Source organism: Zootoca vivipara, chromosome 9, assembly GCF_963506605.1.
Source record: "Zootoca vivipara chromosome 9, rZooViv1.1, whole genome shotgun sequence".
In the NCBI taxonomy this organism is placed as follows: Eukaryota; Metazoa; Chordata; class Lepidosauria; order Squamata; family Lacertidae; genus Zootoca; species Zootoca vivipara.
In genome coordinates, this window is record NC_083284.1 from 52675649 (window position 1) to 52797544 (window position 121896).

General features: G+C 42.7%; 1 protein-coding gene across 2 annotated transcripts; it reads right to left on the reverse strand.

The window, feature by feature from the left end:
- Nucleotides 1-54485: 54485 nt before the first annotated feature.
- Nucleotides 54486-121065, reverse strand: MTNR1A (melatonin receptor 1A). 2 transcript variants are annotated; one of them, XM_060278778.1, is made up of 4 exons: nt 120383-121065; nt 118971-119093; nt 114871-115068; nt 54486-56495 (listed from the first exon to the last, which is right to left on the reverse strand). In XM_060278778.1, exon 4 carries the CDS (start codon nt 56359-56361, stop codon nt 55627-55629), a length of 735 nt encoding a protein of 244 aa, XP_060134761.1. In that variant the 5' UTR covers nt 56362-56495; nt 114871-115068; nt 118971-119093; nt 120383-121065; the 3' UTR covers nt 54486-55626. The 2 variants fall into 2 exon arrangements, with proteins under 2 accessions (XP_060134761.1, XP_060134762.1); XM_060278779.1 differs by lacking the exons at nt 118971-119093; nt 120383-121065 and having other exon boundaries at nt 114871-115108.
- Between the last annotated feature and the right edge of the window lie 831 nt (nt 121066-121896).

Genomic DNA, 121896 nt, shown 5'->3' on the forward strand with positions numbered 1-121896 from the left:
TTCACTGAAAGCAAATCTGGCCATATGGACTTATGCTAGGGATGGGGGCAGAATTCAATTCAGTTTTGCACTTAAAGGTGAACCTACCTTAACTACACATCCTGGAGCAAGATATGAAACAAAATGCAACCATCTTTTGAAATCCACACCTTTCCAGCCAATTTTTCAGCCAAGTAACATCTACAGAAAGGCATATACTGAAATGTGTGCAAAAATGCATATGTTGGTGAAAAACATACAAAAATGCAAAATATTAGGGGAAATGCCTGCAGAAATGTGTGTGTTATGGGAAATTCATTGATGAATATTCATGAGGGCTGTGGAGAACAAAACTTAAGACTGAACAAAAAAGAAACACTGAAATTTGCCCATTCCTAATGGTGCCACTGCAATCCTTACGTATTATTTATTCTATTTCATAAAATGTATGTACTGCTTGATTGTTGAAAACCTCAAAGCTACTTACAAAAAGACTAAAATGATAATATTTTATACAATAAAAGAAGCTTAAAACCACCATGCCCCACCAAAATAAATGAATAAGAATAATCTCTAAAATGATATTATTCATGCATGGGATTCAAGTTACGGTTATGAGCTCCAGGACTGGCAACATAAATAAATGGAGAAACAGAGTCAAGGGTCATTTTTTGTGTTCCTTCTAAAGCTATCCACATTAACAAGGCACCATGGGGGAACTGGTCTAAGCCTGACACATTTTCCTCACACCCAACAGAGGGTCAAGTATGTGGAATATTAGTGAGAAATAAGGCCCAGGCTGATGAGCCAGGCATCCGGTCCTGTTAAGATCCCTTTCTTCTGTTGTAGCATGACTCAACTTCTATGCATGTGTAAAACAAAGGCAAGGAACTGACTCTATATAAGCCTGTGTTCGACTGTTGACTGTTCGAACTCACCTCAATGGCTTCCCCGATGCCTGTTGCTCTTTGGCAAATAAACTTGCATCAACTATCCCCTGTGTTTTCCTAGAATGGTGGAAGAACTCAGCTAATGGTGCTTCCATGTGGCAGTTTATTGTAAACTTGGTGCTGATCATGCATGTAAAGTTTTGTGCTGTGTCCATACTTGATGCTGTCCTCATCAAAATGCTGGCACCATTGAATCTGGATTTACCATTTCTGTGAATTTCTCATCCCCCAGATTTTTCCATGGAAATGATAAATCTGGTTAACAAGATGGGTTTTTGTCAACAATAAACATGTGATAAAACAAAGCCATCAGCTAAACTTTTGGAATCCTTAAACACCTGAGAAAACACTTTTGTCTAGCAACTGAAAGAAAAAAAAATATTGGCACCAGGCAAGCATCCCTAGAGAGGTCCTCCAAAATTGGGGTGTCTCCATCCAAAAAGTTGAGGTGGAGTCAGTGAGAAGAAATCAACTCTTGTTGAGTACATAGTTATAAGTAATAGCAGTGCTTAATTTCCCTAACAAGTGTCCAATTTGCATTCTTCTTTCATTTAAAACTGTGACTTGAAGATAACGTCCCCCTACTCACTTTTTTTAAAAAAACAACAACAACCAATTTGCAATTTATTTTCATAGTGATTTTGCATCCATTAGGCTTCTTTGTACTCCATAATTGATGCATAAAATATGACCCCTCACATGAACATGCAGCTCACACTTATCCCCAGGCATTTAGAGATTTAAACTTTCTCCAGCACCAGCCAGAATTATGAACCAACTCACGTCTTCCTTGAGGGTAGGCTTGTATCATACTGTGACACTTGGAAGTTGTCTTCTAACTTGGTGGATTATGTGTGAAGTACAAGAAGCCCCCCACTGCATCTGTTGGGGGAAGAATGTGCTGATTGGCTACTGGATTTTAAAATCCTGTTGAAAAGGAAGCAATGCTTGATCGTCCTTCTCAAAAGAGATGGGGTTAAAGATTACAACAGAAAAGAAATATGTCTTATTGAAGAGGGGTGCAAACTTGAATAAATATTGGGGGTAAGCCCCGCCCCTCATAACTGATCACATGACACATTGCACACACAGCATTTGAATGACAATAATGCCTATCACCTTTGGTGGGGCCTGGACCCCTCAAATATTTTATTGTGGTGGGCAAAGGTCCTCAGCCCCTAGGGGCTGGCTCCTATGTTATCAAAACATGGCAATAAGGGCATATTTAATATAATTATAACTTTTGGTTCCATGCTAAAATATAGTCCACAGAAATGCAGCTCCCATTTCAGCATGGCTGGTGATGAACCTGTAAAGGAGTGGACCTTGGCATCTAAACTACAGTGATGTCCTGTGTGATGCCAAAATCCGACATGCGCACCCCACCTCTCACCTACCGTTGGTATTTACTAGGGCTGTGAATGGACCTTCCAATCCACCTTGTGAACCTTGGTTCAGGGTGAGCCACCCTGTGCTGCCCTGGGGCCCATCCATTGCATCCCAGATCTGTCCCCAAAACAATTTGGAGGTGACACTAAGGGGATATTTTGGGGGGTTCTGAACTCTGAGAACCCCCTTTAAAAGGTTGGATGGTGCACAGCACTTCACAGGAACAGAGCCTCTCGCTTAATAGCTGTTGAGGATTCGATCTTGTGTGGTGATAGCCTCTGCTCCTTCCTTAGCAGCTTCCTTGTCACAATTCTGTGCATTTAAGCGCTGTTGTTTTTAAAACAGAGCTTTACACCACAACAGGCATTATATCCCCAAAGTTACCATAGCCTTGCCAGGCAATCGGGCAACTGTGGCATCTCTGTGAAGGAAAATCTTGCTTTCTAAAGTAAGGACATTAACGTAGAGTTAGCATTGCCTAATTATTTGAATCAGAGGTCGAGCTGACACTGTGAAATGCATTGCTGGCATTTCATTTTCATTTTTTTTAGCCTTTCAAGTAAAACCACTGATTGCAAGGAGGATTAATTTAATCTCCATCATTAATAAACATGCCAGACATGTCATAAAGGCACCAAATTTGGTCCAATACAATGTCTGCCTTGTGTTCTGATACAATAATTCAGAAAGAAGTACATGGGGGTGGAAGACGACGACCAGTGAGCAATTATCTACAGTGCAGAGCCTTAATTCCTTCTTGACATTAAAGAAACATCTATGGCTATGGTATTGTAGGGAGAAAATAATAAAGACACTTTTCAAAGACACGTTTTCTGCATTTGACATTTGAAAATCCTTTTGAAATTCTGAGAGGCCCGCGAGTGGGAATCCCATTTGAATCCCTGACTACAACAAACATCAATGACTTTGTTTTTGCCAGCTCTTGTTTTTCCCCCACTAAATCTTCATGACCAACAGTGAGGTAAATTCCTGTCTAGTGGTCAGTAAGAAATACAGTGGATTATATAACAGTGGTCAGTGGGGTTGTTTAGCTTCCGTAGGATTTCTGAATTGGACGAAGTGGGGAAAACAATTCCCATTCAGAGGCTGAGCTCCTAGATAGAGACAGTTGTTAGCTAATCCAAGCCCAAGCAGAGATAGTCAGAAGTTACTGGTGTCAGAGTTGATTCCAAAATGATCTCTCAGACTGTCTGTCTTGGCCAATTGTCTCCTTCCAGCAGGCAGAGGAGGGAGGGAGAAGATCAATGGTTATAAACACTGTAGAATCTGCCAATTCCACCTCAGAAATAATAAGCTCTCGCCAGCTGCTAAGCATGGTACTGTTTCTAAGATGGGCTTAAATTAGTTAATTAATTGCAAAAAGAATGCTCACTGCTCCACACTGGAGTCTGATAGTTTTTCATATTATTTTAGACGTTTTTGGAGTTCAAGTTAGTGGCATTCTCAAAAATAAAAAAGTTGCTAACATGGCTTCATGGGAGATTATAATGCTGATTGGTCAGCACAACCCCTTGCGATCTGGACCCTTGCCCCTCTTGGCTGATAAAAATGAGCAGGGAGGGAATAGCTGTCTGGCCAGGGAGGTTATTAATGTCTCTCTGTGAGAGGGGGTGGCCCCTGCCTGCTTGGAGGAGACAGTGGTAAAACCACTCCTCAAATAACTCCCCTTGTATTCAGAAAATCTAAGTAATTACCTGCTAGTTGCCAATTTCCTCTCTTGAGTGGGTAATTGTAGACCAGATGCAGAAGCTCTTGGAAGAAACTGATTTTCTAGATTCACTTCAGTCAGGATTTAGGCCTGGTTTTGGCACAGAAACTACTTTGGCCACCCTGTATGATGACCTCTGTTGGGAGAGATAGGGGAAATGTGTCCTTGTTGATTCTCCTCAACTTCTCAGGGGCTTTGGGTACCATCAACCAGGGTATCCTTCTGGAGCAGCTGTCTCAGTTAGAGCTTTGCCACTCCTCCCTACTTGGATGGCTGCTTCCAGAGGGTAATGCTTGGGGAGTGCTCTTCAACCTCATGGAGCCTTCAGTGTGGGGTTCCACGGGCTTCCGTTTTATGCCCTATGCTGTTTAACATCTATATGAAACTTCTGTGTGAGGTTATCCAGAGTTTTAGAGTATGTTGTCATCAATATGCTGCTGACACATAGCTCTAGTTCACCCCCATATCTGCAGGTGTGCAAGTGGATGTACTGTCTTGCCTTGCCTCAGTATTGGACTGGATGAGAGCCAACAAACTAAAGCTCAATCCAGGTAAGACTGAGGAGCTATTAGTTGGTGGTTCCCTAGATTGCATGGAAGGGAGGTGGTTTGCTCTTGATGAGGTTACACTCCCTCAGGAGTACTTTAGAAGGAAAACAATATGATTATTTCAAACTCTGAAATATTGTACTGTTTCTTTCAGGATTGATAGGCTCACTGCATGGACCCTATGCCCCCCACATATGCCCCCCAAAAGCTGGCTAGTAATGTGCTGGACCAAACATTTTTGCAAGAATGTCAGAGGTGGGAAAATAGGTGGTCATTATGACTAGCATCCTAACACTACTGTACTAAGAAGGGGAAATGGGATAAATTGTAGTAAGGGATAAACTATTTCCCATCTGAGTTTTATATAATAATATAATGGAGATTTGTTTTGTTCACTTGAGCATTCAAGGTGGACAGTCAAAGGATTCCTGTATCGTATAAAATCTTCCCTGCTTTGCTTCCATCTGAGTGTCAGAGATAAGAAACCTAAATGTCATTTTAATCTATCTTGGGTTCATCTGTCTCTCCCTATTTTTCTTTAATATATAAAAAAGTCTGTGCAGTACCAAATAAAATGTCCCAATGCAACTATTTAATTTAATTATGAAATTGATGATAAACTCCTTTCTTATGCTTATCCTAATCAATGATCATCTTAGTTTGGCAAACCGATAAGCAGTATATTCCAGAAAGCCAGTATTTTCTTTTGATGTGCTGGGGAAATCTGTGAAATAACAGAAGATAAGAAAAATGCTAAAACTTTTAAGATGTCAAAAACAAAAGTAGAATGTAGCAAGTAATTGTAACCATTTCAATCCTAAAGCCTCTCCTAGAACTTAGAGCAAGGATAGTTAACATGGTCCCCCTCAGTTGTGGACTACAACTTCCATAAGCCTTAGCCAGCATGATGTGAACTGTAGTGCACCGGATTAAAATTTCAGGTTCTTATATTTGTTGTCTTAATTCCTTATAATGCGGCACTAAATCCATATAGTCTCATGGAAAGGGTGTTGGCCTGAGGAATTCCATGTGCATTTGGTATGGTTATAAATTTATATTTGTAAAATCAAATAAAAATGATTTCAGAGAGAGAGAGAGAGAGAGAGAGAGAGAGAGAGAGAGAGAGAGAGAGAGAGAGAGAGAATCATCTTCTAGCGAACATGTCTTTGACTGAAGAAAGGTGGGCCAAAAAAAATCCAAGTTACTCCCATTTGGTTATGAAAATATGCACATACGATGCAACACTTTAGGTTGGGGAAGAGTATATGTAAAGAAGGGTGGAGGCGTATTTTTCTATTTTGCAATGACACATTCACAGCTGACAGTTTTTTCTCCCCACGGGCATCTACAGCTCGCATCTGTGTCTTCCACTCCCCAAGATATTTGTGTAAAGCCATTAGAGAATAAACACAGTGTTGGTATAGTGACATATGATGACTGTGGTATCCTTTAACTAACATGCTTCTGCTGGTTCCTGCATTTTGAAACAGGGATCTTAAGCTGGAGATGCACAAGTCCCTTGGAGTCATGAGGCTCACTTATTCCTGATCTACCTTGATGCGCAACTGAACTGCAGTGACCTCACCTCAAAATGGATATTGCAGTTTGGAAAGGTCTCAGAAAAGGGCAAGCGAAATTATCAAGGGGGTGGAGTGATACCCTTATGAAAAGAAAGGTTGCAGTATTTGGGACTTCTTGGTTTAGAGGGAAGACAAGTAAGAGGTGACACGATAGAAGTTTATAAAATTATGCATGGGGTGAAGAATGGGGATGGAGAACAGTTTTTCCTTCCTCTCTCATTACATTAGGACTTGCGGGCATCCAATGAAGCTGAGTGTTGGAGGACTGAGGACAGATGAAGTCCTTCTTATGGAACTCACTCCCAGGGGACGCAGTATTGGCCACCAACCCCTGGGGGGCCTTAAAAGAAAATTATGGAGGAGAAGGGCATCAGTGGCTACCAGCCGTGATGGCTGTGCTCTGCCTCCACAGTTGGTGGGAGGAATGCTTCTGAATACCAGTTGCTGGACACCACAGGAGGGGCTGGGGAGTTCTATTGTACCTGAATCAGGTTTCTAACAGGCATCTAGTGGGCCACTGTGAGAACAGGATGATGGATTTGATGGGCCAGTGGCATGATCCAGAAGGCTTTTCTTATATTCTTACCTGCTGTGCATACTTCAGGGTGTGTGTGTGTGTGTGTGTGTGTGTGTGTGTGTGTGTGTGTATAGGTAAGACGTCTAGGACATTATTCACATGGAACCATACTGCACCAAATCATTCCAGTTTCCAAAGGGGCACAAGTTGTATGTCAAATGTAGCCTTTTTGACATTTTGGCGTGCCACACTGAAAGTCAGAACGAAATGTCACATGCAACTGCAGGTGACAAAATTGAGATAGCTGGTTTTGTAAAGGGGGGGTTGGTTACGGAGTTCTTAAGAAAGAGGTTGCTTTGGAATGAGAAAACAATATTTTGAAATATTTTTTTGAAAATCAATAAAATTTAATTGGAAAAAATAAAATGTGGAGTGCTGTTTAACCCTTTCACTCTCTGGCACCACTTCCACTGTAAATTGTGTATTTGTCCTTCGATGCTTCAGTCATTTAGCCCTACCTATGGGCAGTGCAAGGGGGGGGGGAAATGTCCAGAGTTCAAGCTTACCTGCCTGATAGGGCTGGCAATTTATATGCACCCAAACAACTCAATTGCTTCTGCTGCATTTCATGTACTATGGCCTAGCGCTGAATTATTCATATGTCATTATTTGTGAACTGCTCCTTTTCCAGTCTGTCGGTTATTGAAGCCCAGAAGCATCAACAAACAGCCAAAGGAATAGCAATCATAGGTGAAAGGTGGTGGCTACAGAAAGAGATTTATGTCTGAAATTAAAGAAGGCCATAGGCTGTGCTTAGACTGGATTAGGATATCCAACAAGATAACTCCTAAACGGCACAGGCACCATGTGCATTATTACAAGATGCAAACTGATGGATTCAGAAGAATTTCCCCATACTAGTTTTGCATTCACAATCCCTATGTATTAAAAATCATCTTGTTTATGAGTGTAGTTAAAGGACAATAATGGGGTCATTAATCATTATTAAGTAGCAGTAAGAGTCATCAGTGCAGTCATTGTTGTCATAATAGTTCCTGTTTCTTGGTGTTCAAAGTAATTCATACAGTAACCCTGTATGAGAGATTGGTATTAGCCCTGCATTATCAATATGGAGCTTGGGATCAGAAATATTTGCTTTGACTATTCAGTGCACTCATAGTCAAGCTGAGATTCAGAGCAAGGACTTTCCAGTGAGACTATCATGTGAAGAACATAACAAGTTGCCATAGATTATACAGTTGGATAAATAAGGATAGTGCTTTCTCAAAGAGCGTGCCCCAATTTGTGCTCTCACTAAATGCGATGGCGTATTACATAGCATGCACACCTACATACACAAGTTAGGAATGCGGGTGAATCCCAATGGAAACAGAAATTGTTGATCTTTGCTTTTTTGTCCCATGTCTGGAACGGAAATCAATCCAATAAATATGAGCAGTTTTTGCTGCTGTTGCTGCATTTAGTCTGCAAATGATATGTAGTTGATTATGTCTCTCCTCCTGCGCCATTTTATTGTGGTAGAATAACATAATGGCAACATAAATTACGTAGATTATGGAGTTTTACAATAGTGGACAGTGAAAGAAGTTGCATAGTTTTGTGCAGAAGGCAGACTGCAGCGGAATGGGAACAGTGTTGCATATGAAGAATACTGGGTGAAAAGGGCAAGAATACATTTTTACAAACACATATGCACACTGATTTTTTTTGATCTGCCCCTTGTTTTCCAGCATTGACTTCTATAAAATCTAAGGAGTAGGCAGAACTTTGTCAATGCCAAGATGATCTTACATCTTCAGAGAAAAAGTACGGAGTAACAGTTGCTTGTTTTTGTGCCCTTCAAGTAAGAAAAGTCCCATACGTTTATTGTACTTCTTCAATCTGCCTTAATATCAGATTGCTCTACTTTTAAAACATCTCAATGCATTAATAATCTTGATACTAACTTGATGTTTTGGACTACCATTCCCATGAGCCCAAAGCAGAATATCCAATGGTCAGAGATTATAGGATTTGTGGTTTAAAAAATCTGGAGAGTACCAGTTTGGGGAAGGTTGTTGCCCTACTCGAATCCTTAAGTACACCTGTTTCTTTATGTCTTTCTTTTTTTTTAATTAGAAGAGTTGTATATACTGCTTTTTGCTTACGATAACAAAGAGACTTGTAAAAGCTGAGCTTGTATTACAAATTTTGCACTGCTGGGTTTTTGTTTTGTTTTTAGAGGAGGAAGAGGCTGCTACCACCAGGAATCTGGAGCTGTGATCATTAGGAAGTGCTTTCGTAAGCAGCTGTTAAATGTTCTAGAAAATGTGGCATGACACTTCTCACAAATGGAGACTCGATACTGGGCGGAGGTTTTAAATTGAAACTCCAGTGCTTATCGGAATAACGAAAGAGCTGTCAAAAATGGTCTGAACTGAGAGAATAGTTTATTGACAGCTGATGTAATATCATGGGTGAGAGGCTCTTACCTTTGTACAGCAGGCTACTTTCTGCATAGACCCCTCTCTACCCTCCATCTAGGCAAGCAGAGTTCAAGGAGACATTGCTGCCAGGCAGAAGCATTCAAGGGAAGTGCAAAGCAGGGCTTTGTCCTTTCTTGTTTCTTGATGTAAACGTGAATTTTAAAACCTTAGAATTAAAACTTAAGTAAATTCTTAGTTTGGTTTAGGCCAGGCATCCCCAAACTTTGGCCCTCCAGATGTTTTGGACTACAATTCCCATCTCCCCCGACCACTGGTCCTGTTGGCTAGGGATCAAGGGAGTTGTAGGCCAAAACATCTGGAGGGCCGCAGTTTGGGGATGCCTGGTTTAGGCTCACCTTTTTCCTTTCTTTGAGAAAGTTTGAAAATGTGAGTGGGGGGAATTAGAATAGACATTTATGAAATATTCTGGGAGGAAAAATATTAACTGCTTAAGGCTGGAATCCCCCCCCCCTCTTTCTGAGAAATCCCCAAGAAATACAATGAGACTAATTTCTGAGTAAAAATGAATGAGATCCATCTGCCTGACAATTTTGTCTTCTCTTTTTATTCTCAGTGGCTGACTGTAAAGGCCAAATATCTGGCAGGCTTTCTCTGAAAAACCTCCAGATGAGTTTATGTAAGGCAGTTTTATCCCAGTGATTCACTCTGGCTGCCACGGGACATATCTGCAGTGTGTGCCAGACCTGCTAAAGCAATACAAATCAAGACAGCATGTGTCTTTTGTCATGAAAGCCTAACTGAGTGTGTGTGTGTGTGTGTGTGTGTGTGTGTGAGAGAGAGAGAGAGAGAGAGAGAGATAGAGAGAGAGAGAGATGGGGGCGGGGACCAGCCCCATGAATGCATTGTTCACATGCAGGGCAATGACAAGTTGTTGGGGGAAAGTGGCTCTAGGCTTTCAGCCCCACCCCAAATCACACTGCCTATTGTCTTTAAGGAAACCTTAGCCCTCCTGCTCATGTGATGGGGCCTTCCTGCAACTGTGACACTGGTTGTCCCAATTGCGCTAAGTTCTTGCACAGAAACAGGAGCTCAAATGCTGAGTTTTCCTTACAAACAACTGCATGCAACGTACTGCTGTTCCAAGAAGCATATGTGATGTCAGGGATGAGGATAAAACCCCACTCTATTCCCCTGCCATTCTCATAGGAGCCAACACTTAGGAGGGTTCTTTGTCACCCCATAAAATATTTGAGAGGGCTGCCCCCCCCCCAAGTTGATGGGCATTGACATTCAAATGGTGTGTGTGCACCATGTCATGTGATTGATTATGCAGGATGGGGCTGATCTCCCCCCCCCAATATTTTATTCAAGTTGGCACACTTGGCCATTCCCCTTGTACAGTGGTACCTCTAGTTACGAACTTAATTTGTTCCGGAGGTCCGTCCTTAACCTGAAACTGTTCTTAACTAGAGACGTGCTTTCACTAATGGGGCCTCTTGCTGCCACTGTGCCACCGGCACACGATTTCCATTTTCATCCTGGGGCAAAGTTCTCAAGTCAAGGTAACTCTTCCAGGTTAGAGGAGTTTGTAACCTGAAGCGTTTGTAACCTGAGGCGTTTGTAACTCGAGGTACCAGTATATAGGAGAAATGCATGCATAGGAATATCACATGAAAACCTTTTCTGCACCAACTGTTGCACATGACAAGATTGCCACTTAAGGTTGGAGACATCAAAGAATAAATGTGCGTTTGTAAACTTACCCTTACACCCTGTTTGCATTCATTTATAGGCCTGCTGTGCTTTTGTAATGGAGTATAATATCATGGCTGTCTTAGCAGTGGCCGAGGCAATCTGTGAATGACTTGTTGCCTGTGATGCAGCAGGGCTCAGAGCCAATTCAAAGCTAAAAGTAAGCATACAACACAGCCTTTCTACCAGATCACTGACAACCTCTCAATGCACGTCAAGGATCACTTATTAGAAAACATCCCACAGCAGGGGCTTGTTAACAAGATAGATTTGGGGATGCTGGGAGGTTCAACATTAAGACTAACAACACCTCCACAGATGCTCTACCTGAGATGATCAATCAATTATTGCTTTGCCACGTGAGAAAGCTGTTTCTATCCTTTTAATGAGATGCCAATGATAGCACTCAAAATACAATATCATAGGATCCATGTCAAGTTTCAAAAAGAAAATAGTGCTATCATGCTGGTTACAAAAAAGAGAGGAGCTGCTTACACAAAGAGAGAAGTACATTCAAAAAGCAAAACTTGCCACCTAAACTTCTGTGCAACAAGTAAACTCTTTAAGTTAGCCTATGTGTTGTTTGGAAGCACCAGCACCATTGTTTGCTAGGAATTTGGAACAGTGAACAGGTGACTAAATTCTATAAAGGGTTCCTAAATCCCAGCCATGATTGTAAGGGATAGGAAAAGCAGAGACCCATTGCATGACATTATTAGTTTTATATTGCTATAATCCACAGTGGTATTCGGAGAGAGAAGAGAAGATGGAACATTCAGGTCGTATTTCAGTGTTGATTGGGAACTTATGAGGCTTCCTGACTATTCAGAAGTAAGCCCACTGAGTTCAATGGGATTTACACTGAGGTAGAGATGGGTAACTGTGTCATGTTTGGTTTCTCACTTTTCCAAATATTTCCACATAAGTTTGTGATTTGGATTTAAGCCCTCTTGACAATTCATCAGCATGTTAGAGTGAATTTCTCCTGATATACATATTCCTGCAGATTATTTCCCCCTTATATATTGCACTTTTATGTTATTTTGTCTAATATATCTCAAACATATGGACACTTTAACCTACCATATGCATTTTTGTTCACATTACTTTGTTGAGAATTCCACTGCAAAATTCAGAGAATTGCAAATTTTGAAGAATGGCTATGTTTCAGCTAATGTATTGTTTCAGAAAGTGTGGTTTATTTATTTTTGAATTAGATTGGTTTGCAAACTGAATTATATTTATTCCCCATCCCCAATCCTACATAACTGTGTATAGACTATAACACACCCATTCAGGTTTAACTTCTATTGAACTGGATGGGGTTTACTTCTGAGTAGACTTGAAAAGGATTGAATGGATAATATAAATGGATAAGGAAGTTTGTCACCAGTGGGCAGACAGTTATCAGCCTGGTATTTTAAGGACTGAACCTATATTTTCTCATTCTAAGTCAGGCATCCCTAACCTTCGGCCCTCCAGGTGTTTTGGGCTACATTTCCCATCATCCCTGACCACTGGTTAGGGATCATGGGAGTTGTAGCTCAAAACATCTGGAGGGTCACAGGTTGGGGATGGATGCCTGTTCTTCAGATACTGAGGCAGCGATTAGAAAACTCTTTGTTGCATGGCTTTTTAAAATAAAATAAAATACATAATTATACTCAGACCAGACCATTTCTGCTCCAAAACTAAGTACTTTCTCAATACAACATGAAATTATTTTGTTCCCTGAAAATAATGAGTAATCAAAAGAAGAAGAAAAATCTCCTAGTTAGTCATTAAATCCTCATTCTAATGATCACAAATAAAACAGATCTATCTCATTATGTTTAAGATTGCATATTAGCCCAACCATCTGGTTCATGTGTTGTTAATCTGAAATCCTGTTGTTGTTCAGCAAGTTCCCAGGCATCACACAAAGAACCCACAAAACCACTGTAATATCATTCCACTCTGACCAAAATCTTCAAGGCTTTCTTGCAATGTAAACAGTCCATGACCTAACATGAACCCTGAGAGGTTCCAACTAAAAATCCAAATGCTTCACAAACCCTGGAATACATGAAACCTTAATCCATATGGTTATAACGCTTGCTATAATTCTGTAAACATCTACTTAAAATAATCCACTGTTAGCAGGTTCTCTGGTCTGGTACCATGTTTAAGTACAGTGATTATTTGTAAGGGAAATTCAGATTCACATCTCCCCCCCTCCCCATTCAGTTGTCAGTCACAGTAGGTAGTCTTGGGCAAATGGAGGGAAGAACTTCATTTTCAATAATCTCAAATGATTCTAGAACAGGGATGAAGAACCTATAACCCTTTGGATTTTGTTGGACTACAACTCCTATCATCCCTAAACAGTGGTTGTGGTGGCTAGTGGTATTAGGAGTGGATTCCAATAACATCTGAAGGGCTACATCTGTCCCTGCTGTTCATCCTAAATTTCCTCTTATAGCTTTATTATTCTTCATTGTGAGGACACACACACACAGGTTTGGGCTCCAACATCCAAACCTATAAGCCAAATGAGTCATATTGAAAGGGGTGTCTTAAGGATAGTTCAGAAGATAAACCATCATGAAAGATGCTGTTCACCAATTATTAAAAAAACACATTGAAATACTGTAATCCAATGTAGCGCTAAAACAAACATTCTCTTCACTTGTCTGACAGAATAGCCTCTCCTGTCCTCCTCCAGTTCTGTGAGTTCTCCTGACCTTTTCCTTGAGCTGATCTGTGGAGGCAGATGGGGGAAGGAGAGGGTCCTGCTAGCAAAACTATGGAGCTGAATCTAGCCCACTGAGACCCCGAAAAAGAGAGTTACAGTGGTGCCTCGCTTAACGAATGCCCTGCTTAACGAAATTTCCGCTTAACGAAAGGATTTTTCGAGAGGAGGTTGCCTCGCTAGACGAATTTGTTTTATGAAAAATTTGTCTAGCGAATCACGGTTTCCCATAGGAATGCATTGAAATTCAATTAATGCGTTCCTATGGGCAAAAAAAAAATTCAAAAAAATTAAATGCATTCCTATGGGATTCGCTAGACAAATTTTTCATTATAAGAGGAGACCCGTGGAACGAATTAAATTCATCTAGCGAGGCACCACTGTATCTGGAAGCATTTTGTCTTTGGCTGTTTAGCCTATGAATAACATGTCACTTAATGATGAAAGGATCTGTTGATCACAGGGAAACCCCTTTGTATGGTGCTTTTATGATTAAATACTCTGCAAAACTCTTTGCATCCGATAAAATATTGTTCTCCCTGCTGCTCTGCCATGTCAGTGATTATATATGACACAATATACTCATGATTCATTTACCGGTATCTACATCAGTTTGGGATTTATTAATTCTTTAAAGTCCTCGTAAAAATTCACTAGCATTTTAGTGCAAATTTCTCCTAATAGACACATTATTGTATGTTGTTGTTCCTAATATACACATTTTTACAAGCAATTCCTCCTAATATAATTCATTTCACTAATAGTTGCATTTTTATGCACACCATGCCATAATATATGCATACTGCTAAACACTATTTGTTTGGAGAGTTGCATCACAAAATTCAGAGCAGTGTGGATTTTGAAGAAGAGCTGTGTTTTGGTTCACATATTATTTTGGGCAAAGTGAAAGGTTGAACTTCAGATCCAAAATAAGTTCTTCCACATCCCCATGGAGGTGATCTGAATATGATAGAAGGGGAAAGGATGGCAATAACATCTTGGTTATTTTCTAGTGGGGAGGAGGATATATTTTCAAGCAAGATCTACCTGTAGTTTTAAGTCTAGGAATGTTCCAAATTGAGGGATTCTGTTCTAAGTATGAATTATATCCATATTGTCGAGCCACATTATTATAATCCTGATTGGAGTATGGGTTAAATCCATCTTGGTGAAACTCAATAACTCTAACTACAACTGTAATGGGGCCATTAAGATAAGTGTAATTTCTGCAGGTGAGGGCAAAAGCAGCAAGAGAATAAAGAGGTACAAGAAAATGTTTTTTTTCCTAGCGTAACCCAGCTCAGAAAGAGTATTTAATGATGCCTTCAAATGAATATTCCTCCTCCCCTGTGCCCACAGGACTTCTTAGTCAAAGAATGGGCAATGTCAGAATGCTGGTGCCTGATCCTCCTTCCCAGCTTCTGGTCCCCTGTGTTGCTGCAGAGGCTCCTGGAGTGGGCTTCTTCCAGCATGGGCTCCATTGTGCAAACCCAAAAAAGGAGGAGGCGGCTTTCTGCATGGCTTCACCCAGGCTATAGAACCTCCTGCCAGAGGTGGGACATTTCTCTGTGGGCTTTTTGCCGTGTTGTTAAGTCATTATTATTCTTGCAGGCGTTCAACGTGCTTTTTTACCTGTTGCAGACCCAATTGGACACTTTAGGTTTTGTGTGTGTGTGTGTGTGTGTGTGTGTGTGTGTGTGTGAGAGAGAGAGAGAGAGAGAGAGAGAGAGAGAGAGAGAGAGAGAGAGAGAGAGAGAGAGATGCCGTGCATAGGACTTTTTTTCAGCCGGAATTCCCCACAACTTAGTTCCAGCATTTCTCAGATGGCACCATTGCCATTCTAAGAAAACAAGGGAGGTGTTCATGGTGAGTTTTGGCACCTCTTTTCCTAGAAAAAATAGCACTGCATATTGTTATGGCAAATGAAGGATGGGCTATTAATGTTTATAATAGCACAAATAATAAAGATGTAGCCCTGCACCATGAGTGTGACACAGTTCTGGTGCCATGGTTGTACAATTCCTTCTCAGTCGAGATTTGCATGTCTTCCTCATTGATATATTTTCATTACCATCTGGAGATTTTATTCTTCCTGGTCTTTGGCGGCTTATAATAGGACTAAACGGTTGCTGATGGTTCTGTGTTGGGCTGCTTGTGGGCATTTCCACATTATTGTGGTTTTACAGTTTTATCATGGAGATTTTATTCTCTGTGTTAACAAAATCTGCACACCACTCTGTGAAGATCAGTTGAAGGACAGTCTAGAAATGTGTCAGCTAGATATAAAACTAAGACACATTTCAACTTCCACAACTTGGACTGCATCAGGGACCCCAGTTGTCCATACATGCCAGGACTACCTGTGACCCCAGCGGAGACACACCTCTCTGGCTGAGTGCACATTCATTGCTGCAGGGATCTAAAATATGCTTCCCACCACCATCAGTGTGGTCACAGAGAATGCAGTCAGAATGTCAACATCCAGCAGAGGTTTCAATTTTATTTTCTTCCTAAAAGGAGAGTTTTCTTGTTCCTTAAAGGAACAACACTAATTGTGTTGCAGCCCATTTCAGGTTGAATTGCAACCTGCCTGTTGACAAAAGATACTTTCAGCATATTGAGATGAGACTGCAATCTTTCCTGTGCACACTCCCCTGGGAGGACATTCATAAATGCAATGGGACTTATAGTGGTACCTCGGGTTATGGACGCTTCAGGTTACAGACTCTGCTAACCCAGAAATAGTACCTCGGGTTAAGAACTTTGCTTCAGGATAAGAACAGAAATCGCACGACGGCAGCACAGTGGCAGCAGGAGGCCCCATTAGCTAAAGTGGTACTTCAGGTTAAGAACAGTTTCAGGTTAAGAACGGACCTCCAGAATGAATTAAGTTCTTAACCTGAGATACTACTGTACTTACAAATAAACATGATTCCACTGCTGGTTGATTTCAGGGTCCCTATGTGCAAGTCCATAAATTTGTTTCAGTACCAGGCACAGTTTGAATAAAAAGAAAATTTTGAGCATGAGCAGACTGTATTTTCTTATGCTCTGGGGAGATTCCTTCTTCCCTAAATGTAAGAAGTGTGACAGCAGGGAAAATAGCAGGGTTCCCCACTGGGTTTGAGCTAATCAACTCTTTTTTAAAAAGAACAAAATTACACCAGTTTCAGTTTGCATTCTGAAGGTTTCCTTTTAATTCCTGAATAACAAAGATGGAAAAATCATCACATGCTGGAGGGCAGCAGCTTGCTTTAATATTTGCATTTGCATTTGCATTTAATTAATGCAATGTCTTTATCATTGGTATAGTTGTGGAGCATGCTGGTCCACAGCTAGTAAATTGTTGTGCTTTTTTTATTCAATATTATTCTAGGATACTTGCTTCCATATATGGAAAACCTTTGTGCTGGAAAGAAATATGCAACCTAGGCACATTAAATCTGCACAAGGCCTATATTTCACACACAGCACAGAAGCAAACCAGAATCTGCCACTGGATCTGGCAGATGAAATATGCAAAGGGATATTTCTTGCATTCACACTTTAATTTAAAAAATGTTTAAAAATTTCAATATCCATTCAGATCAGTTGCCAGGTTATTGCTAATAGGGCTGCCAACTTGAATAAAATATTGTGAAGACCCAGGTAGGCAGCACCCTGCATAATCAATCACATGACATGGTGCACACATACCATTTGAATGGCAATGCCCATCAATTTGAGGGCAGGAGCCCTCAAATATTTTATTGGGGGGTGATGTCCTCTCAGCCCCTAGCTAATAACAGCTTTAGAAAATGGTCAAGAAATTTGATTCAGCATACTGACAAATTAAGGATCAATGAATACATATATTGGATTTACATTTTACATAGGAAAAATGTGAGAACCAAAATCTTGTACAATTTTGCAACTGTGTGCTTCTCCAAAAACCTGATCATTAAAATTCATTAAAATATATATATACATAATTTTGTGATTAGATTAGAAGTCTGAATTTCAGACACTCATATATATATATATATATATATATATATATATATATATATATATATATATAATCACCACTTTTTTAAAAAAAACACCCTTTAATCTCTCAGTTACCATGTTTTAATATTTCCACAAGCCAGATAAAAGAGAGAAAAAACAAATTTCTTTTTTGTTGTTGATTGCAGCAAAAATACCCAGAGAGGTAAGTCAGTTATTTTGCCCACTGCCAAAGTCTTTGCTCCTACCGGTAGTTACAATAATGAAGCCAGGCCACCATCTTTATAAGAATCGCCTTCCTCTCAGCTCCCTTCCCTATCTGTTGGCTATGAAGCCTACTCGTTGCAGCTGCAAGCATTCATTCTCATGCAGCTGGTTTCTTTTGACTGCCAGATGTGGCCCAGAATTCTTTTCTTATCCATTGCCATGTCATGCCCTTTGATACATTGCTGCTGTTGGCATTGGCATCCTTTGGCATACGTAGAAACCAAAGGGGACAGCTGCATTGTGCTGAGCAACAAATAGGGACACCAACACCATTTCTGAACTGGTAGTCACTTTCTTTGGAAGTGGGCGGATAGAAGGATATAAAGATTATTATTAGATTATTTCTAACCTAATTCAACCTTGTAGAGCTTTCGCCACCATTTGAACTTTGAAAAGTGGGTGCTTAATTGTACTGAGAAGTCTGCATTGCATGACATCCACATCAAACGCTAATGGTTAGACAAGGAGATATTTCTTTCTCGGGGAGTAGAAAGGCTGCAAGTGTGAGTTTGCTGGTACTAGTTAATTGTCACCTAATCAAAGGCTCTCAGAAGTGTGCTGTTGTGCAAAATCAGTACATAAAAGGCAGTGAATATATGTTCAAACGGATGTGTTTTGAAATACATAAACACACCAAGGAGAGCTTAACTTCACCTGTTTGACTATTTACACCAGGTTTTTCCATTCATTAGTCAGTGAATTGATGAAATCCCTTTCAGACACATGAGCTAGAAGTTCACAGGTGTTTTGGTACATTTTTCTTTCCTTCTTTCTTTAAAATATGGAACATTTCATGAATTTGCAGGTCACCTTGGTACATTTTCTGAGCTGAGTACAGAAGAGGAAAATTTGGAGAAATACAAAATCTGAAGGATAATTATGCTCCAGTCCATCATTTGTCTGAGAGGTGCAAATTTGCTTCCAGAGGTAGAGTCAGTGAAACTGTCCTCCATTCCTGCTTCTGAGTCAGAGATTCCCCCCCCCCCCCACACACCAGACCTGCTGATCACCTGAAAGAAGGCCCTTCAATTCCACTGGTGAACGTTGTCTTTTGTTGCTGTTCTTTCATGTTCCTAAAGCAATTGCTGTCTCATGACAGATAACTCAATTACCTGTGGCAGATCTACAAATGTCAGTTTAAAACACTGCACAAATAAATATATTTCCAAGCAGCATTCTTTGTTTGCCTCTCTAGTTTTGCATAATGTTGAGCTCACTGCATTTTGAACATTTTCATTTCCACAGTTATTGCTGAGGGCTTTGAAATCACTGCTATGTACATTTTTGAATTTAAGATGAGGTATGGCCTCATTTTTCCCCTTCCATTGCCAAAAGCATTAGATTTCCAAACAAACCTTATTTTCTTTTGTTTTTAAAGTGGCATATTTGATTAAACTTATTAGTATTAAATAGTTCCTCATAATGCATCAATACGAGCACAGTACAGTAGCTGATATTAATGAGTATGCCACAATGCTAAGGAACACAATCAATGGCTTAAGTGAATATTTTCTGCCTGAGGGAGAGAAATCAGCATCAAAATATATCAGAGCCTTCATCTAATGCTTCCAGCTTGATAAACATGACCTCACTCTTTCTCTGAGGTTCTAGTGCTGAACCAGGGCCTGGAAACAGCAAAGCAAGGGAATCTTTTAGGAATCCAAAATGTCATCATAGGGTGGAATCTCACAAGTGAGTTCTACATCAGCGCTGGATAACTTCAGGTGCAAGCTTTGAATGTGGACAGTGCAGAGTTAAAATCTGCATTCATTGCTCCACCCACTTTCACCTCTGGTTCCACCCACCATTGGCATGAGTGGCTGGAAGCTGTAAGGTTGCCCAGAAAGGGACTAGAGCCTTCAAAAAGGTTCCCCTTCTCTGTTCTAGAGTAATTCCAGGCTGTTCATGTAAAGTGGACATTGGAGCTCCTGATTCATGTTTTGTTGCTAACAGTCTTGATCATGGGTAGACAAATTAAGGCCCAGGGGCCGGATCCAGACCAATCGCCTTCTAAATCCAGCGCACGGGTGGTACAGGAATCAGCATGTTTTTACATGAGTAGAATGTGTGCTTTTATTTAAAATGCATCTCTGGGTTATTTGTGGGGCATAGGAATTCGTTCATTTTTAAAATTTCAAAATATAGTCTGCCCCCCACAAGGTCTGAGGGACAGTGGACCGGCCCCCTGCTTTAAAAGGTTGCTGACCTCTGGTCTTGATCATTTTAGATCACTGGTTCCCAGAGGCGCCAGGTATATAGGACAGAGGGGCTTCAGCTTTCCCAATATTTTTGGGCAGAGGGCAGCACCCACCCCAATACTAAGGGGCTCCCACCCCCTCCCACCACTGGGTGCCCTCTGCCAGCAGCCCAGGCAGTGGCTGGGACAAGTGCAGAGGACGATCTCTGTGCTTGCTCGGCCCAGTCGCAGCCTAGGAGCCCAGGAGCTGGGCTGCAACTGGGATGAATGAAGCAATGATCACCTGTGCTCGTCCCAGCTGCAGCCTGGCTCCTGGGCTGCCAGGCAACTGAGCTGCGGCTGGGACAAGCAGGCACAGAGATCGCCCTCCACACAACCCGACCAGGGCAGCATCATTTAACACATCATGTGATGCATCAGGTGACCACACCCCCTCAGCGTGGGGTGCAAGTTGCCCCCCTCCCAGTGGTTCCCAAAGTTTCTGGGCCCACCACCCATTTGGTTCCATAAGCTCACCCCCAGTGTCCCCTGCCCTACCCTATAAAAACATTATTCAGAATAGCAATTTGCACAACCCATGATGGAAGATAATGACACGATAAAATTCAAAACAGTAACAAATCAATTGCACATTTATTCACAATCCTGTTAAAACCATTTAGTTAAATTTATCCAACAAAACTGATGAAGTTGATCCAAATGATGCCAGATTTTCAAAGTCTGATAGTCATTTACACCCTCAGTGCCCCCACTGCTGCCTCATTGCCTCTTAGCACCCCGTAGGTAATCCTACCCCCACCCTTGGGTGTGGTACTGCCTCCTCTGGGAACCACGGTTCTACATACGAAAGTCCATCAAAGCCACAAATTTCCATGTGAAGTGCACAGAGTAATCCCCACATTACCTGATGCATTTGTATTGCCTGTCCATTGTTTTCCTGATATGCACCATGCAAGCTGACAGCACTTTGCTATTCGATTTAGCAGCTCCTGTATAGCAATGTGGTTCAGTCTTCATCAATTGCCCCTATTATTTGAGCAATTGGTTTCACACCGAAAGCTAAATGATAGTTTCAAGGATAACCTCTAGTTAAATAACAACCCGGGGTCAAATAAGAACTTTGAATGAGTGCTCAGATTTCAGGAGAGATAGTGAATGTTCCATGCCAGCCCTTCCTTTTCTTTTTTCATAAGCAGGCTCCCTGGCCATTTCAGGGAAGTTGCAAAGAGTATTGGAAGGCTCGTCGAGGCCTGTGGGGTTTGAACAGTTGGGAGAGAGGTAGGTGCACACTTCTCTGCACATGAATGGTTGAAGAAGCAGACAGCACAAAGGAAAGGCAAATCCAGGCACTGTGCATCAGAGCTGTTGATCCAATTTTTTTTTGTCAGTTTCGAGCAGTCACACCCTGGGGTTTGGCTGGTTCTTTTCACCCTCTTCTCCCAGGGTGTGCCCTCTCTGCACCTGTTCTTACATTAAAGCACACTTCGAAGACCTGGAATACATGATCAACACTTGAACTTTCCTTTCTCACTACCCCCCCCCCCCCAAAAAAAATGTTATGCCAGAGTTCCCTTCCCCAGGCAAAAGTCCTTCCATCTGGTATTACTGGAATGGGCTTCATTAGTTCTCTGCAAAAATTAAGAAAAAAATCAGCAGTATGGATCTCCTTTTCATGGAATGGTAGTTATAAGCTCCCAGTATGTTTCCGAGCACAATTCAAAGTGTTGGCGCTGACCTTTAAAGCTCTAAACGGCCTCGGCCCAGTATACCTGAAGAAGCATCTTCACACCCATCGTTCAGCCTGGACACAGATCCAGCTCCAAGGGCCTTCTGGCAGTTCCCTCACAGCGAGGTTACAGGGAACTAGGCAGAGGGCCTTCTTGGTAGTGGCACCAGCCCTGTGGAATGCCCTCCCATCAGATGTCAAGGAAATAAACAACTATTTGACTTTTAGAAGACATCTGAAGGCAGCCCTGTTTAGGGAAGTTTTTAATGTCTGGTGTTTTATCACTTTTTATTATTATTATTATCATTAATTTTGTTGGGAGCCCCCGAGAGTGGCTGGGGAAACCCAGCCAGATGGGCGGGGTATAAATAATAAATTATTATTAATTATGATTATCTAACATTTGCAGACCATCCTGAGAAAACCTTTGTTTTCAACAATGGAGATTCCCCCCCCCCCCCCCCCCGCTGTTGTTATTAAATCCTATACCCGGTTTAGACCAGCATACCAAATATTGCACCTTTTCTAGAGATGTTGGATCTAGCCACAGTGGGGCATGCTTTAGTTTGCATTGAGACTGGACTACTCAAATATGCTGCACATGGGAGCGGCTATCAAAGCTTTATTTATTTACTTTGGGGAAAGATTTGAATGGTTCAAAATACAACAGCTAGGATTCTCACGGGAATATGAGCACAATATGTGTGGTGTTGCACACATAAGATTTTGAATTTCTTTTTTTTAATGTAGCTGATGAGTTTTTCTTTTTATCTGATTAACTGACCAATTACATTTAAATGAACCTTGATTATTTGTGTATAATCAATCTGGTATAAGAACAAGTATTGGGAGAATTTTGCTGGTCTTTGACCGTATTAAAGTTTTACTTACTTACTTAGAGAATATTTTTAAAATGAAAATAATGAGTAAAATATTAAAGCTCAGCGTAATGCAGTTCACTGAAATTAAAATAGGCATAAATCTAAAATTATATTCTTTGGAAAGTCTTAACATTACAAGCTGAGAATATCACTGTCCCAAAGTGTTTAGGATATATAATTCATTAAGGAGATTTATGTTATACCATTCTATCTTAACAAGAGCCAAGAACCTGAGAATATATCTGCATGCTGTTATTAGTCCTTATTTGGTTAGGTACACTTCTTCACCACTGAGAAAGTGTTAACTATATCCCGATGCCCTAATTTATCAGAGTTGTCTGCTCTGAAAGATCTCTTTCACGTACCCTCAATGGTGTATCCCCTTCAAAAGTGTAAAAATTGGAGTCTAGACTTCTTATCAACTTCTTCTTTTATTAAGCACTGATAATAAAATATGGCTAAAAGGTTTCACAATAGCCTTAATTCTCATTTCCCTGTATCATGTCCATCCAGATCAACAGGCCTACTTCATAATAGTGTGAATGCTGGTGCTAATATTAAGCATTATACATTGTGCTCAGGAAATTCAGTGCGGGAGTCGTGCCTACTAAGTTTTGATCCTGAGAGGCCTTTGACCTAGTTAAGATTGGGATTGTGTTTCAGATATTTCATAGAGCTGACCTTTGGTTCATGGTGAGAGACAAGAAATGCAATTTTCCTTTCTCCCTAGTTTAAAGAGTGTTATATTCATTCTGGCCCAACCCAACACAGCAATGCATGGTGGTATCATGGGAACAAGCGCAACAGCCAAAGTGTAGCACACAGGTGGAAATTTTGTGGCCCTCTAGATGTTGCCAGACCACACCTCCCACCATCACTGCCCACTGGTTCTGCTGACTGGGGCTGGTGGAAGTTGTAATTCAGCAGCAACTGTAGGGTCACCAGCTTAGCCACCCCGGTGACTACCCAGTTTTGCATACATACAGTGATGTATTTATTTATTGCATTTATTTATCTGGCATGTCCTCTAAGAATCTCAAGGCAACATATGCTGCTCTCCATACTCCCATTATATCCTCAGAACAACCTGTGATGTAGCTGTGGCTGAGTGACAGTGAACATAAATCTCCAGCACTCTGGCCGCATTGGCTCCATACATTTAATGTCACTTTAACAGTCATGGCTTCCCCAAAAGAATCCCGGGGACTGTATTTTGTTAAGGGTGCTGGGAACAGGTGGGTGATCCCTATTCCCCTAATGCAGAACTACCATTTCCAGAATTCACTAATAAGAGAGGATGATTGTTAAACCACTCTGAGGCAGGGAGGGGAAAACTAGGGGGCGCTTTTGCTGTATGAAGGTATGGAACTCTAGGCATTAAAGCAGCCCAGTGTTTGTTGGCCTTTTAAAGCTTCAAGCATTGATGACTTTAATTTTTTTCATCATTCCTTCCTGTTGAATGCCGTGGCCCAAGGAGAAAGGAATATACACTGGCTGTGCAGGAAAGGTTTGGCTTCTTGGATCATGGTTGCCACTTCCTTCAGGAAAGACTTCTGGCAAGAGATGGATTGCACCTCACAATGGTTGGCAAGAATGTGTTTGCTAAGAGTCTCATGAAGCTGTCCAGGAGAGTTTTAAACTAAATCCTGAGGGGGAAGGAGACATTATTACAGAAGACAGGGGAACACCTGATACTGGGGATAATAAAGGCAGGAAGCTACAAGAAGGAAGCAACTGGAAGGAATGACTCATGGTTTCAGTTATCTCTATACCAATGCACAGAGTATGGGAAACAACCAAGACAAATTTGAACTCTTAATACAGGATGGCAAATACGATTTAACAGGCATTACTGAAACCTGGTAGGATGAGACTTATGACATGAATCTAAAAATTGAGGGGTATAACCTATTCAAAAGGAATAGACCAAACAGGAAAGTAGTAGCAGGTAAAGAATATGTAAACTTGTGGAGAGATTCATGGCGTGGAAAATGGAAGGCAGATTGAGAGTATAGAATCATAGAATCATAGAGTTGGAAGAGACCACAAGGGCCATCCAGTCCAACCCCCTGCCAAGCAGGAAACACCATCAAAGCATTCCTGACAGATGGCTGTCAAGCCTCTGCTTAAAGACCTCCAAAGAAGGAGACTCCACCACACTCCTTGGCAGCAAATTCCACTGCCGAACAGCTCTTACTGTCAGGAAGTTCTTCCTAATGTTTAGGTGGAATTTTCTTTCTTGTAGTTTGAATCCGTTGCTCCGTGTCCGCTTCTCTGGAGCAGCAGAAAACAACCTTTCTCCCTCCTCTATATGACATCCTTTTATATATTTGAACATGGTTATCATATCACCCCTTAACCTTCTCTTCTCCAGGCTAAACATACCCAGCTCCCTAAGCCGTTCCTCATAAGGCATCGTTTCCAGGCCTTTGACCATTTTGGTTGCCCTCTTCTGGACACGTTCCAGCTTGTCATTATCCTTCTTGAACTGTGGTGCCCAGAACTGGACACAGTACTCCAGGTGAGGTCTGACCAGAGCAGAATACAGTGGTACTATTACTTCCCTTGATCTAGATCAGGGGTCCCCAGACTTTCTGCGCGGCGGGCCGGTGCCCGCCGCGCCGACCGCGCGGTGGGCTGGAGGGCAGGGGAGTGCGCGCGCAGCGGGCCGGAGGGCGGGGGAGTGCGCGCCCGTGCGCATGCGCACACGCACACGGGCGGGAAAAAAATCGCCAAAAATCGCTTGTGCGCATGCGTATGGGCCTCCCCCGACCCGGAAGTGCACCAGAAATGACCTCTTCCGGGTCGGGAGAGGCCCATACGCATGCGCACAAAGGATTTTCGGCGATTTTTTGCCGATTTTTTAGATCGTCGCTGCGCCGCGCGCCGTGAGAGCGGGCGGCGGCAGCGGGCGGCGGGAGTCGTCGCGGGCCGGATTGGAAGGCCGATTGGGCCGCATCCGGCCCGGGGGCTGTAGTTTGGGGACCCCTGATCTAGATGCTATACTCCTATTGATGCAGCCCAGAATTGCATTGGCTTTTTTAGCTGCTGCATCACACTGCTGACTCATGTCAAGTTTGTGGTCTACCAAGACTCCTAGATCCTTTTCACATGTACTGCTCTCAAGCCAGGTGTCTCCCATCCTGTATTTGTGCCTTTCATTTTTTTTGCCCAAGTGTAGTACTTTACATTTCTCCTTGTTAAAATTCATCTTGTTTGCTTTGGCCCAGTTGTCTAATCTGTTAAGGTCATTCTGAAGTGTGATCCTGTCCTCTGGGGTGTTAGCCACCCCTCCCAATTTGGTGTCATCTGCAAACTTGCTCAGGATGCCCTCAAGCCCATCATCCAAGTCATTGATAAAGATGTTGAACAAGACTGGGCCCAAGACAGAACCCTGTGGCACCCCACTAGTCACTACTCTCCAGGATGAGGAGGAGCCATTGATGAGCACCCTTTGGGTTCGGTCAGTAAGCCAGTTACAAATCCACTGAATGGTAGCATTGTCTAGCCCACATTTTACCAGCTTCTTTACAAGAATATCATGGGGCACCTTGTCAAAGGCCTTGCTGAAATCAAGATAGGCTACATCCACAGCGTTCCCTTCATCTACCAGGCTTGTAATTCTGTCAAAAAATGAGATCAGATTAGTCTGACATGACTTATTTTTCAGGAACCCATGCTGACTTTTAGTGATCACAGAGTTTCTTTCTAGGTGCTCACAGACTGTTTGCTTAATGATCTGCTCTAGAATCTTTCCTGGTATTGATGTCAGGCTGACTGGGCGGTAATTGTTTGGGTCCTCTCTTTTCCCCTTTTTGAAAATAGGGACAACATTTGCCCTCCTCCAGTCTGCTGGAACTTTGCCTGTTCTCCAGGAATTTTCAAAGATTATTGCCAGTGGTTCTGAAATCACCTCTGCCAGTTCTTTTAATACTCTTGGATGTAGTTCATCTGGCCCTGGAGACTTGAATACATCTAAACTAGCCAAGTATTCTTGTACTACCTCCTTACTTATTCTGGGCTGTGTTTCCCCTGCTGAATCATCTGCTCCATATTCTTCAGGTCGGGCGTTGTTTTCTTTCTTGGAGAAGACTGAGGCAAAGAAGGCATTGAGGAGTTCTGCCCTTTCTCTGTCCCCTGTTTGCATTTCACCATCTTCTCCTCTGAGTGACCCCACTGTTTCCTTGTTTTTCCTTTTGCTACGGACATACCCATAAAAGTATATGTGTAAAAATAGTAGGAGAGGGAAACAACAGTGGCCTTACTGTGGGTGTCTGCTAGAGACCTTCAAGCCAGACTGAAGACTTGGATAATGCCTTCCAACAGGAGTTTACCAAACATTCAAAAAGGATAAATATTGCAGCCATGGGAGACTTCAACTACCTTAATATCTACTGTAACTCAAACTGCCAAGAATGTAAGGTCCAACAGATTCCTCAATTGCCTTGCTGACAGTTTCAGAAGAAGCAACAAGGGGATCATCTATATTGGACTTGGTCCTCATCAACAGGGTGAGATCTCATGGTCAGAAATCCCCAGACAGAAGGCAGTTCAAAATGGATGGGAGTTACTTAAAGGTGAAATCGCAAAGGCATACAATTCCAAAAAGCAAGAAAAGTAGGAGGCTTGTAAAGAGAGAGAGAGAGAGAGAGAGAGAGAGAGAGAGAGAGAGAGAGAATGCATTTTGGTTAATATACAGAATGATCATATACATGACTTGGGGGGGGGGAGAGGCATTATTTTCTTCCACTCTGGATATTTAATGAAGCAAATATTTATGTTTGATTTATTACTGAAAAACATTTCAGCTTCCCCCTCCCCCTTCTAAAATGATAAAGAGCAATTACAGAGAAATTAGATATGGAAAAGGGAAAAGATGAATGTAAACCCCAGTGAAAACATAATTATTTTCTGAAACAGATGATGATAATCAAAACCCAGATTAAAAAACAACCATCTATTTCTCTTCCATTCCTGCATATAACACATCCATCACAATCTACTGCACATTCAAACTTTGCATGCAATAATAATTTTAAAAAATAGTACAGTACCTCATCTAGATCTGCATAATTCCCCTATTATTGCCCATTTCCGCAGTAATGAACAAGTTGGCTGCAGTCATCTGGGTGGCCTTGTATTGATAGCATACAATATTAGAGCAATAGATCTTCAAATGGCACAGAAGGATGTGGCAGAAGAGAGGCTTCTCATTTTGTATTATCAACCCAATCCAGCTGGGGAGCACAGACTGTATGGAAAGAAGATTCTGCATGATTATCTCCAGGTGGTTGAGAAACTGTGTGCCCCAACAGATCCTGTATGTGGTTCCCCTCTCCAGTTGTTGGAGCTTTGCAAGCTAATACTTCAGCCTCTGTTCATCATGGGATTGTTGCCTACTAGGAAGAGGAGAGACTAACACAGATTTGAGTAGACTCACCATGATCCTGGGCTTCCAATATATCAATCAAACCCTAAGTGGGAATCCCATTCAAAGGATGATCTCTGTAGACAACTGGACCGAGGCGGGTCGGGACCGCTGATTCTTTTAGATTTGTCAGCAGCCTTTGACATGGTCGTTCATGATCTTCTGGACCACCGTCTTGCCGACGTGGGGATTCAGGGCACAGCCCGACAATGGCCGCACTCCATCTCCAGTCGAGAACAGAGGGTGGTGCTAGGGAGGGAGATGTCATCATGTCACTCCTTGGTGTGTGGAGTGCCGCAAGGTGCAATCCTTTCCCCGATGCTTTTCAACATCTTTATGCGCCCCCTCGCCCAGATTGTCCAGAGATTTGGGCTGGGTTGCCACCAATATGCTGACAACACTCAGCTCTATCTCCTGATGGACAGCCACCCCGACTCGGCCCTGGACACACTGACCAGATGCTTGGAGGCTGTGGCTGGATGGCTTCGTGGGAGCTGACTGAAATTAAATCCTTCAAAGACAGAGGTCCGCTGGCTGGGTCGGGATGGTATAGGGTTGGGGGACCAACTCCCTTCTCTTGCAAGGGCTCAATTAGTGCCAGTGCCTTCCGTTAAGAATTTGGGTGTAATTCTTGACGCCTCCCTTTCCATGGAGGCACAGGTTGCAGCAACAGTCAAAGTGACATTTTTCCATCTTTGCCATATCAAGCAGTTGGTCCCTTACCTTTCCTGCCCCGACCTGGCCTCAGTGATCCATGCGACGGTCACCTCCAGGCTTGACTACTGTAACTTGCTCTATGCTGGGCTGCCCTTGAAACTCTCCCAGAAACTGCAGCGGGCACAGAATGCTGCAGCGAGGCTCCTCACGGGGTCCTTGTCATGGGTCATATTCACCCAGTGCTCTACCAGCTGCACTGGCTCCCGGTGGAGTATCGGGTCCGGTTTAAGGTGCTGGTTTTGACCTTTAAAGTCCTATGTGGCCTAGGACCCTCGTATTTATGGGACCGCCTCTCCTGGTATGTCCCGCAGAGGACCCTAATGCCCATGAATAATAATATCTTAAGGGTCCTGGGCCCTAAAGAAGCCAGATTATCCTCCACCAGGGCCAGGGCTTTTTCAGTAATGGTTCCAACCTGGTGGAATGCTCTGTCCCACGAGACTAGGGCCCTGTAGGACTTGATCTCCTTCCGCAGCGCCTGTAAGACAGAGCTATTCCACCTGCCCTTCAATTTGAATTAGCCTGATCCTCCATTCCCTTTCCCCTTTCCTTTTTCTATGAAGAAACCCTTTTGGGACCCCACATTTAATCTCTTCCCTGGTCTCCTTGCTGGCGATCACTAGATGTTTACTAAACTGGGTTTTCCTCAAAAGAAAATCACCCTGAATTTTTTGAATTCTATTGACATGGATGCTACATTTATGTTGTATTTTATGCTGTTTTTAAAGTCACTTTTAATCACTGTTTATATTTGCTGTTAGCTGCCCTGAGCCCGGTTTTCAAATCGGGAGGGGTGGGGGTATAAATATTATTATTGTTATTATTATTATTATTAACTGATAAACAGCTTAGAACAGGGCAGATGGGTACTGGAGCCAGATCATCATGTTCTGCTGTTTCATGCTCGAGCAGACACTAGGTCAGCAGATACTCAGAGGAAACAGATCTAGGCTTGAGCCTTTGAGCAACACCAAAGGGCAGTGACCATTATGAGAGCAAAAGCTACTGGTGGGGAAGGGACAATTGGCATGCTGTCTTTGAGCTTTCTATTGAGTTTCTGCATTGTTGGTGCACAGAAGAAGAAGGGAGATAAAGAACAATTTGGGTACCATGTCACTTTCACAATATGTCTCACATAGCTCCTTGGGGTGGGGTGGGGATAGCTGGCATTAGAAACTGAAGTTGAGTAGCCCTGCCCTTTACAATTAATTTACGATTAGTTCACACACCCTACACATACACTGCACTAAACATTTTGGCCATGGCCCAGATGACAAACAAGCAGCAAAACTATGTAAGCTCAGCCACACCTGTACAACTTCTGGCCCATCAGGTAGAATTAAGCCCATCTGCTATGTATGGCAACAGGTCAGAACATTAACAACCTGTGGCAGCTCTAGAAGGAGAGATTTTTCCTTATTTTCATCCCCTCACAAACCTGGCAAGTATTCTACTCCACACAAAAAACTAGGATAGACTACTACCAGTCAAGATGAACATATTGCGATTCCCCTGGCTGTACAGATGCTTGAAAAGTTTCTGAGCCTGACTCAGCTCCAGCACAGCTCAGCTCTTGGAGGGGGGGGGGGAATTAGAGAGGAACTTCTATTTTCTTCCCTCAAAACCCAGTGGTCACAAAATCTTGTGAACTATTGGGGGAGGGGAAAGGGTGGTGGGGGGGGCAGTGAAAGCTTAATAACTGTGAAATATAGCATGAGAAAGCCATTTTTAAATTAAGAAAATCAAATGTGCAAGTTAAAAAAAGAGATGTTTATTTAGGAAAAAAATGGGGAGGGAAGGGAAGAATCACACGCAGATGAACAGTGAAATAAAAAAGGCAAAAAGCTGGTTACTGTACATGTTACCTGCTTGAGCCTTGGGTTTCAGATCATGTGCGGAGTTCCTTACAGAAAAGAGGTTCTGAGCGAGCACATATTTGGTCATCTGACCAGATGGCTCCAACAGACAAAGACTAAGAGTGAAGCATCACATTTTTATGGGAATCTGAGGTCAACAGAAACTGGCTCCTCAGCTCAGTCAAATGGTTGCTTGTCCCATTCATGAGATACACAGCACTTCTGATGTCAGTGGTCTTTGTGGCCAATTAGAAATTAAAGGACTGCAGCTAGAGTTGAGGTAAACAGCTAGAGTTGAGGTAAACCAAGGTTCCTTCAATATAAACACGATTGCTTGTGGTTTCTGTTTCTGTTGGGCTAATAACCTAAAATGTGATGCACATGATCTATGTGATGCGGTCTATGGAAGTGCCAAGTTTCAAATAAATCCAATAAAAAAAATTCCACAAATACAGCAAGTTAAAAAGTGCTGGAAATCAACACTTTAATCTATTTTTTCCAGTTAATTAAAAAATCTCATTCTATATATGCGATTTCACTTCTGTTTCCAAGACTGCCGGCCATTTAGCCAGCTGCTCTATTTCATGTTCCTGAATGGGATATTCAGCATCCTCATACAAAGCTTGAAAATAGGAGACCCAGTGGTCAGGTGGGATTTGTGTAGATAGAGGGGAAACAGCCTTGAGGGGTCCGAAAGTGACCAATTTCCCAAATAGTGACTGATTTTTTTCCTTTGCTGCACTAATTAGTTTCGACCAGCATTTTCTGCTGTAGGCATATTTTTGGCGGGTTATTAGGGCTTTGTACTCTTTTTTTAGAGCATGGACAGAAATATAGGCTTGTCTATTGATGTTATCAGCTGTCCGGGCAGCTTTATAGGCAGTTTGTAACATTTTCGTGGCCTGGAAGCAGGTGTGATCAAACCAAGGTTTATTTGCTGTTTTCGGTTGAGTAGGCCTCATCTCTGAAGTGTTAAAGAGGTAATGTCATCTGGCCCTAGCCTTGATTCTATATATTTATTTCCAGTTTTGGTGAAAGTGATTGATATTCTTTATTCAGGCATGTTCCAAAGCAGATGGTTTCATTGTTTTGGTGAAGTCCTAACCAGCGGTTAAGGCTTTTCTGCCAGATTAAAATCTATAGAAAAAGTATCGGGAAAACAGTGTTGCACATATCTGAAAGTAAAAGCAGATTTAAAAATGCAACATTGTACACATCCCATTCAACAGTGAACACCTCACACACTGACCAGCACTGAAGTCCCCCCTCACAAACACACGCTTCTTTAGAAAATATTTGAAGTATATTGTTATAGGTTTTTTTGGGGGGGGGGAATAAACCCTTTAAGTTGGTAAGTGGTAGGAGTTTGATTGTTTGAAGTATTGAAGGGAAGATTGCAGCCCAGTGGGAAAAATACAGACAAAGCTTATTTTCCAAGCCACGGCCTCACCTGGAATAGAAGCATTAACATGACAAAAGGTGTTGATGGTTTGTCTAAGAGGAATCTTGAGCCTGTGCAGACAGAAGTTGCCAGGGGACAGAAAAAGAGTGTCTTTAGCAAGGTGTGCTGGGAAGAAGAGGAGGAAAACCAAGAGAGAGCTCCATCTTGGGCAGGCTGGCTGAAGGCTGGCTGGGAGAGAGGCCTTTGCCTCCAGTGCTGTGGGAACAAGCTCCTCTTGAAATGACCATGCCATAAGATCTGGACTCCCCTCCATGCAGGCTGAAGGTGAGCAAACAATATTTTTTAAAGCTATGACAGTTTGCCATGTCTTCAATTCCCCAAAGATGCACAGACCCTGGGTGAGTGCCCGGAATCCCCTGTCATCTTGCTACCACTCGGCGGAGAGTGTGGGTGGCTTCCAACTTTTATAACAATATTTTGCCAGTAGAAAAGAGAAAGTAATTTTTTTCTTTCTTGGAAGAATATGAATGTTCAGGTAGATCCAGGCAGTTCCCCTTGACTATTTCCAAGTTCAAATCTGAGAGGTGGGGGAAGCTCAATTGTTGGCAGGTGGTATTTGTCTGTCTTGAAGTGGGCCAGGACTCAGACTAGCAGCAGGGCTTCGGCAGCCCGACTCAATTGACCCTGCTTGAAAGGTGGAGCTCAAAAACATGAACATCCTTAGCAGGGGATATTGATTTGCTGCTGCAAAGCAAGCTCATTTCAAAACTTGGAAGGCTAGCGAAAACTTTACCGAGATGTTTTTCACAACTCTTGTCAAACGGAGAAGTTAAATTTTTTTACCTGCATCTTTTAACTCAGTGTAACTTACCCTGCCCTTTCTCTTACCATCTCTCCCCAGGTATCATATATTAATTATGAATTATAGTGCTGACTAATGTTAACGATGCAGTCAAAATGAGACTACAGGGACGCAAGAGGAAGGTATCAGCATGAATGGGTGAAACCTAAATTGTGCATACGCAGAAAGACATTTGGAGGGGAAAACCTAAGGTTCCAGGCACACCATACATTTAAAACACTCTTATACAGTTATGGCCTCCCCACCACCAAAAAATTTTAATCCTGGGAACTGGAACGAAACATCCTAAAAAAGGCATGGCTGGTTGACTGGCTAGAACCCTGAGCATGGCCACAGCGCATTGGAACATATTGTTGCAGATCCCACTTGCCTACCATATACCCTCCCTAAAACGTATTTGGCCTCCTGTTTCACATGGAATTCCCTATCATGATCCTACCTAAACATGCCTGGCTTTGGAGAAATAGTAGAACGTAGATCCCAGACAACATGTTTATTTAGCATTCGTACTGAGCTGTATCTGCAGTGTTGTAAGGAAGCTATATAATGCCAACTGTTTACTGAGCATCCGTTGTGATTTGCTCATGAGGCGGTAATACAACATCAGTTGTCACCCTCCACTTTCCATTGCATTTCCCCATCACTTTCCATACCAATTTGAGGGCAGTGTAAGTGGGTTTGTTGCAGAAGAGCACCAAATCTGCTTTACTTGTGCAACTTGAATTTGCTAGTATGCCTTGAATCACACCCACAAAATAGGAAACAAGTCCTTCCGACGAGCCTCTGTTGGTATCAGATACTTCTGTACATTTTCACAGCTGTAGAGGAGCACTTATCTTATGGGAGGTGAAGGAGCCTTGCGTTTAATCCCAGCAATGCTCTTCCACTTGAGGGATGTGAATGCTGTGAAATCTCGACTTTCAAATGAAGCAGGAGTGGCGAATGCGGAACGTTTCCTGCAAGATGGGACGTTTGTGGTATTAGCTGCTTTTGCTTGGTTCCATGGAAGTTGTTTATTGTGCGAAAGGAGACGATTTAAAAGTTAATCCCCTGATTTGTAGGACTGGGTGCAACATATTCTGCATTAGCAAATATGCATAATTTCTGTTCTTCCCTCATCAGATTTTAGGCGGTTTCTTTGAGTAGTGTTGGAGGAAGGGGGCAGAAATCCTATTTAATTGCAATTAAAGATTTCATGCAGAATGTTATAGATTTAATTAGTTTCTCTGGTTTCCTATAAGGATGATGTGAGGGACAAGGGATACAGGGAAGTCCCTCCCATCTTAAGTTCCAGCCCATCCCCAAGCGCTGGAGAGAGTAAGGAGAGCTCTGCCTCCAGCGGAGAGTCAGGAAGTGGTGTCCGAGGCTCAGGCAAGGTTGTGGAGCCCAGGCCGCAGGTGGGACAGGAAGTTGGACGCACGGGGGGGAGGCCAATCCCCCCAACTCCCGAATTGCGACGCAAACGTAGGGGGAAGAGGTTGGGTCTGCCAAAGTTGTGGTGCTGGAAGAAAACGCGCCAATCGCCATTCGGGAGTTCTGACACCTCACCTTAAGGATGCATTTTTACTGCTCTGAACACTGTAAATAATCAGCACTTAATAAAAGCCTTAAAAGACCATGCTGGAGTCGTTACTCTAGAGTAGCCATACCAGGCCCTCTGACAGCAACTCCCGAATCTTTTTTTGGCTACTTTGGAGTGCAGCGATGAGCGCTCAAGAGGCTGAGCATTGGAGGCTGGAGGCCGAAGCAGCGAAGCAGGAGCTGCAGAACCTCACAGCGCACGCACAGCAGCAATTGCATGCCGCTCAGGAGGAAGCGCGAGGGGCGCAGGAGGAGCTGAACAAGCTGGTGGACCAGGTGAGGACAAAAGAGGAGACTGAGAAACAGCTAAGGGTGATGGTATTGGACCTGCAGAAAAAGTTGGAAGAGGAGAAAGCCGCGAGAGGTGGGGGGGCGCCCCAGCCGCAGCTAGTCCAAGTGAGAAGGGGACAGAGCCTAGTCACCAAGTTCAGCGGCGACCCTAGGGAGTACCTAGGATTCGAGACAGAAATAAATTATGCGCTGGAATTGCATGCAGCAGAATTCCCAGATGACGCGCACAGAGCCTCCTTTATCATAGAGCATTTGACGGGGGCCGCCCGGGAATGGGTAAGACCGCTCATCGCGCAAAAAAATCCTTGCATGAAGAACGCAAAATTATTTCTAGAAGCCTTAAAAATAATGTACGCTAGCGACAGTGAAGTGGAGGCCACTAAACAGGAGCTTCATAACTTAACACAAGGAAAATCGACAGTTAGGGACTACTGGGCGAGATTCACCATGCTGGTGCACAAACTGGGGTGGGATCTGCAAAGTGAGCCAGTGAAATCAGCCTTCTACCTGGGTTTGCACGCAGACGTTAAGGATGAGCTGGCAAGAGGTCCTAGACCGCAGACTATGGATCAGTTAAGCAAAGCGGCGCTAGCGGTGGGGGTGAGACAGGAATCCAGATGGTATGACAAACAAGCGACGCGCGCAGCAAAACCTTGGTTCCCACGCTCCCAGGACAGACCACATCACCAAACCCCACCCCAGGGCCCGCCCCCAGACCCGCCCAGACCAAGCCCAGAGCCGGAACCGATGGAGATCGGGGGAGCGCGCGCGCGGGCTTTTCAAACCCCGGCGGCGCCAAGACGCAAGGAGGGAAGAGGCGGGAATTGCTTTCTCTGCAACTCCCCCCGGCATCGCGTCAGAGACTGCCCTCATCGCAGAGAGTGGCAAGGAAAGGCGGGAACGGTTGTACCTTCCCCCACTGACGCAGCACCACAGCAGGGAAACGAGACAGCCTGGCTGCAGGAGACAAGGGGCAGCAGCCAGGCACAGTCAGCAGACAACAGCCCCAGCCCGCCCACCCGCACAGAGAGGAGCAGAGCCAGCCCACCCCTCCCAGAGCAGGAGTGGTTCTAGAAGTCACGCTAACGCTCCCAAATGGCTATCCCCTGACAGTCCTCGCCTTAATTGACAGTGGTGCCTCAGCCAACTTCTTCTCGAGAAACTTTGCAGAAGAGCACCAGATCCAACTTCTGCAGCTGGATTTTCCCCTGCACGTAGCCACCATTGACGGCAGAGAGTTGCTGGGAGGGGCCATCACTCATCAAACCCCCCCCCCATGAGAATGACGGTGGGAAGGCACTCAGAGACACTGGCTTTCAACGTCACAACCATCTCAGACCCCCCATCGTTTTGGGAATGAGCTGGCTGGCGCGCCACGACCCCTCCATAAGTTGGCACCAGAGATGCATCACGTTTGGGTCGGACTTTTGTCTGGAACATTGCATGCAGCACCAACCAGGGGAGGGGCCTCCGATAGCCACGGTGGCCACCATGCATGTCAAAGGGGGTGAGGCGATACCCAAGCCGTACTGGGACCTGCAGGAGGTCTTCAGCGAAGCGGAGTCCGACCACCTACCCCCACACAGGCCTTTTGACTGCCAGATCAACCTGGTGCCAGGAGCAACGATACCCCCAGCCAAGCTGTACGCCATGTCAGATCAGGAACTGGAGGATCTGCGCGCTTTCATCGACAAGAACCTCAAGCGGGGGTTCATCAGAGAAAGCAAGGCAGCAGGGGGCAGCCCGGTCTTCTGGGTGGACAAGAAAGACACGCAACAGCGCCGTCTTGTGGTGGATTTTAGACGACTGAATTCAGTGACAGAGCCAGTGGCTTTCCCCATGCCCAGAGTGGATGATCTCCTGACAGCGGCACACAGGGGCAAGATTTTCACCAAGCTAGACCTAAGAGGGGCGTACAACTTGATCAGGATCCGGGAAGGCGATGAATGGAAAACCACGATGTTCACGCCTCTGGGCTCTTTTGAATATCTGGTGATGCCCTTCGGGTTGCAAGGGGGCTCAGCATGCTTCCAGGCCTTCATGCACCACGTCCTGGGGTCCCTCCTCTTCAAGAACTGCTTGGTCTTCCTAGATGACATACTTATCTATTCCAATGACCCAGTGCAGCATGTGAAGGATGTCAGGGAGGTGTTGCAGCGCCTGAAGGACAACCACCTGTATGTGAAGCTGGAGAAGTGCAAGTTTCACACCAAAGAGGTGGACTTCCTGGGCTACAAGCTGTCAGACAAGGGGCTGGCGATGGACAAGGACAAGGTGCAGGCCATCCTGGACTGGCACAGCCCCAGGACGCGCAAAGATGCCCAACGCCTACTAGGCTTCGCTAACTTCTACAGGAAGTTCATCAAGAACTTCTCTCGTGTCACGGCTCCTATCACCGACTGCCTGAGAGGCAAGCAGAAGTTCCGGTGGACACCAGAGGCGCAAGCAGCGTTCGAAAGCCTCAAGAGGGTATTCGCTTCAGACCAGCACCTGTTCCACGTGGTGCAGGATGCGCCCCTACGCCTGGAGACAGATGCTTCGGACAAGGCTCTGGGAGCGATTCTGTTGCAACTGGACGCCAACAGAGAGAGGAGACCCTGTGCCTTCTTCTCCAGGAAGCTGACCCAGCCAGAACGCAACTACACAGTGTTTGATAGGGAACTTCTCGCGATCCACGCTGCGTTCCAGCACTGGCGACACTTCCTGGTGGGCGCCAAGCACCCCATCCAGGTGTGCACAGACCACAAGAACCTGGAGTTCTGGAGAACTGCCAGGGTGCTCAACCAGCGGCAGATACGGTGGGCAGAGTTCTTCTCGAACTTCAACTTCTCCATCCACTACATCCCGGGGGAGCAGAATGTCAGGGCGGATGCCCTCTCCCGCAAGCCAGAGTACATGGAGGAGGAGTTGCCACCAGCACCCAGGCACATTTCCCCCCCATCAGCATGGTCATGCGGAGCAGCAGTGGTGAGCGAGGCAGAACTCACAGCACTGACAGCAGCTGATGAATTTGCCACCCGCATCTTCAGAGAACTGAGAGGGGGGAGGGAGCAAGCTAAAGACTTTGAGGAAAGGAGGGGTTTGCTTTTTTACAGGGGAGCCCTGTACCTGCCAACCAAACAGCTGAGAGGTAAGGCCCTCAAGCAGATGCACGACAACCCAACGGCGGGTCATTTCGGAAGGGACAAAACCACTCACCTAGTCATGAGACACTTCTGGTGGCCAGGGGTGCGGGAGGATGTTCGGGATTATGTAAGGGGATGTGACACCTGCCAGCGAGCAAAGGTGGTCAGAGCGCCACCAGCAGGTTTGCTGGAGCCATTAGCCACACCGCACAGGCCGTGGGAAGTAGTGTCCATGGACTTCATCACAGACTTGCCGTCGTCCAGGGGCAAGACCGCAGTGTTGGTGGTGGTGGACCTCATGTCCAAAATGTGCCACTTTATACCGTGTGCCAGGGCGGTCTCGGCAGAAGAGACGGCCAAACTGTTTGTTGACCACGTATTCAGACTGCATGGATTGCCTTTAAGAGTTATTTCGGATCGTGGCCGCCAATTTGTTTCCAGTTTCTGGCGGCGGCTAATGAACCTCCTGCAGGTGGAGGTCAGTTTGTCTACGGCTCGGCACCCGCAGACCAATGGACAGGCGGAGCGGGTCAACGCCATTCTGCAGCAGTACCTGAGATGTTACGTCAGCCAGAGGCAAACGGACTGGGTGGATCGCCTGCCACTGGCAGAATTTGCCTACAACAATGCGGTGCACGTCTCCACAGGGGTGTCGCCCTTTAAGGCCAACTACGGGCGCGACCTCAGATCTTTCCCGGAGAGGGAGGGGGAGGAGGAGGAAGAGGGTCCACAGGCAGAGGATTGGGCAGAGGACCTGGAGACGGTGCACCAGCAGCTCAGAGAACACTTGGAGAGGGCCAAGGAAGCGTACAAGAAGGGGGCAGATCACCACAGGCGACCGGGAGAGGTCATCAGGGTGGGGGACAAGGTTTGGTTATCCTCGGAAGGTCTTCCCACCAGGGGGCGATGCAAAAAGTTAGCACCCAGGAGGCTGGGCCCCTTCACGGTCACGCAACAGGTCAACCCGGTAGCCTTCAGGCTAGCACTGCCGGAGGACATGAGAGTGCACCCAGTGTTTCATAGATCACTGCTGTCGCCGTACAGGGAAAGTACCAGGTTCAGGGACAGCGATCAGCCTCCAGAGGGAGGGGGGGAGACGGGAGACGCCGGACAGCTCAATGAGGCAACTGAGATTTTAGACTCAAGGAGAGGGGTGAGAGGGCTGGAGTACCTGATAGCATGGGAGGACACTCCGCCGTCCCACAATGAGTGGATACCGGCCACGGAAGTACCTGAGGAATTTTTAGTGGAAGAGTTCCACGCCCTGTTCCCCCACAGGCCCAAGCCCTGGCACATGGAAAGGGAGGGAGAGGGGGAGGGGCAGGAGGAAGGGATAGCAAGCAGCAGCTCTCCATGGAGATGGGAAGCGGAATTTGAGGACACGGAAGAAGAGGTGTGGGTTTCACCGAGGTCGACGACGTCAGAGGCAGGAGAGGACTGGCAGAACATTTTTACTCCCACCAGCTCTGACGCCACTGACTTCTTGGGATTCCCGTCTTCTCAGGGGGAAGGAGAAAGATCGCAGGATTGGGGGGAAATTTTTACACCCACAGGCTCGGATGCCACAGACTTCTTGGGGTTTCACTCGTCCCCAGCAAGCAGAGAGCCACTAGGGAGGGGGGGAGAGGAGCCTGGGAGGGGGGTGGATGTGAGGGACAAGGGATACAGGGAAGTCCCTCCCATCTTAAGTTCCAGCCCATCCCCAAGCGCTGGAGAGAGTAAGGAGAGCTCTGCCTCCAGCGGAGAGTCAGGAAGTGGTGTCCAAGGCTCAGGCAAGGTTGTGGAGCCCAGGCCGCAGGTGGGACAGGAAGTTGGACGCACGGGGGGGAAGGCCAATCCCCCCAACTCCCGAATTGCGACGCAAACGTAGGGGGAAGAGGTTGGGTCTGCCAAAGTTGTGGTGCTGGAAGAAAACGCGCCAATCGCCATTCGGGAGTTCTGACACCTCACCTTAAGGATGCATTTTTACTGCTCTGAACACTGTAAATAATCAGCACTTAATAAAAGCCTTAAAAGACCATGCTGGAGTCGTTACTCTAGAGTAGCCATACCAGGCCCTCTGACAGATGACTAACCCTTCCTCACCCCCCAAACTTTTGACAGGCAGCGTTCAGCTAGAAACTTGAGAGGGAATGCTAGGTAGCTATTTTAAACCTCGGGTGTGGGGAAATAGGCTTAGCCACCCTCAAACAGCTGTATCCGGACATGCTTTCCCACATTTATCATGCTAAGCTCTTCTTGATTCAGAAAACTTGCATTTTAAAAAACGACTGGCAGTCTTGTTTCAATCTCTGCATACACCTCATTGGGATATAGTTGAAAGACAATGGATATAAAAGAAATAAACTGCACAGTTGTGCCAAATTTAACATTCGGCTGTCCTTAATGTGCACATTCCTTATGTTCTTGGGGTTGTTTGTTTTTTAAGGATACAAAAAATATTGAGAGTGAGGAATCCCTGTTGTGATGAGAAAGAAAGTGTGCATTATGGGATGCACGCATAGATTAGCTGCTAATGGAAATCTATAGAAACACCTACAGAACTGGACTGGATAAATAGTGTGTTAAAAATAAATGTGTGGAAAGAACTCGTGTTTCCAAAACAGACTAAAGAGAAATTTAAGTGTATCATCAAACATAAAAAATGTCAAAATCATACAGAAGGTTAATACATATAATGAAGGGAAACAGAAGGAAGCCGTACATATTCCAGAAAAATGTGGGAGCATTTCAAGAAAAAGCAAAGTAGAACAAAGGTATTTTTTTAATGTATGTCACTGTTCCTTTATTAAAGTATCTCAGAAGTTTATCGTTACATGTTTGCTACTCTGAAGTGTGCTGGGCTTTTTATACCTTGCTTCTTCTTGATGAACACACATCTGTTCAGTTTTGGATACAAAAATCTATTGTATAATAAGATCTTTAATAAAAAAAAAAGCAACAATAATGTGGGTTTGTCAGGAACAAATATGGAATAGAAAGCCCAGCATATCAAACTTATACCTGTAAAATCTGAGACGCTGTAATAAAGGAACATCAACATGGTGACAGCATGTTATGTAATGATTTGCCCCCTTTTCACACCTGTAGTGAGGGCACAAGGAGAAGGGGACAACAGAGGACGAGACGGTTGGACAGTGTTCTCAAAGCTACCAACATGAGTTTGACCAAACTGCGGGAGGCAGTGGAACACAGGAGTGCCTGGCGTGCTCTGGTCCATGGAATCACAAAGTCGGACACGACTAAATGACTAAACAACAAAATTATCTCGCTCAGCAGTATTGAACTGGTACCAATCTGATGGTACCTCCATCAGTCATAGGTTTTTCACTATGTGTTCCCACAGTTGTCAAATTCCTTGGGGGCTTTTTCACAAACAGTTATCTGGTTCATCTGAAACAATCCTTTCATAGTCAGCTAGACACAAGGATTCCACCACTACTGTAATAATACAATTAATTTCTCACCTCCCTAAGGATCTAATTTCACCATCAAAATCAAGACAAAGTAAACATTCCAGAGTCTCTGACAGTTTTCTTTACTTTTTTCCATAGTGTTTTGCTAAGCAAAACAAGCAACTCCCTTCAGTTTCGACTATGGAACTTGAAGTAGATTTTAATTAAATTCTACAGGATAATTCTGAAAATTACAGTGTTTGGACTACTTTTTCCTTGATTTGTTTGCCTCAGCAGGGCACCTCAGATTGCTTTCCCGCTGCCGTTCCAATGCTGAGCTGTTCACAAGGCAGATTTGACCACTTTGTAGATCCTTTCTGCAATAAAATGTCTCCTTCAGACCCATGTGGGGCTTCAGACTCATCTATTTTCAGTCTCTCCTATTTTTATGCAAACTTTCTCCTAATATAGGCATTTTTAAAAAATCATGGCTTGGTTGGTGAAGTGCATCACAAAAATTCAAAGAAGTGCAAATTTAAAAGGCTACCTGTGATTTTATTCACATATTGTTTCAGAAAGGGCTGACTTGACAGATTCAGCTTTAAACAAGACCTGAATCAAATTTCTCCCCCATCTCTACTCTCACACACACATCATTGCAGCTTTAAATTGTTTATAAGAATAAGTGAATTGGACAGAAATAGAGGTGCCCATGTGGTCTGAAGCCCATAGAGGGAGAGGCTGCTAGTCCCTCCTTCCCTCCTCTTAATGAAAGGCAGGCATATTTAACCAGAGCTTTTGTTAAGAGCAGGAGTGCAGACTCCTTTTAACACTGACGGCCACATTCCTCTGTGTGCAACATAGCTGCCAAGTTATCCCTTATTTTAAGGGATTTTCCCTTATGCTGAATAGGCTTCCTCGCGAGAAAAGGGAAAACTTGGCAGCTATGGCAACCTCTCTGGGGCCACATGCCAGTGTTGGGTGTGGCCAAGTGATGGATGAGACTTTGAACTTTATATAGTAGACTACCTTCCATCCTTGCAAAAGTTGGGTTTCTACACACACACACACACACACACACACACACACACACACTCCATCCTATCAAGAAAAGGGTATTCTTGCAAACCAAGAGCATTTCTAGCTAGCATTTGGCCCTGCAGGCCTAAGGCTTCCCACCACCGAGGGCTACCTGAAACCTGTTAAGTATCTGAGCTCTGCAGAGGAACACCCACAACGAGAACTCCAGCAAATCAGATCCATTGGTAAGGGATCACATTTCTGTAAACTCTGCACTTCAGAAGAGATCTACCAAATGTCAACTTTTCCTGGAATATAGTAGTTACCATAGCTATGGATAGTAACCATAGCAACTGAAGAACATAATATTACGTCAGTTGTTGGAAAGCTCTCCACTTATGATCCTGCATTTTGTATTCCCTGAAATAGTTTAGAGCCTGAGAAGATGGCAGGAATCTAAATGAGAACACATTTGCTTTACACTAAGTTGTAGGTGTAAATTAGTGATGGCATCTTATGCATTTCCTATCATTCATAACACAAGCTTGTAACTGAAGTGCATGTCGAACAGAATAAGGGGCCTGATTCCAAACATATACTGTGTGTTTATTGGCAATAGTTTGAGTGTTGTTGTGTGGATGGGTTTCGGGGGTTTTTTGGCTTGTTTTTTACAGTATGGGAATTCTGAAAGACAGCTCTCTAACAGAAGGTGTTTAATTAAAAAGAAGATCTCTATTGTATTGAAGCTATGGAAAGGATGGCAGTGAAACTGACTGGCTGACCCTGTAGCCCTGTTTAGAAATTATTCCCACAAATGTTCGCAGCATGGGGGAAAGTACACCTACTTCCATGTATTCAGGAAAAAGATAAGGAATGGTCTCATGTGCATCTATGCACATGCATAGAATCTGGATGTGACATGGGCTAGTTGTGCACAGAGACCCCTTTCAGATCTTCTGCCCAAACCCTTGTAGGTTGGGGGCTGATCCGATGGTTGTAACAAAGATGGAGTTAGGATTGGGGTCACTGTTCTGTTCCTTCTTATGTGCATTCAGTGAATGTATGGAGGGGAGCTTCTGCATACTGTTAGCACGATGGCATGGATTATACATAAAGAGGGAGGGAGGAGCAAAGCAGTGGTGGAACATGGGGTCTCAAATTTCAGCAGCGCCTTGTGTGATGCCAAAATTAGGTGCCCCCACCCAATTGCCTTCCATTCCACATCATAGTCATGGTGCCCCCAAGGCTCTGCACCCAGTGCAACTGAACTGGCTGCTCTCCCCTAAGTCCATCTCTGAGTAGGGAGCCCATGTCCTAATCACACCCAGATCAAGGAGGACAAGCAACCAGCAGTTTAATTGTTTATTGACAAAGCATGAACTTACACTGCTGAAGTGTGCTAAGATGGCCATGTAGTGGCTACGCAGCTGGCGCCCCTCCCCAGGCTTGTGCTCTGAGCTGGACTGTTGGAGCAACAGTGTGGCCATTCCCATACACAAACTTAAGTACCTTAGTCTGATGGCATGAGCACAAGCACCTTGCAACTTCTCCTACACAGACGTTGCTGCTGTGCTTGCCTCTGCTAGCTGGAAGACAGTGAGGATGGTGGGATGCTGCCCACTGTCTTGGGCAACCCCAGCCAATGAAGGTATACGTCTGATAGTCAATTCTTTATTGAGAAAATAAAGCAACTTCCATGGTGCTCCGGATACACACGAACACAAGCAATTCTAGCCTTTAGTCAGCTATTCCCAGGTCTGTGCCCTGCAGAGCAGTTGCAGCAACAGTGGGACCATGACCCCCCCCTCACCTGTTTATGTACCCTCATCTGACGAGGCACATGCACCCAACCTGAAGCATCTTCTACATGAAAGCAGCTGTTGCTCTTCCCTCTTCAACCCTTCCAGGTTCTAGGAGACAGCCGGGTGGGGAATGGCAGGGATTCAACTGGCTCATCTCTCACCTGAACAGTCTCTTCCTCTGCCTCCAACACAACCTGCATGGCTCAAACTGCTCTGAACCTCCCTCTGCCCTGTCTTGTAGGTGGCACCAAACCCCCCAAATTGCTGTTCCCCTCTCCTGGACCAGCCTCCTGGCCCCTTGCCTCTGCCACACACTCATCAGAGCCCTGACACCACCACCCTCCCTTCAGGCACCATCTCACCCTCCACCGTCCTGTTCTTCCCCCAGCTCTGGCTCCTTCCCCATATCCTGTCCCTTGTATCTGACTGTTCAGACCCCTCACCATCCTCCAACTCTGACTCCTGCCTCTTGGGAGGAACGAAACCCCATAAATTGTTACCCCTTTCCCCTAGATCAGCCTCTGGCCCTCCGACCTCATCCACCCCCTCCTCTGTCTGTCCCTGAAAGCCCACAGAAGGGAGAACACCAGCAGGCAATGTGGATGGAGAAGGATGCAGGAGACAGAGGGAAGGAACTAACCACTAGTGACCCTTACATGGGCAGGGAACCTACAGGCAAGGTTTGGTGGAGGAATAACATTGAGTAGACCAGGGGGTGGGAAACCTGTGGTTCTTCAGATGTAGCTGGATGAAAAATCCCATTATTATTGGCTGTGCTAGCTCAGGCTGATAGTTGGTGGAGGCATAAGAACACAAGAACCTACTGCATAAGACCAGTGGGGTCCATCTAGTCCAGCATCCTTTTCTCACAGAAGCCAACCAGATGCCCCAATGGGAAACCCATAATTCTGATAGCACTAGGGTTGTTACAGGTTTCCCATGACTGGACTTGGCATTTAGCTGGGCTAGAGGAACTGGGGGAAAGTGAAGGTGATAGAGAAGAAAATTTTAGGACAATAGCAAGGGAGACAGGGAACTAAGGCTACTGAGATCAATGCATAAGGTTATGAGGGAGTGTGTGAAATGGTGGGTCTGGATATAAAAATACTATTGATGTTGCCAAGAGATGGCTGGTGGTGGTGTTAAATGAAGAAGGACAAAGCTGGCAATGAAATATACAATTTTTTTTAAAAAAATATCACTTTGAATACACTAGCCAATTCTTTTCCTGTGGGATCCCTGCAAGTCAGGAAGTAATTTCCATTTTTCTGAATGAGAATTGTAAGTGCCCTCAGCCGAGACCATTGGTTGCTGTGATTAAAACTAAGGCAAAGGAGAGAATGTGAGAGTGGAGTCACATGCCTGGAATCATTTTGACTGGGTGACGTACTCAATATATTATTTCCCGTTGCTATAGCAGTGACTTCCAGGAAGCTGGGCGATTCATTAATTCTCCCTATGAGAGGCAGAATTACAAATTTGTAAACACTAAAGGGTGCTGGGTTTTTTCTTTTCTTTTTTGTTTTGTTGTGTCATGGAGTAAGTGTAAGTCATTCAGGATGCTTTTAAAGCTGGCTGAAGCAAACATCCAATCTAAATGAGGAAATATGACTAATCTCATGACTTTCACATCACCTGTTCTGATGTGTCCCTCAGATCAAATATGTTTTAAGGACTATATCTGATCGATCGTACTCCACGATGGTCCAGTAACATGGAAACCTCAAGGTTACCTGGAAAGAAGCTCTGATGTAGATGTTCCCCATGTTATTTATGCCTCTCTCAGGACCTGGGGTGACACTACATTAAGAATTGTCCACCTCCGAGGGTCTTCTGGTGGTTCCCTTACTGTGAGAAGTTAACCAGGCAGAGGGCCTTTTTAGCATTGGCACCCTCCCTGTGGAATGCCTTCCCTTCAGATGCCAAGGAGATAAATAACTACACAACTTTTAAAAGACATCTGAAGGCAACCTGTATCTTGAAGCTTTTATCATGTTTTATGTGTGTTACCTAGAGTGGCCGGGACAACCTAGCCAGATGAGTGGGGTATAAATAATAAAATTATTATTATTATTATTATTATTATTATTATTATTATTATTATTATTTAGATAGCCCTCTTAGAGGCCCAGCAGACTGATGGGCTTATTTGCGTGTGTTTCCTGCAACGTGCCATTGGCAAAATAACAGTGCATTAGTGGTGGATTGACACTGGACCGCCCACACATCATTCCACTTTATTAATTGTTTTGCAACGTTTCCCCAGAGTTAATCTACATTATTTCTGTCGGACTATAATGCAACAGAAGTGGGATTAAAACAGCAGCAGCTCAGAAAGTTTGTGGTAACTTCAGCAGGAAGTTAAGGGGCATGCCCTCGTTGGAAATGAAAGGATGCATCTGCCCTGAAATTTTTGCAATCACCAACCATTTTGAAACTGCCCCAATACCATCACGAGCATAGATTATCATGAGTGCAAGATGAAAAGGATGCCTGAAGGGTGTCTTAGTCGGCTTCTGCAAAACAATAAGGTATGGGGTACCTCAAAGGACTAACGATGCAATCCTAACCTGGAAAGCAGAGAAGCTTAGCGAAACCGCACAGCTACTGCCACACCCACAGTACCACCACCAGGTCAAAGGAGCCTAGACTGGGCTCCCCTTCCCTAACTTTCAGCTCACTGGGCTAATCCATCCCTTCCTGTTTCCCAAATGCCCCACTTCAGGGGTTTAGGCTACCTAACACCACCACCAGCTTTGCCCTTTAAAGATTTCATCAGGCAGAATGGGGATTTCCACAGAAGCAGGCCCTCCATGCTAGCAAAGTCTTCCCACTGGAGAGCCCAATACAGCCAAGGAAAGCTAAGCAGAGAGGCACCTTCACCTCTTCCAAAATTCCCCCTGTGCAGTGAATTGGGGTTTGGATTGCTCTGTAACACGTTTATTATAGCACAAGCTTTTGTGGACCACAGTGCCCTTCACTGGAAGTTTTAAATGTTATCCTAAGTTGGAAGGGATATGTTAACTCACACGTGTGAGTTTGCAGGGGACAGCGTCAGGGTGGAAACAGTGAGTTCAGAGGAAATGAAATGTGAGCGTGCACACACATCTAGACCGTGAAAATTGTATCCCAGCTTTGGTGTATGAATGATAATTACAGTGATCAGACCCCAAGCACTGTGGATGGTAACAAAAAACTTCCTGGTGTGGAAAAGCTAATTAATATTTGTCTTTCCCTTAACTGGATTAGTATCACATTTCTGGAGTGGGATATATGCCATTGTCTGCCAGCAAATAACCCACTTGCATTTTACACAGAACAAACAGGTCAGTCACCAGCCAAAATTTGAATAAATGGGCACAAGTATAAATCTAGAAAGGACAATATTCAGGAACCATTTTAGAACATTTCCATCTTCTATGACTCTTTGGCCTTTCACAGAATACTCACATGAAGGACATAAGTCTATAGAAAAGGAGTTTGGAAGATTCCAGAAGTCTTAGAGCATAGAGGTCAATGTGCAATGGCTTCTTAGCAATAGATGTCCAAGTCTGGGTGGAGTCATGGGACCCCAGGAGCCTTTTGTACATTCTTCTCCCCTTTGTGCAAGTTAACTCATGAAGGAGGACCTAACTTCATGAGCAGACATGCACAGGATCCACTGAATCAATACCCCGCTGTTCTCTAGCAGGTGTAAATGGACTGCATTGTAAAATCATCCCATAAATGTAATGTCACTGATTGTGTATTGTTTGCATCCTCTCAGAATTAGAGTGAGAGAACACATTCCACAAAATCAAATCTGAAGTTTTATTTCCTTAAACAAAGAGCTCATGGATCTTGGGTCTCTGAAATCCTGAGGCAAATAGAAGCCATTAGCTGTCAAACTGACAATGTCAGCATTTTCTCTTCCCTGAAAGCAAGATTTCAGATTTAAGAGAGCATCACTTACCTATCACAGTGGATTTCTTCAGTGTAAGTGGTTATAGGATTGCAGCCCATCAAGCCCATCAGTATACAGATGTAGATATAGAGAGGGAGGGGCATATAGAGAAAGGCATGATATAGGCAGGAATTTCAAGCAAATGACAAAATTGTCCATTAACACACTGCTATTACATTCCAGCATTGTTTTGAGTGTCTAAGAATTATATGTCCTGAATCTAAACAAGGCATCTAAAACGAGCGTAGCACTCTGTCTCATGGGTGAAAATGTGCAAGAACAGTTTTTCACAATGTGCTATATTCATTTTTATAGAGATCCTATTTAGCCCTTGCGCTCTCATAACTCAGTGCAATTTACACAGCAGGCAACTGATTTGTCTTACAAATTTCTGATTTCTTCACTCTGCTGGGGCCCACAATAAATTGTTTGAAAATGCTAAGTAAAAAAAGGAAGGAGTAACAGATGCTGTGCTCAACAGAGAGATGACTGATGAACACTACATAGTTGAATGTTTTGAAGTTAGACTTCTTTTTTTGCATCCTGAGAGTGTCTGAGTGGAGACGCAAATCTTCCTGCTTCATATTCTTGGCTCATGTTGCTCTCTTTGTTGTCTTGAGATTTATTGCCTCTTCTGACTTGCCAGTATTTATCTCGTTACTGAATTTCTACTTTCATGGTGGTGTTGAGTAGCTAAATGGGAAGCTCTCACAATAAACTAATGGCGTAATTCAGACTCATTACACTCCTCAGATGACTAATTACCCTCATGTGACTCTTTTGGCTTAGAAGGGGGAGTGTCTCACTAGTTCATAAATTTTGCTGAACTCTAGGCTGAAAATAAATCCTCAGCGCCAAGTTCCTAACAGAGATGCTTGAGAAATTCAACTTCCGTAAATTCCAATGCAAATGCCATTGATCCTTATCTCCCAGATGAATACGTGGCTCAGAAAGAAATTATCCCTCAGATGTCTCAGTTCTCTGAATCTCATGATCTGCTTCTTGGCTCAAAGTATTAGCTAAAAGGCACTCAAGATTAATACTTCAGGATAAAATACATTAATGCTGCAGTAGTGTGGTTCCTCGGAGGCCATCTCAGAGGCTATAGGGTAGCTCATCTGTTCCACTCTGATCCTGGAGAGGGAGATTCGATATTGCACTCTCCTACCCCACTGCTGCCAAAGATCCAGTGCTGGTATGGTGAAAAAGAGGTTGTTTCAGGGCAGATAAGGGACAGGGCAGGCGAGGAATATTTAGAGACCTTCAGGAGTGTGGCTAAACCTTTCCATCTCCTTTCCTCTCCTTAGAAACACTGAGAGGGAAAGCATTTAAAAACTTGGGCAAAAATTAACAGTCGTGCCTGGCTCCTTCATTATAGTTTCTGGTGAATGCTGAAGACACATCTATGTACCCTGGCTTTTGACACGTGTATAGTTTCAGGACCCTCCTGTTGCGCTTATAATTTGCTTTAAACTGCTTTTAATGCTATGTTTTAATTGTTGCAACCCACCCCGGGGTCTTGGGGTGAAGTGTGGGCAATTAATTTAAGTAATAATACAAAATAAATGGAATAGATGAGGCTACTTTCAGACCTGTTACCGAAGATCTGGGCAGCATTTGAGCATTGTTGTGATGAGGCCTTGTTGCTATTTGTTCTTTTTATATTAAAATATGCACTCCCTTAAAAGGAGCCATCACAGAACATCTCACATGCCAAAATGAAAAGCAGCAACCCTCACAATTACCTCCTGCTGTCAGGATCTATTGAATCAGCAAGCTATGACTTCATCGTGGTGAATATCATGACAAAGTCAAAGGTGTTTTCCTGAATGCTCTGACCCATTATAATAGCGCCGGCTCAATGCCTGTTGTGCTCAGCAAACGAGCGAGGGAACCTGATAAGAGCATACTTAGCGCAAATGGAGGAAATGGGGAGCAGAATGCATTTGGAATTGTTCAGAATGCTCCAGTGCTCTTTGGAAGCTTTTCTGATCTGAAGGAGTTCATTTCATGCGGGTGTAACTTTGGTACAGTGTGCCATCTATGCAAAAGTAGACACATTTCTCTCTCTCTCTCTCTCTCTCTCTCTCTCTCTCTCTCTCTCTCTCACACACACACACACACACACACACACACCAAACAGACACACCAAACAGACACATCAGCAAAGCTGTGAACTGAAACTAGATATTCATAGCATCTCAAATATGTGTTTGAACTACCAGCTGTGAGTACTTGGACTAGTGCAAGACCCCTTGGGGTTCACACATGTCCAGTGTAGGCATTCAGCTGTCCCAGCTCTTAATAAAAGCCCTGGATCTTGAACCCCCCTAAGACATGTTAACTTCAGTCACTCAGAACCAATTGCATGTGGAGACCTTTTAACCAGCCCTAGGAATAAATTCAGACAGGACTCAAATTTTTGGTTTGGTTTTTGGCAGAATTTAGGCCACAACTTTATTGATTACAAATCAAGTGAGTGGTTGCATAGGCTCTGGTTCAATTAGCTCCCTGCAGCCCTGCAGGCAGTGCTGGCTCTGGGAATCAACCATGTCAGCCTTGGTCACCTGGGACAGAGGCAAGCAGGGGGTCCGCCATGCCTCCACCCAGATGAGCCCTGGACTCAGGCTCAGGGCACATCCCCAAACGGGGAGGAGGAGGAGGAGGAGTTTGGATTTGATATCCTGCTTTATCACTACCCTAAGGAGTCTCAAAGCAGCTAACATTCTCCTTTCCCTTCATCCCCCACAACAAACACTTTGCGAGGTGAGTGGGGATGAAGTGTGACTAACCCAAGGTCACCCAGCAGCTGCATGTGGAGGAGCAGAGATGCGAACCCGGTTCCCCAGATTACGAGTCTACCGCTCTTAACCACTACACCACACTGGCTGTGGATTCCTTCTTAAAGGAATACCCAACGCATAGGGATGGCTAGGCATCCTGCCACCCCTATCCCCCTGAACCAGAGCCTATCCACAACCTTACAAGTTGTGACAGTTTGCTACACGGCAGGCGAAACCCAAATGGCACCAGCCAATCAGCCAATTGGGGAAAAAACCTGCCCTGTCCCAACGACAGGCGATAAACGATGGCATAGCAAGGTCAAGTGCAAGCCCTAAAAATAGGGAGAGGTTGGCGGGTGTTCTGATGCACTGAGCCCGAAAGAGGAAGCTCAGAGACACATGCATCTGGATATATAGTGGTCCCTCGATCACTTTGACTGGCATTCCTCTTGCCCAATTGCTCCCAAGATCGAGGGACCATCAATAGGGTGCTGTGGCCGCTCCAATGTTCCCACCCACAACACAAGGCCTGATTGCCAGGTCCCACTGCAACATGTGTCCTCTTGTTAGGGAGGACCCAATATAATACATATAGGAGAAACTCCATGCTAGGAGGACAGTATCGGTTTGGGTAGTAGGTGAGCCATGCAATGTTTTCATGCTTGCCGATCTCAGAATCTCCCTGCAAGTGCAATGCTGATACAGGAGGTCGGAGTCTTCTTTGATAGCCTTCTCTTTCATATTCCAGCCATTCACATGCATGGGTGCTTTAAGAACACAGCATGGAGTGTTCCAATATGCAGTCGACCCCTGCAGCCAGAAGAGGGAAAGTCCTAGGGGAAGCTTACCATGTGCATTTCTTGAACAGTGTGTGCTGATGTCAGGGATGAGTTCTCCCCACACCCCAAAACACCTTCCTTTCTCAGTGGCATGTGCTGTATTTATGGTTAAATGCAATTGTGCAGAACAGGAAGCATATGGACACAGCTTGCAAGAAGGAGAAAGAAGCATTATTTAGCGGGTTTGTTGGAGCTTCATAACACTTCTGTTTCTAATTGTCCTCAGAATACTTCACCAATCCAAGGTTAACTACAAGACATGAGCTCATCTTTCAGACTCTTGTTTGCAAAGTTAACCACATCAACCCCCACCATCCATGTTTCCATGTTTCAATAAGTTTCATCTCTGGTCAGCAAAAATAATAAGTATGTGAAAAATTGTGGTGAAATGAATGGTTAATGAAGTGTTCGTTAATGTATTGCTTTTTTAATGAAAAAATAAATCTTCAAATGGGAAAGTAGTTTAAAAGAAGTCAGGAAAAACATTTTTTAAGATTCCATTCAGCATGTCATATGCATTAATTTGGAGGCATTTTTTAACACACAACCAAGCAAAGAAAACAGAATACGTCTTTAAAATTATTGCTATATTTAGCAGGTTGTTAACATCACCAACATGCATATTTTCTGTGAATTCATATTTAATACAAATATTTTAAAATACCAGATCTGAAAATGCTAACCATTTTAATAACTGACATTTTCCCCAAAATATAGTCCTTTGGCATAGCAAACAATATTTTCATAATTATAATAAATACATATTTATTATATGCTGCCATCCTATACTTCTTTATCTGGGAGCAAGTCCCATTGAACTCAATGGGCTTACTTCTGCGTAGACTTTAATAATAATTTGTTTCTTATACCTCACTCATCTGACTGGATTACCTCAACCACTCTGTGCGACTTCCGACAAAAGATAAAGGGACAAAACAAAACAGTTAATTCCTCCAATAACCTACACTGATTACTCCTAGCAATTATTTTAGGGCATGTATATTTTCATTTTCAATTTGATCTACCAGTTTGTACAGGGGAAATGAAAAAGAAACCAACTCTTCAAAAAAGATTCTATATACTACTCAGGCTACTGAAACTACATTTATGCTACTTTGCCGGATACATCATAAAACATTACTATATTATTAATCATACCGGTAATATTAAGTAAGGCAATATTTTTTGAAAGAATTTAAATGGTGCATTTCTCTTACATGATTAAAATCAGATGGTCTGGCCACCTTATTGTTCTGATATCACTACATACAAAGCAATGTCAATACACAACAAAACATCCTTTAAGGATGGAATCACATTGGAGGAAGCTGTGATCTAGAATATACTTGGTCAATCATACCACATGATGTCACAATAGGAGAGCACTGACTATTTACACAGTGGTTTGATTGGCAAGAATGGTTTGAGTGTAAACAATGGTGAGTCAAGTGCCTTGAGAAATGCATTGACCAGCTTGTTCTTACCTAGAAAAGTTGTCAATTCTGTTGCAGGCTTAAAGTGAGCTACGAACAACACACAAGGCTCTTGTTTTTAAGATAAAAACACCTATTTTGTTGCATGTGGCAGTTTCAAGTATGTACGAACGAACGTATATTCATTTGCCGCATGAGCTACATTAAATTGCACAGTAATATTATGCCTCAGGAAATAGATATTTTTTCGATCGTATGCCTAGATCTTACAGAGCTCTATAGAGTACGATGAATATTTAGTGCTTGAAAAGGCATTGTATTTAGTGATGGAAACAAAATATTTGAGAATATAGTATATAGTAGTGATTTGATAAATTTGTTTAGCTATACTTTACAATTATAACTTACAATTAAAAAAAATCAAACTATTCCCCTACCCCTCTCGACTTAGAGATGGTTTGAACTTATCTGCAGCATCATGCACCCATGCTTGGGTGACGAAGGGACAAACTGCATGTAACCTGAACTGCACAGTTCTGCCCTGAATGCAGCGCCCCCCAAACAAATCCACCACTTGTCACCATGGAGGCCCCAATCCAGACCATAACATGGGATTTAACCTTTTCTCGCCCACTGCAGTCTCTATCTGGATCGGGGTCCTTCTGCCTGAAGTTTGCATTGCAAGAAAAGCTCCCACTAGTTTCTTAGGGGTCATTTTTGTTTGGTTATTTTGCCATGCAAATTACAAATGATGATGATGATGACCACAGGTTTATGCTTTCCCAGAAATGTCAGTTTCCCTCCAGGCTGATAACGACAGGTGCTATACGGAACATCGAGGTACGCTAACAGACCAGTGCCTTTTCTGGCACTTTGATAAAAGAGAGGTTCATTGATGAAAGGAAGAGCCAAGTCCTAAGAACACAAGAAAAGCCCTGCTGGTTCTGAACCAAAGACCCATTTAGCTCAGCATCCTGCACTCACAGTGGCCAACCAGATGACTCTGTGACACCTGCAACCAGGACGCAAGGGCAACAGCACTCTCTTTCACATTCCACCCCTTCTGTTAGGAGTATTTTTAGGTTTGGAAATATTGCAAGATGCTAAATTGAAAGTATTAGTTTTTCGTCCGCGTATGCTAATTCAGTCTTTTGAATGTCCTCTATGTTTTATAGCACAGGAATGCAATTCAGTATGCATCTCTCTAATCTCGATACTTCAAAAGATCATTTGAACAGGCAACAGCCATATTACGACTGAGAAGATGCTTCTCGGTTTCTTTCTTGAAGTGAGACTCAGTGACCTGCCTGCCTCACCATTCCTTATCAGCGGCAGGGGTGGGGGCTGAAAGGCCTTTCATCCGTGGTGCTCATTGTCCAGGTTGTACACACATACACACACCTGAGTGGTTCTGGAGGCTTTGTTCCTCCATAAAATTAAGAGCTTCCCTGTCTAATAATAATAATAATAATAATAATAATAATAATAATAATAATAATTTATACCCCACCCATCTGGGCGGCTTCCAACAGAAGCCACTCTGGGCGGCTTCCAACAGAAAAATAAAATACAATAATCTAATAAACATTAAAAGCCTCCCTAAACAGGGCTGCCTTCAGATGTCTTCTAAAAGTCTGGTAGTTGTTGTTCTCTTGGACATCAGATGGGAGGGCGTTCCACAGGGCAGGCACCACTACCGAGAAGGCCCTCTGCCTAGTTCCCTGCAACTTGGCTTCTCGCAATGAGGGAACTGCTGGACCTCAGTGTCCGGGCAGAACAATGGGGGTGGAGACGCTCCTTCAGGTCATACAGAACTCGTTTCAACTCTTTTCAACAACTTGTCATCCTGTAGTTTTGCAATGTGTATACTCTGTTAATTTACCAGCAGTTCCTTGTATCTTTTAAAAAATTATTATTTCTAGTTACATATATTTATGCTTATGCTTTGCAGCATTATAGTTTACGAAGATTGGGGTGGTGCTTTGCTTGTTTGCTTTTAAAAAATCCAAGTAACAGGTCTTTGTTAGTTCCAATCCATCTCTAGTGCTTACTTAAACAAAAGATTTATAATGATTTGCTCTTTAATTCCATAATAACCTACAGTTGTGTATCAGCAAATCATTAGGAATTACTCAACTGAAGGAAAAGAATACATAAGCCCCAATAATTTCAAAGGGAGATATTAATTGCATGCTTAACTATCCCTCTGACATTGATGGGTCTGAGGTGCTTAACTTTGGCTGGATCATGCCCACTGTATTGAAACATAGCATGTAGTGCAATAGGAGGAACTTTACCTTAAAAACTGTTACTTTGGCTCAAAAATACTATACATATAATCTCATCTGAGTGCAATTGTACATTAGAGGACCAGTGTTTCATTGCAGAGCTTGAACCATGAGGCTAACAGATTTGACATTTGAGTACACCAGAGTGTCTATAAATTGTCAGTTAACAAGGTTTCTCTTTTCACACCGAGTCAACCTTGACTAAATTGTTGTTTGTGATCAGTGGCGAGGGCTTGCTTTTCATCCTGTCGACTGCATCATTTGAGCTGTCCTGGAAGAAAACTTTTGCTGTACAAATTGTCACAATAATTCGTTTGTATTCTCGTCTAAAATTCTGGTTCAGAAGTCCATAGATGATAGCATTAAGGCAGCTGTTGAAGTATGCCATGTAGTAACTGGAAACAAACAACCACTCTGGAATTCGGGGAATTATTCTTTCTGGGTTGACAGCCACCACAAGGCCTATAAAATTCAAAGGAGCCCAGCAGACGGCAAAGAGTACAAACACCACAAACATGGTGACAAAGTTCCTAAAGTCATGTGGCTTTAGTTTGGGTTTGTTGTCGGGTTTAACTCTCCTCCGTACCTGAATGACCAGGATCCATATCCTCAAGTAGCAAAATGTAACTATGGCTATTGGGAGCAGGAAATGGAAAAACACAACAGCTATTGTGTATGCAGAGCTCACTGACTGGGAGAAGGTGCATGAGTAGATCCTGGCATCATACTGAAGGGACCCAACAAAAAGATTGGGCACAATGGCAACAAATGTCAGGACCCAAATAAGGATGACATAGCACAAAGAGTTCTTGTCGCTGTACAGCTTGTCATACTTGAGGCTGTGGCAGATGTAGCAATATCGGTTAATTGCAATTCCAGTAATGTTGAATATGGATCCAATAACACTCAGGCCCATAAGAAACCCACTGATCTGGCAGTGGATGTATCCCAGGTTCCATCCATTGTGAAAGATAGATGTCAGGACCAGAGGGTATGGGTAGATTGCGACAACCAGGTCAGCGATGGCTAGGCTGACAACGAAGACATTGCCTGAAAATGAAGCATACAGAAATTGATAAATTAACAATGGTAGGGTTTGTTTTAACCAAAGCACATTCCAGTTGACCTCCCAACTTCATACATCTATCTGTTGCACACAACAGAAATAACACATTGCCTACATACATAGCTAAGTGAGGTGTTAAAATTTGAAAGGGATACAGTGGGCTGTTCCACTTTGGACTGCAGATGAGAGGGTGGGGTATCATTTTGAATGTTCCCATATATTATAAACTCACTGAGGGGGGAAATAGTTCACTCCTTGTTGCTATTTACAAGGAATTGGGTGTTTCTTCTTTTTACTTTTTGGATGTGGTTGTTTTTACAAAGAAGTACATTTAAAAAATCCTCACCACCACCTTTACTGCAGTCTGAAGCCACCATGCCCATACCACATCCCCCACCACTTTGCCCCCTCCCTCTTGGTAACTGGCAGCCAATGTCAGGTTAGCTATGGCACCCTGTCTGCCCTGCCCTGCCAACAACTACACATCTGAAGCCATAAAATATTTGTACCACCTTGTTCTGATACATATGTAGATTCAGCCTGAGATGTTCAATTTCTAAGAATAGAAGAAGTTCATAGAACCAAAGAATCTTATTTCTAGAAGCGGTCTTGTAGGCCATCTAGCCAAACCCCACTGCTCAATGCAGGGAACCCAGTTCTAGAGCATCTGCACCAGATGGTTGTCCAACGTCAGCTTGAAAACACCCAAGCAAGGGAGAACCCACACCATCCCTCTAGGTAACTAGTCCCATTACTGAACTATGCTGACGACCAACAAGACTATTCAACCTTATTTGAACTCATTAGATCTAGCCCTACCCTTTGATGCAGTATGAAACAAGTTCTTGTCCTCTTCTATTGACAGGCCTTCAGGTATGTGAAGGGTGCTATCATGTCTTCCTTACCCTTCCAGGCTAAACATTTCCAATACCTTTGACCTTTCCTCACAGGACGTGTTTTCTATGCTGCTGTCTAAATCCACGATAGTATGATGAGGAAGAAAAATCACAGGAAAGCAAGGGAAATCCCAAAAGTGCAATACTAAAAACAAATGACCACCAGCAGGCTTTCAAGCTAATAAAGCACTATTCTTTCCATCTTATTTATTAATTAAATGTATATAGGCATTTTAGCCAAATGGTGCCCCGATAAAAATCGCCCTATAATACAAATAAACATTTTGCCAAAAGTATTCAGAAATAGTTTTATCTGCAATCCAGCCTCTCTTGAAAAGTCAGGAAAAGTATTGTGTAATGCTTCAGAAGTGATGGGCACCTATTACGGTTAGACTTGGTTATTTTATACATGCTGACATTTTCCCATGCAGACTCTTTTTCTTTACTATAAAAATTCCTGCGGGTACTTTAAAAAACAAACCACTACCCAAGGTAGTGTTAATATTAAAATGATATCTGGTGCAAATTCTGAGTGATGGTGCAGTTAGACATTGCTGATAACCCACTTGAAAGTGTTGCGGGTGACGATAGAAGAGTATTAGCCCTAGTTTTAGAAGACATCTCACACACTGTCAAGGAGCTGTCAACCGGCCAGGTCAACCACAGGGCAGACACACACACACACACACACAGGAGGCACAGAAAGCAATTACCTCTTTATTAACAGAAAATAACAACACAGCAGAGTCCTCTGGGATGTTGCTGAAACTGACCACTAGCTCCACCTTCCCCTTCTAGCCTTTCACTCTTGATCCCTCCCAAGCAGAAGAAGGCTGCATTGAGATGGTGAGCTCCTTCTCTGGGCCTGTCTGGTATGTTGCTCAGCAACGTACAGGACCCTCCTCAAGCAGGGTGTCAGGGGAGAGGAGAGTCAGCAGGACTGGGACTGTCTGTGCTCACACTGCGACTCTCAGCCTCTAAATCCTGGAAGGCCCTCCTCTTCCTGACCTTTCTTGATCGCTCAACCCCCTTGCATCTAGCACCTCCTATCTGATCTCTTCTGCAGACTGCTCTTGAGTGTGCCCCCACCAGGATCTGGGATCTAAGTTGCCATCTTTGGAGCCCTCCCCAAGGGGGGGGGCAGGCCTGGCTCTAGGTGCAGTCCTGGTGGCGCGGGGCACCAGGGCGCTGGGCCGGCAGGGGGGGCGCTGTGCAACGAAGCCGCGCGGAAGCCATGCTGCGCACTGTGAGGGCGGGGGCGCTGGAGCGATCTCCACGCCTCAGCGCCAGGGCGCCCGACCTGCTAGAGACGGCCCGGGGGGGGGTGGACAGGCAGCTCCCACCACTCTTCATCAACCAGCCAGTCCCTGTCACACACCAAAATTCATCTCTAACTGCAAGTAGCTATTCCTAACTAGTTGTGCATAGCTGTGCATAGCTAGTTATATCAGAATGCAATCTAAACACGGGAGTAAGTGCCACTGAACACAATGGGCTTTACTTCTGAGTAAGCATGCAAAGGACTGCCCTCTCAGGTGTGCATCCAATTAAAAGCAATGCATTGCAGAGAGATGTCAGCAATTGCAAGGACCCCAGTATCCACATTGCCAGCCAGCCGCTGGTTCAGTTGGTTGCACACAGCTCTGCATGACTGGAGCTTGGTCAGGGCACCAGCTTTTAAGTTCATCCTCTGAAATGGCACTCCAGCCATGAAGTGATAAGGAAACACTGTTATGAACTCCACACCTACTCTAGGGAAGTTTTATTCCTTTTACAGTTGGTATCCTCTCCCTCAGACGTGGAATGCCTATTTTAGAATCCAGGTTCTATATATAAACCTGACTTGCATCAAAAATTCCATGTGCATATTAAATTTTAATTATGTGACAGGGGCCTGTGGGATTGACTTCTGATTAACAAATTAAATCTGGTACTGCAGGTGGCCTTGCAAGAGAATGTGAATGGCTTCAAACTCAAGCATTCAAGCACGTGTCTTCCAACATATCTCCCCATCTAAAAATAGGTCTTACATGTTACATTATTTAGCAATTTTCACAAGGCTCTATTTTTGTCGCTCAGCCGGGAGAGTTCTACAGCAGTCACGTTAGTGGGCAGCAGAGTGACTGCTTGGGAGAAGGTACAAGTGGAACTTGCCAGTCGTGTAGGAAGGGACCCAGATAGCCTTGGGGGCAGACTGCTCCAGACAAAAGCCTTCTAACAAGACTTGGCCAGCTGCTAAAGCCTGGCCATCAAGCTAAAAATGAGACCAGAAGGGCTGCTCATGAGATACCCCAAGATTCAAGATCCCCAGAATCCTAAGAGTCCTCCCCACACACCCCACTGCACATACCCCACCCCACCCTTATAGGCTGGTACACATTGAAGCTTCTCTTTTTGAAACATTAGACTGGGATTTTGAACAGATTACACAGGGAGTGCCATTTGATAAAAGACCAATCTTGAGCAAAGGATGATCCCCTTGAGTCCCCTTGAGTAAAAAAAGGGATTAGATGCTGCACAATCATGCAGGTGTTGGTTTTTAGAGACTTTGCTGAGGATTTATTTAGTGTGCTGCTGGGATTAAATATTAGGGGTGGAAAGGAAGTTGATTATGCAAGTCTAATTATGGGAAAACTTTATAAACATGAGTTAAATCAAAGCCACACGTCTGATCATTTTCCTACAAAGACTCTTGTAATTTTGCAAAGTGTTGACCACCATTCTTCCTAGGGAAAAATATATTGCATCTTAAGTTGAATAAGGTCCAGAATATTAGGTTTGGAAGAAACTATGGGCTAAAACACATTTTGAATTCTCTGGTGCCTTGTGAAGACTTCAGATGCCAGGAACTGCTGGCAATATATTACCACTCATTTCAATATCAATTGCAGTCTGGCAGATATTTGAAGTACTGTGTGCTGTGTAAACCTTTAATCTGTTATGATATTCAAGATGAATAGTTTCTTGTCTTTCTCAGTTTATCTCAGCTAATCATTTTGGAAGTGTGTTGAGAATTTCACAGCTGTGTAGATTTTCAATTTTGTCACCAATATGGTGACAAATGCTAAGAAGACAACATTCTGTTTGTTCTCAGTAAGGCTTAAAACAGGGCCGGCCCTAGGGCAAGGCAGGGTGGCGCAGGGCGCCAGGGCGATGGGCCGCCAGGGGGACGTCACGCTGCTGCGTCCACGGAAGCCACACTGCGTGAAGCGCCCGCCAGCCAGCCACGTTTGGAAATGGGGCGGGGGGGGGGCGCCGGAGGGATTGTCGCACCACGGCGCCAGGGCACCCGATATGCTTAAGACGGCCCTGGCTTAAAACATGTAATGCTCTCTCTCTCTCTCTCTCACACACACACACACATTCCTCATACCTATATTACTCAGGAATTCTAAAAAACCAAAGAAATCAGTGCAGTTTTGAAATAAGCAGCTTAAATCAGTGAAGTTGTGAAAGGTTCAGCCTGCCTTCTTATATCCAACCACAGAGGACAACCTGCTTCTTGTTCTCAAGATCCACCATGAAAAATGTGGTTATGATATCTTAAGGTATCCAAATGCAAGGCACACCAAACTTTGAGATCACAGTTAGGCTGAGTAAGAAGAGCACATTATTAACGCTTTATTTTTCTGCCATTTGTCCACCAAAAACACTCCTTCAGGTGTTTCCCCACTCATAGCAAAAGATAAAGGTAGATAGTAGATAGATGTTCTGCAATAGATAAGTTTACAAAACATGGCATGCATTGGAATCCCTGGAAGAGTATGTATTTGCAATTATGTTCTCGCCTACATGCACTTAACAGTGCTTGTGAATAAATCTTGTGCACTACTAACCGTATGCACAGAGGTTCTCCATGCCCAGCTTGGAAACTGTGAAAAGCTGAGAGCCTTCCTTTATTGCATAGAGACTTTCTCCTACTTTGTGAATACTTCTTTATAGGAAAGCCTAAAGAACTCTCAATAGGTTGTTGTTTCAGAGTACACTTGTTCCAGTACTCAAGAGCAGTATATTTCCATTTCCCATTGGACAAATCTTGATATTATTCAAGGTGCACAAGGCACATTTCCTCACATTCATATTAGTATCTTCAGCATTCCTCCCTCCCTCTCTTGCTCTCTTCCTCAGTGACAGTTTTAGTTTTAAGCCCTCAAGGGGTGCTTGTTCGCATAACCAGTGCTTGTTCGCATAACCGAATAAGGCATTCTGTACATTTGATGATACTGCATATATATATAATCTTACAACTGATGTATCTGTTGGAAGTGCAACTTCAGGGATCATTCAGTTTGCAGCTTAAGGGTTAATCTGGTTGTCAGTAAGCAAACTGGTCAAAGGGGGTGGTAGCATGATTGTTAGTGAGATAGCTGTGATTGCTTGTGTGGGTGTCTGGGAGCTTTACTCTGAATATTTAGGTGATTCTAACCCAGTTCCCAACAAGACCTGCCCCTAAAAGACTAAACCCATTTGTTTCTTTCTCTTCAAGTCAAATACTGTTTTATTTTGTTTGCTCTGTGAAGTGTTACCAGAATTCCTCTCTGGAGTACATCTGCTTTAATTAGGTGATTCTGCTAACTGTATCATCATTCCTATTAAACACAACTCAAACAAAGCCATAATCCACACACAATATAACAAGGCCATTCTCCATACAGTGGAAAGACTTGAGATATCAGCTAAGCACTGGAACTACCAAGACAAAAACCACTACCACCATTCCTGGCCATGAAAAAATGGTTCCCATCAGCTAAATCATGGCATTGGCTTTGCCTCAGTGATGTTACTGGGCTATCCTAGACTCACTGCTTCTGTAACGTGGAGAAAAATAGGCTGCATTACTCAGCAAGGAGAGATTTGCTTGCCAAGCACCCGTCTTTCTATAGTCAATCACTATAGAAGTCAACCCAAATCTGAGCTGGTGGTGGCCACAAAATACACTGTGTACCTTCTTCTACTTTAGTTAAGGCAGTGTGCAGCAAACCAATAATTTCATTGCCCCTGCTTCAATAAGCAAAGCAGGATCAGCCAGTTTGTCTCTCAAAATAAATACAAGTAGAAAAATGCAAGGGGGAGAATGCCTTTGAACATAAACCGAAGGGCTATATATAGACAGCTAAAGATAGTTTCATTTTAAATATTCAGTAAGAACACAGTTGTTCTCCCTATGAACCTTTGCTTTAAGTTCACCATCCTTTTTTTAGATACACATGTAGAGCCTACAGACCAGCTTTATTATTTAAGAAGATCTAACAAAGCAGAAAAACAACAAGGAAATTCTCCACTTAAGGAGATAAAAATAGAAAGAACATACCAACAGGAAAAATATGGGATAATTAACTCTGTGTATAAATTGAAGATGGGGACCCAGGTGGCGCTGTGGTTAAACCACTGAGCCTAGGGCTTGCTGATCAGAAGGTCGGCGGTTCGAATCCCTGTGACGGGGTGAGCTCCCGTTGCTTGGTCCCAGCTCCTGCCAACCTAGCAGTTCGAAAGCACCTCAAAGTGCAAGTAGATAAATAGGAACCGCTACAGCGGGAAGGTAAACAGCGTTTCCATGTGTTGCTCTGGTTTGCCAGAAGCGGCTTTGTCATGCTGGCCACATGGCCTGGAAGCTGTACGCCGGCTCCCTCGGCCAATAATGCGAGATGAGCGCGCAACCCCAGAGTCGGTCACGACTGGACCTAATGGTCAGGGGTCCCTTTACCTTTACCTATAAATTGAAGACAATCTAGGCCTGTACTTTTTATGTAATTGAACTCTGTAAGTAATTGTGACATGTGAGACACAAGTTCCAAAGTTACACCTGCTACTATCGAATGGCAATGCATTTTGTTATGTTTTGTTTGAAATACACATCATTTGAACATAACTCATCACACCATCTAAGTCCAAGGGCAGTGTGGCCAGGTACAACTTGCTGCCCAAAGGCTGCATTAATCTCTCCAATCTGTTTGAAATTAGTTATAAATCTAGGAGCTGCTTCTCTATTAAAAACAACAACAACAACAACTGCACAATATATATTCTAAAGTGCTTCACAACCTCCCTCTACACAGAGAGACAGACCGTCACAGGCATCCCTGTCTGCCACTGTCACAACTGCAGCAATGCTCCCTCGATGTGCACGAGTTGGATACACACTGAGAAGACTTCATACAGCTCCTCTGTGTGACAGCAGAACTTATGAAAGCATAGCATCAGAACACAGCCGAGGACTGGGCTAAACACATGTCCGCACAGCTGCACAGCCCTCTCCACAGGTCCTTTCTATGCATGGAAGAGGTTGTGTGAACTCCCATGCTGTTGCTGTGCTAGTTGAGATGTGGGTGCTTCGCATGTGCACCAGTAGATTCCTCACAAGCTAAACATGTGAACTGACTCAGTCGAAAGGTTTGGTATGTGAGGTGATAACACAAGTTGTGTCTATGCTGCTTGCTTCTGTTTTTTTTCATTCATCATTAGTTATATTCCAAATTTCCACATGCTATTTTAACTTCCCCCCTTCATGGATCAATGCCTTGTCGTGGCGAAGGGGCTTGAATAACTCAGAGAAGCTATGAGCTATGCCATGCAGGGCCACCCAAGATGGACAGGTCATAGTGGAGAGTTTTGACTAAACGTGATCCACCTGGAGAAGGAACTGGCAAGCCACTCCAGTATCCCTGCCAAGAAAACTCCATGGACAAAGACAACAGGCATATAAAAGTTATGACGCTGGAAGATGAGCCCCTCAGGTCGGAAGGCGTCCAACATGCTACTGAGGAAGAGCGGAGGACAAGTACAAGTAGATTCAGAGCTGATGAAGCGGCTGGGCCAAAGCCGAAAGGACGCTCAGTTGCAGATATGCCTGGAAGCGAAAGGAAAGTCCGATGCTGTAAAGAAAAATATTGCATAGGAACCTGGAATGTAAGAACCATGAATGGAGGTAAGCTGGATGTGGTCAAAAATGAGATGACAAGAATAAATATCGACATCCTGGGCATCAGTGAACTAAAATGGAAGGGAATGGGCGAATTCAGTTCGGGTGACTATCATATCTACTACTGTGGGCAAGAATCCTGTAGTAGAAATGGAGTGGCCCTCATAGTCAACAAAAGAGTGGCAAAAGCTGTAATGGGATGCAATCTCAAAAATGACAGAATGATCTCGATACGAATCCAAGGCAGACCTTTTAACATCACGGTAATCCAAGTTTATGCACCAACTACCGGTGCTGAAGAAAGTGAAATTGACCAATTCTATGAAGACCTACAACACCTTCTAGAAATGACACCAAAGAAGGATGTTCTTCTCATTACAGGGGATTGGAATGCTAAAGTAGGGAATCAAGAGATAAAAGGAACAACTGGCAAGTTTGGCCTTGGAGTTCAAAATGAAGCAGGGCAAAGGCTAATAGAGTTCTGTCAAGAGAACAAGCTGGTCATCACAAACACTCTCTTCCAACAACACAAGAGACGACTCTACACGTGGATATCACCAAATGGGCAGCATCGAAATCAGATTGATTATATTCTCTGCAGCCAAAGATGGAGAAGCTCTATACAGTCAGCAAAAACAAGACCTGGAGCTGACTGTAACTCAGATCATCAGCTTCTTATAGCAAAATTCCAGCTTAAACTGAAGAAAGTAGGAAAAACCACTGGGCCAGTAAAATACAATCTGAATCAAATCCCTTATGAATACACAGTGGAAGTGAGGAACAGGTTTAAAGATTTAGATTTGGTGGACAGAGTGCCTGAAGAACTATGGATGGAGGCTCGTAACATTATACAGGAGGCAGCAACGAAAACCATCCCAAGGAAAAGGAAATGCAAGAAAGCAAAATGGCTGTCCAACGAGGCCTTACAAATAGCGGAGGAGAGGAGGCAAGCAAAATGCAAGGGAGATAGGGAAAGATACAGGAAACTGAATGCAGATTTCCAAAAAACAGCAAGGAGAGACAAGAGGGTCTTCTTAAATGAGCAATGCAAAGAAATAGAGGAAAACAATAGAATGGGGAAAACCAGAGATCTGTTCAAGAAAATTGGAGATATGAAAGGAACATTTCGTACAAAGATTACCATAAACAAGGACAAAAGTGGTAAGGACCTAACAGAAGCAGAAGACATCAAGAAGAGGTGGCAAGAATACACAGAGGAATTATACCAGAAAGATATGGAGGTCTCGTACACCCCAGGTAGTGTGGTTGCTGACCTTGAGCCAGACATCTTGGAGAGTGAAGTCAAATGGGCCTTAGAAAGCACTGCTAATAACAAGGCCAGTGGAAGTGATGATATTCCAGCTGAACTATTTAAAATTTTAAAAGATGATGCTGTTAAGGTGCTACACCCAATATGCCAGCAAGTTTGGAAAACTCAGCAATGGCCAGAGGATTGGAGAAGATCAGTCTACATCCCAATTCCAAAGAAGGGCAGTGCCAAAGAATGCTCCAACTACCGCACAATTGCGCTCATTTCACACACTAGCAAGGTTATGCTTAAAATTCTACAAGGCAGGCTTAGGCAGTATGTGGACCGAGAACTCCCAGAAGTGCAAGCTGGATTTCGAAAGGGCAGAGGAACCAGAGACCAAATAGCAAACATGCGCTGGATTATGGAGAAAGCTAGAGAGTTCCAGAAAAACGTCTACTTCTGCTTCATTGACTATGCAAAAGCCTTTGACTGTGTCGACCACAGCAAACTTTGGCAAGTTCTTAAAGAAATGGGAGTGCCTGATCACCTCATCTGTCTCCTGAGAAATCTCTATGTGGAACAAGAAGCTACAGTTAGAACTGGATATGGAACAACTGATTGGTTCAAAATTGGGAAAGGAGTACGACAAGGTTGTATATTGTCTCCCTGCTTATTTAACTTATATGCAGAATTCATCATGCGAAAGGCTGGACTAGATGAATCCCAAGCCGGAATTAAGATTGCTGGAAGAAATATCAACAACCTCAGATATGCAGATGACACAACCTTGATGGCAGAAAGCGAGGAGGAATTAAAGAACCTTTTAATGAGGGTGAAAGAGGAGAGCGCAAAATATGGTCTGAAGCTCAACATCAAAAAAACCAAGATCATGGCCACTGGTCCCATCACCTCCTGGCAAATAGAAGGGGAAGAAATGGAGGCAGTGAGAGATTTTACTTTCTTGGGCTCCTTGATCACTGCAGATGGTGACAGCAGTCACGAAATTAAAAGACGCCTGCTTCTTGGGAGAAAAGCAATGACAAACCTAGACAGCATCTTAAAAAGCAGAGACATCACCTTGCCGACAAAGGTCCGTATAGTTAAAGCTATGGTTTTCCCAGTAGTGATGTATGGAAGTGAGAGCTGGACCATAAAGAAGGCTGATCGCCGAAGAATTGATGCTTTTGAATTATGGTGCTGGAGGAGACTCTTGAGAGTCCCATGGACTGCAAGAAGATCAAACCTATCAATTCTTAAGGAAATCAGCCCTGAGTGCTCCCTGGAAGGACAGATCGTGAAGCTGAGGCTCCAATACTTTGGCCACCTCATGAGAAGAGAAGAATCCTTGGAAAAGACCCTGATGTTGGGAAAGATTGAGGGCACTAGGAGAAGGGGACGACAGAGGACAAGATGGTTGGACAGTGTTCTCGAAGCTACGAACATGAGTTTGACCAAACTGCGGGAGGCAGTGCAAGACAGGAGTGCCTGGCGTGCTATGGTCCATGGGGTCACGAAGAGTCGGACACGACTAAACGACTAAACAACAACAAACAACAACAAATTTTAACTTCCAAACGTTTCCCTTCTTGCCTCCGCCAACCAAAGATGCTGCCTCCCTTTAATAATAAATAATTAAATACACCAAAGTAGAATAAAAAAAATAGCAATGCACATAAAGAGTATGAAAATAGCTGAACTACAACAAAGAAACAGTCACTGACAAAATAATGATACCATATTCAGGGTGATGAATTGAGCAGTGGGTATGATTCCTCAAACAGTTCTTTTCTAGATTTTCTGAAAAATTTCCCCCCTTTGCGGTGTGTTAAATAAGGCCTGTTAGTGAGCTGCCAATTATAGGAGTTCTTGTATCCATCCCTTAATGTCTGGTGTGTTTCTGTGAAATTTACAGTATTGCTGTCAGCTTAGCTCTGTCAAACCAACTCCCCCTGTTATGGCTTGCTTTGTTTAATAGCTCATTTGCACATACAAGTCACCTGATAATGGATATGAATCAGTGAACTGGTTGGTGTTCTATGGGGTGATGTGCCTACAATCAAGCAAGAACAGCTCACTGGGCCAGAAGAACATTTTAAAATGGGATAGCAAAATGTCAGAGAGGTTCATAAACAAGGAAGCAAGTAAAATACATCTCAGAGACATTATATCCGCAACATGTCACTTACAATCTCATTTTTAATTTTACTGAGGCTGTAATCACACATACCTAGGAGAAAGCCCTGTTGAACTCAGTGGAACTTACTTCTGAGTAGAAATGCCTAGAATTTCACTGTGAAGTTTTAACTATGATTTCTATAAGTGTTGGAATCAATGTTCAATTATGGAATTGGATTTTTTTAAAAAAAATGTAGGCTAATGATCCAATTGTCTGTGCTGAGGCAGCAGGCTATAAGACTGAGCACTAGGATCCAGTTCCGGCCCTATCATGAGGCAGAGTGAGGACGTTGCCATAGATGGCAGCTGCTGAGGTGGGGAAAGTAGCCAGGCCAGAGCTGTGAGTTTTTTCTGGGAGAGTCTGAAGCAGAAAAAAACTCCAGAATTAGAGGCAGAAGCTGAAGCAGGAGAGTGGGAGGAGGGGGCCAAGAGACAGAGAGGAGTAAGGCTGGTGAAGAGTCGTGGGTGTCTCCTCCTTCTGTTGTGACATGCTCCCCTTTCCCCCATCTCCCAGAACCAGAAGAGGGTTGAAACGGGGTGGAGCAGTGACAGGCTTCACTAGGTGTAGTCTCCAATTGCTTGGGGGAAAGTCCTGGAGAGGAGGGGACTTAGATGGCTGTGGGAAGGTGAGGACTTTCAGTATCAACAACTCATTCATGGGAAAAGGCCTACCATGGATGAGCCACTGTGATCATTAGTCCTGACAGTCAAGTGTGCTAATAAAAGAGTTAACTCCAAATTTGAATACACTGCTGGCCTGCTCTCTGACACATGGCTATGGAGGCTGTCATGACAAGCAGGGGCATTTTAAAATATACCACTGCATTTATAGCTAATTTCAAGGACACAGGATGGGGTTGTTTTTTTCTCCAGGCCCTTTTTGTGGCATCCATCAAAGCCATTGAACTCCACAAACATACATATACTGTACACCCTCCAATTTCCTTCAGCACAGAATCCGTTGCTGAGGGTTTTTCTTTTTTGGAGCCCTAGTGCTCTCAATTTTCTCTTCAAACAACACAGGTCATAAGATATCAAATGGAAAACAATTGGATAAGATAATGCTCCCTGCGAATTTCACCTCAGTGAGTGCATTATTCTGACATTTAGCCACTTTAAATGTGCTGGAGGTAACCCAAGGGCACATAATAATAACAATGTGGCATCAAATATTATTTGATAAATGCATTTCTTGTTGGCATCTATCTGATATGATGGTAAAGGGAAAAGATTTATGGACAGCTAGTCTCCTAGGTACTTTTATTTTTCTTCAGTTCAACAAACACTCTTTGACTCCTCCACAGTAATTGCCTCAGGGCTGCAAGAATATTTTATCTTTAAACATCTTTATAACAGCAGAGGGGCAATGAGATTCTTCCTGGATAAAGATTAAGGAAAAGGAAACCATCCAGAATTATATCAGACATTTCTCCAGCAGCAGGATGAATGGGCTTCTACCGGTAGGTTAGGAAGACAGTCTCCTCCATGTAAATCAGGGTGGTGGGATCTGTGGCACTTCATATGTTGCTGGGCAACAACTCCAATCACCTCTGGTCCTTGGCCATGTTGACTTGGGGTGATGAAAGTTGGAATTCAACAAGGAGGGCCATGCATTTCCCAGCCCTGATGTAAGTGGACAATGTTTTTCCCCCATATATCTCTTTGTACAAAACACCAGCTTCTTAACAGTGCACATGTTAGGCCACCATACGGAGGCTTAGTATGCCACCACTGAATTTTGTAAGGCTATACATGCTATGTACCACATAGAGTCTTAAAAATTACGTGGTGGCATGGAGAAAATTGCCTCAGCTGCATATTGAGCCACCACAATGGAGTCTCATTGTCATGTGATAATAGTTGTGGAGCACTTTAATGTAGATTTGATACATTTGCCATAATATGCAGTGTTTTCTCTGTTGTTGTTTTTTAAATTATTTGAATGATAATTCACCATGTCTTTGCTATTTGATAGTTTGTTGCTTTTAAAGAACATGGAGAATGTTGCAGCGGCTTATTCTAGTCATCTATTTGCATTTGGAAGACAAAAGCAATTTGTCTGAGGTGGGAGCTTTCAATGCTCTTTTTATGCTGGTCCTCCTTTGTTTGCATTGTTGGCAAATGTGTTTGTTACTAGTGAAGATTTAATACTTATTTCAATGAGCAATTCCTAAGGCTATGCAAATCTAAAACAGTTTCCACATAGTAGTTGGCAGCATTTCCAAGAGCAATGCATGAAGGCCAGTCCATTCAATAGGTCTTAGGAGCAGGAACTGGACTGGTACTAGTGACTGTGACATAAAAAATAAAACCTAAAAGATATAAAGTTGCTGCTTTTGCAGGCTGTGCTGCCAAGAACTGCAACAGGTTTGGGTTATAGTGATCACAATGTTTTGTTTTTTAATGCTATTGAGCTCAACATTTGCTGTTGGAAAAGTTGGATTCAAATATTAAATCAACTCAATTCAACCAGCTGATTCAGAATAAGAGCTCAAAATTACCAGCTTTTTCTTCACAAAAGGTTAGGCTATAGAGAACCTAAACAGGTTAAGCAGAGGATAGAAACAGCACTTGGATGTGTAGAGTTGGATAATTGCAAGTATTGGTCTCTGGAAGGGACAAATCACATGGATCTCAAAGCTTCACCTAGGATGCCCACGTGTCCTACTTTACAGAGGACAGTTCACTATGTGAAGGGTTGTCAGTCTTCTGTCCTCCGTTTGAGGAGCTATCAAGGTCAGTTTGAAGATGAAAACCATAAGAAGGGTGAACAAGGTACAGTCACCTTGGTTTTCAAACAGCCTAGTTCTCGAACGTTTTGGTTCCTGATCGATCGAAACCTGGAAGTGACTGTTCCAGTTTTCGAACATTCTTTTGGAAGCCAAATGTCCGATGGGGCTTCCATGGCTTCCAATGTAGAATTATGCAAATTTGATCTAGATCCACATTTTCATAGACTCACAGAATTGTAGAGTTGGAAGGGACCACGAGGATCACCCAACATGGGGCTCAAACTCCCAACCCTGAGATTAAAAGTCTCTTGCTTTACCGGCTGAGCTAGCCCTCGGCTTCCATATTGTCCTCCTTTTTGTGTGATACTTAAGTGACTAGCCTAGCTTAGACTGAAAACATTTAAGGAAAAAAACACTGGTGAATACTCATGTTGCAGGTATTTGTTTACTTATATACGTTTTAGGCTGATTCTCCACCTGGAGACCTTCAAAGTGAAACACAGGATAAAAACCAATGAAGTCTAAAATCTGAATAAAGCAAAATAGGTCTAAAATATAGCAAAGAATCAGGAAAACAGCCTCCAACAACAAATACAACAATAAGGCAGAGCAGCAACAAATAATTCAAAACCAAAGCTCTTTAAGAGCATTAGAAGGTCTATAGTATGGAGTTCACAAAGAAAGGGGGTTCCACAACCTAGATGCTACTGCCAAGAAAGTTCTGTCCTGTGTCACTGTCAACCACATCCACATCTCTGATGGAAGTGAAACAGGAAAGGTCACAGCTGAATATCTTTACAAGTGGATAGGTTCATATGGGGGAAGAAGGAAGGGCTGTTGCTCAGTGGTAGATGTCAGGTTCAATCCCTGACATCTCTACGTAGGGCTGAGAAAAGACTCTGGTCTGAAATCTCAGCACACTGCTGCAAGTCACTGTCAACTATTCAGAGCTAGATGAACCAACGAGCTGCTTTGATATTAGGCATCATCCATATGGACCTGGCTAAGGTTAGCACTGAGAAGATCTCCATACACTGTGCATTAGAAATATTTGAGCTGTAATATTAGAAATAAAACCGTTCACATTTTGGGTGGGAACAGAATGAAAATGAGCATCCGTAAGAATCAGAATTAATGGTGGTGTGTGAGAGAAATAACAAACTTCACATGGTGCAGGGTACCTCCTGCCCAGGTGTATATTGAGGAGGTAATACCATAGTGATTTGTTGGCTTTTTCCGCTCTGGACATGAAACCACTGGATGAATCACTATCTCAACTTCTCAAAACAATATGCCAGGTTTCCTTTTTAAAGCAGGCTAAACAATACATTGCAGAGATTCGCTCCGATATAACATTAAGGCATAAGCAGCTGTTAAGGCATATTGAAGTGACAGAAATATTCTTTAACTGAATGGGACAGAGGCTCTCATACAATCCACTTCCTTTTGCATTGCTTGTTAGAACAAACTGGCTAATTGAAGTCATCTTCCAAATTGCAAGTATGTGTGTGGGCGTGGAAAGGAGTATTACACCAAGAAACATTTTGCACTCTGTTTTTCCAGGGGGGGGGGGGGGGACATGTCTTAATCAACCACGAACCAAACCACATGAACAAAGAAGGCGAAAATGTTTATAAAATATTATGTGATGTAATAAGTAATAATTTAAGAAACTAGACATATATACTAATCTAAAATATCAATATACAATAAATAGCACTGATGACCTCAACAACATTACAGTGTGGTGCATATATATGAGAAAGTGAGAAAGTTATAAGTTCTGAGCATGTTTCTATCTCAAAGGTTCTTCTTCAGAAGGTTTTTTGTTTTTCTTCCCACTTTTGACATCTAATCCAAATGGTAGATAGAACAACAACACTCAAGTGGCTTTATTGACTGTACCTCACCAGCAGACAGTTTTCCCTGTGGTGGGAAATGAGACATGGAACTCCTGCTTTCTGAAAGCTGCCAAATACTATGCATACTTGACACTCACTAGAATATTATATTTGAAGAAGTGTGCATGCACACGAAAGCTCATACCTATGACAAACTTAGTTGGTCTCTAAGGTGCTACTGGAAGGAATTTTCTATTTTGTTTTGACTGCGTCAGACCAACACGGCTACCTACCTGTAACTGGAATATTGTGTTTTAGAGAAAGATCTTCTAACTCTCTCCTTTTGTTTCCTGAGGTGGATGAACCTTGTTCACTGAGCCTTCCCTTATTATTAATATTGCTGCTCTTATTTGTACTTAAGGTGGAGTTGTATCAAGTATGTTACTAGAATATGTTTTGTTTAAGGTGTTTAAGCATGTTTATGTAAGTTGTTTTGTGATTCTCTGATACTAGAAAACCAACTCAGATTTCATTACTAATGAATTAGCCTGTGTTTAAGTTTGCATGTGTAATTTTCAAGATTTATTTATGCATGTGATAAGATCTATATGATTTGCGGTAGATTGCTATTCTGGGATATCAAACCATGTCACAACAACAACAACAACAACAACAACAACCAGTTGGGAATGTTTGAGACAATATGGGTCATTCGTAGGTTACTGTGATTCTTTACAGAACTAACAGATTGAGGTTGAATCCTGACAAGACAGAAGTACCCTTTTTGGGGGACAGGGAGTGGGCTGGTGTGGGGGACTCCCTGGTCCTGAATGGGGTCACTGTGCCCCTGAAGGACCAAGTGCACAGCCTGGGAGTCATTTTGGACTCACAGCTGTCCATGGAGCCACAGGTTAATTCTGTGTCCAGGGCGGCTGTCTATCAGCTCCATCTGGTACGCAGGCTGAGACCCTACCTGCCCGCAGACTGTCTCACCAGAGTGGTGCATGCTCTAGTTATCTCCCACTTGGACTACTGCAATGCGCTCTATGTGGGGCTACCTTTGAAGGTGACCCAGAAACTGCAATTAATCCAGAATGCGGCAGCTAGACTGGTGACTGGGAGTGGCCACTGAGACCACAAAACACTGGTCCTAAGAGACCTACATTGGCTTCCAGTATGTTTCCGAGCACAATTCAAAGTGTTGGTGCTGACCTTTAAAGCCCTAAACGGCCTCGGTCCTGTATACCTGAAGGAGTGTCTCCACCCCCATAGTTTAGCCTGGACACTGAGATCCAGCGCCGAGGGCCGTCTGGCGGTTCCCTCACTGCGAGAAGCAAAGCTACAGGGAACCAGGCAGAGGGCCTTTTCGGTAGTGGCGCCCACCCTGTGGAACGACCTCCCATCAGAGGTCAAGGAGATAAACAACTACCTGACATTTAGAAAACACCTAAAGGCAACCCTGTTTAGGGAAGTTTTTAATCTGTGATATTTTAATGTATTTTAATCTTTGTTGGAAGCTGCCCAGAGTGGTGGGGGAAACCCAGCCAGATGGGTGGGGTATAAATAAATAAATAAATAAATAAATAAATAAATAATACACATTCTGCCGATACAGGTAAAGATGATGCTACTGACCAGTTATCCCATCATGAAGGAAAGGTGAACCAGGAGAAAGAATATCATCTCTTTAAGCTCAGCACAATACTTGGAATATTAACCGCACACACATACCAAGGGTTTAAGTGTCAACACGTGTCTCCAAATGTTGTCTAGCTCACAACAGCCCCAGCCAGCCTGACCAGTGGTCAGGGATGCTGGGAGTTATTGTCCAACAACATATGGAGGACACCACATTGGCTATCTCTGGTCTAGTGGTTGCTTTCCCAGGATCACTGAATCTGAACCCAGGGCCTTTGTAAGCACCTAACCCCGCTGTGCTGCAGCTGTTACACATTGTGGAAGCTCAAAGAGGCAATGTCATTTCTTTGGGAAATGTTATCAGAGAGAAGGCAAGTGGGATGATATGGGTGCAACAAAAAAGTTGATGGAGTAAAACAGATTTTCAAAGTTTGCAAGAAGTAGCTGGTGCCTCAGCTGTGACTTTCTGGGCTCTCTGTTGCCTTCCCGGTATTATCCTTCTGATATTTGTTGCTAGTGCTTCTTCCAATGTTTTCTGTGCAGAAAAAATGTCAGACACTTTGCTTTTCTGTCCCTGGTTTGCTTCCAGCCACATACTGGTTACACTAAATTATGTTTGACAGTTCTTGCACTTGGGCTTTTGCTCCTTATCGGCATAATTGCAATTGCTCCATTGGCAATGGGAATAGGCGGCTTTGATTTGGCACTGTACCCTTGCAACAGAAAATGGGGTGCGGTGCAAGAAGCTTCTTTTAAAGGAACGATGCCCTTCAGGGTTATAAGACAGAATTAAATGACACAAAGGCAGACTCCTAATGCAGTTACTGTCTGAATGCATGTTTTTAATAGTCCTGCTATTACTGTTAAAGTAATGTACAGTGTGCTGCATCTATAATCACAAAATAGTACCAAGGGGAATAGAAATGCAGGCTGTTGTGAAGCTTATATCAGTGTTAAAACATTTATTCTTCCTTTTTCTTCTCACACATAATCAAATTGTGAATTTCTTAGCTCTAGCAGGGGATGAGAAAACTTGCAATTTTGTATATTTTCCTGATTCCCTTTTTAATCTGTTCCTTTTCAATACCAAAGCAGTGAGGCTGAACTCTGATCCTCTCATTAAAACAGAATGTCTGGAAGCAAACTGAATTAAAATGATACCATTTTGTTCCAGTGTATCATTCATCTTCTTGAGGGCTATTTGAAATGTATTTATGGACAGTAGCTCTGGGTTATTTTCTCCTCACCAACTTTTTAAACTCAAAATACAGAGAAAACTACATCCCTTTTAGTTCATTTGGAATGAAGCTGGAACTGTCATCATTTTAAAGTGGCAAAACTTCCTTGCACAGTTGCAGAGCTGCAATAAATGGTACAGCTACCAATAAGATGAATAAATAATAATAGAAATCAGTAATGTGCCCATTCCATAGGTTTGTCTAGCCACATAGAATCCTCGTGGATTTCAGGGATGAAACCAGTGGGGCAGGCAGCATGGGAGTCTGTGAACAGTCCCTGAGGGGTCTTCAGCCCCCACCCCATTTTTCAAGGAGGGGCCTGGCCTGGGCTCCACTTCCTCCTCCCTGCCAATGTCGCGTGGGGAGGAGGAGGCAGAGCATGAACCCCGGCAGCCCCACTTTGACGGTGTTGCACTAGGTGTGGGCGTGTCATGTCACATGATATGTAACATGATGCATCACGTGATGTGCCCCATTAGTGTACTTCCAACTATTTATATTAATCCATTTCCCACAACGATCCAACTTGCAGAAGATGTGAATTCCAATCACAGGGTAACAACCACTCAGGATAGCAGATCCACCAGCTTGTCCAGAGGATTGAGGGAACACACTGCGACATAGTGCAAAATCCTGGTGTCATGCGCATGATGCCGTGAGGAGTCAGGGGCAGAGCTGAACAGCCTCTGAAAACTGAGGGGGCCCGACACTCTCAAAAAATACATCGGGGGAGGCTGGAACTGCCTTGGCCCCTAGGAGTTGGAATCTATGCAGGATAGATCCAGACAACTGACAGCCCTTTGCTGTAAAGGGGTGGAAAAACAGGGCTTGATCCTGACGCGAAAGGCCAGAGGCACGTTCCTCCACATAAGGACCGCACAGTAAGCTTTGAGACACCACGTGGCTCCCAGACAGCTAACCATTCTATTCATGTCACTCAGGGGATGAATACAGATACTTTCCCCTCCTGTCTGCAGGCTAACATAGATAAAAGTGCTCTAAAGATCCCTACGTGGTGGCTATCTATAGTACAGTAGCTAACTAGCAGTGGGGTCTTTCATGTGTTAAACCCCTGTGGATGACCCAGTTCTACAAAGATCTCACTCTGAAGTACAGTAGTTGCAAATACAGCAGAGGAGGGAAGTAATCACTTGAATATAAGAGCTTTTGGACAACTGAATACAGAGATGGCGATACAACCTAAAATAACTTGTTTTTAGCGCTGATTAGTACTGCAATTCAAAATCATTGACATTCTTTCCTTTTTGGTATGCTGGACAAATGCAATCATATACATGTCTACTCAGCCCAAAAGGAACATAGGGTACAACTTTACACTGAGTTGGACTTTTGCTCCAACCAGTTCAGAATTGTATATGCTGCAAGTAGCCAATGTGGTAGCCTCCAGATGTTGGACTACAGCACCCATAATGCATGGCATTGATCATGCTGCAGTGTATGAAAACCCCCACAATATAATCCACTGTTGTTATCCAGCCTCTTGGTGTGTTGGTGCATGTGTGTGTTTTTTTTTGGGGGGGGGGTGTCTTTAAGCTGTGAAAAGTGCACACACAGCCATCTGAAATACCACATCTGGTCTTGCATCAGGAACTAAAATCAGTTGATGAAAGACCTACAGTAACATATCTGGTTTACAGCTGCAAGTTCTTTGCATGGTTTAGGACTGGCTTTGGGGAAAGCTGGAGTCTTGTGACTGAACATTTTTGTGTGGCAGGCAGAAATTGAACATCAAGATTGCCTAGTATGTAAATACTATTATGTTGAAAGCTTAACCAGTTGGCATTCTGTCTGTCAGACATCTTATTATTTATGTGGGGCCGCTGATTTATTTTTGGACCCTCCATCCCACCTGCAATTTTTTTTTAGCTACAAAGCATCAGCAAATTTGTGTCCTCTTTCATAAGCACACTGGAGGGCTGAATCCATCTGCAGTGCACTGGGTCCAAAAAAATCCCACCCGTTGTGTGGGAGAATGTAATTTTAATGATCATTGCAAATGCTCTTTGGTACTGGTCGGTTTGTTTTGATGACCAAATAGTTTAAAACAATCAGATTCTATTCTGCAGCAGCGAGTTAAAATGTTCAAGTCACATTTGGAGAAATTAATTTACACACCTGAGGATAGAATTGGCATGGGGGATGTGTGAAACTCCGAATTGCTTTGGAAAAAGTTCTTCCCACAACCAACCACTGTACTGTTAGGAATACATACAGTGACTTCAACAGTCATTAATTCAATGAAAAACTTTCTCCTAAACAGATTCTGACTGCTTCATGAAGTTTTAATTTACATCTGTAATAATTTTTTTTAAATCCTAAACGGCTTTGAGCCAGGAGTTAAAAGCCAAGGCAGACTGTTCTTCCAGGCACTTATTTCTTCATGCAATAAATTACACACAATATTTACGTACCTGCCAAGACATGCATTTGAAGTGAGACTAATAGCTGGCATGCTCTCAAAATCTGGTTACTCAAGGAAAAATCTAGTTTAAAGCAACACTGACACACTTTTTAAACAACCCCCTCCTGAATGGAAAAATAGCTTTGTATTGAGATTTCAGTATAACCTTTGTTCTAAAGCATAGCTCAACAGGTTCATCCATTTAATAACACTCACTCTATGCATGGCAACAAAAGCCTGTTTCACCAAGTGACCTGAACATTTTTCAGCTGTGCTAGCCTCTTGTTATATGCTTATTGAATGCACCTTCAGTGTGGTATCATTGACAAAGAAGCCACTCAAATCCTCAGATAAATACAAAGGTGGTGTCAATAAACTATGGGAAATCACTGAGAAGCAGTCAGAGCCACTCATACACTAAATATTTCTTTGCTTTGCTTTGCTTTCTCAGTGGCTTGGAATTGGACCAAAACATTATGTTGTGGAAGCAGAAGTACTTTCTGCTCCTGCTGCCCTTAACACACACACACCCCTGCAAAAAGAAAAGAAAGAAAGCTTCTCTAGAGTCTAGACAGTCTCCTGATTCCCTGGAGGCAGTGTTTAGGGCACAGGACTGCAGATGGGTGGGCGGTTAATAATGTCACACATACACCATTCATAAGCAGAGGTGGGATTTTTTTGTATCCAATGAAAACTAAACTTTCTCAATACTGAGGATCCATCAGCCTGTAGTGTAGGAATCTTTCACCCACCATGGGGCTCAAACCCATGACCCTGAGATTAAGAGTCTTATACTCTACCAACTGAAAGAAGTGGGAAAAACTGCTCCAGGAGATTGGAGGAACCCTCCAAAATAATATTGGAAGTGGTCCAGGTAAGTGGGGGGCTCTGGCTGTGACTGACTTCTGAAAAGTCACTTTTGGCTCATTTTTCTAGTGAAGAAATAGGTCTTTACATTGGGTATGGATTTGAATATATGGTACATAGATTTTTCTGGGCAATAAAAAATGAGACGGCTTTGAATAAATTAACTTCCAGTGAAACTGATGAATATATCAACCACCTAATTACAGGAACACATTTCCAGTTGTAGCAATACAAATAAAACATAATCATCTTAGCCATAGGAACAAATTAAAGTCTGCACAGTAGGGAAGGAGTTTGAACACAGTCATTTCAAAGCTAGCACTGTCATGCATGAAAAAGTATATATCATAATTTGGCTAACTGCAGTTTTTAATTGCAACAAGCAATTGCCGGATATGTTCCACAGGTATGAAGTCAAGGGACAGGTGCCAAAATTTGGAAGATATAGAGATGTTCTTCTAGTCAGCCCAAAGTTTGTTAAACTGCTACAGTATTTGAAAGCAACAATATAACTCAAATCAGATTATCCGTTGTTGCCCAGATCTATCCAGATTTATTCTTAAACCACATTGAGTTCAATGGGCTTCAGTTCCAAACAAGTCTATTTAAAATTGCAGCCTAAGTGGCTTCGCTTATCTTTTTCCAAGTGTTTTTGGAGTTCAATTATTATTACAATTATGTATTAAATTTTATACCACCCTTCGTACAAAGATCACAGGGGAGTTTTACAATATCTTAGGCTGTCTTAGATTTTGCCACATCAAGGCTTACCAATTGCCATAATAATGATCGGTGCCATTGATATCTCATGCTTTCCCCAAGAGGCTCAGCATGGCATAAATCACTCTCCACACCACACTACAATGGTCATCTGAAGTATGGTGGGCAGAGGTACATGGCAGGATTTTCCCAATTTTGGTATTAAATTGTGGAATATCCTTCTTAAGAGACATCCTTGTCACCTTCAGTGCTTGCTTTTTGTTCAACAGCCAAAATCATGGTTTTCAAAGAAAATTCTTGGGTTGAACTTGAAGGTTGTTTTAGTTGAGTTCTTGGTTACTTTAATTCATCCTCACTTGTCAGCTGCATTGTTTTTTTTATTGTTATTAACAATAATTATAGTCAACTGGCAAAAGACAAGGTATAAAGATATAGATATAGAACACAGAGCTTCAAAGCCATTCAAGGTTACATCTACTATCCTTCTTCCAAATAAGCAATAACCTACTCCTTTAATTGCTCGGGTTCATGACCGAAAAGGGGGGAAAGGGGGGGGAGTAGGAAAGATGGCTAGGCTATAAAACTATTAGTTGAATGGTTATAAGTACAGCATTCTCTTTAATGATGTAAATCTGGTGTTAGTGGGACAGAAAGGAATATGTCCCACTAACACCAGGGATGAAATGAGAGCAATAGACTGCTCTACCTTTTCTCAGCTGAGAAAATAAAACAGAACCCAGAAGTGACAAAAGATTCTTCCCTGTCTTATTCCCCACAGACAGAAGCTATAACAAAAAGTGCTAATGGAAAAGATCCAAAATGAATAATTAAGATGGGCTCAGATGGACAACTGGTACCCAGTTCATCTGGACCAACACGTTCTCTCAATGATGGCTAGTGAGCCTTGGAGAAACTCAGTACAGGAAGAATCAACATCAGGTAGGAGAGTCACAGGATTGTGTTTCCATGCGATGCAACAAGTTTTGATAGGACAAGGTTTGTATGATATGTTTATTCCTTCTCTCTGGCAAGATAATCCTTTGAATGTACCAGCTGTTCAATAGTGGAACAGACTGTCTCTGAAGATGGTGATCTCACCTTTGCAGAAGTTAAGCAGTGGTCAGATCATCTGCCAGATTTACTGTAGTTGTATCTGGCATTGTAAGTCCTGCCCTGAGCAGGAGGCTAGACCAGGTGACTCCAAGGACTCTTCCAGCTCTATGATTATATGAATCAATGTGCAAGCAACGGTTCAGGATAGAGCTCAATAGCTGTCCTGCCTCTACATGCAATGACCAAAGGAATTTGTTGGCATTCTACGAGCTTTGACGCTAATGCCACCGGATAGATTTCTAATACTATACAAGGAATGGGTCTTAATTGGACATTGTGGAGAAAAAGGCTGAGCAGGAAGACTGAGGAGGTGATGTGAGGATAGATTGAATTAGCATTAGGACAAAAGGTTGAGATCTGTAGTAAACTAGATACAGATTATAGGCTTTCCACCACGCTGAATGCTTTGAGATGTCATAATTCTGTTCTTAATATTAATCAGAAACTGGAAATTGTTATAACTCAGGATTAGTTAACTTATTGGGGCTTGAGGTCTGCTTTTACCCTTAGCCGGTCAACAGCGGGTGTAGCCACCCATGCTCATATGACAAAACGGGAGGTGGTAAATAGAGAACCAGAAGCAAGTTATGCATGCAATAAGTTAAGAAACACCAGGGCTAAAATAGCAGTTGATAGGATTTTAACTAATCCATCCTATTGATCCTCATTGACTATGCAAGCTGGAATATATGATCCCGTACAGGCTTTTGTTGTTATTTAAATCAGTGCTAGGGAACCCCCAGTCCATGGACCTGCCAGATTCCTTCAAGCAGTGCAATTTCTAGCAAATTCCACCCATCCACCAATCATGTGACATAACTGATCATTTTGATCATTCCAACACTTTCCACACTTCCTTAGGCTTTTATGTATTTTATGGACATTTAACAAATTTTACTTACAATTTTCCTTAAGACTAAGGGATAATTCAATATAAAATACATAAAATGTACATAAAACACATAAAATTACATAAAATACCTTAGAATAGGAAAAATTACCCCACCTACTTTTGCCTTCCTTCTTGTCTCTGGCCCCACCCATCATCAGACTGCGACCTTGGAAGATTTGGCAGGCTAAAAGAGGTTCCCTATCCCTGATTTAAATCAAGGACGCTTGTGGTTTTCAGACTGAATTTGAGACTAATTGGTAAACAAACATATTAAACTGTGATTTATTTATTTATTTTTTAAAATATATTCCATAGCTGGAAGCAACTACCATCTCTTGAAAGGCTACAGAAATTGAAAAGCACAAAGAATCTTATGGATAGTTGGCTGTTTGTCAAAAAGCACAGGCTGTATTTTTGGATTGAGTGAGAAGCAGAATATCATACTGCAAGTGTTCTTGAGATGTTGGCAGATACAAAGATAGACAGTAGCTGAATGGATTTGAAACTACATAATATTTTTCATTGCCTTCATATATCCACATTCATTCTAGACCATTTATTTCCTGGCCTGTTAGACATTAGAGATTTGATGCTTGATACTTTGATACTTGTCTTTAGAATAAATCTGAAGTCTGGGATGAATTTGGGGTGAATATAATGGCTACTTAGGTCCAAGTCCTACTGGCTCCTTATAATAAAGGAGGGCTGTGATATTCCTCTGGGTAGTTCTTGGCATAACATCAAGTGATCTAATGGGGGTCTCTTTTTGCAGGCAAAAAGATACAGCTTCCCTGAACACAGTCTATCAGCTTTGCACCCACCTCCTGCTGCAATCTGTATTTGTCCAGCTACACCAGCAAAACAGTTCAGGAGTAGAAATCAGGCAGACTTGCAGACATGTGATATATTATTATAGAAGAAATAAGAAGTTATAATGAAAAGTACACAACTCCCTTTTAAAAAATTGTGCTGGATTTGCTAGGTCATAGTGGGCTAATTGGATTTGGATGCTACTTCTGGGTGCTGTTAAAATGGGTTTTCAATCTGTGATGTGGACTCAGCAATTTCTCAGCTGTGTGTGTGTGTGTGTGTGTGTGTGTGTGGAGAGAGAGAGAGAGAAAGAGAGAGAGAGCTGGAACAGTATAACATTTCTGATGTATTTTGGTAGGTGCTGCTTATATAATTGATAATCTTAATTAACTAATGTTGTTATCCAAAAATGATATGAAAAACATTAAACTAGCGAGCATGTGCAATAGGCAGTGCGTGGAACACAGAAAAGGGGCAGCATATAATGGGGACATATAATATTTTCAGATAAATGGCCTTCACGTAATAGGGCTTTGCTGAAATCTTGGAAACTAGAGGACTTTTAGAACTACAGATAGTTACAGTCCAATCTTTCATCAGAAGCAAGTCCTTTTAAGTCAGATAAGACTTATCCATGGCTAAGTGTACCTAGGATTGCATCCTTATAGCATCATCCTATGCACGTGTATTCAGAACTAAGGCCCATGAAGTTGCATCACAGTGCAATCCTACATAAACATAGCCAGACATTGGTTCTTAGTGGGTCCCATGAATCATACTCCAGGGGCACCAGCTATAGGGAGCAGATGTGGCTTCAGCCCCCTCAATATTCTGTGGCAAGTAGCTGATTCTCCCCCCAATATTGAGGGGGCCGTCATCCTGCCCCGCCCCCAGGTGAGCACCGCCATGCCGGATGGGAGGCTTGGAAGGTGATTTTCACCCTCTGTGCCTCCTGCTGCGATCGCCAGAGTATCCTGACCTGATGGGGGGTGGAGCATTGTGCATGTGATTTCACGCAACAGCCCCCCCCCCCACTGTTGGGCCCAACTCAGCACACCTGTCATATTCCCAGGTTCACAGGATATATTAGTGATTATTGAGACTACAATTCTTTGCACACTGACCTGGAAGTAAATCCCATTGAACCCAACAAGACTTACTTCTGAATGAAGATAGGTAGGATTGCACTGCACTTTCCTTATAGTAGTCTATATAATGAAAGTCATATCAATAGCTTGCAGGTCTAAATGCTAGAGTAGAAAAGAAGGAAGGAAGCAGCTTTGGTCAGGGATTGTCAACATGGTGCTCTGCAGATGTTTTGCAGTACAACACGTTTCAGTCCCAGCCATCATGGCTAATGGTAGAGGATGATGGGTATCACATAGGGTATACCACATTGGCTCCCAATGACCTACACCAAAGCTTTTTCCTTACTTCCTTTCTACACCAGTATTTGCATCTACAAACCATGCACCCCATTCATACATAATCACATTGAATGGGAAACTGCCTGTAAAGGCCTTGCTCTCCTCCATGTTCTCAAACTGCAGTTGAGGATCTCTGCCATGGGTGAGAATGTCAGCCATGGATACTGGGGATCCCCAATGGTGTTTTCAATCATCACTATGCCCTGAATTGGTGTGTATGTTGTAAAAAGAACCCATAGCTTTCACTGAGGTCACGGTCTATTTTGGTCTGGACAATTAACTGAAGATTTCTGTTCAAGATCTGGCAGCTCATATCACCCAAAAGAGGGGGGGGGGGAGGGCTGACTATTAATTTGTGAATTGAGGAAAATTAGAATTAAAGTGCAGATTTTTGCAAATAATGTTATATTCATTTTTTCCTATAAAAGCAGATTCTCTAGTTCTTTTAATGACATTTTTGCTGATTGAGGATTACTTTCAATGCTATAAAACTGCTAGCTCAACACCACATACTGAAGAGTTCAATTTTGTGGGATGCGGGTTAATCCATTTTAAATTGCCCTTAATCTTTATTACTAGATTAACAAAATGTATGTTCCCAGTTTCTTACAGATTACATGGACATAATTTGCTGGAATAGAATAGAGCTCCTTATCAAAGTCTCCTAATGTGTGCTCTGAACAAAAACCACTAACTGCTACAGGAAGTCTTTGAGTGGGATGAACCCAGTTTTGAACACCACTATTTTTATGCTTAAGGGACCCAGGTGGTGCTTTGGGTGAAACCACTGAGCCTAGGGCTTGCTGATCAGAAGGTCAGCGGTTCGAATCCCTGTGACGGGGTGAGCTCCCGTTGTTTGGTCCCAGCTCCTGCCAACCTAGCAGTTCGAAAGCACATCAAAGTGCAAGTAGATAAATAGGAACCGCTACAGCGGGAAGGTAAACGGCGTTTCCATGTGCTGCTCTGGTTTGCCAGAAGCGGCTTTGTCATGCTGGCCACATGACCTGGAAGCTATACGCCGGCTCCCTCGGCCAATAATGCGAGATGAGCGCGCAACCCCAGAGTCGGTCACGACTGGACCTAATGGTCAGGGGTCCCTTTACCTTTACCTTTTTATTTTATGCTTAACAATAAACTAAATGCACACCACAATCAGCAACAATACAGAAACTGTACCACGCATTGCTCTAGCATTATACCATAAAGATAGCTCAGATTTTTCATAAGAAAAGTGGCCCTTTTGCAAAGAAACAAAAAATACGTCAGTAATTAACAGCTGCTAATGCCCACATGGCAATATTGGCCACAGAAGGGTGATATCTAGCACTGGACAGTCAGCCTATTGGCACAAGACACCTCAAAAAGTGAGATAAAACAAAAAAAGGAAGGATCAGTAAAGGGGATCATTCCAACCATGATAATGGAATTTGGTGTAAAAAGAAATCTTTCCTATGTATTGAGTTCACCATCTTTTTAAACCACGTACATGGAACTGAATGATTCATTGCTTCATATGGAGGCAAATCAACGATGGAATAGAGCAAACCATACCATCCAATACAAAGTGTCCCCCATGCCATCTTCCAGGGCCACACACCAGCACGGGTCACATGACCCACATGAGATCACTGCCAGGGGTGGCTCTAGGGGTAGGCTGGGTGGCACGGGGGTGCCGGGTCTGTAGGGGGGCGCTGCGCGGCAAAGTTGCATGGAAACCCCACTGCGCGCTGCGCCCGCCCACCAGCATATACTCATTCACAGCATATACAAAGATGCTGAAATGACAGTTCATTTTGAATTCATGAATGGCCTCACTGCCTGCCCCCCCCCCTCTCTCTGGTATGCATTCCTCTCTCTTTTCCTTTGTTGGTTTTTGCTATGGTTTCATGTCTGCACTGGTGTGAGCAATAGTAAAGTTCATCATGGTTCCCATGTTGTCGTTGGTTTTTTTAAAAAGTTTGAAACTAGGGTTTCAAGCAGGCTGGCAAACCATACTTCAGAGTGTATCTGCTTAGTGTTAACCATGGTCAGCCCTGGGGCAGACACAATACTATTGTAAAGCCAATAAGAGAAGTAGGGGATTTGTACTGGAGCAGGGAGGGACTACAAGAACCCCACAGCCCACTTCCCATTGCTTAACTACACAAAATCTCACTGCACCAACATGGCTTCATTTTCAGGCATCAGAGGCAGGGCCGTCTTAAGTGTATCGGGCACCGTGGCACGACGATCCCTCCGGCGCCCCTCGCGCTCTACCGGGCAGGGCCAGGCGCAGCGGGCGCCGGAGGGCATAGCGCGACAGGCAGGCAGGGATGCTGCCAGCTGTGCTCCACCTCTGCCTGCTCGGCCGAAGCGGCGGAGTGGCGCTGCAGTCCAGGGAGCCCTAGCTGCCACCCCGACAGAAGGTTTGCCGACAGAGCATTGTGGGGCAGCACCTGCCCACACTCCTTTAAGTCACAGCGAGCACAGACAGCGCTGCCCCACAGTGCTAAGTGGCACCTCATTTGCATGCATGGAGCATTGTGGGGCAGCGCTGTCCGTGCTCGCTGTGACTTGAAGGAGTGTGGGCGGAAGGTAGCCCAGGTCCAGGTCCAGGTCTCTGTGGAAAGGTGGACGAGGATCAGCCCATGGGGCAGAGCAAGCAAAGAGCTTTCAAAGCAGTCGGTGGGCGGGCCACACTCATGTCGGATCTGTTGTCCACAGACCGTATTTCTCGGCTATTTTGGGGGCGCTGCCCTTCTCTTTTGTTAAATAGAGGCAGCCCTGTTCCTCTTCCCTGCTGCCCCTCGATGGAGGCAGCTCCGCCGTTGCTGCTGCCGCCTCGCTTCAGCCACCACTGCCGGGAAAGGAGCGAAGCGGGCGAGATGGAGACGCGGGCATCTGTGTACCTCCTTGATGCACCCCCTGCTGGGCGGGCACCCTGGCGCACTGCGCCAATCAGCCCAATGGGAAGGATGGCCCTGGTCAGAGGTTTGCATCGTGCTCTTTTAACCTAAAAGTTATTGTAGTGTATTAGTTACTGTAGTGTATTACAACGTTATGAAGCATTTAAATGATCGCTTGACATCCTTGTCTCAAAACATTTGCAAGTCCTATTTAAAATACCTAGTTTGCTATTCATAGAAATAGTGGGGAAGGTGGAAAGTACTGTATTAGCATTGTTCTTCATTCCAAAACTGTGGACCATTTTCCCCTCTAGTGACTGATACTGTAAATTACAGCTGCTTGAATGCATTTCTAAGCAATTATTTTAATGATTTTCTAAAGACTGAATTTTTTTTTTGAAAAGGTCAGAAGGCAGATTTAACTACAAGCTATGCCCCAACTATCTTCTTCCTGAGGGCCCCAAATGTGCAGCCACTGGCCTCAAAGAAACCAAGATTTAAAAATGATCTATTGTGGCTTAAAGCAGGGATCGCCAAACCTTTTGGACCAGTGGGCACATTTCAAATTTTGAGAGACTGCTGGGGGCACCGGTCAGAAAACAGCTACTATGAGGAGGGTGGGGGTGCTATGGGTAAAGGTCCCCTGAATAGTTATGGGGAGCATGGGGATCCCAAAAAGCCTATATGAACCTAAACATCTGTTTGCTATTGCAGCCTGACAAGTGGGTCAGATTACCTTTTGCTGTTTCAGAGAGTCTATGTCATTTTTTCTCAAACACTATATTGTGAAGATTAATAAAATGTGTATTCCCGCTTCCTGTTTCCGGCGGTGGGAAATGGCTGACTCCCATATGATCAGACCCTGGCCATGCCAGTAATTCAGCGCTGATATGGGGGTAATTAGCCCTGGCAGACTCCCCAGGGTGGGGGAGGACTGTCTAGTAGATCCGCAGATTGTCTGAGATTGCCAGCTTGCATTGTGCAAGTGGCAGGACACTGGGTCCCAGAGCACAACATGGCCAGCACTCTCCAAAGCCACTCCCATAGCCGGGAATATCTGTTTTGATAAAATAATTGGATTTGGACAATAAACAGACACAGTCTGGACCGAAGACCGAGAAAAAAACCTGCAGAATTGTAGAGTCCCTGGCATTTAAGTTTGGATTTCAAAGAGATTCTCATCATGTTTATGGAAGGATTGGCATTCCCCCCCCCAATACGTATAATTAGTTTCCAATGCCAAGCCTCATTAAGAAACCTAATTTACTTTGAGGAGTACAGATGGACTTCTATTTATAATTACATATTCAACTGTGCAGCTTTATCTGGTTGGAAAGACTTGAGAAAGAAAAGAAGAAACAAGATGGCGCTTGTGACGCAGCATAGAAAAATGAGAGTTCCTCCCTGTTTCGAGGGAAGTGAGAGATGCTTGTTGGCTGACTTTGTAATGTTTTGAGACAATAATTTGAGACAAAACACAGTGCATCTGTTTGCAGAATCTTCATTAAGTGCGAGAGAGAAGGCTAAATGGATGTCTAGCAGCCCCCCTCCTAGGGACTGGGAGGGGGGATTGTGTGGTCTCCAAAAGCCGATTGATCACCAAATTACTTGCCTCTATGGAATACAGTTCATTTACATTGCAATATGCAAACATATGCCTAACATTAAAGACAGATTTGGACAACAGCCCGGATGGGAGTAACTTAACAAGTTAATAATATGGGAGTTGCTGCATCATTAAACCTCAAAAGAAGACTTGGATAACAGCCCGGATTGAAGATTGGAATGAAGCAGGAAAAGTTATGCTGCCAAATACAGAGTTGGAAAAAAAATATATTTACAAATAAAGCTGGACTCGATGGATGTAAGGATATATGATTTTGGACATGATTGAGAGTTGCATAGCCAGGGACGGAGAACTTTAAAGTGTTAAAATTGGAATGTGGAAAATAGGAGAACAACAAGAAGCAGGAACAAGACATGGGAGATATGCTTCAAGAGGTCCAGACTATGGGAAGCCCAGAAAAAAATAGTAATTAATAATTTGGACTACAATTTGGTTCCTTTTTTTTAGTTGTTAGTTTTTAATTGGAATATGATTATATGTTAATTGGCTGTTTGTATTGGAAAACTAATAAAAATGATTTTAAAAAATAAAAAAATGTGTACAGTGGTACCTCGGTTTATGAACACAATTGGTTCCGGAAGTCTGTTCATAAACTGAAGCGTTCATAAACTGAAGCGAACTTTCCCATTGAAAGTAATGGAAAGTGGATTAATCCGTTCCAGACGGGTCCGCGAAGTACTTAAACTGAAGCGTTCATAAACTGAAACATGGGTGTAATTGGTTCCGGAAGTCTGTTCATAAACTGAAGCGTTCATAAACTGAAGCGAACTTTCCCATTAAAAGTAATGGAAAGTGAATTAATCCGTTCCAGATGGGTCCGCGGCGTTCATAAACTGAAAATTCATAAACCGAGGTGTTCATAAACCGAGGTTCCACTGTATTCCCTTCAGGCTTTCTGTAAGTGAATGTTTGTGTATGTTTTGATTCTTTTCCCCCTTGGATGTTCAGTTGAGGGCATAATATATATATGGAAATACCTAATTAAGCAACACATCATTGCAAAGTTCAGATAAGCCTCTAATGTTCTGAGGTGATTGAGGCAACAGCATCCACTCATGTGGAAAGTAAACCATTAATATACCAGCACTCGAAGACTACAAACAATAATTAGCCTGATGCTTTTGAACAACTTCAGATTCATGCTACTCTTGTTGACCCTCACCTGCTACTCCTAAACTGTTTGAGAGCTAAAGTGTTGTGTTGATCATTATAATACTGGGAATTCAGTTCAGTAATATCTCGCTCATTAATCTTCAAAACCCATCAAATAACAAGAAAAGAAAAATATAGGAAACATTTACTGGATCAGAGCCTAATATATGACAATCCTATAATAGTTATTTGATGAATTTTCTCAAGCATCTACAAATTATTTCCAGAGTTTTAATTCTTTTAATGATCCCTGCAGTCTTAGATCAATGAACAATATCAAACATGTGATGTGTCTAAATAAGTACTATATAGTGAACGAAGAGTCGGACACGACTAAACGACTAAACAACAAACAACAGTGAACTATCTTTTTAGTTCACCCTTTCTGCCAGTGAAGATATGCATTTTTTCAACAGGAATCTGGGAACATCAGTGAGAGATAATTGTCCTAAAGTATGAAAGCACGTCAAGTGCAAGTAGATAAATAGGTACTGCTCCGGCGGGAAGGTAAACGGCATTTCCGTGCGCTGCTCTGGTTCGCCAGAAGCAGCTTAGTCATGCTGGCCACATGACCCGGAAGCTGTACGCCGGCTCCCTCGGCCAATAAAGCGAGATGAGCACCGCAACCTCAGAGTCGTTCGTGACTGGACCTAATGGTCAAGGGTCCCTTTACCTTTTAAGCACTTAAAGGTAAAGGTAAAGGAACCCCTGACCATTAGGTCCAGTCGTGACCGACTCTGGGGTTGCGTGCTCATCTCGCATTATTGGCCGTGGGAGCCGGCGTATAGCTTCCAGGTCATGTGGCCAGCATGACAAAGCCGCTTCTGGCAAACCAGAGCAGCACATGGAAACGCCGTTTACCTTCCCGCTGTAGCGGTTCCTATTTATCTACTTGCATTTTTACGTGCTTTCGAACTGCTAGGTTGGCAGGAGCTGGGACCAAGCAACGGGAGCTCACCCCGTCACAGGGATTCGAACCGCCGACCTTCTGATCAGCAAGCCCTAGGCTCAGTGGTTTAACCACAGCGCCACCTGGGTCCCCCAGGTGAATATATTGAATATATTAAGCACTTATTGAATATATTAAGCACTTATTCAAGTATTAAAGAGCAAAATATAAATGCACAATCCACACCAGAGTCCTATTTATTTCCGTGGCAGAATTAGGTTGCAATCCTATTTAGCTGGGGGTGGCTTTGAACTTGCCCTTTAATAGCTAGCAGGTGGACAGCAGACTAAGCAGGGTGAGGGGTATTATTGTATTGTATTATTTCTATTTAAATTATAGTTGTTATATCTAAATTAACATCCATACATATATCTTAGCATTTGTACATTCTCTACAAATTTGTGGGCACACATATATCTCTAGCAGGATGAGGGCTCACATCCTGGATGCTGTGTGCATAAATCCACAGCTGTGTGCATAAATCCACAGAGTTCAGCCAAATCCAAGGAACCTCCTGGGTATCTATCACTTTAAAGCCAGCAAACTACAACCAGCTGTTTGGTGGGGATTGAGGAAGGGGTGGACATCATTCCCTCCCCACTTCATTCCCTCCCCACTTCTATTTCCCTGCCCAGCAGCTGATTGGTGGGATTTCAATTTTTTTAAAAAAAAAAAGAACCTGGGAACTAGTCAGAACTCTGAGGAACAATATGCATAGCTGCCAAGTTTTCCCTTTTCTCGCGAGGAAGCCTATTCAGCATAAGGGAAAATCCCTGTAAAAAAGGGATAACTTGGCAGCTATGACAATATGAAACCAATAGATTCTGTGCCACAAACAATTTCTGGTATTCAACTTTCCATTACAGAATCAAATTGCTATCTGTTATCATTATTTTCAGTATACTTTGTAGAAGACAGCTGGGAGGGATATAATGAAAAATAAAGCTTTTTTAAAAAAAAAAACCAAACAACGCCCTATTTAATAGAAATGTATTTGGATTCTCTGTAACAATCCAAAATAATACACTCTGTATGAATCACTTCTGGGTCTGACACACAATTTTCAAACAAAAAGTTAACTGTGTCGCATTACATCAAGGACAATTTTCAGAAGATTAGTACTCAAGGAGGACAAAGAGGACTTCTGTGGAGTATCCTGCAGAATATCATAAGCAAGCACAGTATCCTCCACTCCAAATGACCATAAGCAGATTCTTTCCCCCGGTTTACCGTAAGATTTTGAAAATAATCTCACAATGTTCTTGTGAGCAAGTGCAAACATCTGACGCTTGCTGAACTTTGGCTAAGTGCTGCCAAAGGATGTATAAATCAAATACTTTGCCTAAAATTGCTTTTTAGGGAACTCCCTTAGAGTTTGCTGTAGATGAATTAACAAGCAATTGGTTGTAGAGGGAGTTCTCTGTAGACAGTAAGCTAATGAAATCTGACAGGTTGAATGGTGCAAAAATAATGGCCTCAGCTGTCCAGTGACTGTAAAACAGAAGCTGTATCAAGTGGTTTTTGTTTTTATTAAAAGAATTTTTGCAATGTCAAGAAATGTGCTTCTATATGGGCATCCCAGTTCAGAAAATTGCATGTACAGGACAAGGCCTTAGCTGCTGGGCTTATGGTACTCAATCAGAAGATAAAATAAGAAGATCAAAACTGACCATCATATCCAGAGTGCACTCTACTTACAGAGCCAGGGTGTCCCTAACCCTTCTGTCTTTAGCCAAGTACCTACAGTTGCTTATAGCCTGCCTACTAGGTTGGCAAACCACACACTTGCTACTGTTTTCTGAAACCCAGTAAAATCCACATTCTGAACACAGAATATCGGACCAATGGTGGAACTACATCAGTCTCCCTCAGTGCTGTGCCCTCCAAATGATTTAGACTACAACAATGTGATACAACAGCAAAAAAGCGCTAATGCTATTCTAGGCTGCATCAAGAGAAGTATAGTGTCCAGATCAAGGGAAGTAATAGCCCCATTCTATTCTGCCTCAGTCAGACCACACTTGGAGTACTGTGTCTAGTTCTGGTCGTCACAATTTAAGAAGGATATTGACAAGCTGGAAAGTGTGAGGGAGGACAACTGAGATGTTCAAGGGTCTGGAAACCAAACCGTATGAGAAACAGTTGAGGGAGCTGGGTATGTTTAGACTGGAAAAGAGGAGATTGAGAGGAGATAGGATAGTCATCTTGAAATATCTAAAGGGCTGTCATATGGAAGATGAAGTGAGCTTGTTTACTCCTGCTCCAAAGAGTAGGACTTGAACCAATGGATTTAAGTTACATGAAAGGACATTCCGACTAAACATTAGGAAGAAGTCACCTGTCATGGATGCTTTAGCTGAGATTTCTGCATTGCTAGGGTTGGACTAGATGACACTTCAGTCCCTTCCAACTCTAAAATTCTATTATTCTGTGATTCCCATCAGCCCTGTCAGCATTGCTAATGGTCAGGGATGACGGGAAATGTAATCCATCAACATCTACAATGCAAATGGTTGAGCAGGGCTGATCTGCACTGACTGATGGTAGCTTCCTTGGGTCTTCCCCAGTCCTACCTGGAGATGCTGGGAATTAAACCTAGGATGTTTTGCCTGAAAAATGCCTGCTCTATGATGGAGCTGTGGCCAGTAGGTTTCATGACTTGCCATATCCATCCCTTCATTGACCTGACTATGTTTGATAGCTTGCCTAGACTCTGCCTGGAAGTCAATCTTTTAAAAACCAAAGGTCAGCAGCAACACTGCCCAGTTTTATATCCACCCACATGGGTCTCTCCATTTACAATGGGTTGGGTGAATCCTCACCAATAAACAACACTTCTAAACACACAAACCCCAGTCTAAAGCTTCTAAACACTTCTAAACACACAAACCCCAGTCTAAAGCCAGATCTGAATAAAGAGTATGACGAAACATTCAACAGAAGAAGAGCTCACCTCCAACGCACTGCACCATTATTTCTTGAATACCCATTATTACACCGTCAGATGAGACAAATCTATCATTTAAATGAAGAAAAACTGAAAAGACTCAAGGAAAGTTTTGGCAGGCTGTTGTTAATTTCAATCATATAGATTCTTCTTTTTTTAAAGGGGGGGAGAGCCACCAAAGAGGAAGAACAGATTGAGGCGCTTGGTGGGGATCCCTTCAAAATCCTGCCTGAAAATAAATATACCAGCAGGGCTGCACATATTGTGAATGTGTTCAGTAGAAAAAAAATCCATAATTAAAGTGTGCATGTGTTAATTAAATATCACATGTCTATTTTGGGAAGGTTTGCTTCAATAACGATAAACACACTTTTCTGAAAACCTCCTGCTCTGCAGCTCTGCCATCTCCCAGCCATAACTAAAACACAGTATAGCTAAGACATACAGATTTGTAAATACAAGCCTGAAATTGTAGACTATTGCAAATATCAGCTTTCTTTTCATGTAAAATGTAACCCAGTTTCTTGCTCGTGTGGCATTGACAATATTATGTCCATTTCTGATCAAACTGGCTCGTGGCAAGCACAGATTAGTGGAGGGCTCATCAGGCTCTTTTGCATTTTTGAATGAGTGCTATGGGTGACATCTATTCTGGTAGACTTCATTCCACACTCCCCTAGATTATTTTTCCCCACCCACAAATACAGAACGCATATGAACACACACAAACACTTAGCTTTTCAAAGGGATCTACATAAAAAGTCTGATACTGCAGAATCACTCTGAGCCTTGATTAAAAACATTATTATTTATTTATTTATTTATTTTGTATACTGCCCTATACCCACAGGTCTCAGGGAGGTTCACAACATAAAACCACAATATAAAAACACAAAATACATAATAAAAACAAAACCAAGAATATCCCAATAATCTCCCCCCCCAACACATTTTGAAAGGGCATTGGATAAACATATAGAGCTGAACGAAGTGGACTTCCTTCTTCAGCTCTATGTTTTTTTCAAGGAAGAAAAAGCAACTGCCCCAATCATTTCATGACCAAGGGTGCAGCGAATGGGTGGCCTCAGAGACTTTTTGGGCACCAGGGGAAGATCGAGGTGTTCATGCTTGTGTTTAAACCCCTAAATGACTTGGGCCCCAAATGCCCCAAAGACCGCCTCCTTCCCTACAGACCCTCTTGGGTGCTAAGATCAGCAGAGGGGCCCCTTTTGGTTGTTCCACCTCCCTCAGAAGCTAAGGAGTGTATGTGCTCAAGGAGAGATCATTCTCTGTGGTAGCCCCTAAGTTGTGGAGCTCCATGCCCATAGAGGTGTGTCATTAGTTTTGGGGAAATTCCTTGGCTTTTGATACTTGAAATGCACATTTTTAGGACCCGCCTTGTTTCTGTGTTTGTATGTTGTTTAAAACTGTTTTAATGTTGTGTTTGAATTGCCGTAAGTAGCCCTGAGCCTTTAGGGCAAAGGGCAAATAATTAATCATCATTATCTCTAGGGCCCTATTATACCCACAATCACCACATTGGCAACCCCTGGATTAGGGGGAAAGAGCATTCGACTCTATTTTTGTGTGTGCACGCACTGTTTAGAAACATATAAATGTGAAAACGTGTTTTCTGGGTTGAGGAACAAAGTCAACATTGCAAGCATCGTTGTGATGGAATAACTAAAGACTCTTAAGAAAGAGTTCGCAGATTTGGCTAGCACGTTTCAGCCCTGCAAGCCTCTTGTTTATCAAACATAAAACAAACCTTGTTTTCTTTTTGTACAATTTTGGAATGAATTTAGCTGAAGGGTATGCAAATCATTTTAAACCAGCGGAAAATCATGAAAGCTTGGCTTTTTCCCCTGGTGCTACTGATGTGGAAATATAGTACACTTTGCATTAATGCAAATTAGTATGTATATAAGTGGGGAAATATGAGTCTTTATGAAGACAGATACAAGAAAAAAAGTTAACTGCAGCTTTGGCCAAATCAGCCTTTATAAACTTGGAGTGCAACGCTGAACTGTACCATGATGTTGTCAAGGTAACCCCACCTTGAACAACAGAAGAGACTCCCCTTGGGTTTAAATCGACAAAGATTGACGACATACAAGGGAGAAACAGAGTTCACATCAAAAGCTCAAGCTTCAAATCACAATGGAATGACACACAAAGCGGCGAATCAAAGTGCTGACTAAGCCACCTGCTTGTGCCCACTATTCTTCAGGAGGACTGCCTGCCTTTTCCAATCTTAAAAAGTGGCATGTGAATGTTCATTCTTTTTGCCTGTTTGTTGTTGGGTTGCCTTTTATGAAAGGAAATCTTTTTTGAAAATGAAATACAAGAACGGAGAAGGAGGTTTCGTGGTGATATCACACAGGCTGATCCATCAGAAACAAGCTGAAATTTGCAGAACTAGGTTGTCTTAATTTTCTCAGAGCTCAACCTATAGGCTGGAGTGGAATAGGCTTGCTCATGGAAGAGTGGGGTATTACACACACACACACACACACACACACACACACACACGAAATAATCATGTTTCTTTTTGGGTGGTTTGATTATGTTTGGAATGTTTAAGTAGAATGAGAATTAGAGCAGCATTATCTTACATAGCAGAATTCCCTGAATTCCTGGCACAGATTGCTTGCCATGAGCAAGATTTTCACATACCAGACTGAGAACATTGAATGACTGTCAGCTGCAGCTGAAGATGTAGAGATAACTGGCTTAGTGCCATGTACATCTATCTTAAAAGACCCAGTTAATGACTATTGTGGGTAGTTTGACAAACTTTGCTTATGGGCAGAACATTCCTATACATTGCCTATGGGCAGAACAAGAGAGAAATAGATCCTTTCTACTTGTGTCAAATTCAGGCTGGAGCAGGCTGTGACTCAAAAGATATCCAAGAAGAACTCGGGCCTTCTTTTGTAAATGAACAAAACTAAAACGTTTTCCTTATTTCTACTAATATGTCAATGACCTCGTTCAATTCCCATTTCCTTTTCCAGTGACAAGTATTATTTCCCATGACAGTGGGGAAAGCTGCATTCTGAGTTCTTGTTAATAGGGCAATGCATTAAAGCTTAATATCCATAAGTTTTGGGATGAGGTATTCAGAGTAATTTTTGATATTTTACATTTCAAAGTTTAACTGGATCTGGCTATATTATCTCTCGTTGAGGGCAAGGCGAATATATGTATTCTCTGTAAATCTCTAATGACCCATCTCCTCATGGCTGTGTGAATGTAGATAATAGCATTTCTATGGAAAAGTGGATGACAAGCTAACCTCCAAACAGCAGGATCTGGGTGTACATGTTGGTTTATACATTTGTAGTTTTAGTGTAATATTTTTTTAACTAAAATTTAAATATATAAACACTGCAGCTTGGGAAATGTTTTTATTTTTATTTTTAAGCCCTATAGACAGAAATAAAATGGCAACCTTAGGGAAGTGTATTAAGGATTACAGCTCAAAACCTGTACATTTTTTCAAAGCTATACTACACCAAGTATAAAAAGGAGCGTGTCAACTTCCTTTTCTTCAACTTGAGTGTAATCACACAGAATTATAATCATGTTGATGACTAGTAGAAGGTTCCGAAAGATGTCATTTCCACATTCCCTAGATTTCATTTTCTTTGTATTCCTCCCCTTCCCCCATCATCTCTTTGATGCACAAAGGAACATTTTTTTTATTTGTGCTTGGAGAAGCTCCATAATTGTCAGCTGAAGACATTGGTGCTATCAAAAGCTATTGTTCTAGATGTGAAACCAGTGATTAAGAATTCACAACAGCTAAGAAATTAGAAGGGATTGGGGGGGGGGGAGTCATATCTGCTTTGCCCTTTTAGCCACACACACACAGAGATTTTACTGAGTGCTAAAGCAGGAGTTTACAATATCTCAACCTCTTGCAATGAATTGGCCAAGGAAGAGGGCTAGCTTGATGATTTATGCTCTATTTTTTCCTGTCCCCAAATATTACAGTTCATTACAGCTTGAGTTCTAGGAGAAATGTGATTTCCCTCCAACGAATGCATTAGTCAAGGGAAAGGCATTATCTTTCACAACAACTGACTCACAACTATGTATTCATTGCATCATAAAATGATGATCTAGAAAGGACCTGAGTCCATGTACTGTAAATAAAACATCACTCTGATTGACTGATAGATTTAGAGTTCTGCTGCATTTAATATTTCCATCTGAAGAACTCCATCTGGGCTCTTGAATCCTTTCAGGCTTCATCTATCTCAAGAGACAGTATAAATATTCTTTACAGACTGCGGAAATATAACAGACACAGCATGTTTGGAAGCATTTTTTTTATTATGCCACTATATCTTTTACTATTGTGCTAAATGCATCCTATATATAGCAGTTTAGTGATGAATATTTGTGGACTTCATACTTCCAACATTTCTCTGATGAAAATAGGGACATCCTATTCCATAATAATAATAATAATAATAATAATAATACCCCATATATCTGACTGGGTCGCACCAGCCACTCTGAGCAACTTCCAACATATATTTAAAAACATAGTAAAACATTAAACATTTTTTTAAAAAAACTTCCCTGCACAGGGCTGCCTTCAGATGTTTCTAAAGGTGGTATAGCTACTCATCTCCTTGGCTCGAGAGTTGCATAACTCCATAACATCTAACATTTCTCTGATGAAAATAGGGATGTCCCAAGGAAAAGCGGGAGATTCCAGGATTAGATCAGAAACCGGGATGGCTTCTGCAAATCCAGGACAGTCCCTGGAGAATAGGGAAACTTGGAAGGTTTGTTAGACATGCAATGTTAGCATAGTTTCATCATTAACATTTCTCTATGGGTGGCTCTCATAGGAGGGTATGAAGATGTTTCCCCCTTCTAACTCTCTGTTTTCTACACTATCTGGCAGGCCTATCAATGATGCAGGCCTAGCTAGCTCATTCAATGAAGTTACAGAACAATAAAGTGCTGCTCATTACTTCAGTTTTGGCCATCTGCGCTATTACCATTCTGTCCCCCATAAGACAGAAAGATAATCTGAGTTTTCTGCAGAGATATTTAGGTAAATATACAGATATACAGATATCCATTCCTTCCAGTAATTAGGTTCTAACTCCAGATATGAATACAATCAAACTAATTATCCTGCATTAAGAAGACATGGTTTCTTCAAGATAACTACCCAGAAAGCTTTATGAAGATTTGACCTTATTTATAAAGAGGGTTGGTTCAACATGATTACTTCAGACTGGAAAATACTGCAAACGAAACATCCTGGTGGCTACCTAAATAGCTCAGTTTTCAAAAGTGAAGCTATGCTCAAAGTGTTGAGTTGTAGATGCATGGATATCAATCAGTATCTCATCAGCTTGAAACTCGATGGTTTGCAGGTTACTATGTGAAACTGCTTCTGATGTGTTTGCAGTGAAATAAGATTATATGGAAGCACCACCTGTGATATCATTCAGTCCATGATGCTCATTTTACATATACTTCACAAACTGATGAGTATGCACATATGGATAGATGCTATATGTGGCGGTTTGATTTCTGTAAGATTTCTGCTCTTTAAAAAAATCAATTTGTTAATAATAAAGGAAAGACGGAGACTAGCAGTCACTGAGTTGAGGAGAACAAAACAAGCTTATTCCTTTCCATCCTGTAGTGGAAAAACAGCATACAAAAATACGGCTTAAAATACCTGTAAATCACAACATACAATGGTACCTTGGTTCTCATACTTAATCCATTCCAAAAGTCCATTCCAGAACCAAAGCATTTCAAAACCAAGGTGCGCTTTCCCACAGAAAGTAATGGGAAATGGATTAATCCATTCCAGACTTGTAAAAACAACCCCTAAAACAGCAATTTAACATGAATTTTACTATCTAACGAGACCATTGATCCATAAAATGAAAGCAATAAACAATGTACTGCCATCACACAATCAATCATTCAGTAGCTGAACTGGGTTCCACACAGTCACAAAAACAAAAAGCCACAAAAACCAAAACACAAAATAAATAGCAAAAACAGACCTCAGTGTAACACTCAGAATGGAAGCATGGCACTCAAAACAGAAGTGTGGCACTCAAATCAGAAGCGCAACACTCAAAACGTAGCACATTCAGCTTCCAAAATGTTTGCAGACCGGAACACTTACTTCCAAGTTTGCAGCGTTTGGGTTCCAACTTGTTTGAGTACTAAGGCATTTGAGAACCAAGGTACAATGAAACAACATTCAGCTGGAGTTACAAATCCTAAAAGCAAGCGAAAACTCTTCAGTAACACATCAGGAATGAAAGCACTATTGAGAGTCGGGAGATAATTACAAATGGTCAGCAAACCAGCTTAAATACCTTCCACAGTCCTGATCTCTCCTATACATTAATGGCACTTGTGTCAAGGCTCCAGGGCAAGTTTTACTTGCCTTTATGATACCATGTAGCCCTGCTTGTAGAAGTGGAAGATGGGAGGAGAGGAACCAATTGGTAGGTTGGACCTTTCTAGTTGCCCAGAAGCCCCACTATCAAACAACTGATGGTCCTCTAGCTGACAACTTTTCTTCTTTTTTGGCCTTTTAAAACTGTATTATTCATTAAAAGTATTTATGGAAAGTACCTTTCCATTTTTTAAAAAATGTTGAAGACAGGTTGCTGCAACACACCATTAAAAAACAGCAACTACCTACAAAATAATAGAACTACAGATCAAAAGTCTGGAGCACAGAAAAGAAATATAAAATTAAGGGGACCTACCTGTTTTTTCTTCTTTCTGATAAAATACCAGTAACATTTTGACAGATAATAATTTCATGCCCACATATGCCTTTCTGTCAAGCTTTGGTATAGGAAAAATCCCAACACATCAAATCATGGAATATCATTATGCATATTGCCATCACTCTGTCACTATTAAATAAAAAGGAGTTGGCACAGCACCAAGGCTGGTACTATATTTCACTGTCAGCTGCATTGGTTATTTTTAAATAAATATTTTACATTCCCACACTGACCCTTTTCCAGTGCCAAGGGAAGTCTTAAAGCAAAATTAACTGACCAACCCTATACTCGTCTACTCGGAATAAAGTCTTCATTTAATTCAATGGCACTTACTCTCAGGGAAATGCAGTAAATGCAGCTATAGCCAATTTCCCCTCCCCCGAAAGAAAGCAAGGAGCACTTTTATTAAGGTCCTTTCATAATACAGTGGTACCTCGGTTTGCGGACCCGATCCATTCCGGGGTGCCGTTCGCACCCCGAAAAGTCCGCAACCCGAGTGGCGCTTTTGCGCATGCGCAAAAGCGTGATAGAGCGCTATTGCGCATGCGCACGCGGCGAAACCCAGAAGTAAACACTTTCGGGTCCACCGCGTTTGTAACCTGGAAAAATGCAAGCCGCAGCAGACGCAACATGAGCTATGACTGTAACACAATATTGCAGGTAAATTGAATTTGTTTCTATCTTTATGGCCAGAAACACTTTTTCTCTGACAACATTTTGTTCAGGCAAAATACTACCCCTGCTTTATTTCCTTTAGAGTCATTTGTTTAATTCTTAAGAGTAACACTTATTAGAAATATTACCACTGAAGAGACTGAGAGTCATTGCTGCGGATTATGTGTTGACCTACACAATTTGACACATAAATGAAGCTTACAGATGCAATTTTGAAAGAGACCTCCCCCCCCTGACTCCAGTCACAGTTAATAATGTGTAATTCTGTGTCCTTTGCAGAGAAATAATTGCCTCAGGAATTCAAAGGCTAGAAATGCCAATGATTTGTTACTGCCCAGCCTTCACAAGCACTGACATCAAATCACAATGTCTGAGAAGCCCTCTTAACAATAAATCAGGTTCCCTTTCTCACAAAGCACAAAAATCAATCCAAATGGTATCATTCGATACAAAAATTACAGGACAGTCTTCTAAAGCATTTTTCTTACAGTTGCGTAAAAACAATGTGACTGAAAGAATTAAAACCAAAGCAATGGGAAACATTCAGGGTGCTTAGTCCTTTAGCCAGCAATCCTAAGACCGAAACTACATGTGACAGCAGCAGTTCTATGCCTTTACCCAGGGATGGTTATACACAACCGTAACTGGCTATAATAAAATGCATGAACTAATACAGAATGAATAAAGAAATTTTTGTTATTATGTACGTAGGAACAACCTCTGTCAAAGGCGAGGGCACAACCCCAAACTTAAAGTGCTAATAAGAGGTGCTTAGGTGGGGCATGACCAAAAAAAAGTTGGGAACCACTGCCCAAGCCACAATAGCTAAGGGGTCTGGGATGGGGAAAACTGTAGCCCAAGAGGGGAATTTCCCCTTGCCTGCCTTCTCCTGTGCTTCTGCCTCTTGCAGGCCATTGCAACAATTTAAAGGGGCAATAGGGTGCACTGGCAAACCACACCCCCATACAATGCTGTTCACACGGAAGTCTACCCCTCCAGGCAGTTTCTTTTCAACTGGACTTTCAGCTGAAGTGAACTTGGATTGAAGAAAAGCAACCGCGAGAGATGGGGACAAGAAGCACCCACATGTGTCCATTTGGCCCGTTTACCACATGTGAACAGCGCAGACCCACATTTACAGGGGAGGATTTGTCATGCCACGGAGAGGTTGGCCCAAGCTTCACTTGGACTATTATGGTGCTTCCCTGGGTGTCGATCTGGAATGTTCAAGTATTCAATTTTAGTTTCATCTACTGCTGGTGACAAAGACAGATGGGATTTACCGTATTTTTCCATGTATAAGATGCCACCATGTTTAAGACGCCCCCTATTTTGAGGGACTCCAAATTAAGAAAACACCCCTCAGCACTACCCGTGTATAAGACGAGCCCCAATTTTAAACCTTTTTTTTGTTGTTGTTATTAAAAAAAAATCCTAGTCTAATACATGGAACAATACGGTAGGTCCACATTTCAGGTCTCATGAACTTTAGATGTGCTGTCTTTGAAGTTCACTATTGACCTGCCATCCACCATGATGATGCCTTATGCTATCTGAGGTGGGAAAGTAAAGGCATGCTAGACACCCCAAAACTAAGGTTAAGCTAAATGTGACATCATTCACATAGTGACAAATGAACAAGCAGGTTGCAATTATTATATATTATTCACCGATCTAAAAGGGTGTGAATAAATTGCTTGAGACGGGAGGGGGAGAGTCAGGTGCCAATGGAATGCTAGTAATCTCTCGCCATGGTTAACAGATTGGTGGGGGTGTTCAGATTCACTGGCTTCATCTCTTCTGATTCAAAATCTTTCTTCCTTTCTTGGCATACCTGAATCATAATTTACAACCGGGATCAACAACCTTTTTGGGTGAATGGCTACATCTGGGAATTTTAAGAAAGTGCCCCGAGCACCAGTCACAAAATGGCTGCCGAGCAAGCATGGCATATCACAAAATGGCTGCTGTATTTCAAAACACTGGTTAAGGAAAGATCTCTTACGTCAATATTTTTTAGGTTAATACTAGTGAAGATGCAATGCTAAACCATGGTTTGAACCAACAAGAATGGTGTTTGTGTCAGAGAGAAGAGAAGAGAAAAAAGGGTAGAGCCTGTGGCCTTCTTTTAACATCTTAACAAACATTATGTCTGCATTGTAAAAACACAGTACTACTTAGCAAAGTAACTGGGTATACAAATTCTTGAAGTAAGGGCAGTAGGTGTGGGAGAAGGATAAAACAGGATTGTGAGAAGAATCTAAACATGTGCTAAGGAAAGCATATTACAGAACTTCCTCTCCCTCCCTTGTAGACTTAATTTATTATGATTCAAGCAAAGCTCTTATAAGACTAATTTTGCTTGCAGTCAAAGTATTCAGATTTGATAATCTTAAAAGTCAGCCAGAGCTATTCATTTTTAAAGAAGCAGATTAATGAAAATCTCATACTCGAAAACAGAATACTACTAAAACATTTTATTTAATTATTTTTGTGCAGGAATATGTTTAGGTGCCAATAACAGAAAGGATGACATAGTTAGAATTGGCACACACAAAATCCCTTGGAGGCATGCTGCTACAAAATCACTACCCATGTAGTCTTTGTATCCATCAGTACCAACAATTTGGAAATGTAATCACATTATGAGCGGGTAGCTTGCAGCAATTATCTGAAACGCCTTATTGTTAACCATTACATTCCTAAAATGATCAACTCTGCTGCATCAGATTAATAGAATTGTAGGATTCCAAGAGTGTAACAGATATAATTCCAATGAAAATACTCTGGAGACATTTTCTCTATAAAGATGTCAAGTGATTCAGAATGCACAATGGAATATACAATTACAGAAATAAAAAATAAATTAAACTTTGAAAGGAGACACACATAACACAATCTTGAAACAAAAAAATTGATTTCCTGCCTGAATTAAGCTATTTGATCTTTCCAATTATCATCTATTTAATTTCTTTAAAATGTAAACAAGAAGCCACGCTGCTCAATAGTGATACCAGAGTGGGATGGAAACCGTAATAATAACCATTAATGAAACAATAAGCAAGTTTCTAAAACAGGCATAAGCAAACTCCAGCCCTCCAGATGTTTTGGAACTACAATTCCCACCATCCCTAGCTAACAGGACCAGTGGTCAGGGATGACAGGAATTGTAGTCTCAAAACATCTGGAGGGCCGGAGTTTGCCTATGCCTGTTCTAAAAGTTTCAAGAAACAAAGGGAAGCTAAAACTAGTCACTCATCAGAAAACCTGAAGTATCTAAGTGAACAAGTACATAGTCACTTGGCACTGAAATGACAGCAAAGTTGGTATCTGACATCCCTGTGGGGAGCATAGACTGGCTCTGTAGTTGGAGTCTATCTGTCTCAGTCAATTGAGTCAAGCAAGGAAAGGAAACTGTCTGGACCTCTTCTGGTTCTGGGAGACAGGGGGGGGAGGGGAGCCTGTTGCAGCAGGAGGGGGAGACATTGTGACTCTTCACCAGCATGTCTCATCTCTGCCTCTTGGCCTCCCTCGTTCCACTCTCCTGCTTCAGCTTCTGCATCTGATTCTGGAATCCCTGCCACCAACTCTCCCAGCACAATAAGCCCTTTTATCTCTTCAGCTTCCAACACCTCCTCTTTCCAGTCTTCTCCCTCTTCTCTCTCTGACCACTTATTGTTGTCCCACCACCACTCCTTTCCCTGGTGATTCCACAGCTGATTCCTCCCACCATTCCTCTGCTTCCAAACTGTCCCTGCCAGGCCACCATATTGCATCCTTGGCCCCTGGCTTTCTTTCTCAAGAGCAAAATTGGTGATCTCACTGCTTTGCTGCGATCTAAGTGCAGCAAATACTTAAGCATTGTGAAGTGATCTGCAATATTTAAAGTTTCTTTCTTTCTTTCTTTCTTTCTTTCTTTCTTTCTTTCTTTCTTTCTTTCTTTCTTTCTTTCTTTCTTTCACTTTCAACAGTCCTTGCTGGCATGGCAGCAAAGCAGCAGTGGGGCAGGCATTCTCCTGGGAGCGACCTCTACCACAAAGGACTCAATCAGATACAACCTTTTAACATAAAGACCGAGCTTTGTGGAGGTCTTGTTTTTGATGGCACATTTGATTTCCAAATGGGTTATTTATAGAGCTGGTAAGAAGAAAACTAGCTGGCCAGGCTGGATCTGCTGAAAGCTATGTGTTTGATGATGTGACTTCTTTCTTAAGAAAGCTCTTTCTCATCTTGAACAGCATTGCTTAATGATGTGTGTCACAACTCCATCACTCAAATAAACATACTATGGAAAAAATTCCACTCACATGATTCTATCATAACTGTATCATAACTGTACTCTATTTTTCCACTCAATCATCAAACACAGTCTCATTTCACCCATAATTATGCACTATTCCCTTCTTAACTCTTTAATCCCTGTTGTAATAAGTACAACTGTCTTTAAAGATGTTATTAAATACTCAGCATTAAGGGATTTTGAGACTCATACTTTACATTGGCTTTGGTCTATTCATTCAGGGCCTGATCTATTCAGGTGAACCTGTAAGAGATGTTGATGGCTATGCCATTTTTTTCATGCAGTATGGGGAGAATAAACCTGCTTTTCTTAACCAAAACTGGTAGAAACAGCATCGGCCATAATTTCATAAGCGAGCAGACACACAGACATTGTGTGTGTGTTTCTCCCTTTCAAATATACAGAGATATTGTCTCTTGACTAGCAAGAAGCCCAGAGATGGATACTCTTGATTCTTTCCTTTTGTTTTGCCTGGATTAGTAAAATTTGCAGGAGCTAATAGCTGGTCCCCTATGTCAGGTGTGAGGAACCTTGTCCCTCCAAATGTTACTGAATTACAACCCCGGAGGGCACTGGCAGAGGAAGAGGAGTGGGGGGGAGCGCACTGCCCCCGACAGCGCCATCCCATTGGGGTGCCATTGTGGCTCTTCCCCCCCCCCCCGCGCGCTGGGCTCCACGCCCCTGCAGACAATGTGCCATGCCCCTGGGGGTGGCGCCCCCTGCCCCCAGGACACACGCCACGCCCCTGTCACAGCCAACTTTACCTGCAAAAATGCCCATAAAAATAAAAAGGACCAATAAACTAGTGAAATCTTGCCATTGGCAATGATAATGAGGAATCAGCGACTTCAACTGATGTCAAGAACTGGGAATATTCAGTCAGACAATTTCATCACTGCATCATTAAAACAGCCACACAGTGCTGAGGAAAAACCCCAGGCATGTGATCCTATGCTAACTGTACAAATAAATACCTGCTCATTTGTGACCTTATAACCCTTGATAGTTTCACCCTTGTCTTTTTAATTATTCCAGTTGATTGATTGATTGATTGATTGATTGATTGATTGATACCTGCTCATTTCACGGAGTTTTGTATCATGACACTCTAACCCAGGTGTGAGGAAACTTTGTCCCTCCACAAACACATACCATGGCCAGGGAAAATGGGAGTTCTGGTTCAACAAGATCTGGGGGCCTAAAAATGTCCCATACCTACTCCAATAGAGCTAACATTTGAATGCTGCTGACACGGCTTGCTAACAAAAAGGATGGTATTGATCAGCTAAACTGAACATCAGTGAGCAAGAAAACAAAATCTGTGCCAAGTCCTGAGGATGGCTGATTCATTTGGCAGTTATTCATTCTGAAATTAAAATAACTACTAAGTCTGCAAGAAACAGAGATTCCATACAATATATGTACCATTCCTATGCCTCTTCATAGCATACATTCTTCCATTCCCCAAGTGGAAGGAGTCTTCCCTCTGATAAAAGGTCTCATTCTCTTAGCATGACGACTCCTTCTATCAATGGAAGACTCTTTCCATTGAAGAAAACCTCTTCCATTAGAGGAAGAAAACCTTCAGATCCAACCCACAGGCTCCCTTGTATTAGCTTATTCATAGAATTCAGTGTCTTGGTATATGGTTCCTTAATTAAGAGACTCGGCTATGATTTGGGGAACCCTCGGTTCATATTTCAACTCTGCTGTGAACCCACGAGGGGGCCTTAAGCTATTCTGCATCTCATTTGTAATATAGTGAAAATTATACTGACACATTGGGCTGCTGTAAGGATTGTGCGAATCTAATGAATGTTCAGCATGCTTCACATACCAAAGCTTATTTATTTATTTATTATTATTATTATTATTATTTAGTAGCGGCAACAACAGCAGTGAAGACATACAGAAAGTGATTTGCCATTTGTAAGAATTAGATGAATTTTGTGTTCCCAAATTCCATTGTGCAGTGATAATGATAAACTCTGAAGCTTCAGTCACACCCTTCATTTTTCAAACAGCATAGGAGCAATGGGATTTATCCAAAAGTTTCTAACAGCTCATTAGCTTATTAAATGCATCTCCTCATTCTAAGAGTGTATGAATAAATTAACTATAATATTGTACCTTAAAAAAATCAGAATTAAAGGATGGCTTATTATATAACCATGTACTCCAGACAGAATAGTTCTCAAAGTGCATAGATCGATCTATCTGCCTCAAGCAAGCCCCAAAGGCAGATAGGGAAGACAGGAGCACCTGCCTCAAATTTCCTATCTCCTTTCTTGTACATTCCCACCCTGCTTCCTTTTCCAGTCGCTGCAATATGATTGAACACTTGTGTCACCGGCATGATCACCCCCTTTTGAGTTGGTTGGTTTGGCTGCCATGTTGAACAATGCGGACCACAACTGTCCTTCCTAAACCTTTGCAATCTCCAAGCCTTAAAGAATGTAGTAAACTTAGATTGCCCTTCTTTATTCCTTTGTCTTCATCTTTTGACAGGACCGAGCATGGTCTTGGGATGAAAGTTTACGTATCCTTCGTTGCCACAAAAAACGACTGTGGCCACTCCTAGCAATGTGATTTTTTTTGCAGTATTTTATCCTGTTGGGTTTTGTACTTTACTTATTTATCTTATACAGTGGTACCTTGCAAGACGAATGCCCTGCAAGATGAATTTTTCACAAGATGAATGCGTCTTGCGATCTGATGGTGACTCGCAAGACGAATTCGTTTTGCGAAAAACTCGTCTTGTGAATCACGGTTTCCCATAGGAATGCATTGAAATTTAATTAATGCGTTCCTGTGCACAAAAAAAAGAAATTTCAATGCATTCCTATGGGAAACTGTGATTTGCAAGATGAATTTTTCGCAAAACGAATTGACTCGTGGAACGAATTAAATTTGTCTTGCGAGGCACCACTGTAAGTGAATAGCCTATGGCCCAAACATTAATGAACTACATCTAGGCATATTTTTTCCATGATGTGGAACTATATCCATGGTTTTACTTCATCACATATACACTCTCATGCCGATGCCATCAGGACCACTGATAGAAACATGGGAAGCTCTCACCAAGGTAAAATACCTACACCACAAATACATTCTGTAAAATGGGCCACAGTAACTGTGGAGACAGGAGATGGATACAGATGTACATTTTAGCACATAGCCGCACCTGATGTGTGGTAAAATCCCCCTTGTCCCTTGACAGAAGACTACAAAAGAACACGCTGCCCCAAGCTGGACTCCTCACGGGCCCTTTGGCCAACTTCTATGAGCTCATCATTAAGTGTCTTCTTGACTTAGAGATTTGTCATAACAAACTGCACATGCAGAGCCATTACCACACGAGAGACACACAATTCAAGACACTGTGACCAAAGCTAGAGCGGGAAAATCCATTTCCAAGTAACTTTGCTTCTAGTTAAAACGAGGACGGGTCAAAGAGAAAGAGTCATGTCACAATGATTTCTACCTTTGAAAAGATTGTCTTTAATGTCTGATGTTGCATCAGTTGCATCTGTAATACATTTCATACATATACAGAAGCGCTTCAAACAAAATTTTATGCCCAAGATAAACTTTTGGACTCTTGAGTTGTTAAAAATGATTTTAAGCATTTGAAAACAAGTTAAGTGGATACTACTCTGGAATGGGAAAAACCGCCACCGCCAACTGAGAGATAAGAGAATTAAAGGAACTTTGCTAATCAAATTTTGAAACCTCTTCTTGATTCTAATGTCATTCAGGGCCTGGAAATATACACAACATTTCTTTAATGAGAAGGTCATATGAACTGGAACATTTAAAAAAAAAAAAAAGTTTACAATGGTGTGAGGGACACAAATATTTTGAACTGAAGGGTGAATAATTCAAAAAGTGTGTTACTCAACTAGGTGAGCACCAGTAGCGGATGGTGGGATAGGGTGGCAGGGCTTAACTGACCTCCTGACAGCTGAATCACTGCTACAGAGTGGGAGGGGTGAGGCAGAGGGAGGTTGGTACGGTGCAAACACACCGGTGGAGTCACTCCTGCCAATATGATTGCACTGCACTGATCTCCCCACCACCTTGTCATCTCCCTCTTGATAAACGGCAGTGACTCAGCTGCCAAAAGGTCAGGTAAGTGTTGCCACCCCACCATGTCACCCACTGGTGGTGAGCACTCTGTTTGAACTGTTGGTGGCAGAACAGAGGCAGCCACAAGCTACTCTGAGCAAGTTCCCACCTTGGATCTGTTCATGACCCAAATACAAAATAAAATCTGTTTCGCCCTTGCCCACTCAGTCATTTCGTAGGCTGGGAAATAGTAAACAAAGAGATTGCTGTTCTTCTAATAGGCTTAAAGACCACTTACTAGCATATGACACAGTGGGGCTACAAAAACAGGGACTGATATAATAAATAATAATAATAATAATAATAATAATAATAATAATAATAATTTGTTACTTATACCCCGCCCATCTGACTGGGTCTCCCCAGCCACTCTGGGTGGCTTCCAACAGAATATTAAAAACACGAGAAAACATCAAACATTAAAAACTTCCCCAAACAACAAAACATGGAAAAGAAAAGCAGAAGGGGCCACCTGTGAGGGTAGCATAAACGCAGGTAAAAAGTACGAACGAGATCCTGGGCATGATTCACTGCAGGCTAATTGTGACTAATTCCTATTGAAAGCAAAGGAGTGAAACATCATTCCTACTAAGGTCTATTGATTGCAACGGACTCAAATGGCAACTAAACTTTGTTGATTGTACTCACTTGTGCAAAGTATAACTCTCAAAAGTTTTTTTAAAAAAAGGTTTAACATGTTAACATTAAAAATTATGTTAACATTAAAAAATAAAAATGTTTGCATATGTTTGCATTCATAGAGGGAACATCACAATATAGGCATTAAAATGTCCCCCCACAAATCCAAATGCATATCTCACTTTATTGCCAAATGGCCTCAAAGTGACTTACAATGAAGCTTAAACAAACCCTAACAAAAATACAAAGATAAGAACCATAGAATTGGAGGCAGCTAATAAAAATGATAGAATCAGCACATATCAATCCCAATTAAATGACGGGTGAACAGCAGAAATCTCATGAAGAGGGCACCCCATACTGTTTAAATGTATTTACAAAGATTGAATATAACAGGACTGATTTTGCCTGGTGCCTCAAAGACAGCACCAAAGGAAACACTTGCCCAGGGAGGAAGCTCTATAGCTGATTCCACCAGGAAAAAAACCCTGTCTCTGGAAGCCACCCTGAAGGTGGTTAGGGTGTCCTACTTTACAGACAACAATCCTTAATTTGAAGAGCTGTCAAAGGACTATCTTCTACTGGCTCTTCAAATAGAAAACTGTTCTCTATTTGGGACATAAGGTCACCCTACTGCCTCTCTGGAGTCCTCGGCTGTCTAGTCCAAGCCCAGTTAAAAGATGAAGAACCATAGAATACCAACCTTGAAACTGACCATCAATTCTCTGGGCAGCAGACTGAGCAGGCACATAGGTTATACGATAGCAGCCTATGATTGTGAAATTTATTGCATTCTGATGTATATTATAGTAATTATTTTAGCAAATGCACATTTTATGCAATTCTGTCTTTTTTCATCCACTTTTGGGGAGATATGTTTCTTCTCTTTCTGGTGATACATCTATAGCCACTCTATAGAGACACTCAGAGGGAGGCCTCTGTTGTACCTGGAGGATTAATATATCAGATAGGATGTGTTGAGCCCACCAGTGATACATCTCCCAATGTTGTTTTATAATAATAAATTATTATTATTATTATTATTATTATTATTATTATTATTAATTTATACCCCACCCATCTGGCTGGGTTTCCCCAGCCACTCTGGGCGGCTTACAACAGAAAATTAAAATACAATAATCTAATAAACATTAAAAAGCTTCCCTAAGTAGGGCTGCCTTCAGATGTCTTCTAAAAGTCTGGTAGTTGTTTTTCTCTTTGACATCTGGTGGGAGGGCTTTCCACAGGGCGGGTGCTACTCCTGAGAAGGCCCTCTGCTTGGTTCCCTGTAACTTGGCTTCTCGCAACGAGGGAACGGCCGGAAGGCCCTCAGGCTAGATGGTTTTGCTACCATCCCCCTCCAGGAGACTTTGGAAAGGTCTCCAGAAACTTTAAAGAGGAGGATCTTCATTTCCATAGGGCTCAAGTGACCAAAAACACAAGCCTAACTATGTCTACTCAGAAGGAAGTCCCAATGAGTTCAATGGGGTTTGTTCCCAGCTAAGTGACCATAGGATTGAGGCCAGTTCATTCATTTCAATCCTATACACGCTTACTTTTACAGACTGCAAGCAGAAGGACAGAATGTTAATGACAAATGCATACATAGGAACAAGAGGCTGCTTTTTAAAAAGATCAGAAAACTATATCACTAGCTTGTGTGTGAAATAACACAGAGGATTTAGTGCAAAGCACTTGGGAGTAAAATATTAAATTTGATACGTCAGTCAGTACCAACACTGAATTGAAACCATTAAGGGGGAGGCTGAGCAATCCTGCCAAAACCAAAAATTATTGGGTTTTTTACAAGTGGAAAATTGCATTCTAGCCTACACAATGTACAGTTGGGACGTTGCAACAAAACACTGCACTATATCCCTGAGGTGTGTGCACATTATTTGGGCCTGTAGCTGACAGCAAGGGCTGTGAGGAAGAGAGAGGGACACTGGATTCCCTGTTCCAACTTGAGTCTTGCAATATACAATTAATTAATTAATTAATTAATCAAATTTATACCCCACCGTTTCAAAAATATTTTTGAACATTTTAAAAGAGTGAAACTCATCTGAACTAGTTTCAGTGATTGGGCCTCAGAAAAGGTCTGCAAAAAAAGTTTAAGTAGTCCTACCTCTTGTTTGAAATATCCACAGTTGACTACATTGTGAGGACTACTATAAGCTGTCCTCTTTTAGCCCAACCTGAAATGTAGCGGATGAGAACAATGGATAACATGGCAGCATTGTTGGTACTCTCTCTGCTTTCAGTTGAACCCCAAACATATAATGCCTCTAGGAAGCACTGCAGGGTTGTAAAATGCCTATAGCAGTAGTGGAGAAACTTGAGGTTCTGCAGATGTTGCTGGATTCCCAACTCCCCTGAGCTCCAGTCCAGCCAGCATGACCAAAGATCAGGGATGATGGGAGCTGTAGTCCAAAAACATCAGAAAGACCCCAGGCTCCCCACTTAGTCTGTTCTGCTACTGTAGGGCTGTCAAAAGCTACTGTTTTCCAGGAGCATTTCCTTCCATCCTGCAACTGAGGGAGAATGAAGTACATCTACCTTGGATTTTACCTGAACAGTAACTTCCCATCCCCCTGTCCCCAGTCTCTCAACATTCCATGCTACTAAGCAATTTGGTTCACTTTGGGGGTTTCTTCCACTTAGGGCTTGTTTTGAGCATACCATGGAATTAACCATCCTCCTCTGTGTGGCTGGCACAGTTCTGGTTGAACAGGTGTAAGCACATAAAGATTTGAATTGGTACTAGAAGAAATGATGCTTGCATCAAACAAAATCTAATAAAAGCCAAAGTACTGCCCAACAAACATATGTGTATCACAGTCATCCTTCCACTGGCAGGCTAAGATCTTCTTATTCAGGCAGGTCTTCAAAAATTTAGGTTCAGGTGATGCTAATCACATGGCTGCTGTCAGGGAAAATTACTGGTCTTAAAGGTGTTCTGATATATTTTAATTCTTGTTTTTATTACTGTGCATTTCATAATGTTGTTTTCAAATATTATAAGCCCCCTTGAATCCCAGCTTACGAGAAAGGCGGGAATGAAATATTTCAAATAAATAAGCAAAATGCCATGGTTACTGTAACGGATTGGCACGGTTTTGAAATATTTATTCCTACCTGGCTGGAAAAGAGTTAATCCACCTCCAGTGTGACTGACATAACATGCTGGTGGGGGCGGGACTGTTCCAAGTTTAAAAGGCGGGAGCAGCGGTTTTGAGAGTTGAGGAGAGGGAGTGGGTAGGTGTGAAGAAGAAAGTTGAGAGGCATCTAGATGAGGTTCAGGAAGGCTCAATGTTAAATGTTTGACAGAGATTATCTACAACCAAAACGTATCTTATAAACACATGAAACGTTAACTAAACAACTATGTTCTAAGGTTAATAAAATTCTTCTCTTTTGTGCCAAGAAGTATCATCATTATTTTTCCAGCAAGGTATCGGGACTCACAGAAGTGGTAACTCATTAGAGGACAAAACTTACCTCAGGAAAAGAGGCGAAAGTTTGTGTCTTAGAGTAACACTGAGGAGGCTTAGAAAGATAACCTGGGGTGTCAACAAGTTGCCAGCATGTAAAGGGCAAACTTTTACAGTAGGGGGAATCAAGCCGAGAGAGACCCTTTACTGGTGGCAGGAGGTTATTCTATCAAACAGCCTAGAGTTTTTCTTTGATACCAGGCCATGTGAGCTGGAAGGAGAGTCTCTTTACTTATAAACCCACAAGAATAAAGGCGTTTATTTGGAGGCGGCGGGAGAAGAATTCCTGTGTCGCATTTTAGTAATAGAGAGGGGGGCATTCGTCACAGTTACCATTGTCCAATAGGTGAAAGATTTGGAAAGAGAAATGGATAACAGCGAAGAGCTAAAGGATTTTGGAAGCATTGAGCATCAAAGAAAGAGATCATGAAGTGACAGCTGGGGAAGGAAGGGAGAATGGTTGGCTCCCTTTGATGGCAACAATTTCATCTAACCTTTGGTTCAGAAACAAAGAAACTGTTAGATGTAAGGAAGTGCAGCCTAATTTCATGCACATCTTATGCTACATTTAACCGCTTGTGCGTTGGGAGCTTTTTATAGAGTACAAGACTTTGAGTTTCAGAATTGAATAGCAGGCACACTTTATGAATTATACCTGCCTTTTTTATGCATGTGCCTCCCTGACGTTCCAGTCATAATCTGGGGCCATGCTGAAAACCTGCCAATCTTGTCAAAAGGGTACAGCCTTTTCTGTCGTGGAATCCCATGCCAAGTAGCGCAACCGACCCACAAATATGGAGGTGTGAAGCAGATACCTCAGGCAGCAGAAACGCAAGAGGTGGCATCTTCCCCTCTCCAACATTTCCACCACCAGTGGAGAAGCTATGCTTTGCTGCTGCTCTCCTGCCATCCCTAGGGAATGTCCCCCCTTTTGCAGAGTCAGCAAGAGAGGAGGTGTTCCACCACCCAGATTTGCCCACCCAACCACCCAGCAGTGAGGCTTTACAAGGGTTCTGCCCTGAGAGGAAGCCCTTGTGGTGCTTCATGCTGCCCCCATCAAGGGGGTGGGGCAGCAGGGCATTTCGTATCAGGTGCAAAAATGTCTCAGGCCACCCTTGCCAAGAAAGGTCCACCAGGCCTCAAAATTCTAATGCTTCTGGTGGCTGTTGGAAGTCCTCAACTCTTCAGTTCTCTCACTTTTGTGCTACTGAAGCTTGTCAAACAGGTTTGATAACTTATTAAATTTCCAAGTATATGCATGGGTTAGTGGGATTGCACTTGTTCTGTGTTTATTACTATTTGTTAGCCACCTTGAGTCTTTCTTAGAAAAACAGGTAGAATAGAAACTTTTGAAAATAAATAAAAAATAGTATTCTCCGTTTTGTCTAAAGGTAAAGGTAAAGGGACCCCTGACCGTTAGGTCCTGTCACGGACAACTCTGGGGTTGCGGCGCTCATCTTGCATTATTGGCTGAGGGAGCCGGTGTACAGCTACCGGGTCATGTGGGCAGCATGACTAAGCTGCTTCTGGCAAACCAAAGCAGCACACGGAAATGCTGTTTACCTTCCCGCCGGAGCGGTACCTATTTACCTACTTGCACTTTGACGTGCTTTTGAACTGCTAGGTGGGCAGGAGCTGGGACCGAGCAATGGGAGCTCACCCCATCGCGGGGATTCAAACCACCGACCTTCTGATTGGCAAGCCCTAGGCTCTGTGGTCTAGACCACAGTGCCACCCACGTCCATTTTGTCTACCCACAGACAAAATTCAACCTTTCAGAGCATCAACCCACCCCCTTGGAAACATACACAATGTTCTTACCATTTATGCTACTGGGTGGTAGGCAAGTTTGAAACACAAATGCTCATTGCCATCCACTGTTCATTTGCTTCTCTTCAGATCCTGAGTCCATGTGTTAGGAGTTGGTGCTCTGCAAGTAAAATGGTGTTTCTGATGATCCGGGTGTTTCTTGAATCCTCCATTTTTGTTGAGGATCTCCAGAAGCAGTTCAAAAGGCATCTGTAATGACAAGGATGTACTTACTCCAAAATGCAAGGCGACAATAGCAAAAATTAATAAATAAATCTGTTTCTTATGAAAAATAAGACATATTATATATAAGACTAGAAATAGGATTCAATTTATACTCATAGACCATCAAGGACAATGTGGTTGAAAGTGGCAGCTTGTGGTTTTCCCCTTCAATAGCATTTCAACTCTGCAACTGGCATTGGTCTTTCAACAAATACCTATGCAAAGGAATAGTTAATTATGCTGATATTCAAAATATCACACATATTTTAGAAAGAGAGAGAGAGAAAAAAACCAGGTCCAGTTCTACAAGCCCAGAAAATCAAGAGGTTTGTCTTCAATTTTAAAATCAGAATATTACTGATTTTGCATGCAAGGAGGTCTCGAGCAGGTCGGGCGCCCTGGCGCTGAGGCGCAGAGATCGCTCCGGCGCTCCCGCCCTCGCAGGGCGCAGCATGGTTGCCGCGCAGCAACCAGCCTACTGGCCCGGCGCCCAGGCACACCGCGCCACCGGAAGTCTACCTAGAGCCGGCCCTGCTTGCATGTACTTAGAATCATAGAGTTGGAAGGAACCACAGGGGTCATCTGGTTCAACCCCCTGCAATGCAGAAATCTTTTGCCCAATGTGGGGCTCAAACCCATGACCCTGAAATTAAAGGTCTCATGCTCTATCGCCTGAGCTATCCATCATGGGCTTCTTATTAGATCTTTAAACAGTTCATTAGAATAAACTGAAAGCCAAGCTCCACAATCAACAGAATCACATAGTGCAGCTCTTAAGGCTATCCTTCTGTTGGAGATGGAAGACTGAAGACTCAAATGCCCTCCCATGTTAAAGAAAAAGGAGATAAAAGCATACTAGATAGGAGAACATTCAATTATGAAATCTCCTTCCTGAAAAATGTCCCATCCAGCAAAGTTATCTTGCAGGGATGAAGAATCTGTGGTCCTCCCAGGGTTGGACTCCCAACTTGCATCAGCCCCAACCAGCATGGCCAACAGTCATTGAAGGTGAGAGCTGTAGTCCAGCAATATTTGGAAGTTCCCAGAATCCCCACTCCTGCTGTATTACATGATCCTGCTGAAGTTTGGGTACATTTTGCCTGTTTCTGCTGTAAACAAAAGCCCAAAGGCAAGCCATGCAAACTGAGGGTAGACCATGATAATTTATTCCACTTTCCAGCATGAATTTCTCCTATTCCTCTGTCAGCCTTAACTACGTTTAGCACTGCATCTAATGCTGCCCTTAGAAATCACAGCCAAGAAACCATAGCCAAGTCCTCAAAAGAAGAAGGAAGGAACCCTGGTTTGAATTACCCATGGTTAGTACTGGTGCAGATACAATGCTAAACCATAGTTAAGGTGGTTGAGGGAAGCGATGATTGGGGGGGGGGACTTGCACAGAGAGGCTAATCAGCCATATACTTACAAGGGAACCTTAAAGTGATGCCCATTCAAAAGAACATGGAGTCATAGGCTACAAAGTTGGGCCAATTGACATTCCAAATGACAATAGTTAAGGAGAACAACGTTGTGAAACTGGGCTACTGTGTCTCAATCAAAAGGTGCAAGGGAACTGAGAACTGAGAGGAGGACAAACCTATTTTGGGTTGCTTTGTGCTTCATATCAAGAGTGTGCAAAAAGAATGAGCTCGGTCCCTCCAAAGTGGGGGGAAAACCCAACAACCCTACATTAAATCAACATATTTCAAATAAATATATTTTCTTTTTTCTGATTGAGCCTGGAATAAACCTTTTTGCTGTATGTCATAGCTTTTCTGTGAATGGGTTTAAAGCATGCGTTCTCATTATGGAAGGATTCTAGTGTGGCAAAAATTAATCTGGATATTATATAAAAAGAGGGATTTCCCCAATCTTGTGTGTACTGTGGATGAGTGTTTGTTTTAGTATTTAGCAACAGCAGATTACAGCAGCCCAGTGCCACCCCCATCCTGTGCCAAATGAGGGCAACAGGAAAAAGACACAAGACATTGCAAAAGGGGGCATTATGACTGAAAGCAGCAAGTCCATTCACTGTAATAAAATACCAAATGACTAAATCCTGTTCACCCAAACTAGGGTATTTTGGGTGTGCAAGGTGGGCAGGTCAAGTCACTAATAGTTCAATTTTTAATAATAATAATAATAATAATAATTGAATAATCATTCTATAGAATGTGGTGTACATTTGCTCCATTCCTTTGTTCTTGAGGTTTTGCTTACTTTGCATGAATAACAATGAAGGCATAAGGATATTAATATTCAGAGGAGAATATGAACTGTGTTTAAGCATATCTGACATCATTCCTGTTTTCTGGAATCTGCAGTCCTATACAGACTTACCTGGGAGCAAAAATCACAGAATGCAGTAAGACTTACTTCCACGTAGGCCTGCATAGGAGTGCACTGATGGACATCTAACATGCAGGTACATGGGATAATACTCCTAAATGTGCATATAACACATGACCCGCCAGGGTGAACACATCTTCACAGGCCATACTTTTCCCTCCACAGCTTGAAAGTTTCTTGACTCCTCCCTCAATTCGGCAATTCCAGGCTGTTGGCAAAGACTTCTTAGCCCTCGACTGAGATAGCTCAGTCGGTAGAGCATGAGACACTTAATCTCAGGGTTGTGGGTTCAAGCCGCATGTTGGGCTAAATATTTCTGCATTGTTAGGGGTATGGACTTAGATTAGGCTTCCTCAAACTCGGCCCTTCAGATGTTTTGAGACTACAATTTCTATCATCCCTGACCACTGGTCCTGCTAGCTAGGGATCATGGGAGTTGTAGGCCAAAAACATCTGGAGGACCGAGTTTGAGGAAGCCTGACTCAGATGATCCTGGTGGTCCCTTCCAACTCTACAATTAATTCTATGATTCAGGCCACAACACATTGTTGGGCCAGCTGTTAAGACTGATGTGCCATGAGTTGTGCACACTTGTCCTAGCTCTTTTTCATTTGCTCTTTTTCTCAACTCCCAGAATCTGATTTTAACCTATCAGCCTGATATCGGCATAGTAGTTAATCTCCATAACAGAGTGAATGCCAAATCAAAAGAAGCAGAGATGAAGCTAGCATGTGCTGAATTGTGGTTAATTCCCTCCGACTGGCAGACAATCTGAAAGTCATTCCCATTGTCCCCTTTTCTGGCAGGGAAGAAAGGAGGGACTATCACACACACAGGATTGCATTACTGCTAATTAGAAACATTGGAAGTTGCCTTATACCACTGGTCCATCTCACTCAGTATTGCCTGCACCACTGGTCTTCAGCCACCATAGAAATGTATGGTAAAAATGGAGAATTTGGGTTCCCAAATGCATATTTGGGTTAAAGGTAGGTCAAAAAGGCTTAAAGATACTGGATCTACACTGACTGGCAGTACCTCTCCAAGGTTTCAGGCAGGGCATATTTTCCCCATAATAGAGTTGCTAGGGATTGAACATGAGACATTCTGCAAGCAAAGCAGAGTGAGTCTCTACTGAGCTACACAGACCACCCTATTGTTCTTTAACCACTCCCGTGACCTGGATCTGCCCAAGCAAACAGTTGCCAGATGCACTCTGGGAGGAAGCAGTCATGTCTGGGTGTCACGCCTGTCTTGATTACTTTACCACAGAAAGATTACACAAAGGTTTGCAGACTTCACAGGGCTTAGTTGCACCCAAGGCAATGTCCTACATTAATATTGTTTCCGTGTAGCAAGCAAGCAAGCAAGCGTGCGCACACACAACACCCCATGTGGCAAATGCACAAGTCTATTTCACCATATTTGGTAGTACATCCCTGCTTAGAGAAACAGGCAAATGTTCAGTTGACTAAATATATGTCATTTACACATAGCTTTTCTATATTAAAGTATTTCGTGCGTGAAGGGAAACAGACCTGTGCTTTGCATGTGGTGGTGTAGTCTTCAGTTTTTCTGTGGTGCTGACAGAAGTCCAAGACCCACTCAGCAGAAGAGTTGGGGTGGGGTGTTGGAATGCAGCAGGTTAGCTTACTGTATTTCTAAATAAATTATAAATAAATACATTAAGATCTAAACAAGGGGAGGATCACAAGACCACAAGGTTCGTAGTCTAAAGTTACCTGACTTGCGCCACTAATTTCCCTGCTTACCATGAGCTACTGTGTGAGCTCTCAAGCCACAGGGAAGGAAAAGCTCATGGAGCTGCAGAAAGGCCAGTATAGTAGTCCAACACTCGCAGGTCACTCCCATCTGAAGATGGTGGCCCATGTAGGACATAAGTACATTCTGCAGTGCAACCAATCCCTTTCATGGGCAGTAAGGCGGTATAATAAAAAGATTGGGCATCAACTAACTGCGAGAACTTCACACAGTACGTGTGTCAGGATACACCCAGAACTCTATACATGGAACTCCAAGAGTGGAATCTCTCTCTCTCTCTCTCTCACACACACACACACACACACATTTGAAAAATATATTTTTCACTTTCTTATTACTGATTATAATTTCACATGGCTGGCCAGGCCTCAGATTGTTTCATGAGATAGCCAACCCTGGTTTGGGGTATGAACTAACTGCAGGTTCTCTCTCTGGTGTTGGGCTAAGGAGAAGTAGAGAAAGAATGGACACTTTCAAGAACACTAATGTGGTTGAAAGTTTTGCCTTTCCCTCCTTTCCTTCAACCAGCATTGTCCAGATGATTAATAGCAAAAATTAGCCATTGAATTCAAAAGAAATGTTCTATTCTGGCATAATGGGAAAGTGTCGTGTTCTATGTGGTTATGTCATTTTGCAAATATGCCCAATAAAGAAGACATCTAACCACAGATACGCATGGATCAATAATGGTAAATCAACTGAAGACCTCTAGGCTCAGTTTTGTTCACACATCAAAATCCTTATGCCTTCTATGTATCCTCTGCAAGTTGTATAAAAGTTACAATCCAGCAGACATGGAGGGGAAATAATGAGCTCTTCAACCTGATAAATCAGATCTAATTGGATGCCCATGTACCCACAAAACCCTTCCTATCCCATACATGTAAACGGAGGCAGCAGATCTTGTGTGTGTGTGTGTGTGTGTGTGTGTGCGCGCACACACACACACACAAATCTGCTTGTCCCCATTTGAAATGAAGGGGGCAACCCATACATGCAAGACCTCACTGAACACATCAATAACAGGGTTCTGGTGTAAGCAACTACAACGTGGCGAGCACTTGCAAGCAAAAGGGACTGGACGTTTCTCCTGGGTTCTGTTAAATCCAAAAAGAGATCAGATGAAACTTATTGACAGTCAAGTACATTAAATAAAAGAGGATCCTACCAGTAGCATCATCAGCTCCTTGTCTAGAAGAGCATCTACTGAAGCGATGCCTGTGACTATGAAGGAGCTCTTTGAATCAAGAGGTGCCTCGCTTGCTGGGACATAACTTCTTAGGAATACTGACTCATCTGTTTTAAGCACATTTTGGCTCTTACTAATGTTCTGACTGCCGGGCAGGAGAGACCAATTCTTGTCAAGGTGTTTTTACGGCCTTTCTACTGTGCATAGTCCTGTCTGTCTCTCTGTTTTATTAATCCAAAGTCAATAAAAGAAGTCCAGGTATCCACTGTGACGTTTTCTTCAACCATTTTGCAATGAGATAGAAACAACAGAGACACAAAAGGATCCCCCACTGACCACTACCATCTCCAAGTTGTCTTAATCTGTCTCTTTCCTTGGCAGAGGAGCAAAAGCAATCTTCATTGAGTTACATTTTCTTCAAGAGGCATCTTCTGTTCCTCCCTCACCTGATCCACGTGGGCCAGTCCAGCCAATGTCCGGTTTTTCACAACAGTAATGCCAGGTTAATATACAAAGTTCCATTTTGACTCTGCAAATAGTTGCATTTCCCTTGTTGTTATCAAATAAAAATAAAATGATAGGTGTATGTTGTATACAATAAAATTATGATTATTCAAAGCATTAAGTAGCACCAACAGAACCAAATAAAATCCTTGCTCATACACCCACACCCACAAAATGGTAATATACCCTTCAGCTGGTGTGCAATTTCACTAACATTGGTAATCCTAACTTGCTTTGCTGTTAATAGTGTGTATTATCTTTTAATACTATATTTTAATAGTGTGTAAAGTTGCACACATATGCACATGTGTGACTAAAGACTTCAAAATCACAGAGTTCATAACAGTTACAGCCTAATACTATATTTCAGAATGTGACAGCAAATCTCCCACATGATAAGAATAGCTTTGTTTTTTTTAAAATAAAATGTATATACCACTTGATTGTAACAAAAGCTCTAAGCGGTTTGGTGGATATTTGCTTTTAAATATTTCCCTCTTTTCAATAATCTACAAACCAAAAGTGTCTTAATAAAAGAGAACATCTTTATTCTTTCAGAAAGCTTAATTTATTGGAAGCCTTTTAAATGTCATTTTACTGGAACTTACATAAAAAGTTAAAATTGCTATATTAGAGCAGAGAAAGACGTCCCTGTTCTGCTTATTAAGTTATTTATGGTTGTCACTTTCCCAAGACCTACTAAGCTATGGTTGAAGATCCCAAGAATTTTGTATCTCACAGTTGTGTACTATTATACTTTTACTAGTTTGCAATATTGCAAAAGGAAAGAAAAAAGAAACACGATGCTATTGAGCAAGTAGACATGTGTGTGATTGTCATTGGTGAGCGCAACAGGTCTCTTAAAATGGGAGAAGCTGAGTCCAACTGACCATCTCCCAGCCATGACACCCCACTCCTGACCCCACAGGTTCCAGCATTTAATTAGAACAAATATATGGGTATTTTCACACAAGACACTCAAGAGCACT

What these genes read in the sequence shown, in the direction of transcription:
- MTNR1A (XM_060278778.1), bottom strand. Translation starts at nt 56,361, where the DNA reads ATGGGCCTGAGTGTTATTGGATCCATATTCAACATTACTGGAATTGCA.